The 131,491-nt window shown below is 41.9% G+C and overlaps 6 protein-coding genes across 15 annotated transcripts; 3 read left to right on the top strand and 3 right to left on the bottom strand.

Annotated features, from left to right (window-relative positions):
- Positions 1-2,101: 2,101 nt before the first annotated feature.
- On the top strand, positions 2,102-7,982 carry LOC103819693 (C-type lectin domain family 2 member L-like). The gene is made up of 5 exons (XM_018918640.3): positions 2,102-2,222; positions 2,878-2,961; positions 3,762-3,946; positions 4,704-4,804; positions 6,401-7,982. The coding sequence occupies exons 1-5, from the start codon at positions 2,174-2,176 to the stop codon at positions 6,516-6,518; spliced, it is 537 nt and encodes a 178-aa protein (XP_018774185.1). The 5' UTR covers positions 2,102-2,173; the 3' UTR covers positions 6,519-7,982.
- Positions 7,983-9,422: 1,440 nt separating this feature from the next.
- Positions 9,423-18,843, bottom strand: LOC108962632 (killer cell lectin-like receptor subfamily F member 1). 4 transcript variants are annotated; one of them, XM_030238495.2, is made up of 8 exons: positions 18,698-18,843; positions 18,287-18,485; positions 13,959-14,108; positions 12,697-12,795; positions 11,924-12,064; positions 11,424-11,575; positions 10,882-10,994; positions 9,423-10,269 (listed from the first exon to the last, which is right to left on the bottom strand). In XM_030238495.2, the coding sequence occupies exons 2-8, from the start codon at positions 18,366-18,368 to the stop codon at positions 10,134-10,136; spliced, it is 873 nt and encodes a 290-aa protein (XP_030094355.1). In that variant the 5' UTR covers positions 18,369-18,485; positions 18,698-18,843; the 3' UTR covers positions 9,423-10,133. The 4 variants fall into 4 exon arrangements, with proteins under 4 accessions (XP_030094355.1, XP_018774179.1, XP_018774180.1 ...); XM_018918634.3 differs by having other exon boundaries at positions 9,423-10,266; XM_018918635.3 differs by having other exon boundaries at positions 13,959-14,036.
- A 23,181-nt stretch (positions 18,844-42,024) lies between these two features.
- ARFGAP3 (ADP ribosylation factor GTPase activating protein 3) lies at positions 42,025-68,462 on the top strand. Of its 3 annotated transcripts, none has more exons than XM_009094121.4 (16): positions 42,025-42,227; positions 47,850-47,968; positions 48,434-48,506; positions 50,980-51,111; positions 52,581-52,667; positions 53,514-53,595; positions 53,878-53,934; positions 55,082-55,128; positions 56,200-56,345; positions 58,389-58,514; positions 58,942-59,064; positions 61,604-61,741; positions 62,403-62,526; positions 63,435-63,525; positions 66,761-66,882; positions 67,538-68,462. In XM_009094121.4, exons 1-16 carry the CDS (start codon positions 42,159-42,161, stop codon positions 67,553-67,555), a joined length of 1,554 nt encoding a protein of 517 aa, XP_009092369.1. In that variant the 5' UTR covers positions 42,025-42,158; the 3' UTR covers positions 67,556-68,462. The 3 variants fall into 3 exon arrangements, with proteins under 3 accessions (XP_009092369.1, XP_030093755.1, XP_018774174.1); XM_030237895.2 differs by having other exon boundaries at positions 42,086-42,227; positions 58,945-59,064; XM_018918629.3 differs by lacking the exon at positions 42,025-42,227 and adding an exon at positions 42,305-42,556.
- On the bottom strand, positions 68,294-87,516 carry DNAI7 (dynein axonemal intermediate chain 7). Of its 3 annotated transcripts, XM_050969886.1 has the most exons (16): positions 87,336-87,516; positions 86,862-86,876; positions 84,855-84,885; positions 83,817-83,908; positions 82,802-82,903; positions 80,358-80,495; positions 79,487-79,633; positions 78,361-78,464; positions 76,991-77,270; positions 75,111-75,216; positions 72,759-72,916; positions 71,927-72,071; positions 71,467-71,681; positions 70,718-70,885; positions 70,429-70,542; positions 68,294-69,873 (listed from the first exon to the last, which is right to left on the bottom strand). In XM_050969886.1, exons 1-16 carry the CDS (start codon positions 87,336-87,338, stop codon positions 69,598-69,600), a joined length of 2,094 nt encoding a protein of 697 aa, XP_050825843.1. In that variant the 5' UTR covers positions 87,339-87,516; the 3' UTR covers positions 68,294-69,597. The 3 variants fall into 3 exon arrangements, with proteins under 3 accessions (XP_050825843.1, XP_050825844.1, XP_050825842.1); XM_050969887.1 differs by lacking the exon at positions 87,336-87,516 and having other exon boundaries at positions 80,358-80,565; positions 86,862-87,311; XM_050969885.1 differs by lacking the exons at positions 86,862-86,876; positions 87,336-87,516 and having other exon boundaries at positions 84,855-86,398.
- A 45-nt stretch (positions 87,517-87,561) lies between these two features.
- ETFRF1 (electron transfer flavoprotein regulatory factor 1) lies at positions 87,562-89,046 on the top strand. Of its 2 annotated transcripts, none has more exons than XM_009094120.4 (3): positions 87,562-87,647; positions 88,557-88,662; positions 88,769-89,046. In XM_009094120.4, exons 2-3 carry the CDS (start codon positions 88,618-88,620, stop codon positions 88,982-88,984), a joined length of 261 nt encoding a protein of 86 aa, XP_009092368.1. In that variant the 5' UTR covers positions 87,562-87,647; positions 88,557-88,617; the 3' UTR covers positions 88,985-89,046. The 2 variants fall into 2 exon arrangements, with proteins under 2 accessions (XP_009092368.1, XP_018774176.1); XM_018918631.2 differs by lacking the exon at positions 87,562-87,647 and adding an exon at positions 87,654-87,916.
- A 2,697-nt stretch (positions 89,047-91,743) lies between these two features.
- On the bottom strand, positions 91,744-116,359 carry KRAS (KRAS proto-oncogene, GTPase). Of its 2 annotated transcripts, XM_050969888.1 has the most exons (6): positions 116,207-116,359; positions 115,077-115,315; positions 109,477-109,655; positions 107,618-107,777; positions 101,490-101,613; positions 91,744-95,305 (listed from the first exon to the last, which is right to left on the bottom strand). In XM_050969888.1, the coding sequence occupies exons 2-5, from the start codon at positions 115,185-115,187 to the stop codon at positions 101,494-101,496; spliced, it is 570 nt and encodes a 189-aa protein (XP_050825845.1). In that variant the 5' UTR covers positions 115,188-115,315; positions 116,207-116,359; the 3' UTR covers positions 91,744-95,305; positions 101,490-101,493. The 2 variants fall into 2 exon arrangements, with proteins under 2 accessions (XP_050825845.1, XP_030093756.1); XM_030237896.2 differs by lacking the exon at positions 101,490-101,613 and having other exon boundaries at positions 116,207-116,353.
- Positions 116,360-131,491: the final 15,132 nt, after the last annotated feature.

Raw genomic sequence — 131,491 nt, 5'->3', positions numbered from 1 at the left:
AGAAGCTGTGGCTGCCCCTGGATCCTTGGCAGTGTCCAAGGATGGGGGCTGGATGGGGCTCGAAGCAACCTGGGATAGTGGAAAGTTCCCTGCCCATGGCAGAGGGGTTGGAATAAAATAAAGCCTATTCCAATCCAAACCATTCCATCATTCTATGAGTGACAAAAGATAATCAAGGATTATTTGGGGTAGCAGCAGGCAGGAGGCAGCACCACAGGATCCAACTCTGACTTTTCAAGTCAGTCCCATGAAAGCCCTCTTGTACAATGCCATGCTTTTTCCTTAGAATGCTTGCATTTTTCTCCCTACATCATGGCAATATTTTAAAGTAACTTTCCAGTGATTCACTTTGGAGGGAATTTCTGCCTTTTGCCTTCAAGAAATTAGTATCTTGAAAACCAACTTTTATTTTAGGAATTGACTGGAGGCTTCTTAGCCAAACTGATCAGGGAAAGTGAAGGTGAAGGTGAGTGTCTCAGTTACAAGCATCTGGGGTTAATAACATTAGTTTTGAGGTCAGATGATTCACAGCTATGTTGACAGCATTTCTCAGGGTTTTTTTTGCCAGCCTGGAGAACCTCCTGCAGCTGTGAGAATTACCTTCTGTACTCATGGGTGAGCACAAAGAGAGCACTCACTTCTGAATGCTCTGTGGTTAAAAGCCACAATGCTATTTTTGTGACAGTGACAGGCAGGACTGAATGGCAGGAGCCCAAGCCACTCCTTCAGAGCAAATAAATGCTGAATAAGCTGTTCTTAGAATGCCAGCTGTGCACACACCAATGTTCCACTGTCCTTGTATGTAAAACATGCTCTACATCAGGCAGGTCCTGAACCTCCCTGCTGCCCTAATTCCACATCTCCCTCTCATCCTCTGCCCCTCTGGATTCATGTCTTGCAAAACCTCTGGAAAAGCTTCCAGCTTGTTCTCTCTGAACCCATCACCTCTTCTCTCTCTTGGGGATCCTCAGTCCCTAGCCTCCCTTAAGCCACCATGCCTTAAGCCTTGTCACACATATCTTTTGGATTCTTCTTCATCCTTATATCTTTCCTTTTCTTCCCCAGTGCCTTCCTGGGAACTTTGACCAGTCCAGCTCTCCCAGTTCAGCACTTAAATGAATTCCTGCTGCAGGCAAAGGCTAAAATCAACCGCAATTCCAATTATACTTATGGAAGTATAAAGTTTATATGGCTCTTTATAAGCTGTAAACATAAACACCTGGAGACGATTTTCAGCAACTCACCACTGCTCAGAATCCTTGACAATCAAAGTAATTGGAGACTGCAGTGAAAGCTTTAAGTGTAACCCCCCATTCCCAAGGTTTTCTGTTTGAAGTTTCCTGCCCAGGTACAGAAGAATGCTTATTTTGGATAAACCACTGCTGAATTCTGCTCCAGCCTCGCACAGAGCCCACATGATGACTTGGAGCTGTGTTCCTCAGGCTGTTAGAACACACAGCACAGCCCAGATCTGTTGTAAGTACAGCAGTTATTGTGCAAAACCACCAGATAAAATGGATGATATGTGTGGCACTGTCTTCCAAGCAATGCTGAAATTTCTATTGCACCTTCATACCCACAGCCAAGCCAGCATCACCAGGCTTTATGTTCTTCTAGGTAAAGCAAATCACTGGCCAGGTTTTCCAAAGAGGTTTAAGTAATCAACATTTAAATACTTGGTTTTACTCTCCTTCTCCATACAAAAGAAGAAAATTAATAAATATTAAATAAATATAATTGGGGGGAAAAAAAATCCAAACCATAAAAACCCCAAAATACCCGAAAAAAGCAAAACCAAAAAAAAAGCCCCACCAGACAAAACCAAACCAGAGTCTTCTCCCTTCGTCTTAGTTCCTGGAATTTGCTGATGTCACAGGATCCCGGTGAGATTTTGTAGGACCGACTTCTCCTTGAAAGCGTCCCCATTTCCTATTTCTCTGGAGCTGCGGAGTGACGATTCCCAGGCCCCGCTCGGCACGGAGCCCGGGCTCTGTGGCCATGCCCCTGGGGGCTGGCGCATCCCGGCAGCGCGGCCGGCGGCGAGGGGAGCGGCAGCGACAGCGAGGGGAACTGCGGCGAGGGCAGCGAGGGGAGCGGCAGCGAGGGGAGCGGGGCCCGGGCTCGCTGCGGCCCGAGCGCGGCCGGGGGCTCCGGCCCTGCCTGCCCCAGGCCCATGGGCAGCGGCGCCGAACGCGGCGGCTCCGCGGGGCGCGGCACCAAAGGTGACGGGCGGGGGACACCGAGGGGACGCGCTGGGATGCCGGGGGGGATCCGGGACATCCCTGCGGAGCATGGGGAGCCGGGGGTGCCGCCCGGGAGCCGCCGCACCGCTGGAAAGGCCCCGGGCTGGCAGCAGAGCGACCGCCCGGAGAGGGGACCCTCCTGTGGGGACACCTCGGCCCGGCACTGCCCCAACAGCCGGACACGGGGCAGTGGCGGGGCGTGTGTGCTTCCAGAGCCCTGGAGGGGACAGGGGAGCAAAAGGAGACTATACAGCTGTGGCTGTGAGATAAAGCTGGATATTTTCAGGAAAAGTTTTGGGCTCAGGAACCGCTGGCTTTTCTTATTTCATTTATTTGTGCTGTGTTTAGGCACTTAGTGTCCACCGTCATTTTTCCCATGCTCGTTTCTTTTCGGATCGCTTTAAGTTTTGGATGATGTAACTAAAATTTACAGTAACTCAAAGAGTTCTTGTTAGCTGATAAGCCTTGTGAAGATAAGCTAAATGTTTCTGCTCCCAGCCTGCTCTCCACAGAAAGACAATTTTTTTTAACAGCTTTGCGTGTCCTGGGCTCTACTCCCCTGTCAGCTGGTTCTTATTTGTTATTTTGGGTTTGTTTTGTTTTGTTTTTTAATCCCTTGCATTGATTTGTTCAGGTCTGTTCTCAAAGCTCTGGCTGTGGCGAGCTGTCGCTGGGGTCCTTATTGCTGCTGTCATTTTGATTTCATGTATTCAGTTTGGTAAGTAAGGAATTTTAAAAGAAAATATAATTAGCAATAGAAATTAGCAGAGTTTGGGGTTTTATTCTTGGAGGGTGTTGAGGCCCTGGCACAGGCTGCCAGAGAAGCTGTGGCTGCCTCATCTCTGAAGTGCCCAAGGCCGGGCTGGATGGGGCTTGGAACAACCTGAGATAGTGGAATCTGTCCCTGCCCATGGCAGGGGGTGGAACAAAATCATCTTTGAAGTCACTCTCAACCCAAGCCACTCTGTGATCCTGTGTGAATCTGTGATTTCTGTTTGAAATTGTGGGCCAGTACAAGAACAACTCAACATGCTTTAGTGGGGCTAGGGAGGGCTCAGTTTAGTCTTAGTTTACTTTTGGTATCAAGTTTGTCACATCACTGTTGGTCTTAATCCACGTTCAAGAAAACAAACAACAGGAAGATTGTCCTACCAATCTGCAGTCCTTCAAAAATGATACTATAATAAGCAAAATTATTAATTCAACTGTAAGGAAGCAATGCATGCAAAAACTGGAGTTGTTGGAATTTTTAAGCTGTAGAAGAGTCCTTGGGTGATACTTTATGATCATCTTCTCAGCTACTTCTACCAACCTGTCCCTGACCATCATTTTAAGGGTATGTCAAGAGGCAGAAGGGTGCAGGATCCAGAATATATCATTAGTTTACAATAATTATTTCAGCTGGGCGGAAGAAACAATGCTGTGGCTAGACTGGGATTATTTTAGATTATGCAGTCAGAAAGTAAAACCTTTCCCAGCTGGAAGTTATGGGTAGATTGTTTTTTTGTCTTTTCCCAGTAAAGCCTTCTCTGGCCAAAGTGTTTCCAGTGTGTCCTCCCCTGGAGCTGTGTCCATCAGGCTGGCTGTACTTCCAGAGGAAGTGTTACTTCCTCTCAGAGAGTGAGGCTGCCTGGAACTCCAGCCAGAGCCAATGCTCTTCCTACAATGCTTCCCTGCTGGTCATCGAGAATCACCAGGAGCTGGTAAGGGAACCAAAAGGATCCTGTTCTCCCCCCAGTTCTCTTCCAGGGAACTGCTTCTGCATCCTCCTCAGCTGAACAGTTAGGAAGCTGATGTAAGACCACAATGAGTCACAGCCAGGAGAAGATTTCATGCTTCTTCTCCCTGAAAACAGGAAACATCAGTTTGAGCAGTTGATGGTTTAGAAAACCTCTGAGTACTTCTCCGAATTAAATGTGGTGCTGCTCACAGCTATAACTTGTCATATTGAGGGCATCTGTCAGGGTAAACATTGTTGCATCTGATTTATCTTTTATTAAACAATTGTTTTCTCTTTACAAACAATTGTTTTATCTTTAATTAAACAATTGTTTAAAGTATTGAGATAGGTTAATGACACACAAGTTGGTAAATTGTTAATTGTGACCTTTGGAGTTAGGAGATAGTTACCCAAAGTGCAGCTTGGAGTATTTGTTTTTTTTTTTTTTATATTATACCACAGTATTAGGAAAGATTCCACCCTGAACAAAGGCCTAGGAGAATATATTCTTCTGTACTGTTCCAGACCTTGATAGCAGACCTTGATATTTTAGAATAGCCTCTCTCTAGGTCAGTCAGCCCTATCTCAGTCACCATTCTCTGTGTATTTAGGTTTTAATATTGTTTCCTCAGCAGGAAAGGCTTGATTGTTGTTTTGCTTTTGCCCCGGATCAAAGACTTTGTATTTTGCTAGCTGGACTGAACATGCAGAACTTTTCTCATGCGGGTTTATTCCTACAGAGGTTTATGATGAAGATAACAAAACAAGACCCATGGATTGGACTCTATAAAATAAATGAAGATTTCTTTTGGGTAAATGGAAAAGCATTAGACAATGAACTGTAAGTTGATGTGGAGGGGTTTTGCTGGTGATACTTGATTTTAGGAGAGTAAGAAAAATAATACAGGTCTAGTGACTTGTAGGAAATCTCTGTCATTATATTGAAGGGATGGAGAGGGTATGGATTGCGCTAAAGATTTCACATGGCATTGTTAAAATTGTGACAGATGAAAAGCAACATGAGGCAGGCTGATGGTAACAGACATTAGAGAAAGTGAAACCAAGAGACACAAAAGCAATGGGAGGAAGGGAATTGGGGGAGGAAGGGAAGATTACCGTGACACGAATTCTTTATCATGGAATATATTTTGCAACAATACAAACCTGCATGTAAGCTGTGTGAGATTAATAGCAACAGTTTTGGGAGACTGCTAAGACATGTTTTCATTTTTATAGAATGTTCCTCAGAAAGAGGCTGCTGGAGGGGAAGGTGGATGTGAATTTATGTTGCAGGAGCTGCTCTGTGGCCAGGGCCCTGTGTTCTGTGCCAGCAGTGCCAGGTGTGGGGCACTTTGTTCCTCTCCCTGGCAACTGTCCCATCTCCTCAGAGACTGCTGCAGCTCATCCTGGAGCAGCTGCTGGCAGGAGTTGGCAGAATTACCATTGATAGGCATAAGCAAGGAGATTTCACAAGTATGAAATTACCTTAAAAAGTGGAAAATTTAAATGCTATTAAGTCTGTGACGCTACTGGTGATGTGTGAGTATATTCACTTCATCCCCAAGCCCTGAAGGCTTGATCTGACAAAGGCATTTAATGTGAGATGTGAGGAGCACATGAGCACCTCAAGTTGAAAACTTCAGTCCTTCCCACTCTTTTATCCTGTCTGCAGTACAAACATCCACTGATGCTTTCATTTTCAGTGAGCTTCTCCCATCCTTGGACTTCTGCCTCACTGCTTGCCTCAAACTGCTCCTCCTGAAGGGAAGGGCAAACACCTTGATATCTAAGCTCAGGTGTCACTACACTGGTGGGGATTTGTCCCTTGGCTTTTCCAGAGACCATTCCAGTTTGCTTGGCCTATCAACAGAACTTTATAGCCCTTTGAAAACAGTTGCTGAAGGACCCCCTTACCTCTTATGTAGGGACACCTATGGTGTGGAAACAGAGGTTTACCTCTTGTTTCCTCCCACCCCCTTGATCATGGTGCCTGTTGGGTTCTGAGGAAGGGAGAAATTACAGGTGCATTTCCTTCACAGCTTCTGCTGGAACTTTTTGGCTGGATAGGAGGATGTGGAGGTGTAAGGTGGTGGTGCCCATCTTGATGGCACAGCATCCCTGAGAAAGGCAAACCTGAGTTTCAGTCTCTGCTCTAAGGGTGTGCTTCATGTTTAGTGACCACTAAACAAGATGCAGGAGTATTGCAAGTGCTGGGTTTTGTATCCTGGGTACAAGATGCCATTAAGAAAATATAATCTCCATGGTATTCTCTTCAAGGCACAAAACATCATCCTCCTGTCGTGCCTTGCCTGAGATAAATCAGGCTTTATTCCAAGAGAATTCAAAGAGAACCAGAGATGCCCAAAGCTGCCTTTGCTCTATTGCAATATTTGGTTGTGGGTGTCCAAGTAATCCTGTCTTCCCTTCTCCCTGACAGGTTTGAAGTAAAAGGATCTGGCAGCTGTGCCTATCTGGAGTCCAGAGGAGTCTCAGCCTCAGGATGTTATTTAACCAGGAAATGGGTCTGTAGCTTGAATATCAACTCAGCAAGATAAAGGTGGACAAACCCACCACTCCTGACTCTCAGAGCTCTGATATGATGCCTGCACAGGCTGTGTCTACACTTTGGGACCTGGGAATGTGTCCCAGCTCCAACCCAGAGGTGAATGACTTTTCTGGTAGCCAGAATTCTCCACCCATGGAGGAAGGCTTTGAAGATACCATTTTAAAGACTCTCTTCAGCATCCTGATAAGTCATTTCCTTGGCCCATTTTTCCAGCTACTGCCCAGCTGTAGTTTCTTTTTGCTGTGCCATCAGCACAGCAAAAAGAAACTACAGCTTTCATCAGCACAGCAAAAAGAACTCCATTTACTCTTCTCTTGTAGGAGCAGCTGCTCCTTCTTTCCCTTTTGGGTGTGCACTTGGAGGTTTTGTTCTGCTTTTCCTTTGCCAGGCTCTGTGTGCATGGGTGGTGAAGTGGGTCTGTCTGGAGGGCTGCCAGTGCCTCGTGGATACAGGGCAATGCAGAAGTAAACACTGTTGTTTTAGACAGGATCACAGCAAATTCCTCTCTTTCTGTTTGATGGGATGTACCTTGCATTTATTCCATGTTTTGTTAAAGTTATGTTACATTAATTTTGTTAAATCCTGGTGATAACACTGTCAAGCTGATTTATGTAGCTGCACTGCACCTGAAGTTATTCTCACAACACTTTCTTTAGCCAAAAAAAGGTCAGAACAGATAAGAATATTTATTTACCTGAGCATCTGCACTGATGGGGGGGAGAAGAGTTGGAACTGGAGGAGTGAGAGTGAAGCTGCAGGCATTAATGTAGGAATAGTCCTCAGTGCAAGGAGGCAAAATCAGGAGAAGGGAATGAGAGAATTAGCAGCAAGGGATGTTTCTCTGTGTTTCCCTTATGCCCTGTGCCTGTCTTGGTGTGAGGCTTCTGAGTAAGGGGACATTTCCAGATGGACAGTCAGTGTTTCCTGGTGTAGGTGACATTTTCAGCAGCAGCCTCCAGTGCTCTTGGATTGCTGGGAGCCTGAACAGGAATAGGGTACAAACCCTCTGATTGTCTGAGTCCCACACATGTCTAGCAGATTGTCCAAAGATTAAAAGTGTCATTTAACCCAGAGGAAGCAGATTTGCCTAGAAGGAATATAACTGTGAAGTTTCCAGAGAAGGAAGAATGGGAAGTTCACCTTCGTTATTTTCTGTGAGAGAAGGACTTGACTGTAGCAGGACCATACACATGGTCAGCAACTTGTGCCTTTCAGATGTTTATTTAAATATAATCACTAATTTTACTGGATTACAATTTTCTTAATTGCTTGTATTCTTTATAGGCACAGTAGCAGGACTCTACAGTCTAAAAAGCCTAATTATCTATTTATTTATATGTTGGGGGAAAAGTGTTATTCTGCAATGTTTTTACATTAACCTGATTCTGAAGAATATGGTATGTGCAATAGTCCTGAAAAGATACTTAATAAATATCTTTACAGAGCCCCTGAATTGCAGTGGTTTGTATCTTAATATAGGATATTAAAAGTATTTTTCATCTCAGGAACCATTTTGGTGAAAAAGAAAATCTGAAGTGACGTAAAACATTAATGTTTTGAACATGAAAAAATCTTTAATCATAATGTTGGGGCTGACATGAAACAGAATATTTGATCCAAAAAAGAATGCTTTTCCCTTTTTACACCTCATAATGAGTCAGACTTTTAACAAAAGGTTAAAAAGGGGAAGCTCTTCTGGAATTTGACTCCTCAGGGATGCAATGAACTTCTTCGGTGATGTTAAGAAAAGAAGGGTCAAGCTGCAAACTCTACCAACTTGCTTTACTCAGAGTGGAGTTTGATGAAGTTTTTTCATTACTTCAATGGTAATTTCTATTTCTTTTTTCCTTTAATAAGTGACTGCTTAAATTGTAGGTAAGAACTTCAGTAAGGCCCTGCAAAAACTTGTTTAATTACATGAATAATAGCAGGAAGGCCCAAATTGTAGATGTTTCATGAATATTGTTAAAACCTAAACACCACAACTAATTTGAGAGAAGCCAGCATGCAGGAGTTTGTTTTTCCTGTTAAATTCAGCATGAATCAAGAAAGATCTGCCAGAAAACCAGTAGTTGTCAACTCCACTGCATGGAGAAGGGTGTGCTGTGAGTACCCTGAAGTGAAAATTTCTCAGCAGTCAGAAATTCTCTCTCTATAAAGCATGTATTATATAGGTATAGATTATTATCTTACTCATTTCTGACGTTTTCCTTCTCTTTGCTTCTCTGTCTAGAATGAACAAACCAATCCTCTTCCCCTCACGTGCTGTGCTGAGTTTGGGTGATTTTTGTTGTTTCTTCTTACATAACAGCAGTTTCTCATGGGTCTTGAGCTGCTGATGCTGCATTCTTCATGACAAATCTGTGCTGGGATTTTTTTGTTGCTGTTGTTTGAAGGGAAGTCCCTGAGGGTACAGTTCACTTTCACACTTCTGCAGCCCTTAAGTGCTGGACATTAACGCTCCCCAGGCATGCACAGGTATGAAAAAACATCTCTGAGAAACTGCCTTTATTTGTGTGCATCACAGCAAAGACGAGGTAAAGGCTCACCATCTCAAAAGCCATGTTAGACTTGTTTCTCATTGCTGTAAGGACTTAAATTCCAGTTGGTGCCATTTTTGTCATAGTAGCACCTTCAATTAATGACATTTCTTCATTTTTGTCAAACAAGTGAATCTAATAAAGACACTAGGTCAGACTGCTCTTAGCATTTTTGTGTTCTAGACCCAGAAATAGCATTTATTCATGACACTTCAATGCCTAAGTAATGCATTTATTGAGTGCACTCCCAGGCATTAATTTCACCAGGCTTTGGCTTTGGTACCTCATCATACCATAATTGTGGAATTTACAGTGTAAATTGGAATTTACAATGTAAAGGGACAAAATATAGGTGGAGAGGAAGGTTATCAACTTTATTTCCTTGCACTGCAATGTTGTTTTACAGCCCAAGACCCTTCCCTAGTTAATCCCTTCAGATTCCAAGGCTCAGCACCAGAAGAAGATGGGAGCAATCAGCACATTAACCACAAGTGTTACAAGTCACTCCATGCCTGCTCTGCTGTCTACAACCAGTAGCTGTGCAGCAGCTTTGAAAAAGACACTGTCCAATAAATGCATTTTTTCCCAGCCCTCAATTGTGACTTCTGTGAGTCACAATTAGATCCCAAGGAAAAAAAAACCACAAACCCCCAAGCCCACAACTTCAGCAAACACTAAAATCCTGAAACCCAAATAAGAAATCCTCAGCTCAGCAGCTTCCTGCCGGCAGCAGAGGGCCCAGCACACCTTTCATGCCCCACAGGGGCCACAATTCCTGCACATTACACTGTTTATGTGCACAGTGCTCCTCCCCACGAGTATCTCTTCTCCTCTGACTCTTCCTGAGGCAGCTGCTGCCAAAATCTGTGTGAAGGCTCAGCACCCCAAAATCCTCGTGTGACAGCTTGCCCTCTTGCAGGACCTGTCTGCTGACTTAAGAGAGTACAGCACAGCAAAGTGCAAGTTTCTCTGCAAGTCTGATGAAAATTATTTACATCACAAGTTGGTTTGTCTGTAAAAGGGTCTTCTGATGAGAAGCTCTTCTTGCTGTCTGGAAATGTGGCTCAGAGCACCAGCAAAGTTGCATTCTTCTTACAGATCCACTCCTTTAAGGTCTGGCAGTTATCTGCCTGAATCAGGTTTTTCCTTCTGTAAACAGCACAGTTCTTGTCAGCCTCGATGCTTTTTAGAGCTGTCCTGCTGAGAGACCAAAAGGAATGCAATGAGTTGCTTAAACTCAGCACTGCTTAAAAATCCTGGTGGTGCTCTGGGTGAGGGGGGTGGACGATGCCCACTTGATCACCCCCTTGAAGCACAGCAGCTGTGCAAAGGTGGGTTGGGCACCCAAGCAGGGACTGCTGGCTTCTGCGAAATGGATGCTTGGCACTATTAGTGTTACAAGGATAAGGATCCACCCCATGCAGCCACAGTGCTGAAGAAAGCTGCAGAGATCCCAGCTAGTGCTATGTGGTGACTGGCATCACCTTCAACAGAGGCAGGCAGCACATGGTCTGCAAAGTGAGAGAGTTTGTTGGCAGGGATTTCAGCAGAAGTGTGTAATAATATCTCTGCATTAATAAATATATGAGCTGTGGCTATGATTAGTCCTGGAGGCAGAAATCAGTTTCCCAAAGCACCCAGTGGGAACCTGTTGACCTGGAACTGGCCATGAAATAGACTCTGAATAGGTACCTGAGGCTGCAGGCTTAGATCTGTGCTTTGGGTAATTAGCTCAGATTCAGAATTGTATTTCCAAGCAGGGATACCACACTTTGCTTTCCTCAAAGATATCCTACCCCCCAAAATCATCACCTCTTTTCTTTTACTCTGTGATCTTCCACTGAACTCCATGTTTTCTCCATGTCTTCAGCATCCAAGCCAATCCAGATATATTTGGTATCTTTGTCTTTGTTGTCTATAAATTCCTGTGGAATTATTAGAAGGATGTTACCTGACAGAAGAGCTTTCCTCCTGTGCCCAGGTCATGCTCCTGCCTCATGCACAGCTTTTATTTCCTCTTGAAGAGCAAGGGCAGGGATGCAGCCATGGCAGAGCAGCCCCTTACATCAGCCCACATATACGACCAGCCTCCTCTCTTCCCAGAGCCAAGCAGTGGAAAGCCCCCAGCATTTCTTCTTCCCAGTCAAAACTACTCTGGCTTCCACACTTGGCACCTCTTGTGCTTCTCCTCTTCAGCTCTGCTCTGCTGACATTCCCAAGCCCAGCTCCTGAGCAGGGACACTCAGATCCCTTCCCTGATGGGGCTCTTGCTTGTCTATGTGTACTCTTGACATCCAGGCCATTTTCTCTTGGAGAAATGTTTGGCTGAGTCCTGTCACTGCTGTAAGACTCACCATCTCAATTTCATCCTCAATGACAAGCAGCTGGGATTTCCTGGCCAGGCAGTTTTTCTGGCTGTCCTCCCAGCTCCGGGCCTCCTCAGAGAAGAAGTAACATCTGCCCCTGTGCAGCTGCCAGCCAGGGGGACACAGCTCACATGTTGTCCCTGTGGGTAGACAGGGGGAATATTTAGCTCCTGCAATGGATGGAATTCCTCCCCCTATTTATGAACCATTGTCTGGAAAGTGTTCTCCAGGACAAGAGGAGGATATATGGCATTTCTGACAGCAGCTCCTGGCAGATAGAAATGTAATGAAAATACTAGAAACTTTATATCAACAGAGGAGCAAGACTATCATGATTAAAATGTTAGCTTAGATTTTTCACTGCTCTGCAGGAGCACCATGCTTCCTGAGTTCCCATAAACTGCAGGGTGTCAGAGAAATGGGAACAGAGACAACAGAACTGTGCACACCACACATCCTCTGTGCTGGAAAGAAGTAATGGGTCTCACCCTGTCCATCTTCACACAGCTCCTCCATGAGCTGTTTCAGGAGTGCTGCTGAGACAGTCCTCTCTGAAGAAATGTCACTGCTGGTGCTGTTCAGACCATAGTGGGGTAAACTTCCTGATTTTCCTGCTCTGCCCTTCAAAACTGGAACAGCCCAAAGTCAAAAAAAAAAAAAAAAAAAAAAAAAGAGAAAGAGATCATGGCTAACAATAAGGATAAGGAAATGCAGTCTTGTACCCAGAGCTAGACTGTGAATGTGAGGGTGTCTCTGAGTACATTGCCTGGTACAGACACAGTTATGAGCAAACTCAGTGAGTAAAGCTCAGTGAGCAAAGCCCTCCTGAGAAGATGTTCATGGAATGGCCTGGCTTGAAAAGACTTTAAAGACCATCTCATTCCAAAACCCTCCTGCCATGGGCAGGGACACCTCCCACTATCCCAGGTTGCTCAGAGCCCCATCCAGCTTGGCCTTGGACACTGCCAGGGATCCAGGGGCAGCCACAGCTTCTCTGGGCACCCTGTGCCAGGGCCTCACCACCCTCACAGGGAAGAATTTCTTCCTGATATCCAATCTAAACCTGCTCTCTGTCAGTGTGAAGCAATTCCCCCTTGTCCTGTCACTGCAGGCCCTTGTCAGGATTCTCTCATTTCCTCTATTTGTGTACAAGTTGACACCTTTTAGTGTGATGACACTAAGGGAATTTTTCTCTCAGCTCTTTCAGAGGTTTAACCATGTCTGCAGTGAAGGGTTGAAGCAGGAGGCAGGATCTACTCACACTGCTTGGCTTGTATGGCCACGACTCCCAGCAGGATGAGCACGAGGACTGCCAGGACCAGCGCCACGTAGAACCAGGCTGAGCTCCTGTGCTGGCAGCCTGCAGGGAGGCAGGAGGAAGAGCAGCTTAAGGTCTTGGCACTCTTAAACTTAACACTGGGGAAACAACAGAGAAATCATCTACCAAAATCAGTCTGCTGTCAGGAGGATGCAGTGGCATTTAACTCTTTAAAAATCTGCATCCATTTTGCACACGTGGAAGTGAAATCAAAATGTTTGATCTCATAAGAATTTGCCTTTTCTCCTTTGACTTATTTTTCTCAAGCATTGCCTCCTCTCACCTACCCCCACACACCCTGCAAGGACCTTGCAGAGCAGTTCAGGGAAAGTATCAAGGATGGGCTGAGGTGTCAGGGATGGCTGTGGTGTCTGTCAGGGACAGCTGTGGTGTCTGTCAGGGACAGCTGTGGCGTCAGGGATAGGCTGAGGTGTCAGGGATGGGCTAGGGTTTCAGGGGTGGCTGTGGTATCTGGGATGGGTTGTGGGGTGTTCCTCCTCTCTGCTCCCAAGCGTTACTGTTCCTGTCCTGCAGTGCAAAGGTAACTTCCCTAAAAGCACAGGAAAAAAGCTCCATACTGACACCCCCTGGCACAGCACAGCGAAGTGCATCAAAACAAGCATCTTTCCAGCTGTTTGGCATTCGTCCTGTGTCAGAGGGAAACACTCAGGAAGCTGTAGAACCCGAGGAGATTTAGGGTTAAGGTGCCAGTTCCACAAGACACAGATGTGCACTGTCATAACCTCTGTTTCCCTGACCTTACCTGCGTGAGATGAGCAACTACTCCATCCTCTGGCTGCCTGACCTATCTGGTATGATGTTCCCAGTACAGGGAAGGTGACAATCACCAGGCACTAATGGCACATAGGGGCCTGGGCATTACCCTGCTTCCAAAGCCAAATGCATCCCTGGAACTCTTTCCCCCATGAGGGTTCTAAAAAGCCCATGGAATTTTTCTTTGCTTTACTATATTTCCCATGTAGGGCACAAAGGCATTTTTAGAAATTATTTTTAAAACATCTCTCAGTATTATTTTGGAAAGGAAAGTGTAAAATCTGAGAAGCCAGGAAGAAAAGCAGCAGATGAAATGACAGATCAGCCCTTCATGGAGAGAGTGTACAAAAGGCTCTTGATAACAGGTTTCACTGGTGGGCAATAGGAAAAACTCCATCTATAATTAGTAACCAAACAAAATTGCACAGTACCAGGAGCGGAAGTCTCTGCTCTGCTGCTCCCTCGGGGCTGGGGCTTCACATGCAGCTCAGCATATGTGATGGTGTTTCCTGTAAGGAGAGGGCAGCGCTGACATTTGTGGCTGTGCCAGTCACCAAGTGGAGGAACAATAAAGGCGGAGCCTGTGTGAAAAGAGGGGTGTGTTTCCAGGGCTGCTTGTTCAGCATTTTCCCTTTCCTAGGCAACGGCAGGCAAGATGATGATTTACCACTTCCTCCTGCTGTCAGGCAGGAAAAGCCTCCTCCATAAGCTTTGAACTGCTGGGTGCTGTGTGGCTGGAGCAGGAGCCAAACAGGCTGAAGGATGGGAAGGACCTGGATCCTATCCATGGCAAGCATCCCATCTGTTGCTAAGGCATCTCAGGGGGTACCACAGGGGCTGGAGGGGCACCAGACCCACCTGCTCTGTGGGGCAGAGAGGTGCCAAATGCAAACCAGCACTCAGAGAAATGCTGCTGCAGCAAGGTAATTCCTGGGGGCATTCTTGACTTGTGTTTATCCCAGGATATTTCAGGTGCAGCAATGGACCTGGTGGTTGAAGACATCGTTTTCCAAGAGCACGTTGCCAAAACAAAACCAAGGGTTTTGTGCAGGTTCAAGGCATGTGGATCTTTCTGAAGATGTTTTCAATATCATTTACCTGGGTATTTTGCAGAGCTACTGTTTAGTGTTGTGGACAGTATTTGGTCCTTTGGGACATTGCATTTGGTTCCATAAATTGAGAGGTTTTTATCCATCTGTATCAAGAATAAGCCTCTGTGCTATCACTCTTGTTTGCAACCACTGGGGCTTTGAAAAAGAAGTGTTGTATTAAATTTCACTGATCAGGGAAAAACTTGGCAGAGGAATAGAATCTCATTAGGTTAAAATGAGGCAGCATTTCATATGAGAATTACTGAAGTATGGAGAGGTTTTACAGTTAAAAAGCCCACTGAGAACCTGATTGGCAAATAAAGGTATTCATATAAGGGAGACACTCTATGCTTTAGAGAATATGACCTAATACACTTGGTTGTTTGCTTTCTTTCAATTTATTAATTCAATGAACAACAGAAAATTTGTAAATTAAATGTAATTGTTTTCAAATCAAATGCCCTAAAAGTTTTTCTTCTTAGAATGTAAATAGTTTTCCAAAAACACTCAGGACTTTTAAACTTTTAAATGCACTAGCCCTGTAAATGGAGGTACTTCTAAAATAAGTATTTTAGACATTCTGCTACTATTAGTAAATAATTTGTCTCTCAAATGCACATTTATTCCTTCAAAGAATATATCTAAGACTATAAGAAAAAACCTCATCCATGCAAGCTGAATATTTAACCAAAATCATTCCTTCTCTTAAAGTGTGTGCTGGCTGGTATGATTATTTGAATGCTGGAATGATTATTTGAATGCAGAGTCCTCGGAAGTCAGCAGGGGGTTTTAAACCACATAACCTTAATTCTGCCAGGTGCTTCCACACCCTCACCTAATTCAACAACAAGGTGGAGATCTCTGTCAGCCACTGAAACTGAAATTTCACTGCACTTCCCTGTGCCTATTGTCAGGTGCAGAAAAACATCTCTGTGTATTGGAACCTTCTGCTTGGTCGATGTGCAGCCAGGGAGTGCTCCTGGGGTGGTCCATTAGAGAATGGTGTGTCCAGATGTGGGCCAGCACATCCAGAGGTCTGGGGGAAGCTCCAGAGGCTCTAGGTGGCCCTGGTCAACACCTGGAACAGCCCAGGAGGTTAAGGAGGGGAAGAAGAAGTTAAGGGCACAACCAATAGCAGGCTACAACTGCTTGTGGGTTAGTTTGGTGGTAGACTTGAACTCTCCTTGGTTTGTCCTTCTCCCAAGGAAAGTTCTGTGTAGCCACTCAGGATTCATAATCAGGCACCTCTCAAATTATCTGTGAGGGAATTGGGACACAAAAACTGTTGGAGTATTTTGCTGGGAAATGGATTCCCAGGTGTGTTTATCCTTGCTGAGATTTGGGAACAGTTTTCTACTTTTGAACACCTGTTTTGAAGCACATGCACGGTAACAGCAGCTACACCTAGCAAGGCCTGTGCACAGATAGTGCCATTGCTACATCCTCCTCAACACACTCTGGCAGAGCATCCGAGAATCCCCTCGTCCCTATTGTAAAGCAGGGGAGAACATCAGAGAGACTCCATTGATATCAGAAGGCTAATGAATTACTTTATTATACTATCTCATTTTATACTATATTACACTATATCTAAACTGAAACTGCACAAGCACTCAACTCAACTGCCCAGAATCTCGTCACTATCTGCTGACCGACAGTCTGGACATGCACTTGGCCCTGATGGGCCAAGGAAACAAAACACCATCACTCTGGATAAACAATCTCCATATTGCATTCTACTTTGGCACAACACAGGAGCAGTGAATTATATAAAAACTGCTTTTTCTTTCTCTGAGGTTCCTGGCTGGGATTCCCAGAAAACATCCTTGGCAAGTTGTGCCTTGCTTTTCTCTGAAGAGAAATGCGGCCACATGTCCCTATTATCCAGAGCACCTGAGTGACAGCTGAAGTCCAGCTGTAAGTCCAAGCCCAATCAAACAAAATGTATTTGAGTATAATCAGACATAAGAGTGAGGAAAGTGAGACTGGAAGCTATAAACACTGAAGAAAAGATTACTTAAGAGACTTTGTCTCTGTATATTTGAGATAGAATAACTAAGACTTGTAGAACTACTGGGTGGATCTCTGGTGCCTGTTTCTTAAAGGGGATGGAAGCACTGGAGTTTGAACAGAACATCCACAAAATGATTAGCATTTTTGAGAAGTTAAATATTTAAAGGGAACAGGGCATTGAAAAATCACTTAATTATCATGGCCAGTAACTTCATGTGAGAAAATATCAAGAGTTAAAATCAGTTCAACAAAAGTTTACTAAGAGCCATCCACATATTAATGATAAATTTCACTGGAATTGGCCTGTCCAAAATTGAGCTTTTCCTTTAGGCAGCATGATCAAGGACTAGTTTTGGATGTCTTGTAATCAAGATTTGATGTCTGTCTCCCTTCACAAATAAGTTTTATCACTTTGGATATTGGGTAACATTCCAGGCAAGCCCTCTTTGCACAGGTTACAGCAGTGCAAACAACATCCACAGGTGCATAAACACAGAGTTTAAGATAGTATTTCATGCCATATAATAAAGTGTAATATATATATAGAATATAGATATATATATATATATATATACACTTATATATAAAGGTATAATATATATATACACTTTATATAGTTATATTATAGTTTATATATATATATATATATATAACTATAAATATAAGTATAACTATAAATATATATATATAATATATGTATATATATATAAAAGAAAGTGAACTAATTTTTATCTTTTGGATACCAGTCTTGTAAAAAATATATAAAAGCTATTATTTTCTGTCATTTAAGTGCATGTATTCAGTGTACTATCATCACTATTAATCTCCATTGTAAGTAGATCATCTAAACATGCTCATTACACAATGTTGTTTCCTTAAGGAATTAAATGCAATAATTACTAATGAAAACATAAAAATATCCTTAGAATGGTGCCACAGGCACCATTTGCTCATAATAAGCTGTCATTCATGTTAGATGTGATCCAGAATTTTGTCCAATGCTTTCATGAATGAATTACATTTTTTTTCCAAGTACTAGAAATGTCACTTCTTCAGAAAATTAAGTTCAAATCATCTCCTTACCCTGAATACTGGCTTAATCCTTTGGGACTTTTTTACAAAAATATGAAATGATCACAGATTGGTAATTTGGTTCTAGAAAATCACCACTGGAAAATTAAAGAGAAAGAGCAAGAAGTTTTTAGGGGACATTCAGTACTTCCTTCAGTGACAGTGGCTGCACTTTAGACTTCTACTAGTTTCCTGCTTTACTGGTTACTTTACTGCTCCTTTTCCATGAACATAATCTCCATGATCTGATTAGTGGGTAAGTAGTAATTCAGTGGAGCATTGTCTTGATCATGTTACTCATTTAAAAAGAAATATTATATTCATTACTCAACCAATGAACACTTTTTCTTTCTCATTCTGTTACTTAAAGCCTGGGACCAGACCTGAGCTGCTCTTCCTTGGTGGTTCTGCTTTGGAGCAGCTTGGCTGATTTCTACTGTGAGGATCTCATCCACTATTCCACCTTCTTGCCCTTCCTATGCAGCATCTTACAGCATTCTTCTAGTTTTACCCAATTTAAAATGTGAGAGAGAAAGAGAGAGAGAGCTCAAGAGAGCAGAGAGTGTGTGCCCAAGAGGTTTTACCTGGGTTTGGTGTCCCTGAAGGAGCGTGTGGCCTTTCCCTTGGCAGCATCGCCACGGCCGCGTAGGTGACATCCCCTGCCATCTGTGAGCCTGTCCCCAGAGCTATGGAAAGAGCAGCTTTAACTCAGTCATTTGCATCCTGTCTCAGCTTTGCCTGCCTCCAAAACACTCACATGCTGTGCTATGGCTCTGAGGAAGGCTGAGAAACACAAAAAAAGGAAGTCACTGAGTTACTTCTTTCAGTGCAGCTTCAAAGCTTGTTTTCAGCCACCATTCTGTCTCTTCTTGCCCTTCAGAATACAGAAGCAAATGAAGCTTAAAGCCCATCATTTTCACTAATATATGAGGAAAAAAAATCTTGTTGGTCAAAGCACAGGGAATTCTCTAAGGAATGCCCAAAAATGGACTTACACAGGTATGAAAGGTTTGCTGGTTCTCAGGAGAATAGAGAGTACAATTCCTGTGCTGTGGCTGTTTTGTGCTCCTGTGCATGATCTGACACAGCCTATCCACCTGAAAGAAAGACAAACAAGAAGTACATGTAACGGTGTAAGATGTCTTGGGGTTAATGTACTGCAACCACACAGCTTCAAACATGTAACTCAAATTCTAATCTGCTCCACCCACGAAGTACTTCAATGGTTTAACAGCTGAATTTAGGTGATATTGATGGTACATCAACATGAACTCAAAATAAAATAAAAAAAACCACGATCAGTGCTTTTTACAAGAATGTTTCCATACTATTGTAACAGTAGTTACAAGGAGCTGCTGTTCCTACATTGCTTGAACTATTTCCTGCTTGAGCCAACAGCTCCACAGATGGAAAACCTGAGTTGCCTTTATTACCTTTAACTCCTTTTACATTACCCACATGTTTGCTGCAGGATATTTTGTTGACATTGTTTTTGTCCTCTATTTCAGGTCAGGGGGGGAAGCCTCACAGATTTTAATTGAAACATGAACACCTTCTAAAATCTAAAAATACATTCAGAACACTCAGACATGGAGTCCTGTGCATGACATTCCCTGGTTGGGGTTTTGTACCCTATTCCCACTTAGAAAATTCCCTCCAAGTTCAACACAGAAAAGGTCTGCAAGCCTACATGGGTCTCTTGAAAATAACATTTATACAGGCTGTTTGCAGGGTTTTGTTACATTCAAAGGGACCTGAAAAAAACCAAAGTCTGGGGCTGTGAGCTCCTATTACTGATTTTTCCCTTACGACATTCAATGCTGGTAGCAGTGTTAAGTGCACAAACAAAAAGGTGGTGGGGGGAAAAAAAAAGAACCTTTGATAGTCATGGAACAGATTAGTCAGAAGTGCTGCCTGAGTATGATTTATAAGCAATGTATCTAAATTGTGAGGGGTTCATTATCTGATAATAAACGATAAATCGATGCCGTGAGCTGCAGCTGATAAGGTTTGTTTCACAGACACCTACAGAGCAGCCATACCACCAGCCTCACATGCAACAGAACTTTGTCCTCTGAATCAGTTTTCCCCTGAACTTCTCAGCATCCTTTACAGCAGGATAGTTAGGCTCTGAAATGGAAAAAAAAGATAAGCAAAACCCGACCCTGAACCCAACACAATTTCCTTATTTGGGGTTTTTCTGACACTTGAGTCCATGAAGGAGAGTTAGAAGGTGGGTTGTTTGAATTCTCAGCCTCTTTCCATCACTGCACACACACTTCAGCAGTCTCTTCTCACGTTTTCCTCCTAAACCAGTCACAACCATCCAGAGGTAACCATGTACAGTCTTTAGGCTGTTCCCCCTTGTCCTGTCCCTTGTTCCCTGGGAGCAGAGCTGCACCCCTGGCTTCACCCTCCTGTCAGGGAGCTGTGCACACCCAGAAGGTCCCTCCTGAGCCTCTTTTCCTCCAGGCTGAGCCCCCCAGCTCCCTCAGCTGCCTCTTCACAAGGTGTAATCTGGGTTGAGTTTAATTTATTGCACCATCCACCTTCACCTTGTGTCTTTTGGGTTCTCCAGGCAGAGCCTTGCCTCAGCCTCTTCTTTCCTCCCAGGAAATGAATCTGGATTAATATGCAGACCTCACAGAACCCTTTGAGGCCCCTAAAATACCAGGGGCTGTGTATCAAACATCCATATGTCTGGGGAGGGGGGAGTGGTGTTTTAGCCTTGAATTTTCATACTTTTTGGGAGAATGTGGAGATATCTGAGGGTCCAGACTCTCTTGCAGCATCTGCAAGGAAAGACAGTGGGATTTTTGTGTGGGGTTAATTTCTCTGCACATCATGTAGAGCTTGACAGCCTGGAGCCTCAGGGGCTCTGTGGGGGGAGGCAAAGGGATGTGAGCTCCTGTTATTCCCCATCCTGATGTGCTCCTGAGTGTACACAGACTCCCCCCTGCCAGCTGCCAAGCCTGAGTGATGTCACTGAGTGACGTTCTGGTGGCAGCACAGTTACCAGCTCCAGCTATGCACAGAACAAACGTGGTGACAACTGCAGATGTCACCTCTTTTTGTGGGTGTGACAGCATCACTGCATGTGGAGGCAAAGGCAGACTGAAAACAGCAACGTGGGCTGCAAAGCAGAATCCAGCAAACCAGAATCCAGCCCCTCCTGCCACAGAACAGGCAGCTCAGCCCAGGACTCCAACAGCCTCATAATGCACATCTGAAAGAATTTGAACTGCCAGTCTGACAATAAAATGCAGTTCCCAAAGGCTGAGATGCAGCACAGAGGCTTCCAGGCTAAACTGAGGGAGTCAGTCATTTACATGAGTGAATGTCCAGTTTAGGTTTCAATTCTAACCCTCTGCTGTGTCACAGTGTCACTGTCACATTTTCTGAAAAATCCCTTTGCCAGGATTTCTTCTCCTGGAAAGCTGAGAAGCCTCAGAGAAGAATGAAAACAACAATTATCTGATTGCTTCTCCCTGTTTTGCTGCTTTGGAATGTGGTCTGGAGATTGTTTATCCAACAGGTGGTTGTTTGATTGGTTTCATGTGAGTTGTTTTTACTTAATGACCAATCACAGTCAGGCTGTGTCAGGACTCTAGAAGCAGTCACGAGTTTTCATTATCATTCTTTTGTAACCTGTATCCTTTCTCTAGTCTTTAGTATAGTTTTAGTATAGCATTTTTAATATAATATAATACCATAAAATAATAAATTAGCTTTCTAAGAACATGGAGTCACATTCTTAATTCCTCCTTCATCCTGGGGACCCCGAAAACACCACATCATAGCAGAGCCTCTTTGTATGGCAAGGTGCAAAAGCAGCACCCAGAAAGCATGATCAGAGCTAGGGTTAAACTCAGACAGACACCTATTGCCATAAAGAAATGTCTGTGCTTGGTTATCCCACAGTGCTGCAGGAAAAAAGATGTCATTTAAACTTTTAAACTCACAGACTGAATGTATTTATCTGTTTTGTTAGTCCTTCCCTGCTGTGCTCTATTCTGCCATACAGACATGGCCTGCCTTGCCTCAGGTCTAGTGGAGCTCCTGTCTCTTACCCTCATGGCTGAGAAAGTTTTTTTTTAAACCTGTGGCCTTGAGAGCACTTAGCAAAGAAGGACATCAGTTCCAGGATGCAGCTGGAAGAGCAGAAATAGAAGGACTTGCCTGAGCCCATCAGCAGGACAGGGGCAGGGGCCAGAAGATGCTGAGCACTTCTGTCCCTCAGCACAGCACCCTTTTCTGGAGGTGTTCTGGGCTGGGACAGAGCTCATTTCATACACAGGAGCCACCATGGATTTGTGCTGGGAGCAGTGTGGGTTACAGCTTTCAGTAACACAGGGGTGGTGTAGCTATTGCTGAGCACTGATGGCCCAGCATCTCCTTTGCTTCTCACCCCCCCAGCTATTGCTGAGCACTGATGGCCCAGCATCTCCTCTGCTTCTCACCCCCCCAGCTATTGCTGAGCACTGATGGCCCAGCATCTCCTCTGCTTCTCACTCCCCCAGCTATTGCTGAGCACTGATGGCCCAGCATCTCCTCTGCTTCTCACTCCCCCAGCATCCAGGAGGCTGCACAGGAGCTGGGAGGGGACACAGCTGGGACAGCTGAGCCCAGCTGACCAAAGGGAGTTCCCACATGGCATCATGATCAGTAATTAAAGCTGGGGGAAGAGGGAGCAGGGGGGATGTTTTGGGTGTTTCCCAAGTCACAGTTATGTGTGATGGAGCCCTGCTCTCCTGGAGATGGCTGAGCACCTGCTGCCCATGGGGAGCTGTGAGTTAAATCCTTCTTTTGGCTCTTCCTTGTGCATGCAGCTTTTGCTTTATCTATTAGAGTGTTATCTCAGCCCAAAAGCTTTCTCACTTTTACTCCTCTGGTTCTCCTCCCATCCCCCAGGTGTGAGGGATAGAGTGTTTCTGAGCTGCTGATGGGGTTAACCATGGCAGCAGGCCGGGCTGATTGCTGATACCTCATGCATTTGTGGGTTGTTGCTTCAAAAACTGTAAAACCTGAATCCAGATTCATCAGTTCCCTTCTTTCCATGTATTCCAGAGCTCTTTCTGGAAACATATGCCCATGTAGAGTTAAAAATCCCTTAGCCATTAATGCATTTATTTCATGTCAAGGTGCTTTTGGATAAAAAAAAATTCTGTCTGCTTGTGAAATTGGAGGCAAAACTGTTGTAAAAGCAAGACCATCTATAAATTCTGCAGATTAAATGGACAAATGGTGCTTGTAAGCATGCACAGCTTACAATTCTTCCAGAAGTTATTGGAATTAATACTCAGTGGCAGGAATGAAGAACAAAGAGCACTCCCTTCCACAAAACTTCCGGTGCTCTCTAGCCTTATTTCTTTACAAGTATGTGACACCTTTAAATTTTTCCCCAGGAGGCAGAAATACAACTATGAATGAATTTTTCTTGATAATTTCAAGATTTAAAAGCTCTTATCACACTGGCCTCAGAACAGATTAGTGTAACAATGCAGGTGATACAGCCCCTAAATTATGATGTTTGCACTGGAGGGGGGTTAAACTTAAAAGAAGTTTGATGTGTAAGAATCCAGCCTGAGCAACAAAGAGTGAGCAGTAAGATCATGTATGGCTTAGATGGAATTAACACACTGGAATTAGTGTGTCTGTAATATCTCCTACCAGTGAACTGCAGCAGTGGAACTGGAGTAGGAGGCTAAGTGTGAAGCAGGGTGTTAACAGGAGTGCCCAGTGTGGTTGGATCTTGAATGTGGAAAAACGAGGAAGTAGAAAGAAGAACAAGAAATCCTTTTCAGTTCTAAGTTTCTCATCACTGAGAGGTTTCAGTAAAGAATCCCAGGATGGGTCAGGCTGAAAGGGACCACAGAGAGTCATCTGATCTCACCTCCCTGCTCCAGCAGGGTCATCCTAGGGCACAGGATTGAGTCCAGACTGGAATGTCCCCAGTGAGGAGACTCCAGACCCTCTCTGGACAATCTGTTCAGAGCTCAGTCACTGCACAGGACAGAAGTTCTGCCTCCTGCCCAGGTGGAACCTCCCGGGCTCAGTCCCTGCCCGTTCCTCTGGTGCCATTGCTGGGCCCCTGGAGCAGAGCCTGGGCCCTGCTCGGAGCCCTCCCTGCCGTCAGGGACACCCAGGGCTGAGGGCCCCTCTCAGCTGGGGCTCCTCTCGAGGCTGGACAGCCCCAGCTCCCTCAGCCTTTCCCTGCCCTGAGAGATGCTCCAGGCCCTAAATCATCTCTGCAGCCTCCATTGGCCCCAATCCAGGAGCTCTCAGTGCAGTAACAATAATGGACAAACTGGAACAATTGACATCACTAACACTGCACACAATTTATCCTGCTCTGCTGAGAAATTGATGCTGGCTCTTGATTTCTCTTCTGTTAAAATTGTTCCTGTATAAACATCCAGCCAGTATTGCTCATGAACTGAACATCAGAGTTAATAAACTGTTTGGAAACTGGATGTCTAAGTTCTCTGAGGGTTGGGATTTTATGATCTGAGAGGATCTTCCCTGGGACACTTCAAAGAAATACAGATTAGCAAGAGAAGCTCAAAAGCCTTCCACCACAAATCTTTGTACTGTTTTCCTTGCTGCTTCTGATGCTTTTTACAAAATCCCAAAAGTTGTTGAAAAGACAGTAACTCATGTTTTCATGTTGAAAAGAGCTTAGGGGACAGTAAGTTACTGTCTTACAGTGTTAATTTCAGTTATTCCTAAATATTCCTTAGATGTTGTTCCTGCAAATGAACCAAGGTGAAGCAAACCAACCAAACAAAAACAAAACCTAACAATAACACACAGACACACCCAGAGAAAATCCCCCAAAACCTATAAAAACCACCAAAATCTATAAAACCCCCAAAACCTATAAAAACCAACAAAACCTAAATATTCCTTAGATGTTGTTCCTGCAAATGAACCAAAGTGAAACAAACCAACAAAACAAAAAGCAAAACCAAACAACAACACACAGACACACGTAGAGAAAATCCCCCAAAACCTATAAAAACCACCACCAAACCCAAGATGATCTCTAAGCATGCTGAAGGAGAAGGGAGCTGCAGGTGGCCACTGTGCTTTGAACTGAAGCCAGGCAGCAGCAGGACTAGGAAAGAAACTGTGCAGTGTAAATGACACAGACAAGTGAACTCTTTCCCTGTCCCTTTTCTCTTCCTCTGTCCTTCTCTGACAAACGCCAGGCCCTTCTGGCAGGTAGCTCCAACACTGCCCTTTCAATCTCACAGTCCTCAAAACCCCTCTTCCAATGCACACACACTCCTTCCTGCAGGGAGAACAGATTTGAGTCCCTCAGGCTCCTTTTACTGGATTTAATTTCATTTAGCTTACATTAAAATCAGCTGTTTTAAATTCTGGGGTTTTTTCAAATGCTGGAAATTGCTTCTTACTTTACCAAAAGAAGATGGTGTGCATAGATCTCATTAAATAGCTGGAAAGGACATTTAAATATATGTATTGATCCTTAGTTCTGCTTGGTTCCTGCCCTATGAGGAACTTTAGGTACATTTAAGCAGCTTAATGCCATTATTAAATGGAGACTTGTGAGGCCTGGAAGTACAGAAGCTCTGTTGAAACCTTACAGTTTGCAGGATTTCTGTAGCACTTTAAAAGGACAAGCCTGGGCTTTTTGTAACAGCAAAGATTTGTTAACTTTGAAATTTACAGGCAAGGTATTTTCCACAAAAGAGAAATGGGCATTCTAGGAAGCTCTTGATGATCTTTTAAGTGCTTTGTCTGGAATATTTCTTTCTGGAAACTGAGAGTTCAGTGGCAAGTTTTGGGTTTTTTCCCTTCTGAACTGGTTATAATAATTTCTGTCTGCTGTCAGGTTCAGCAAGGTTCAACTAGATTTTTTTGGGGGGTCAGGATTACATCCTGGCTTTACTTTTAATGTGTCAGAGTGTCTAATGGTGATAAATCACGGGAGTGCAGTCCAGGGAGGGTCAGCCCTGGAGTGGGGGACCAGTGTGGGGTGAAGGAGAAGCAGAGAGGAGCTATTGTGGACTGACCCCATTGCCCCATCCCCCTGTGCCTCTGGGTGCTGGGTAGGAGTGGAGTGAAGCCAGGAATAAAGCCGTGAAATTGAAGGAAGAAGGAGCAGGAACAAGGTGTTCCTTAAATCTTTTTGTCTGCATTTCTCACTATCCAAATCTGTTTTAATTTGTAAAAGTACAAATTAAAAGTACAAATTAAAAGTACACTTTCCCTAAGTCAAGTCTGTTTTGTGCATGATGGTAACTGATAAGTGATTTACATGCTTTTATCATGACCTGTGACCTTTTTCCTCTTATTTTCTCCCCTGTCCTGTTGAAGAGCAAGAATGAGAGAGAAGCTGGATGGGTGGCTGGCTGCCAGCTAAGGTCAATCCTTCACAACCATCTTACCAGCCTACATTACTTTACAATTTCCTTTTTATATATATATATATCTGCTAAGCTATGTAAAGTTCTAGTAAAACAAAGGCAGTGGATCCTGTGAAGCTCTTGAAAATATTAGCAAGAGACCACCCATGGAAAAATTGACAGAAATTGACTCCCAAGTGAATTATCCTCCTGAACAGTAACAAACCAGATTTAAAAGTCAGGCACCTGCTAAATGAGATCTTCAAATATTTTAGTCTTTTGTTTCACTTGCACTAAATCCCCTTTACATTCTCAAATTAGTTTTTGAAAGTTTGGAGTAGAATTGAAAATATTTTCATGAAATGATACAGGAAGATAGCAGAAAGCCCACCCAGGGAAAGGAAAACCAGTCTCTTAGTCTGACAAGAGTAACACCCCTCTCATCTCCATCCAAGTTAAACTCAAGGCTATTCACAGGTGGGCAGCAGAAATAGATGCCAATGTTGCAAAGATGAAGGTCAGAGACAGTGCCAAGCCCTGAAAATCCAGAGCACTGTCTCAACAGAAGGATGAAGGTTCCCAGGGGAGCAATCCAGGAAAACACAGGCATGTTTGCATTTAAACATGATGGTTTTCTGGAATTTTCTGAGTAGGTGTGTACCTGCAGATGATGTGCAGTGTTTTTAGAGACCACAAACCTTGTTCCTCTTGTGCACATTCAGAGAACTGGCTTCGTTTTTCTTCCTCTTCTTGTTACTCAAACACGTTTCACGCTTCAGATTTTATTTCACCAGAAAGAAAACTTCAAAGCCACTCACACACGTATATTAAAAGCTTTATCACTTCCTTTTCTTTTGTGAAGTCCAGCACATGCTTTAACTGAATAAACAAAGAGCAATTCTGAGAAATGCAAATCCTTTCTTGGCAATGTGGTGTTGTGAATGCAAGGCAGAAACATTGGGATTTTTCCTTATTTCAGAAGGATATTCATACTCCTTTTACTGGGATGATAGAGCCAGGAATAATGGCAGAGATAAGCAAGCAGGCAAGGAGAGCAAGAAGCCAGCCGACAAAAAGGCAGATGTTGAAAGGAAGCAAAATGAGAGAGCTCTAATTTCTATCAGGCTGGCAACCTGTCACTAGTGGGGGTTTTACAGGGCTCCATCCTTGGCCCTGCTCTCTTCCACATCTTTGTAAATTACATGGACACAGGACTGGAAGGGGTACCAAGTAAGTTTGCAGATGATCCTAAACTGGCAACAGTTAGCACAATGTGTAAATGCATTGTTCCTTTTGGCATCCTGTTTTGTTCTTCTAGCTAGGAAGCATCCAATTCCTAAATGCTATTACACTCTGTTGGGTTGGTGATGTTGCTCATAAAATATAAAAATGCTATGAAAATCCTGAACCACAAGAACTCAGAGTTTCTGGTCACACAACTGGTGAAGACTTTTTGCAATGTTTGGGCTTTATGTCTGAGAAATCTCTTTACATGCCTGAAAGCAACCATGGTTTTAGCGGGCCTCAGTGGTTCATTATCACTCAGATATGATAAAATCAACCTGTTTAAGTCTGACATGTAGCAACATTTACTTTCGTGAATGTCCTTACAGTGCAACATGTAATAAAACCCCACTTCACAAAATTACACTTCAAAACACGGTTCATGTAATGAAGACCAAAATTCCTGTAAGCAGCTTTGGCACCATCTAAATAAGCAGGAAGCTGCCTAGAGGTGTTATGATACACATCAAAGGACACTAAAAGTGCTTTAATAGAATGTAGATGCTCTCATACAGTCAGAACAAAAATAAGAGGAACTAAATTTTGCAAGGCTTTCACTTTACTAGTGCCCATTGGAGCTCTTATCAGGCTACAGATGTTCACAAGTTCAAAACCATTCTTGTCTGGCAGCACTGTGGTCACAAAGCTGGCACCCTCTTCTTCCATCCTGTATTCTGCCTTTGGATTTCTTCTGCAACTTCCATCTCAGTTTTGCCTTCTGCAGAGCAGCCTGGAGCAATGTGTCATGTTGTAGAATCATGGAATGGTTTGTGTTGGAAGGGACATAAAAGATCACCTTGTTCCACCCCCCTGCCATGGGCATGGACACCTCCCACTATCCCAGGTTGCTCAGAGCCCCATCCAACCTGGCCTTGGACACTTCCAGGGATGGGGCAGCCACAGCTTCTCTGGGCACCCTGTGCCAGGGCCTCCCCACCCTCACAGGGAACAGTTCCCTCCTGATATCCAATCTACATCAATTCCCCTTCGGCTTAAAGCCATTCTTCCTTGTCCTGTCACTAACTTTCCCTCTCCATCTTTCTTACAGACCTTCTTGAGGCACTGGAAGGTATCCAGCTCTGAGGTCTCCACATCTTCTCTTCTCCAGGCTCAGTAGCCCCAGTTGTCTCAGCCTGTCCTCGTAGGAGAGATGCTCCAGTCTTCAGAGCATCTCTGTGACCTTCTCCAGACCCATCCCAACTAGTGCCTGTCCTGTGCAGATCCCAGAGCTGCACACAGGCTTACTCCTAACCACCTTCTTCTAAAGCTTTCTTACTGGGAAGTAGGTTCCCATTCTGCAGACACCTCTTATTTGTGGATGAAATTTAGAAAAAAAAAAAAAAAAAAATAGAGTGTGAGGAAGCTCTTGAACAACCTGATTTGAGCCACCAGAAAATAGTACTGTAGTTTCAGCAACCTTTAAGCCTCTGATTAATATGAAAATGCTTGCTGCAGGAAGTGGAGATAACTTCTACACATGGGCAGCTTCTCTCCTTGCCAGGGCTGAGGTGATCCCTACCTGTCTCATCCATGGCCTTCCAGCTGCATCAGGGCTGGATGGATCCACTGGTACCAAGTCAGAGGCGAAGCCTTGAGAGTGGAGCTCAAAGTGTCTCTATTCTTGACAAATACCCACCTCTTCTCTGTACTCAGACTTTCCATTTGCAGCACCTTCCGTGCCAGTCAGCACAAGTTCATTAACTTGACATTCATGTCCAGCTGGTGCTCTGTTTTTTGCAGGAAGAATCCTTAAAAATGGGACAAGAAGTTGGAATGTGAGACCTCAGGCACAGTTCTCACAGGTATTTGTTCCTGCACTAAATGTTACATGACCCCCCCACCCTGTCTGGGGATCCCCAGGAATCCTCAGGGGTGTTGGGGTTAACAAGGGAAGGAAGGAAGGTGTCTGGGTGTGCAGATAGCCCTGACACAGGGGGAAAAAGCTGCTGTTGCTTTTGTCAGAGCCCTGCCCCAGCAGCCACATCAGTGTGTCCTGCCATGCCCAGCTGCCTGGCTGCTGTGGTGATACCCATGGAGCTTCTGTTCCACCAGCTCCCCTTCCTTCCCCTCTGAGAATGAGAGGGGCTGGGAGTCCTGGAGACCTGCCTGGTCAGGGGGGCTGTGAGGGTCACCCTTTTGGGTTTGAGAACATCAAAACCTCAGAGGCTGTGGGCAGCATTGATGGACACTACAGTCACTGCAGTTTCTGCTCCCAAAAACCTCTGGACACAGTAGATCCCTATAACCAAGCTTTTAGAGAGTTTTAGTGCCAGCAGGAACAGGATTATGTCCACTAACCTCTGAACAGAAATAACTGGCAACTAAAGACTTAATTTAAATGGCTGTGGGCTTTGAGATTGATATCTTTGAGGAGTGTGTTCTGTTTTTTAGGTTTACCTTGCATGACTGGAAAATAGCTGAAATGGGGTCTTTGCAAGAAAGGGATCTGTTTGATGACTTCTTATGCAACTTATAAGAAAAATGACAATTCTGCTGGACTTCAAGAAATCACACATGGCCAGGCACTTAGACCTTCCCATCTCCCTTTAGAAATGTTTCAAGCAGTTATTGAATTGTTTGATATTTAAAATGGGAATATTGATATTTAACACTGCTGCTGTATTATCAGTCCCTCTTGCATAATTCCCTCCCTTATAGCTTTCTGTGCACAGTATTCTGTGTCTTCAGCACGTGATCCTGAGCAGCAATTTCAAGCAGAAGGACAGTGTGTGCAAACACCACTGATGGCCAAACAGCTGCTTGTGCTGCCTGAAAGCTGCTGACCTCAAGTGAAACCTTTCTTGTAACATCAACAATGATCCCTGGAAAATGCCAGCATGGGGAATGTCTCTGGTAACAGAAAATAGCTCAGTTTGGCCCAGACAAACACAACCCAAAATCTGTAGTTGTTCTTAAGTGCAGTTTACCTCAAGACAGTTTTTGACTGTCTTTTTCTCTCAGAATCCTAGAGGGAACATCCAAGGTTCAACAGCTAAAAGCCCCAAACTGCCTTACAACTTCCCCTCTCTCAAAGAGCCTCTTCCCAGGAACTCAGGGAGGGAGTTTTCCACACTGTAAGTTTGAGACTTACTACATTCCTCTTAGAGTTCTGTTTGCATCAAAATTAATTACTTACCTAAGTCAGAAACCACTTGCACTGCTCTTGAAATGCAGAGCATGAGCTCTGATTTCAGCTGCACCAGAGGAAAGCAGGGATAACCTTAGGGCAATTGACTGTGGAAATTCCTGGGTGTGAAGTTGGCATCAGTGGGACCTTCAGGACTTTCTCAGCAGGTGTTTCTCTCCAGTTTTTCTTGTCACTAGTGGAACACCCACCACCCTCATCTGAGTGCTCTCCTGTGAGTTATAGGAGCCAGTCAGGCTTTAATGAATTGAAACAGAAAATCTCTGGAAAAAATATGTGACTTCGTTAATTGCAGAATTATAATTTATATATCTTTTCATTCCTTACTATGCAAATAATGCTTGCTCAAAATCATGCAATTATGCAATCAAAAAATAAACTTATAAATGACAGTTTAGGTCAACTGTGCAAAGAATGGACCAGAATTCAGTAGTTTAGCTTTTTAAGCCCATATTCAAACTAAGACAGACGGAATAATAGTAAAAACAAACTGCTATGATGTTTTCTTCAAGAATATGATGTTTCCCGAAGTATTAGAACTTCCAGATAATCTATCCAAAATTTCATTGACCTATTTTTACAGGAAGTATGCCTGAAATATCAATGCTTCCAGTGGGATTTCACAACCATTCAGAGTTTATCTTAATGCAACATAAAATCTTTAAGATCAAGGCTTTTTGAACATTGTACATAAAATACTGCATTACTTTTTGTCAGTAGGCAGATGCTTATTCATTTCAACCCAGCATCACATCCTTGTTGTCAGTGTCCTAAATGATATACATTGCAGATTGATCTGCTCAGACTCAGGAAGATCTTCAAATATTTGAAATTAGGTTACCAGAAGAAACCTTGAAGGTACAGCATCCAGTAGTCTCGAATTTGAAGTATTTTTTTCTATACCCCTTCTAGGACAACATATAAGGGAAAAGGTGGTTAATTATCAGATGGGAAAGCCTCACCCTCCTGAAAATACAGGATTTATTATCCAGGGATACTAAGTTTGCATCTGCAACTCATAAAAATTGCTTAAAAGGGGGAAAAAAGGGGGGAGACGGGGAAAAAAAAAAACTTTTAAATACTATTCTCTGTGGTTTTTATTCTGCTTGTTCAGCTTTAGTCAGCTCCTCAGTTTATACTCAAAAGCTGTAAACTTAAACAGTGGCCTATATCCATGGAGATTTATATCCATAAACATACTTATTTTGGATTTGAATGATATGAATTTATTCTCCATAGTGAAGAGTTCAAAACCATAAAGTAAAAAAAGGTTTTCCCCTTCCTACTCTGCCCAGTGCAGGAATAACAACCTGCTATTATCTATTTCAGGGAGGGAAAATGCTGGGTTTTTCAGCCTAAGCCAGAGGATTTCCTTTAACAGGGAGCTAGCAGAGCTTTAGGTGCTGGGACAGAGGAGGTTTATCTGAGAACTCCAGGAATCAAACAGGTCAGTGTTGTGTAACTCATACTTCTGAAAAAAAGGCTACATAAGCACTTCAAATTTCCATCAGTTTAAATGGAATAGAAATTCTGACACATTTTATGGTGAAGTAGAGACATCTAGTGACTATTTGGTGTGATTCAAATGCAAAGGATTAATGTAGGAGGGAAAAAACCTTCCAAATTCTTGAGTATCCTTCTAACAATAGGTACATCTTTATATACAAAATAAATTTTGCCTGGCTTTGCGTTACTGGCACTGAGGACAGTTTAGTGCCTAAATACTAACACAGTTACTAACTCATGTTACTTTGCTAAAGAATCTTCCTCTGAACAATTTGGCTGCAATCTCAAGCAAAAAATGTCTTTTTCTACTGAACCTGCCTGCCAAGGGAAGGGGAAGATGATGGAATTAGAAGGGGAAGGATGATGGACCTGGAAGTGGACTGGAATTAGATGGTCTTCAAGGGCTCTTCCAACCCAAATCACCCTGGGACTGATTCCATGCTGCCTTGGACAGAAAAGCTTCAACCCCGTAATCTTCTGCTCACCCACCTAGATGCCTAAATCTCAGCTGTTTACAAACTTCTGCTTCCCAGCTGGTACCTCCACAGTCCTCCCACTTCCTCCTGAAAGATCAGTCAGGTGCTGCAGCACTCTTCACATTTTCTCATTTTATTTCAGCAGTCAAAGAGCACGTTTTTCCAGAGTATGGCAAGAGTATCACTTTCTCTCTTTGTTGTCCTCCTTTCCAGACAGAAGAGGACAGTGTGGTTCTTCTCCACCCTTCTGAGCCCCCCCCTGCAGAGCTACATCCAGCTCTGGGATCCCAGCACAGGAAGGACAGGGAGCTGCTGGAGCCAGGCCAGAGCAGGGACACCAAGGGGATCAGAGGGATGGAGCAGCTCTGCTGGGAGGAAAGGCCGAGGGAATTGGGATTGTTCAGCCTGGAGAGGAGAAGGCTTTGGGGTGACCTCATTGTGCCCTTCCAGTGCCTGAAGGGAGCCCACAGGAAAGATGGAGAGAGACTCTTGACAAGGGCCTGGAGTGACAGGACAAAGGGGAATGGCTCCAAAGTGACAAGAGAAGGTTTAGATTGGATATGAGGAAGAAATTCTCCATGTGAGGTTGCAGAGGTCCTGGCACAGGATGCCCAGAGAAGCTGTGGCTGCCCCATCCCTCAAGACCAGGCTGGATGGGATTTGGAGCAGCTTGGTCTAGTGGAAGGTGTGCCTGCCCATGGCAGAGGGGGTGGAATTACATCATCTCTAAAGTCTATTTTAATCCAAACCCTTCCATGATTTGTGCAGAACCTTTTACTTCCCAGGATTGTGAAGGCCCATTCTCAAAACATCCCAGTGATATAAACTGAAAATGCCAAAGTGTTCATCCTTCTTCTATGGTTGGTCCCAAGAAGGTGAAATATTGCACTCCTTGACTTACCACCATGATAACTCCAAAGAACCCCATTTTCTGCCTTTATTGAGAAAATTTGAAAATCGACATGCAAAGAAAGCATAGGTCAGACTCAGCCCTAGTTTAATTCTGAGCTCAGTAGTGCCCCAGGGATAGGAGGATTAGCATGTGCTATAGAGCTGGTTGAAGAGCAGAAGTTCCTCTGTGAGAAGAATTCAAAGTTTTGGTATCAGTCTAAGTTACCAAAACCCCCAAAAATTAGAAAAAAACCCCAAATTTAGAAATTTCTATGGAGAGGAAAATCCAACTAAAAAAAGGAAGTGGGCCTTATAGAAACATTTTTAAACCCAACTTTTAGAAATAATTTTATTCTGTATGAAATATCTTTAAAAAAAATCAGAAAAACATTATTTTAAAAATATTTAGGTTTTTTTTCCCAGCAATATCAGATATTCTTTCTGTTCCTCCCCATATCATTGCTTTCTGGTTTCAACCCTGAACTATGGAAGTTTAGGAGGAAGTGATCTGACAATCACAAACCAAAGCAATCTAATAATCACAAAATGAGCAATGTAATAACAATGAACTGAGTTTTCTGTTGAAATAAATTTTAATGTCCAGTTGAGGTTTGAGGAGAATATGAACACACTCAGCATGTTGCCTGTTCAGGTTCTAAATAAAAATTGTGTGTGGGCTGAAAGTCACAGTTTTATGGGAAAATTGATCAAAATCTTGGTTTTTAATAGAACATACACCAAGAGAAGGCAGCAAGAATTAAGAATTGTTTATCAAAAGCTACAAGGTGAGAATTTATATTTGGAAAAAAAGGGTTCTGCTTTCCTTCCGCTTTGCAGACCTCTAAACAGTTATTTTGACCTAATGTGGTGTGATGGGAGGAGATCAGAAATGGGGCTGTGTTTTCTTCAGTGAGTCCATTTTGATGGCAGACCTGAGAGCTGAAAGCAACTTTTCAAAATGGCAAGTGAGGTGCTCTATGCCGTGGTGGCACCCAAGGAAAGAGTGAATTTTATTTCAGAAGCTTCAGATACAGGTAAAAAAAAAATGTTCATCTTAATATTACTTATTTTTTCTTTGCTCACTGACACATTCTTAAAACTTTCACTCTTTCTTAAATTGTTCACAAGCAGCTGAAGTCATGTGGAAAGCCTTTGAAAACTATTAATACCCAGCTCTGTTTATTATATATATATATCTATTGGCATGGCAAATTCGTGTTTGTTGATAGAATGAATGCTGAACTCTAGCAAAAAAGTGAAGATTGACCTTTAAAATCCCATTTTGGCTTTCAGTAAGATGGCTGAAATAGGATCTTAAACACATTAATGTTCAGACATTGAAGATCTTTAGACAGATTATTGGAAACTCATTGACAATTGAAGTTCACAGGATGGACTTCTCTGTCCTGCAGTCCACTTACATTTTGTATTTTAATTTGATTCAGTTTCTTAGTCACCAGAAATATTTTTAAATTCTAAAGTGATAGGTCTGTTTCTATTTTCTTCTTTCCTTCTCTTCCTTTTTTCTTTCTTTCTCTCTTTCTCTGTCTCTGTCCCTCTTTCTTTCTCTTCTAAAAGCTCTGTGTTCAGAAAAATACAAGTCAAGATTTAATAGAACCTTCTACAATTTTGAAAACCGTTAGTACTGCAATTTTTGCATAACCTACTGATGCCTTCAACTATAAAACTGCATTGCTTAAAAATTATTTTCAAAAAATAATGTGCAAAATATTGCCATTAATGGATTTAGGTAGGAAATAATTCATAGTTTTAAAACAAAAGTATCAAGTTTAATTTTTCAATTCTGATCAAAAAATAGCTCTTTCCTTGTTGTAAAAAAATCGAGCGTGGAAAATTTATTTTAAATTATAACATTCAGAGGTTCCAATAGGAAAGAAAAATATGTCCTGAGTATACCAGTAAAGCAATATTTATTCTTAAAAATTAAACATGTATATTCACTCATTGGAACAGAGTACAAAAAGCACCTGTACAGGTATGAAATCCTTGTCTTCCATTGTTAACTCAGCTTGCCCCTTAAATTACATGACCAATTCTCTGCAGAAGAGCTACACTGCCAGGACAATCCTTGGGACTCCAGTGTAAAACTCCCTAAGGATTTATTGGAGATGCACCCTCATGCCCAGCACAACTCACTGTGAAAGTGTCTCAAATTCAGAGAGTGTAAAAATATGTTCCATCTATTTTTAGTTTTTCCTACCTGTCCCTTAAATTTCCAGTTATATGTTATAGTTTAAAGTGCTTTCACACAGCTTTTAATTCACTTTAATGAATCATGCTTAAAAATTGCGGTATAAATTCTGAGAGCCCCCTAAGCCAAGATCAGACTTCTGAAATTTGCCAGTATAAGGTGCCTGGAAATTCAGAATCTAAGAAATTCTAATGGCCAATTATGAGGCTAATTAAGTAGCCAAAATTTCACACAAAATGCTTTTCTTATGTTTTAGAGTATGCCATCATGGTGTTTGGCCTGTTATAATATTTTTAAAAAAATATTTGTAATTGCAATATCTATATTCTTGTCACTTCTGTGCAGCTTGCATCCCTGTTGGTGTCCCAATAAATGCTTTACTTAAATAGCATCTTAAAGCAAGGACTTCCACAGGCTGATTGTAATATCTTGCACAAAGAAATACTTTAAATCAATTTTGAATTTGGCACCTATTTCCAGCACCAGTGTGTCCTAGTGAGATACAGCAGAAAAAAAATCACTTAGCAATATAATTAATCTTTTTTCATGTTCTTATTGATATAAAATCATATCTCTACATTCTTACAATCTTCATCTTCAATTTCTTTGTGTGTTCCATTGCTTTCAAACTTGAGAGCACAAGAAAACCTAGCCCTCATCTTCTGCCAGATGCTGTTAAATTGTTCTGACCACTCTGCTGTTGCCTGTGAAAGATGCTTAGTGCTGAAAATGGGTTGGAGTCAATATTTTTGTAAATCTAAGGTTGATCTCAGCAGCTCTGGCATCTTTAGGAGGTTGCTTCTCTACGGGCAAAAAAAAAAAAATCTTATTTCATACACTGTCAGTGAGCAAATTTTTTGAGAGTAGCTCCTGGGGAATGAGGCAAAACATGCAAAGCAGGCAACCGTGGAGGTTGCAGTGTTTTGCAGTTGATATAAAAATATATCTCCTTCCTTCCTTCTGCTGCCACACCTACCACAACCTGCTGGGGTCAGTGACACCTCCCACACCTTTGGGGAAGCCCACCCTGACAACACTTCTTATGCTCTCTCTTGGTTGCAAAAGTCTTGTAACACAGGATGAAGCACTTTTTATAATGCTTGTGACCATGAGTGTCACAGCCCAGCTTGTGGTTTATTAAGAAGTAAATTGAAAAAAATTTAATTTAGCCAAGGAAAGTTGCCAGTGATTAACCTCTGCTTAAAGATTGACAGAATATATAAATGTGTGTGTAATATATGGAATGACAAGGAAAAAACAGAATTCATAATAGAGTAGTTCAGTGTATGGTAACTGAGAGTCATCTAGAAAGATTTGTAAAATTGTCTAAAATTTAATAAATTAATATTATTTATGTATTTATTTGTTTACTTGGAATACTGCACTGAAGAGCCATTGTTGCAGGAACTCTTCTAGTACCTTCAGCTCTTTTTGTCCCTCCAGGTGATCCAGTCACATATGCTGAGGTGAATATGAAATGGAGATCTGACAGTCCTGACAGCACACCCAAAATTACACATTCAGGTATGGCAACACCGCAGGACACTTCATGTTTTCTCATTATATTCCAGCAGCCAAGCATCATATTTTTCCAGAGTATGGCAGCGAATCACTTTTTCTCTTTGCTGCAAGTGATTTCAATCCATTTTCCCCTCCTCCCCACTCCTGAAGGATGCTCAGAACATGCTTAAAATTCATTTTGCAGTAGAGGCACTTGAAAACTCTTCTGTTCATTTTAGCAACAATTTCCATGTACTGCTTTTCACTTTTGAATGAATTCTGGGTGAATGAACAGGCCAACAATAGTATTTAAAGCAAAACTGAGATACTTTTGAAAAGTAATAGCCAAAAATTAAAAATTCTCAACAGCTTTTTAACAATTCCAGAAAAAATGTGTCTGTCTTTTCTTAAGTTAAAATTTTAAGGTAGTTTAAACTATTTCAAACCGTGTAACCAGCCCTGAAAGAAAATTTTGTTCTGCAAAATGAAATAATACGTTGGATACAAGTTTTGACTCTTGTGTATGAGGTGAAAACGAGGAAGAGAATATTGCATTTATGTGATGCGTAACAGCAATTAATATATGCAAGGAAAAAAAATTGGCTGTGGGAAATGCTAGTGCAAACAAACATTTCCACTGGGGTTTAATTTGGTCTCACAACAAGGAAAAAGAAACTGAAACCATCAAATGTGTTTTCTGAATAAAAGTGGCAGTCAGGCAGACAAGGGAGGGGCCAGGTGGAGACCCTGTTACAAAGACAAAACTAATTTACTGACTTCACTGAAATGCCCTATGATTTTATCCCAGTGGATCCAGGCTTGGAATGCAGCATGGAAATTGTTGTCAGAAATGCAATTTTCATATAGGGCCATTGACCTGTGGGCTTTTTGGCTGCTTTTTCTATCCCAGTTCTCAATCCCTCCCTCCCTTCTCTGATTCTGGCTACACTGCCCAGGTTTTTAGAATTTTCTTCAAGGAGTATCAAAATCTATATATGCTCTACATATGGATAAATGCTACTAGGAGAGCTCTGTCCCTTCACATTCTTAACTGGAACCTCTTAAAAACCACAGAAGCTGAATGTTCTGATTCTTGTTTGGATTGGGAGCAGTTTAAATGGAAAGTATAAAGGAACGGGGATCAAATGAGCACTGTGATCCTAGCCAGGATTAAAGATGAAGGAGAAAATGATGGTGGCAGGGATTTAAAGACCAATTAAACAAGTGTGTCTTTGTTGTGGTTAAAAATTATGGTAATCTGGGAAGAGTCTCTAGAATTTCAAATTACCTATAATTTTTTTTTAAAGCCTGAATGGGACCTCCAAGCTTTCCTTGTGGGTCTTCAGTTGTGCAACCTCAGACAATTAACACAGGATAGCACAACCACTGCAAGCCATTTTCCAAGGAAAAGACAGGGCATATTCCAGAGTGGGAAGCACTGCCAGTGCTGCATGTGCATGTGGCGAAACTCTGGCACAGCAGTGCTGGCAAAGCTGTGCTCTGCCACTAAAGGCAAGAGCTTGTTATTTTTAGGTTTCTTCTCAACAGCTGCGATTATAAAATTTAGGACTGGTCAAGAAAAGGTTTCTTCTGACCCTGAGGGTGTGATTTTAATAGTAACACACAGGTTTGTATACATATAAACACATATATATGTTTATATGTATAAACATATATATATATATATATACACATACATGCACACATAGTATATATAGTGTATATATATACTATATATCATGTGTATATATATATATATTTATATATACACAAGTGCTGGATCTATAGCAGGAAGGACAATGATTTTCCATGCTCCATAACTCAGAACAAAAGTTGCCTTGCTTCTGCCCGCGGTGACAGCCCTGTCCCTTGTCCCTTTGGCAGTGGCCTGCTCGGAGAAGTCCCTCTGGTGCTACTTTGTCTTCGCCCTGCTCTTCTTCTCGGCGGTTCTGCTGCTCACGGTCATCCTGCTGGCGGTGAGGTGCTACAGCCGGTGAAACGCTACAGCCGCTGACGCTGCTGCCACACCGGGTAAGCCCTTCCCAGCCCCGCTGGATGTCCGTACAGCACCTCGGCATTCAGCACAGGAGCCGCAAGGAAGCTCCCAAAGCTAAGGCTGGTGATTTTAGGCAGCCACGGTAACACTCACAGCAGGTTGAGCTTCAGTGAGGTTCTCTAATTCTAGCAGCTTTTGTCTCTTTCATTTCCAGATAAGTCAGCAGAAGAAGGTTCTGCTTCTTCAATGGAATGAGACATAGTGGCTGTTTTATTTTACATTATTTTGGCTGAAGAGACAAAATGAAGACATGCCATCAGTCTGATCACTCTCCAGTTATGTCATCCCAGATCTCTGTAAAACCTCTAACCTCTCCATATTTGAACAAGACTTATATTAATTTTATTTGGAATTTTCTTAATCCTGTAATAATAGCAACCATCCAATTATATCAGTGCCTGTATCAAGACATGGGGTCAAGCTCCTGCATCAAAAGGTGGATTTGGGCCTTGTTTAGACAACAAAAATGACCGGGGGAGACAGACATTTGATTCACATCTGACTTGATTCTGCACTGATGTGCAACAAAGAAAAGCTTTTGGATTATATGCAAGTGCAAAAACTCACAGACAAAACAGGGAATGTGTAAGGTTGCAATGAGGTTTTTTATAAAGCCTGGGCTTGGACTTGATTTTTCTTCTTCTGACAGCCTTTAGTGGGATTTGTATGAAAGGGTTATTGAAAGTTCAGGAAACTGAATGTTGTTAGTAGAGAAGTCTCAGTTTCATCTCCTCATTGTCTTGAATTAAATTGTTCTGTTCCACTTGTCCAGAAGGGCATCTCACAATACATTGTTTCTGTCTTGGGGTAGTAATTGATTTTTGTCTTTTTTTGTGTTTGTTTTTTTTCTCCCACGTGCCATAGCCTCAGTTAAAACTGAGTCCTCCACTGAAACTGAGGCACTGAAGTTCAAATACATTTATTTGTAATTATGACCTTATTGTCTGTTTTTAGATTATGTCTGGATCTTATCCATTTTAACTTCTTTGTGGCAGGCTGCAGAGGATTTGCAGACTGAGTAGGAGGAGTCTGTATAGCAAATATATCTAGAATATTTCTTGTATCTAAACTTACCTGTGCTTTTTGCTGCTGCTGGTAATGTACCCTATCTTTATAATACATACATGCACAGAAGTCAATAAAGGGATTCAGTAAAGCACTTTTACTGGTGTTTGGTGGGTTGGTTGGTTTGGTTTCCTCCAGTCTTCTCTCAGTCAGACTGGAGGAAAAATAACATTTGGTATTTGTATGAGTGTCAGTTTTTGTAGGGTAGCCAATTTATAGCACACCTGTTTTACAGATCTTGCTACTTACCCTCTTTATTTTTCAGTCTTACCCTTGCCCTCACCTCTTCAAGATACAAATGTAGCACATAAAACCCAAAAAGCCGGAAATTAGACCCAAGACACAGGCAAAATCAGGAGACTAGACTGGTGGTAATATTAGAATATTAGAAATACTAGATGGGTGGTAGAAGATAGTGCAAGGTGAGGGTAACACAAGGCAATCAGTGAGGTGTCAAAATCAAATATACCAATATTACTTTTAATAATCTTATATTTTTTTAATAGTTGAATACAACTCTGTCTCAGAGGAAGGCTACATGACTGGTATATCCAGGGAGGTCCGTTTCTTTTACTCTTCTGCTTGCAAATGTTTTCAGCCAACAGCCTCACAAGTACCCTGGGTCATACACCCCTCAGATTTCAGTGTGTGAGGACCTGTAGAGAGAAGGAGGATTATTTAATTGATTTTATGATAATTTCCTGGATATCGGCTTTGGAGCCTATTCCCTTGTGAAGTATAAGAAGAGACAGGAAAAAAGGAAAAAGGTTTTCATTGTTTCTGGCCTTTTCATCATCCTAAAAAATATTAAAAGTTTCATGTCAGGCCTACTAGTTTAGTCAAAAGAATTTCTTGGAGGTCTGAAAGGGGCTGATTCCCATTCCCACATCCTGTGATGTGGGATCTGGACAGGCTGGGTAAATGGGCTGAGACCTAAGGAACGAGGGTCAACAAGGTCAAGTGCTGGGTCCTGCCCTTGGTCACAGCAACCCCCAGCAGCTCCAGGCTGGGGAAGAGTGGCTGGGAAGAGCCCAGCAGGAAAGGGCCGGGGCCTGCTGGTCCACAGTGCATGCCCAAGTGGGCAAGAAGGCCAATGGCTGCTGGGCAGGGTCAGCAATGGTGTGGTCAGCAGGAGCTGGGCAGTGACTGTCCCCCCCTGCTGTGGGCACTGGGGAGGCCTCGCCCCAGGGGCTGTGTCCAGTTCTGGGCCTGGCACTGCAGGATGGACACTGAAGGGCTGGAGCGTGTCCAGAGCGGGGAACGGAGCAGGACAAGAGGCTGGAGCACAAGTCTGATGAGGAGGGGCTGAGGGAGCTGGGGCTGTTCAACCTGGAGGAAAAGGAGGCTCACGGGGGACCTTCCTGCTCTCTATTGCTCCTTGACAGGAGGGTGCAGCCAGCTGGGGGTCAGACTCTTCTCCCAGGGAACAAGGGACGAGAGAACAGTCTTAAGGTGTGCCAGGGAAGGTTTAGTTTGGACATAAGGTTAGATTTATTTCATGGAAAGGGTGATTAGATACTAGAACGGGCGGCCCAGGGAGGCGGCGGAGTGCCCGTCCCGGGAGCTGTGGGAAAACCGCACGTGGCGCTCGGTGCCGCGGTGCGGCTGACGCGGCGGCGAGCGTTCAAAGGTTGAGCTCGCTCATCTCCGCCGTCTCTTCCAGGCCGAAAGCTCCCGTGACCCTGTACAGGGCGCAGCCGGTCGGGGCGGGTTTCCTACCACGGCCAGCAGCCCCTAGCACCGCACAGCCCGTGGCCTCCTCGCTCCGCTCCCGTCTCCGCGGCAACCGGGCGGGCCGGGCGGGGCCGCACCGCCCTCGGCGCCAGGCGCGGGGCCGGCCGAACCGCGGCGGGCGGAGCGTCCCAGGAGTGGCGGCGCGGGCAGCCCCGGCAGCCCCGGCCCTTCTCCCTCGCGGCTCCCCCGGCGGCCCTGCCGGCTCTCCCGGCGCCATGTGCGAGCCCAGCAAGCAGGACATCGCCGCCATCTTCAAGCGGCTCCGCTCCGTGCCCACTAACAAGGTAAGGGGCCGGGCCGGGCCGGAGGGCAGCGCTCCGCCGCCGTGACACGTCGCACAGCCGGCGGGGCGGGGGAGGTGCGGGGCCCGCAGCTGGGCACGTCCGGCCCGGGACAGCAGGGAGAGGCCCGGTGGGTCCCCGGGGTGGCTGTCCCGGGGGCGGGGGAGCTCTTCCCTGCCTGCCTCTCGTCCCTCCAGCCGGCATCTCGCATCCGAAGGGATGAGCCCTTGGGGCGGGAGGTGCGGCTCCCCCCGGGTGCCTCAGGTCTGCTGCGAGGGTCAGCTCCGCTGAGCATAAAAGCAAGTTCCCGACCATCTGCAACGTGGTGTTGAGTATGTGTTTATTTGATTTTTTCCCCCTTGTTTTTATTATCCAGCGAAGTGGCACAGCCACTTATGCAGTGGTAAAAGTTTGTTGTTTTTGGATCCCGTTGGGCTTGTCCCGTGCTCAGGTGGGTTTTCCGTGGTGTGAAGGTGTTTCTGCAGTGCCCCTTGGGCTGGGAGAGGTGGCTGGCCAGGTGACGCGGCACAAGTGCCTTCAGCTGCTCTGTGCTGCTTGTTTGTGTTGGCTTTGCTGTGTACGCTGAGAACATATGTGAAATATACACCCACCAGGAAACTTCTGATTAGCGTTATGAAGGAACACGTTGGGTTTGTTTTCTGGGAATAGGAATCCGGATGTCTGTCTCTAGTCCAAAACTGACTTCTAGTCTTTGAACACAATTCATTAAGACTGTACAGGTCTGGTTTCTCAATGCAGAGCTCAGAGGTGAGCACTCATTTTCTAACAAAAGTATTCTTAAAACTTGCCTTTGCAATGGGCTAAAAAGTTCATCAAGGAAAGATCCTAGTCCCAGCAACGATGGTGAGAGATCTCTTACAAGCTCCTGAAATTAGCTGGTACTCTGCCTGAAAATTGAGTAGTTTAGGGCTGTTGTGGTGCTTTTTTTGTATTGGGATCACAGGAGAACTAGAAAGTACTGCCCCTGCCTGGCAAGTGTGCAGTGCCTCGAGCAGTTCCCCTGTGCTGGACTCGTTGTTACGCTGTAAGCAGGTGGATGTGGTACCTGTGGTTGCTCAGGTGTATCTGCCTCCCCACGTCAGATGCCACACAGAAATTCAGTGTTGACATAGCAATAGTAGCACAATGTGTGCTGCCACTCACCGTGGGCCCGTGCCAAAGAAGTGGCTCGATCACAATGCCGTGGTGCCCGGTCTGGGTGACCTAAGGAGGGAGAGGGGAAAACAGCAGCTTAGATCTCACAACTCTACCACTCCTGCCTGTCTGACTGTTCTCCTGAAGTAAAAGTTGTTTCTTCCATCGGTTTCTCCTCTCATGTTTGTTTCCTTTTTGTTTGTTTCCTTTCTGTTGTGTTCTTCTTAAGCAGTCTATCTGCCCCTTTTATTTGCAACTCTTTTTTGGGGGGGAATAAAGACATGGGAAAGTGCAAATATTGAAAAGGGTTCTGGCTTAAAAGCTTAGTAATTTGCTTTAGCTGTGCAGTTTATAGGTAGAGTTTGGGAAGAACTGCTTGGTCTAGGCAGGCATGTGCATTTACACTGGTCTGGGTGCTTTGCAGTAGTTCTTAGTGCATGTGAGCTTAGGAAAATAATTCTCATTTAAATAAATGTGCAGTTTAATATGGGGGTTAGAGTGTGTTGAAAGTGATGTTTTAATAATTGTCTGGAAATTACCTTCTGTAATTTGATGTTAGTTCCCTTTATGATGAGCTTTAGAGTTCTTGGTGACTTTGGGTGTTACATAATGTAGAGCTGCCTGATGACAGCAGACAGTTGATAGCTGCCTGATGACTTAACAAACATGTTACAATTACTAACTAGGATGTATTTTGTACCCATAAATATGTTCATAGTCCTTAAGCTACTTGATATTGTTAACTCGAGTGTTTGAGTTCTACAGCTCAACCCCTTTGAAGACTTGCACACTCAGGCTGTGCTGAAAGTCTCTTTGATTCTGTCAGATCTTTTAGATCTGTTCCTCTGAAAATGTTTCTTCATTTCTTTCTTTCATCCTGTCTCTGCTTGGACTCCCAGTGTGCGTGTTGTGCTGGAGGTTTATCAGTAGTTGAGTTTTGTTATTACAGTGTGTGTTTGGGTGTGGTTTATGTTTGTGTGGGGTTTTGCCCCAGCTTGGACTCTACTATCTTGTGTCCCTTAAGTAATTTTGAGAGGATGACGCTTCCAAAACGGGCAGTCCTCTTACCTTCCCGTGGCCAGCCCTGCAGCTCCCTCCCTTATGGTGGCATTGCTGGCTAGGTGGCTGTGCTGTGAGTTGGCCCTACCTTTGCTCTGAGTCCAAGTGCCCGTGCAGAGCTGCTTCCCAGCGGGATCAGCAGCTGGATTAGTAGTGCTGATGGAAGAGAAGAAGGAAAGCATATCTGGGGACAGTGGCTGGTGACTAAGAAGAGTGGCTTGGGTTTAGATCCCCTTGAGTGTGGCACTGCCTCCTGAGTTCCTAGCGCTCAGGCAGCTGGATCCACAGCCCGGGAATGGCAAGGTGTGGATCTGCCCTAGGGCTGGAGCCCCGTTCTGGGGGAGGTTCAAAATGTAGAGGCTGAAAGTCTCTGTGTAACCCTGAGCTCAGGGATAAGTGCTCTTCCTACTTGCCTCTTCTACTTGTGCCAAAACCAGCATTTCTATCAGCTATTTATTACTGCATTTCCATAGCCAACGTCAATACTTTATTTATTTCTTTGTTAATGTAGGTGCTTTGCGCAAGGTGGATGTTTTATGATTTATTGACTGCTTGCTGTGGATTATACCCAAATCTCTGTGCTTGCTCTTGTACAAACATCTGTTAGGTCTTTGGCTGGTTTTTCTCCAAAGTAACTCTTACTGAATCTACACTGTGAAGTGTTTCAACACAATGTAAACAAAAAGCATGCCAAGTGTATTTTGAAAGCACTAGATTATTTAAGTGTATCCTTCAAATTTATTTTTAATCAATATTTTAATATTTTAATTGCACCTAAATCTGTACAGAAAATACAATTTGTTTTTAAAATTGAAACTATTCCTTAGGGTGGCTCTGAAATAGATTTTAATCTCTTCCCCCTGATTCTTCTAAAAATTTATCTGGTGAGAAGCACTTTAAAAATTGAGAAAACTAAGGAAATAAGTCTAAATGTTAGTGAAATATGCATCTATTTCTGTTGCATAACGTTGATGGAAATAGCAGTTCCTCCTTTGCTTTCAGAAGAAAATTGGATGTTCCTGCTTGCATCTCAGTCCTGAAAGGTACATTTTTATGCCCAGGAATAATCTCCTCAGGTGTCTGCTAGGGACTCCTGTGTGAGTGAACATACTGAGCTGTGGCAGCCAACTCCAAGGTGATGCAATTGACTTTAAGATGTTGAAATTACAAACTGCTCATAATTGGAAGAAAGGGAAGGAAAGGAGAAGAATCTTCAGCTATGTTTATAACTGAAGTTTTAAAAACGTAGGTGTTTTTTTAACCACCCACTCCAGATTCTCATTTCCCATTTGTATTCCAGGGAATTTCCACAAGACTTCCAGCTCTAAGTCAGCTTTGCTCTCCTGTATCAGAAGTGAGACCAGGGTTGCTCTCTTGGCTTTGGTTTCAAGCAGAGTCTTCTCCTTTTTTGTTGACCCATCCTCCTTTGGCCTTGCAAGAAAAAGCCTGAAAGTAGTAAACTTTAAATGAAAATTAATCTCATGGTTTTTTAAGGAGCTGCTTCACAGAATTTGAGAAAAAAGTAACAAGTTCTGGCTACTTAGGCTGTGTGTTTTCTTAGAATATGGCACACTTGAAGTCTTACTCATTCTTCTTTTTCCCTCACCCATTCTGTGCCATTCTTCCGCCTGAGCTTGTTTCAGGAGCTCCCTCTAACCCCTCCTGTTGTCACCCATTCTGTGTTGCTCTCATTTCTGCTGTATGCCAGTGAATGCCCCATTTCCACATACAGGAGCGGGATATGTAAACTTCATTAATGTTAGGTCCCTGCTGAGAGGGAAGGGCAGAACTTGCATCTGGAGGAGCTGTGATCTCCATGATCTCTGTGTGTGTTACCAGTCATTACCTAACTGAAGCTCACCCTTAAAGTGTTCAGTTGTAGGAAGAGTTAATGCTGGATTTGCTGGTGAACTGTGCTTGTGCCTGATAAATTTGGACTACCCAAGCTAAATAGCCCCACATTAAACTGAGGAGTTTAGCCTCAAACTGCTCCTAGGCATGTAGTTGAAATTAATTTAGTTGGATGATGGGTGACATGACTTGAGCCCAGACTCAGGGCTTGTTTGACTATGTATGTTCAAAAAAATAGAGACAAAAATCTCTGTCCAGGTTTACAGAGGGAGTTTCTGGCAAGAAGACTTCCTAATTTTATTTTTATTTTGTTGTTCAGCTTGGCAAGGAGGTGCTGGAAGCTCTGTGGCCTGTTTATGACGTTCCATACGTCCCCACCTGGCTTGGAATAAACTTTATTTTTATATCTGCATATAGCTAGAACTATCATTGCTGTATGAGGATGCATTAAGTTTATAGGAGGATGTTAAAGGAAAAGCAAATTGGAATGCTGTCAATTTGCGTGTAAATGCTTGTCTCTCTGTGGAGTTATTTCTTATTAGGTGCCCCTGGGTGGATGCTTTTATTGTAAAAATACTTCTCTGCAATCTTTGCAGATATCTCTGAAAAAGCATTGATCAGATAAAATCCTGTCATACAGAAATAGATGTGTACACATGTAATTAATTCAGAATAGCTGTTTCTGTTTAAAGTTATTGTATTCCTTGCATTTGAGAATTTATTTGTATCAGATAATTTTTTCTGGTTCTTGCTTTCCTTGGTCAAAGAAGCACAAAACTCAAAATAGCTGAAAAAGGACTTGAAAGTCGTGGTCTGCTGACCTGCAAAGTGTATGAGACACACGCAGACACAGCTCTTGCTGTTTTGGCTGAATGTTAGAGTTCCATCATGGTGGCAGAGGGTAGGAAATTCCTGGGTTTGTCCATGCAGCAATTGTGGACCTGATTGCTTTTTAACCAGCGTGGCACAGTCACTGTGAAAGGCTGATGTGGCAGTTGGTGTGTGATGAATCATGCGAGTATCTGCAGAGGTTGTCTGGATAAGCAGTGCTCAGAGGCTTTCACACAGCTGGATTGCCATGGCTTGCCCTGAAGGTCAAGGTTTCAACATAGGAAAGTAGATGATGAGGGCATTAGTCCTGCTGATAACCTTCTGGGGACTCAAAGGTGCAACATGAGGGGAGGCTGCCTTCAGGGAAATGTTTCTTAACCACTTTCCTATTCCAGCAGTGCTGGAAGTGCTGTGTTAAATGTGTGTTTGAACTAGGCTGATGTGGGTTTCTGTTTGAACTAGGCTGATGTGGGTTCTCTGACCTGGTTTCTCAACCTGTGTACAGTGGTTATTTTTGGAAATGGGGAGGCTATAGTTGTGTGGGCAGATTGTGTAACTCCTCATTAGATGTCTAAAATTAGGATACATGGAGTTGTCATGTCAACAAACGCTGTAAGAATGAGTTAACAAAGTTGGATCACTGCAGGGGTGTTACATTGACCTGTAATACATCTCTAAGGCCTGGTTAGGGCCAAGTTCTGTTACTGATGTTTGTTTGCTTGCTTTAAGGTGTGTTTTGACTGTGGAGCAAAGAACCCCAGCTGGGCAAGCATCACCTATGGAGTGTTTCTCTGTATCGATTGCTCAGGGACCCACCGGTCCCTTGGCGTTCACTTGAGTTTCATCCGGTAAGTATTACTGAGTTTTGACAGCAAAATTCATCTTTGAGTAGTCTTGTTTGTTCACACACCTGCTCAGAGAGGAAAACCCATTCTTCTTTAAGCTTCTGATTGTGTTGGCTTTGCTGTATTTGATAGCTTCTTGGTAGTTGTGTTCAATTTGCCAGCTTTGCTTCCTGCAGCAGCTCATTGTGTTGGCACCTGAGTTCTACTCTTGCAAGCCAAACTATTCTGTGGTTTTGGTACTTGGGTAGTGCTCAGGCAGTCAGCTGGTGCAGTAAATCTGCGCCCTGAGCTGGTTGTATTCCAGGTGAGTGTCCCAGCTTCTGACTTGGGGCCTTTTGGGGTCTGATAAATAACTACAGATTACAAAAAAAAAAAAAAGTGGGGAGAGAAACACTTGGCAAAAAAGCAGAAAGGAAATTATTTTAAGTGGCTTTGGTGGTGACACTAAAAACATTACTTTGTGTTTAGGTCAACAGAACTGGATTCCAATTGGTCCTGGTTCCAGCTTAGATGCATGCAGGTCGGAGGAAATGCAAATGCTGTATGTACTCCCAAGTGTTTGCTTTGCACATTGAAGCTTGGTAGGCTTGGAAAATGTTGTCTGTCCTTACTCTCTCTCTTCCTGGGTTTATTTTTATTTTTCCAGTCCTTTTCCTTTGTTACAGCATCCCCCCCCTGCCCCACCTCCCCATCTTTAAAGAATTCCTCTTGATGCTGATTTCATCCTCCATTCTTGCACCTTCTCCATTTTGGTATAGTCTGCAAATGTTTTGTTTTTTCTTATAAGTCAGTGATGAAAATCACTGGAAAGGCCAGATCAGGTTCCTTGTCAGTACACATCTAATTTAGACAGCTGCTCAAAGATGGCTTGTAAAGCAAGCTTATGGCCCCTTCATGTGACCATCATTCCTTCCATGGCTCATGAAAAAACCATGCCAAAATGCATAGAATTGCCAAAAGTCAATCTGGAGTAAAGATCTGACTTCACCTGAGTTAGCACTGCAGATAAGACATGCTTCATTGTTGGAGGGGGACTAGTAGTGTAATGGTTTGGGCCAATTCACATTGGCTTTTACTTTCAACTTGATTTTTTGTGTACTTACACAGCATGTTTGTAAATTGAAGTTCTGTTGACAGCTGTCTTGTTCTCAGTCTCCATTTTTGTTTTTTAAAGTAAGCTCTTTGGCAATCTTTTCCCAGCTTTTCCCACAAATAACTGAGTGCTTTCTTATGTTGGCCCACCCAATGTGGGAACATTCAACTTCCAAAAGCAATTTCTGCTGAATGCTTATCCCTTATATTTTTTTCATTTGTGCTTGGTCCTTAATGTTGTTTCTTTAAGAAGCTTCACCCAAACTTGCTTTCCATAGTGTTTTCCTTGACAGTTTTAACCATCTTAAGTCTTCAGGGTTTTTCTAATTTTCTTTTCCTATTTGCATACAAAATGGAAGATAAGTAACAGTGACTTCAGGGTCACAGTTACTTATCTTCCGTTTCTGTATTTTCCAGTCAGATTTTTTTCTTTGAATTTGGCATGCAGCAAGTCACTATCTCAGGCTTACAGATCTGAGCAGTTACATGGTGTCTTTTCCCTCTTTTTCTTCTGCCTGTCCTTGCTAAGTTATTCCTTTCCATGTTAGTATATAAATGTCCTCATCCAGTTTCTGTTATGTCACTTAGTACAAAAAAATCACAGCTTTGACTAATGAGAAGAGGGGTATTTCATGTTAAGAATAATCATCATATTCTTAATAGTTAATTTCTTAGCCAAATGCTTAAAAGCCTTGATTAAATGATACCAGTTCTGCTATGTAAAGGGTTTGAAGCAGCTGGAAAGAAGAGATGGCAAAGTCTGAAAAAGTCTTCTGTTAGTCTTAGAAAGCCTATTAGCAGAATAACAATAAACCGTAATTGTTTAATTTTATGGGGTTTTGTCTTCCTGCTTGGATGTCACTGTTTCCTATCATACATTGTACCAAGAGTTGCAGTGTACCCTCAGCAACTCCTCAAATGCCTTAAATTCTCTGTGGTCTGCTTTGGATTGCCTCAGCAGATTAATACTTGAAGCATGAAAAAACAGATTGGTAAGTTGTCTGGACATTTGAAGTAAAGCTAACACTTTTCCTGTAATGGCAGTAAAAAACCATTCCCTTTTGGTTCCAGTTAAATACCAAAATCTGGTTTTAGAAACTATTGGCTAGAAGCCTTGCTACACTAACATCAATATTTGTGTTCTGTAGTAGCCTGATGATGCTGAATCCTGGATAACAGCAGTCCTGCTGTGTTTCAGATACCTGGAAAATCCAAAGTGTGCTTAGTTCCTTTCAGGTCAAATCTCTGTGGTAGTTGGAATTAGGGTTTCTATGAAGCCCCTCTGAGTACCAAGTTAATAGGTGTATACGTGCAGAAATAGGTATTTACATGCAGAAATGCACAATCTTCATTTATTAATTTTACAGAAATACACAAGCCTATAAACATATCTGGGTGCACAGATATATGTTTATATCTATAAACATGTCTGCCCATATGTATATGCACATATCAGTGTGCCCAGACAGCTCTTTCATTTGAATGAACACCATTTTTGTACGCTCATTTTGATACTATTGAGCATACACTGATCTCCCCAGTCTGACAGAGCTGAATCCAAGCAGTGCCTTTTAGAACATTAGGAATGTCCTTTGGAGCACAGCTACTGGCAATTAATTTTACCTCTTCCTTCCTCTTAATTCCAGAACAAGGCTTTTTTGTATGTAATGGAAGCTTGCATTTGAATATGCTCTTAGAGCATCACACTGATGTATTGGGCTTTTTTCACTTTATTTATATGTAAAAAGTCACCAGAGTGGAGTTTTCTTTGTACTTTGCAGATTACTTAGACTCCGTAATTTAAAAGATTAGATTTAGGCAGAGGAGCAGAGTAATTTGCTGCATTGCAATATATTTTTGTGTCAAATGTCATTAGCTTCTAAGCCTGTTCCTCACAGCATTTTCTGTGCTCTGCTTCCCAGTCTTCTTTTTTCCACCAACATGGGTGCACAACCAATGACACCAATGCCAAGTACAACAGTCGTGCTGCTCAGCTCTATAAGGAGAAGATCAAATCTCTTGCAACACAGGCCACGAGAAAGCATGGGACTGATGTGAGTAGTGTGTGTCCTGAGGCCTGGAGATTCCTGAAAAACTTCACCTTCTTTCCCCCTAAAGTCACTTTAAATTTCTAATCAGTGATACAAAAGATTATCAGTCTTCAGATAACATGGCCATTTCTCCATGAACCATGTAGTGGTTTTATTTTTGCTTATTTGAAATTGAATGTTTAGAGGAGTACAGCATTGTAATGGAAATTAACTACAAAAAATGGAAATCAATCACAAAAAATTGTAATGGAATTAACTATAGACTGTGTGTGATTTAAGTGGGGTTTGTTTTGATCAGGTAAATAATGTATTTTTTTGTTTTTCCCTATAAAAATAGTATATGGGAAATCAGCAAGTTGTGTAGAACTTGCTGTTCTCCATCAGAAATACTGAGGCAGTTCATGCAAGCTGTCAAAACATTGTTAGGTTGGTGACAGGAGTTAAGCAAAATATCCAGAATTGATTTCTGAAGTGTTAGATAAGTTCGACAACCGTTCTCTTCTTCATACACAGAAAACATGTTTTGATTGTTTAATTCAGATTGTTGAAGTTTGTGACTGGTTTATTTGAAAATGATCAGATGAGTGGAAATTAAAATCAAGAAGGCTTGATTTTTTTCTCTTATCTGTGCATCAAACAGCATGAAATTTAATGGATAATTATAATCTTAATTATTCATACTATGGACATAGAATTCACATCACAAAGTTCAGAGAATATTTCTTATGACTTAATAAACAGCTTAAGATGTAGAATGTGTTCACGTAAATGCAATATACTGTGTGTATATAAGTTTATGGCAAGTTCCCCAAGTGACTCTTTAAGGAACTGTGATTATCTTGCTTCAATCACAGGTTCCATCCAATAGTTTGGTAATAAACATTTGAAAAAATAATTAAATATATAGTGAATATTTTTAGCTGTGCACTGCAAACTAAAGTGATTATATGCTATTTAAATTACTGAAGTAAATTATTCAGATAATTGCATTTAGTACCAACCATTGCCTCCCCTATCACATGTTAAAAAATTCTTTTTCTGACTTAGTAATAGAGCTGCTTGCTGAATGGTGAGGTGAGTTTGTTGTACCTTCACTGTCCTTTCTGATAGAGGTCATTATTCCTGCATGGAGTAGGAAGAGCTGTGAGAAAAGATTTTCCTGTGAGTAGTCGTGAAGTGCAGGTCACAGGTTGGAGTCCTGTCTGGAGTCGTGTGGCACTCTGGGGACCCCAGCCCTGAGATGTGGCTTTGGCTGATCCACCAGGAGCACATGAAATATGTATGGATTCAATAAAAAAAGAAATGTCATCTATTGAACACTTGATAAATTTGTAAGGAAAAAATATGGACAAGAAAAAAAAATCAATACTCTTTTAACCTGAAAACAAAACAGAGTTTTTTTAAGATTAATGCATTGAAAAAAAAAATACATTCGTGCAATTAACCTGTAAAGTTCTGACTCTTAATTTCAGCTGTGGACAGATGGATGTGGAGTGCCACCAGCATCACCTCAGAACAAAGAGGAGGAAGATTTTTTTGCATCCCATGTTTCTACAAAGGTACAAATTACCTGTCTAATTGCTGTCTAAACACTTTGGTTGACTGTGAGCTCTATGGTGAAAATAAACCCTGAAAGAAAACTTTAGAGAGAAAAGATAGGTCAGGGAGTTAATATTTACCTGCTTTTCCTTCTGTGAGTCTCAGAATTCTTCCTGGACGTGAGCCACTTCCTAAGATGATCATTTTAAATGACCCAAATAGTAGCTAAATATGGAATGAAAATCTCTTTTTTTGTAGACACAACAATTCCACTTGGAGCCAGGATTTCTTGCTTGGAAGTGCTCTGATATAAATGTTCTGTGTGGTACCTTGAGTTTTCAATCAGCAAAGTGTAACCGTTCTTATGGCATTTGCTGGGACTGGTCACAAACCTGCCTTTTGAGGTGGATGTGTTTGAAGGGAGTGGGAGAATGCACCAGGGATGTTGGGAGGACTGCTCACAATCAGAAATGTGTAAAAAACAGGAAGTGCAAGAGCTTCTGGTGGGGAGAAGGTGTGGTGATTATATGTAAGTAAATCATCCAGCATACAATAAATAAATCTAAAGCACAGTTAAAATGCATATACTGGTTTTGATAGTGAACATACAGTAAATTGAATTCCTGAAAAGAGAAATAAAAGTGCTCAGGAGTGTGTTGAAACCATCTTGTTTTTAGTAAAGGTAGGCATTTCTTGTAATATCATTAGCTGCCCTTATGAATACAGGTTTTAATACTAAAAGCTGTAATCATAAGAATTCAATAATTATAAACCAGTGATGTTAGGCAGTGTTTAGCTAAGTGCTCATTTTTATTTGGTGTATTCTGTTTTCTGTGCACTTTTGATTCTGTCTGTTTTTTTCCAAGGCAAAGGATACAGATTGGATGTTACCAGAACCAGTTTCTCTCCAGAAGAAAACTTCAGAAAACATTCCAGAATCCTGTGAAGGTATGACTGATTCTTTGTTAACAATAACTTGCATTTTTCTGATATTCTCTTAGTTTAGTCTCTTTTTACCTTGCTTTAATAGCTAAATAACCTAACCATGCTTAATAACACAAGAATTTGGGGTGCCTGCTGCCCTTTTAGTGACGGGAAAGCTGAGATGTAAATACCACATCATGGTGTCTCTACCAGGCACTACTCTGAGTACAGTGAGATGTGTTTTGGCACTTCATGCATTTTAAAGAGCCTTCTGATATTCTTACCTTGTTATTCCTTATCTTTTAGGATCAGAACATGGACCAAGTGTTGATGTCCTTAGCACATCCCCACAGCCTGCATTAGGTAATGAGTGCAAGCAGTAGAAGAGAGCAGTAAGTGTAGGGAACCCAAATATCCCTTTGGACAGAGAATGTCTGCCTAGGAAGAGCTGTGGAAATAGATTTTGCTCCCTTTTCAGAAATCTGAACATAAGCATTTGGACTGGAAAAATCCTGTGTTGATAATGCAATACCTTCAGTGACCAGGCTATTATACTTAACACTGAGCAGTTTGTCATACTGTGAGGAAGGAAGAAAAGCTGATGGAGATAGAATAGATCAAAATACCTCAGTGATTTGTCACTGTGAGGCTTGTCCTGCAGGACCAGGCTTCTGAGAGCAAAATGTTCATTCTCAGCAGCACAGAGGTAGTAAAGAAGTGCTGCCTGTGCCTGTTTCCGTTCTTTAGGCAGGTATGGTCTTCATCACTGTTTTTATTTGGGTTTGGTAATTTTAGAGCTGGAGACTACAAAAAACTTCACTGGGTGCACCTCCTGCTTTTCTCATTTGTATCTTTAGCACATTCTCCTAAAAAAAGTGCTTTTCTTGGTTGGTTTGGACATCACAAGTTCTGTCTAGAGGGAACAGTCTCTGTTCTGTGTATGCCCCTTTCCACACAAATTTCAGCTAAGAGTATTTTTTCTGTGTGCATCCAGTAGGGTGCTGTAGGAGCAGTTGATAATGTAGGAGCTTGTGATGTTTTAGTGATGCAGGTGTGTTTTATGTGTGTTACTGGTGGATTTGAACACAGCCAATGCCTTTCTAGACAGGAAAAAAAAATCATCTTGGAAGTGATATGAGGTCAGGTGGACCGTAAGTCTAATTCAGAAGAGCAAGTTCTGCTTTCCTGTTCTGTTAACTAGCAGGAACCTGAAGCAGACAACTGAGCTGTAATTTTATTCCTATTGCATATTTCCAAGAGACACCAATCAAAGGTAGCTCCCCACATTTTCTTGGAGGTATCCAGGATATCCACAGCTCTGTTAAATAGCTCAGTTTAGTATCTCAGCCCCTCAGTGCAGAAAGACATGAAAATAAATGGCAAAAACTATTTTGAGGTTGATGTTACTGAAATTTTCTTCTGCAGTTCTGGAATTAATAAAAATTAATATGTTAACTAATTATAATTATAAAAATTAGTATGTTAACTAATGTACATTTAATCCTTGCAGAGAACACCACCTTCATAAAAAAGAAGCCAAATCAAGCCAAGAAGGGGGTAAGTATATGTAAACCTTGAGTATTTTTAACTGTATTATAGGTCATTTATTTCAAGATAGTTTAAAGACTTGCATGGGGTCTTAGCACTTTCTTAGCATCTGGTCTCTGTAGAAAGGCAGGAAGAGAGTTTAGTGTCTCTGAATGATGGCTCAAGACACAGGAAAACTGAGGAATGCAGCTCAAGTTTTGAATGTATGGCTGTTGCAACTGAAGAAACAGCCCTAATAGTCACCCTAATGCCACCCTAATCATGGGCTGTCTGGGTGACACTTCTTACAGGGGCTCCCTCCTTTTAAGTCTGCACCACTGTAGGAGAGAAGATTTTGAAGGTTTATTGGAGCAGATAATTTAGATTAAATCCCATGATTTTGTACTCCCACTAGAAGACCCTAATAGCCAAGAGGAATTTTTTATTCAGAGTGGTTTGTGCAGATCTGTTCCCTTCCACTGAGAACAGAACTGGGTTGAATGGTGCAGGTACAGTTTGTGATCTGTGTGTGCATTGCCTGGAGCTTTTACATGAAGGCTTTAAAGCAATAAAAGGTGAAGATAAATGCTTTATGAATTTTACTGTTGCTGCAGTGTTGCAGGTGAGGAATTAAACACAGAGGAGACTAAGAGCAGCAGTTTGAGGGCTGTGCCACCATTTCAGTTAGCACCATTGAATCCATGTCTGCAGTATTAAGTGTTTTATAAATCTGATAATGGTCTATTGCAACAAAATTTATTATATTATTCCTGTACAACTAAAGAAACCAAAGTTGTTCTGTGTGTTATATTTGTTTGAGCTTGCCAATCTCTGAGCAATTAAAACCTGAATACTTCCAGTTTTTCTGTGGGACTTCCCTGCAAAGCTAACTAAATTTCTTAGCAGAAGCAGAATTTTGAAGTCCAAAATATGGAAAGAAGTATTTTCTGTGCTCCAAATTGTCCTTGTTGTTTGCAAGGACTGCTCCCAGACAGGATGTAGTGTTTGCTGTTGCTTCACATCTGGCTGTTGAGTCAGCTGGGGTGATAGTCTCAGTTATAATTTTGGGGCTTTTGGTTTTTTCTTTTTCAATAATTCTAGCTTGGTGCCAAAAAAGGTGGTTTGGGAGCCCAGAAAGTGAGCAGCCAAAGCTTTAATGAGATTGAAAAACAAGCACAAGCTGTAGACAAAATGAAGGAACAAGAAGATCTTCACAGTAGTAAGAAGACTGAGAAGGAAGAGCCACTGTAAGTATGAATTAATTACACAATGGTAAACCATGAAGCCTAATTTAATGAGCTAATTGACAGCATTTTAAATACTATCATGGGTTAGCATATGCAAATAAAACTTCAGTTCTTAAAAAAAATTCCCAGACAGACATGGTTAAGATGAGCCAAGCAGTAATTCCCCCAGTGCCTTTTTTTTGCTATTAAATATATGTTTATAGAGTTGATTACTTTAGAAAATTAAGTATTAGGAAGACTCTTGGCTCTTGAATTTTTTTCATCTCATGTTAGTTACCTAGTTTATTTTGGTTTGGTGTAGTGAGCTCAATGCTATTGAAAGCAGTCTTTCTAAGAATATAGGGAATATTCAGCTTGTGTTTACTGGGTAAGAGCAGAGGAAGTTCAAATGTGTCTCAAATTGCCTGATGAAGTTTTCAGCTGATTTATACTGGAACTGCCTTCACTTTAACCAAAACCCTCTGAGTAATTCTGTCTGAGGTCTTGAATCTGTTGGTGCACCTTAATTAATAAATACTGAGCCCTAAAGCTCAGAGGGTGCTGTTCCTGATTCCTCTGCTATGTGCTTTTGGTTTTTAATATTTCATTAGTTGTCATCAAAATTATACTACTAAATAGTTGGTCAGTGTACACTTTTACTGTTACAGAGCTTAACATCTGTCAAGTTCTAGAGAATCCATCCTATAACCTTTTAAGAAGTTTTCTGAATTGTTACATAATTACAGCATCACTTTTTGCTCATGATACCAAGGTCTTTGGTCTGTAATCTCCTCCCCATTCCTTTTGCTCACTTTTCTGTTGTCCTTGCAGAAATGAATGTTTTGGTTGCATTAAAAATGCCAGTCACAAGGGGATCATTTGAAGTGTTTTAACCACAACATCCTGGTTCTTGGTGTTTGCCAAAAACTACCAGTGGAGAGACTCTGAAGTAACAGCTAAATAATAAAAAAGGGATTGTTCATGTATTATTATTCTTTATCAATACTGACTTTGACTGTATAATTTAGTTTGTAGATAGTCCCAAGCAGTGTCTTGGGTTTTGTCACAAATGTATAAATCTAAAGATCCAAGCCAACTTTTATTAACAGATCTGTGACCTTTCTGCTGTAGCTGAAACCCTCTAAAAATGCTTATAAACATGAGGGATGCACATACACTGAGTTTATGGATCCAGTCCCAGTGGAGGCAAGAGAACTGTATTTCCCTGAGATTATCAATTAGGTGGCAGCAGATACCAAAATGAAAGGAAGGGTGAACTCTGCTAAAATTGCATTTGCTTCCAAATAATTTGTGTGGTGTTTTTAATTTTAAAAGCTTGAGTAATAAGCTTTACTAAATTAATTCAATATGACTTTGTTATGTGGCAGGGAGTGGAAGTGATTCTTTTGTAGTTTAGTATTTGGGAGGAGGAAGAGTTCTGAGACTTAAATGTGATTTTGGATTCTTACACAATTTCCTTATCTTCTGCTGTGCACTGACGAGAATAGATAGCTGAAATTACATCTAAAAACTTGATCAGTATTCCCATTTGTTTTAATCAACAGCAAATAAGATTTTGATGTTCATAAAACAGATTTCCTGAGAAGGGCTGCTAATCTTCCTGCATAAAGTGCTGGGTAGATGTTATCAGTTATTCCTTTCTTCTTTGCAGCATGTCTACCAGCAGCATCCAAAATCTCATTTGCCTTTCTTCTGAAAGTTCATTTGTACTTCATGCCAGTTGAGACTTAGGAATTAAAATATTGCTCATTAAAATCAATAAAAATTGTATCCCTTTTGACCTGACAAATTAAATTTAAGCAGTATTTCTGCAATTCTGTAATCAAGATGAAAAACCTCAGTCTCTGCTGCAGTGGTGTGACTGGAAGATATTAGGATGGTTTAGAGGTAAGGGATAGAGACTTAGCTGGGCCCAGATGTGCCTTAAGGGAAGATATTAGAAAATACAGTGCTGAAATAAATCTTGTTAATGTTCTACCAGTATTCCTGGGCTGATTCAGTGCAGCACTGGACATTTCTCTGATAACTGTGTTTTTTTTCCAGTGTATCATCTTTAAGGTTGGCCTACAGAGATCTTGATATTAAAGCCAAAGAAGAAACCTTAAACCTCTCTGGTAAGAAGAAAACAGAACTGGAGAGGCTTGGCATGGGATTGGGCAGCAATAGGAGGTATGTGAAGTTCTGGAAACAGAATTTGAAATTCTCTGTGGCTTTATGCACTTATCCCTCATTTTACTCAGGAAATTAAATATTGACTAGAGCATGTTATGGAAACTTGAGCAAAATCAGCAAAAAAATCTTCTCTTTGTCAAGGGGAAGCTTCTCATAGATTTAAGTTCTAACCTGCCAGACAGAGGTCAACCTAGATTGTGTTTTCCAGCTGTCAGAATGGGCTTTGTGTTCAGAAGTCCTGTCCCTGCTTGAGAGAACAACAGTTTTCCAAGGGTTTCCTTTATTTTAATTCTTCTTTCTTTAAATGTCTGTATGGCTTGGGCTTTCTCAACAAGCTTCAGAAACTAGATTTGGGCTTTCTTTTTTTCTTTTAGTGTGTGAGTTTTGTCATCTCTTGACATGCTTGTTTTCTTCCTGTCCCCAGTAGCATTTCTCACTCAGTCGCCTCAGAGATGCAAACAATTGAGCAGGAAACACCTACAATTGCAAAGCCAAAGAAGAAGTACATAGATGATGTGGAAGACTCTTACTTCTCTTCTAGCTCAAGGTATTCTGTAAGCTTTTGATTCTGGGTGGGCCCAGAAGTTTATGCAAGTCCCATAAAAACATGCACGGTGTTTTTGAAAGCTGAGATGGAGGCAGTTTGAAGCTGTGTACACACCCAGCATACTTTCAGGGGACATCTGAATCAGAAGAGTGGTGGGAAAGTTGGCTTTGCCTCGGTGACAGATGGATTTGTGAAGGAGGGGAGGTTGCTTTGTTGGAAAAGTGGTCTGAACTATTTGTTTGTAGATATTACCTTGTCCAGAGTCTAGTCTCTCCTTGCACAGAAAGTTGCCATATAAACTTTCATTTGCTGTATTCCAAATCCAGTGAATTTTTATCAGAATGACTTGTGTTCATTCCTTTTTTCTTTATTTCTTTCTTGTGCTGTTGTCTTCAAATTAAATAAGCATTGAAGTCTGATACTAGATGTACTACAGTTGCATCATTCTCTGCATGCCAAATGCACAAACCTCAGTCTTTTTGAGGTGTTGTGCTGGGTGTGTTGTGTGGATGTCTGCAGTCCTATTTCAGAGACTTTTATGTATCTGAACATAAAATGTGAGCGAAAAATAATTGAAACATTTGTTATCAGAGGTTGAATGCAATACACACTATAAAATATTGCTCCTGGGAGAAGAAAAATAATTAAATTTTACAGGCATTAATTTCAATGAACCAGCTGTTTCTGGACTGAGTTGTAAACAGGTGTTGCTTTCATAAACTACCTTTATTGGATCTATGCCACAGCAACATGAGATATTGTACCTAATTGCTTGTAGACAGGCAATAAAAGCATAAAGGCTTTTGTGTCACTATTTTGTAGTGCAGTCACTGCAACAGAAATACAAATGTGGGCCCAAAGAAAGTGGCAGCAGTCTTGTAAAATTAAGCATAGCATTTCAGTGCTTGCCTGAAAAGAACTGTTACTGCTCTGAAATTATTCATCAGCTACCAGCAGGCAAAGGATGAATTATGGAGGAGCCACTTAATGTGTTGTGGTTCAGTGATTACAGGATAGAGTGTAACCTGGCTGTTCCCTGCTCTTGTTGTTCTGCTTCGAGCTGGGCTTTAGTTGGAGTTGGTACACAAGTTCATTCTCTTTAAAGAAAGAACAGTCAGATTTGGACTTCTTAAGGATATTATTGTCCTTTATTTCAAACTGTGACTTTGAAATAGAGTCAAAGTAGCTTTAGCATCATCTTAGTATATGCCCAAAAGCAGAATAATCATACTGGATATTAGAGTGTTGATAAGTGAATTAAGCAAACTAAGGGTCTCCAGGTTTAGACATAAAATTGAAGCCTCTGAAAATCCTCAATTTTGATATTTTCTTTTGCTACAGAAAATAAAATAATTTTATTGCTACAGTAAAATCTTTACTAACATCACAATGTAATTTTTTAACATTTTGTGTTAAATGCAGTTTTTCTTCCTCTCCCCCACCCCAAATACTGAAGAAGTATTTTGCAAAGCTGCAAAAATCTGAGAGGAAAGGTTAGAGAAAATAAGCACTTTTACCCAAATCAGCTCATGCAGCCCCTGCCCCATGCCATGGTTTTGGTGGCCATTGTGAGACTGGAAAGCTTCAAATCCATAAGAACACTTTAATTGTTTGTTACTATGGAATTTATAAAATTGCTGTGGTTTCTTTTTGTCTGTCAGGAGAGAGGCTCCTGCTTTTTGTAGATTTCATTCCAAATCTGTCCCTCATATTTTCCATACTCAGTGCTAAGACTTTGCTGCTGCAGGTATCACATTTCTCATAAGCTGCAAAAACAAGTGGCCTGACCATTCATAGAGCAAATATGGAGAATTTTTTTAAGAGTATTTTTCATAAGATGCAGATGCAGACTTTAATATCCTATCTTGTTCTACTGAATGGTTCCATTCTCCTATCCCCCTGTGGTTTTGATCATCTTTCTTCCTATCCTGGTTATAGCCAAACTTCAGGTAAATTTCTTCAAGCACAAAATCTTAATCTTTGGCATCTCAATAGGTTTTGGTGGGTTTTTTTATCAAATACTTTCTACATATGCTGAGGTATGTGTTGGTAATCAAAAGGGGAAAAGATCAAATCATGTACCAGAATTTACAAACATGCTTCATTTTTTTTCCCCTTTTCTTTTCTTTGTGTTTTCCCCATGGTTTTGATGTGCAGGAGAAGATTGCTATATTAAATTCAGACTCACTTTCAAGAAGTATGTTTTTAGCATTTAATTTTAATAAAATGTGTGGTAAAACTCAAAAGTTCTCAATATTAGAACTAAAAAAAAAAAACAAACAAAAAAAAAAAAAAAAAAAAAAAAAACCCAAAAAAACCCAAAAAAAAACCCAAACCAGAAATAAAGGCTTTCCTGCCTGTTCCGAGCCATTGGATTCAACTGTACAAAGCTTCTAAATCAGTATTGTGAAATCCAAATTACTGACAACTGTAAATTTGGTGAAAGCATACTTGCTAGTGAACACTTACAGCAGTCATTATCTAACAACAAATAAATATATCCCCACTTTTCAATAGGTTTTTCTTTCTTTTATTCTAGGTACTCTGATTCTTCAGATCTGAGGAGCAGCACTTTCTCTAAATGGGATGACAATTCAGATGCTTTTTGGAAGAAAGAAAATAATAGTAAAGACACTGATATAGTGTTATCCTCAAAAAGCACAGGATTTTCAGACAGGTACACCAAGAAAACCAAATTGATTTTTGTTCAGAAAGCCCAAGTTTTAATGTGGTTTGAGTCCTGGTCATAGTAGTGGGATTTTCTTCAGTCTGTAGAAGGAGAATTTGGCCAGAACTTCCATCAGCAGTCAAGGTATCTCCTGACTGAATTTCTTTTGTAAGCTGAATTTTAAGCACTGTCTGTTGTACTCAGAGGTGTTCAGTGCATGTAGTGGAGGTAATTCCTAAACTTTTTCAGGAAAAGAGGAAGTAGGCAAAAGATGTGGGGAGAAACTCAAATATTTGCACTGTTCTGAGCACATACCTGCTTTGTTTATTGTGTGATGAATCAAAGGAAACCTTGTTAACGAATGAATGAAAATTTGGAGTGCTCAGTTCTGAGGCTGAAGGTACTAGAGACACAAACAACAGGTCTGGTTGTGATGATAAAAAACATATTTTCTTTTTGAAAACTATATTTCCATTTTTGGAATCAAGTAGAAAATGTAAGAATGGGGAGGTGTGTGCTTGGTTGGTGTTTTCTGCCTCTCTTCTTTTTATTTTAAATCATATTTTTCATTTACTTTATAGAGTTTGAGCAGTTCAGTGGTTCTTGTTTGATTCCTTTTGTTCTCATGTGGGTGAGGTTTCTGTCCCTGATGCAGTTTATTTCCTTCCAGGCCTGCATCCCGACGTAAGCCTGAATGTGAACCTTCTGCAAACACAGATGAGGCACAGAAAAAATTTGGCAATGTCAAAGCCATTTCATCAGACATGTACTTTGGAAGGCAAGATCAGGCTGATGTAAGCAGGAAACAGTGATAAGTATTTTTAAATGTAAAAATATTCTTTGACTATAATGGTATTCTTGTGAGAGAAGGCAGTAAATAGTTAAAATTGGTAGAATTAGTGAGCTTACAGAATTATGTCCCCTTGATTATTTGTTTGATAGAAATGTACAAATTTCAGATTGCTTATAGTTTAATTTTAAGGAATTGCAGTTGCATGCAGGACTGGACCTCCATCATTCTTCTTTCATGATAGAAGTGGTAGACTATGATTAAGCACTCCTGATTTTTGATAGAATCAGGATTAATTTCTTCTAGATACCCAAACTGATGCCAACAAACCACTGCTGAAACATCTTTCTGCTGTGTGTTTGTTACATGAAAACATCATTACTGTTGTAAAGCTAACCAAGTAGAGAAATTGTTCAGTGAATTGCATGGAGTTGAATCAGCCTAGAAAAAAGATTAGTATTGTGCTGCATTTTGGAGGTGAGATACAGATTTTGAATGAAAAACTAACAGTGTAAGTACTAATTAAAATACAATTACTGTTTGCAGGGAACTTGGACAAAGTTGAGATAAAAGTGTCATGTGGTTGGAAGGGTCAGCAGGATGTTAACTGCAGTGTTTTCTTCTTGGTTTCACATTTTTTAGTTGCTATTTTTAATGGCTGCACAGTTTTCCAGCAGTTGTAGGGTAACTAACAGCTGGTGGGACCTTTGGGGTTGCAATGATAAATGTCACTCTTGGGTGACTCAGAAATGAGATGGTGGCAAACTCAGTGATGTGAAAACTGAAATGGCTACAACTTTCAGTATGGTTCACTTCAGTTTTAAATGTCTGTAATCTTTCACATTATCTGATGTGACCTCAAAAAGTGACATCAAGGTGATAAAATCCTTTTTATTCCAAATTATTTTCCAGTATGAAGCAAGGGCTCGGCTAGAAAGGCTTTCTGGAAGCACATCCATAAGTTCAGCTGACTTGTTTGAAGACCAGAGGAAACAATCAACAGGTACACATCAAACTGTGAGAAACTGGAGCATGTGGGGAGTGCAGGCCCTGACTCTGCTTCTAATCACAGTCATCACTGTGTTCTGCAAGCAGAATGCTAATAGCTCAAACAGGCATGGCAGGTGTAGTCATTGCTTAAAAATTAACCCCTTAAATTTCAAGTTCTCCATTTTTGATTCTGTAAGTTCAGTATTTTATACTGAGGGCTGTGTTGCAAATAACAGACTGTTTTGTAGGTAACTTTTATCAAAGAAAAACTGAAATCTTTTCCAGTGAGCTAACACCTAAATGGAATCTCAGGTTACCATAAGTAGCTCATTAGCTGTCATAATACTGGATCTAGGAAAAATCATTAAATCAATGTTAGTGGACTTGAAATTCCCATGTAATCTGTTGCATGACATATCCATTCAGTGGGATATTTGCTTCTACCTCTGGCCTTGCAAAATTAAGATGGAAGATCTTCATTGTCTGTTTCAAAGATTTGCTGGAGCACCTCACATGGGAGAGTGTAGTTCGTCAAATCAGAAAGGGAGAAAGATTAGACTGAGTGAAAAGAAGCCTCTTAGGGTATTGAAAATTTCTCATGTTTTCTTTCCAACACTTCTTGGATTGTGCGGTAATGTGCAATGGAAAAGGTGGCAAATGCTGGAACATTTTATAGGCTTAATCAGTTGAGTTTCATTCCTTAACTTTTGAAGAAATTGGGAAAAAAAGAGTTACTGAAGAACTTGAAATCTGTGAGTAATTATTCAAACAGCCTGGGAAAACAAACTGTGCGCAGCATCGGATTTTACTTTGGAAAAGTTAGAGGGAAGAACCCAAAAGCATGTGACTGTTTAGTTTTGATCCCCTGAAAGCAGATTTGAATACACTGACTAGCAGAGAACACACACACATGGAGGAAACAGAATTTTATATTAACTAGACAGTTAATGTAATCTATTATATAACTGTAATTTATATTATAGGTAATATATTTATTTTAGGTATTATATAACTATATAGTTATTTATAACTCCTTTTACTGGTTCCTTAAGTAAAACCAGGGTTTAGGGAAAAAAAAAAAGTTAAGGAGGGAAGAAGATATCAAGCAGAAATCACAGTAAGTTGCTTTACCCACTTGAAAGAGCATTTGCAACATGGTGTCATAAATTCACACCATATCAAGTACTGAAACTTCTTTCCTGCATGTTTCTGCTACACCACTCACCCCAAAAACTGAGGGGTGGCCCTTCTTGGAGAAATGCTGCTGCAGTGACAGTTTGTCTGGTGTGGAATTAATGCCCAGACTATCATTAGTTCCATAAAATAAACGTAATCAGGACACTGTCAATAAAAACACCACTGTAGTTCTGGAGTTCTTGCCAGGATACAACATCCTTTGCTCGAGGGTTGCTTTTATGAGCACTCATGAGGTGTCAGTGTGGGGCTCCTTGCTTTTGTACAGAATGCTGTAGAGAAGTTTTTAACCAAAGAGGGGGCTGCAAGAAAAAGCCTTTTTGCATTATTTCAAAGCTGATGCTTATTAAAATCAAGTGGCTGACTTGAAGGTGCTGATTTGGAAGGAAACCACAAGAAAAGGAGGTGCTTTCCTGCCTTGTTTACATGAACTTTTTCAGACCAACCAAACTTAGCCAGCAAATGATGAGGGAATTCTTGAGGCTGAGAAGTGGTTAGAGCTTCTCAGGTTATTTATATCTGCAGATTTTACTTCTATGACTGATTTTAGTAAAAATAATGCCTTAAGCATTTGATGAGTGGAACAGATTGTAAGGAAGTCCAAGTTACAGCTCAGGAATAGGGCTGTCTGAGGGAACTCTTGAAGATAATCTGTGAAGAGCATCTATAATATCTATAAACCCATGCTGGGTTGAAGGATTGGAGTGGGAAGTTCTCTCAATGTGACAAGATGTCTGTGCTACAAACCATCCTTTTATCTTAGGTAAAACAAATTATCTCCAGAATTGTCTGTCTCAGCCTGCTAAGGAAGCAGGTGCCTTCAACTTCCCAGGACAGAGGAGCTACAGATTCCCTCTTCCTTCTCTCTTCTTCCTCCACCCCTGTTCAGAAGATTAAAAGGAGTCTCCGTTTGGAAAATGCTCTGCTTTGGGATGGTTACTCCCTAGAGCCCCATTTATTCCCAAGATCTTTGGGGTGACCTCATTGTGGCCTTCCAGGCCTGAAGGGATCCCACAGAAAAGCTGGAGAGAGACTCTTGACAAGGGCCTGGAGTGACAGGACAGGGGCAATGGCTTCACACTGACAGAGAGCAGGTTTAGATAGGGTATTGGGGAAAAATTGTTCCCTGTGAGGATGCTGAGGCCCTGGCACAGAGAAGCTGTGGCTGCCCCTGGATCCCTGGAAGTGTCCAAGGCCAGGTTGGCTGGGGCTTGGAACAACCTGGGATAGTGGCAGGGGGTCGGAATGAGATGATCTTCGAGTTTCTTTCCAGCCCAGGCCTTTCTGGGGCTGACTCTGTGATCACAGTTCTGTGATTCTGGTTTACTTGGCTTTGTGCCTTGTGCCTTTGACAGTATCACATATTTGACACTAAGGCATGCCAGTAATTATTTTCACCAATGAGTGGGTGACAGTAACTGTTAGCATGTTAATACTTAGCATGCAGTTAGTGTAGAGTGCAGTTAGAGTAGTTAATTAATTATCTTTGATTTCTGTTACCTTTAGACCTGCACTTTCCATAATAACAGTCGAGCTAATTCTGTCCAAATTTTAAGGAAGGCTGGGTTGCCAGCATTGTTCTGGAGTTATAAAATCTAATTTATTTACATTTACTGTAATTTCTATGGATTTTTCCATGCCTCACATGTAGTAAGGCAAAATGTTTGGGTTTATACAGTATGGAAATCACCACTCTGCATGCACACAAATAGAGTTCATCACTTCAGCCACCTCTGAATTGCATTCATCTTTAAATTGCAAGGGGATAACAGCTGTTGAGGATACAAAACAACATTGTCACAGACTGGAAGTATACAATAAGTCATCTGCTATCCAAACATGAATTCCTTTGCTGGGAATGCAGAGTGTAGAGGATGACACTCTTGGGTGGAATTATGAAAACCTGAAAACAATCCAAACGAAATGCATTTAATACACTGAGATCTCTGTCTAGTGCTCCTACTCATACATTGTACTTCAGGGAGGAAAAAAAAAAGGTTGATTTTAATATTTTAAAATTCTATTTCCTCCATGTGTGTGTGTTCTCCTTTTAGGAAGCTACAATATTACCAATGTCTTGTCTTCAGCTCCTGATATAACTCAGTTTAAACAAGGAGTGAAATCTGTGGCTGGAAAACTTTCTGTCCTTGCTAATGGAGTCATGACATCTATACAGGTGAGTGAAAGTACCACAATCTATTAACCATCAGTTGAAGGCTTTCTATAGGGGTGTAGGACAATGGATCCTGCCACTGAATTATCTTTAGGGAGAACAGAATGCATTTGGTTTTGAGCTCTGTAGACCTCTCAAAGTAGACAGTAAATCTTTATAATTGAGAAAATAAATCTGTATCTGCTAGCTCAACTTCATTAGGATATCTTTTTTCTTACAATTAAAAAATCCCATCATGAAAGTTATTTCTTGTCACTCTATTTTAAACTCATCACAGTTCCTAACTCAGAACGGAATAGTTTGGGTAGAAGGGATCTGCAGTGATCATCCAGCCCAACTCTTGTGTTGGCTGATTAGTTGATCCTTGATCCATGTTTTTGTATGAAATTAGCCATCCTGCCCTCAGTGTCCAGCATGTTTTGTGCTCCAGTCACTTGGCAACTCCTGTATGAGGTCATTGGGAGCTCTCAGATGTTTGAAAATTGGGCTGATTATCCTGGAACTCAGCCTTAAACTCCAGTTCTTAGAAGCACTGGTCAATTTTCTGAAAGTCTTAAAGAATTCAGCTGCTATTTATTGCACAAATTGAAATAAAACTGATTTCTTTGCATGGAAAACCCACTCATACCTGGTTCGTTATTTGTTTTTACTTTTCTAGGACCGATACGGTTCCTAACTGAAGCTAAAGGATTCCTCTTCAGGCACACAAGTAATCACTCTGCTGATTCAAATGAAGGTTGCCTTAAGACTGATGATGTTTTTACCTGTTTCTTAGTGCAGATTTCTGACTCAGCCTCTTCTTAGTGCTGTTTCATCTTAACGGAGCAGAAATCTTGCAGCAACTTGTTACATTGCATATACTTTTTCTTTTTTCTTCCTTTCCAGTCTTTATTTTTTAACAGCCTTATTGTTAGATAAGCTGGAAGCTTTATTTTATTACTGGCTCTGTCTGTGAGGCAGGAAGGAGAAAGAAGGCAGTGGTGTTTAGTAGACTGTAGCAAAATATATATTTAATTTAAACCTGTGTTGCCAGGAAGTAAAAGCTCTTGAAGTCATAAATTGATGTGCATTAATTGGTGGGGAATTAGCGGTTCCATACAGTATCCCAGCTAGAAGGTTCTGTGCTTAGATGTAAAATGTGGAGAAGTCAAAATGTGGTAATGCTGAATAGTGGGTTTCACCTTGTGGGAACAGTCTGTTTATTCCTAGTTTTGAAAGTTACAAAAAAAAAATTGCAATATAGAATCCTTAAGTGCTTTTAAATATTCTGTGTTGTGTAAAAATTAAAAAAAAACCTTGAAATATACTAAGGGCCTAATAGAGTAGTTAATTAAATACTTGTTAAAAATGTTTAGCACAATCTTAGATTTTTGATAAATTATCAATTATTGAATAAGGAAATGGGGGCTGTGTTTTAGACAGTCTAGAATTTATTGCTGATGACATCCTGCATAAAAATGATTATGACATTAAAGAAGAAACTTTTCAGCCAAGAATGAATTCAAATTAATTTTGTTCTATAATTTTCTTAATTCAAATTTGTAAACTGCTGATATCTAATAAAACCAATTGATATAAACTCAGTTTTGAATTCAGTTTCTATGTGTAGCCATCAGTACCCAGCTTTCTAAATATTGTCATCTGTATTTTGTCTATTCACTGCTTTGGTAAAATCAGCCTTTAGTTTCAGGTAGTTAAACTTGCTTTCTTATTAAATTGCTGTAGTGATTTAGGAATCTAAACACTTAAGTTGGGGTAGAAAATAAACTACTGAACTGAGATACTGTGTTAAATACAGTTAACAATGCAGCTGTATTTAGGATTTAATTTCTACCTGCCTCTTACCTAATTCCCACTTCTGATAACCTGTTCTTGTGGTTGTTGGGTTTAGATTTATTGGTTAAATTTATTCATCCAAAAATTGCCTTTATTTTTTAAGAGAGTTCGAAGATGAGCACTTGTTCTACAGCTTTGCAGTAAAAGATTTGCTTTCCTCTCCCACCCTACAGAGATGATTTTGGTAATGTAACAAAAAAGTGTAGTGCTCAGGGCATGCTTTGGCTTTCCCTAATTACAGGTAACAGTTTTTGCCTTTCAAAGCATTCTTCATTTGACTGTACACATAAATTTCTTATAAATAATCAGTGATTAAGATCAACTTTTTGGGGTTATGATACAGAAACAGCATCCAAACTTGCAGAAGAGATGCTCCTCCAGGGTCTGAGCTGCATATTCAGACATCTGAGGATGGATGCAGATACTTCAGTTAGTGCAGGGAAGGGTTTAGAGGTGTAGTTCTGTCCCCTCTTATGGTTCCTCATTTGTAACAATTTGTGACATCAGCTACACTGCAATGTGTCCTGGTTTTATGCATTGTTGCAAACCAGTCCTAGATGGAAAAATACTATATAAAATATACTATATATAAATGCTTTTGTGACAAGCTTGTAAGGGAGACTTGGCATTGGTCACCAGTTGTGTTTTGTTGCAGTTCTTCTTCTGTTAATTCCCTCTTTCCACCATTCCATTTTGTTCTACAAAACACGTCTAAGTGGTCTAGCCACAAGTGAATAAAGAATTTATTTTGCTTGAACAAAGATAAAATGTTTGCATTTTAGAACCTGTTTCAATGTTTTGAATAGAAAAGGATTTAAGACTTGAAATGTAACTTTATTGAAAGCTTTTGATAATAAAGTTTTGAAGGAAAGCAGGCAGTATCTAACAGTATGCTAAGACTCTGGTAGCAAGGAGCAGCTGATACACAGAATCAATGAACAGGAAGCCAGCTCTTTCCACTTTATCCATTGCTTCGTTGCTAGCAGAATCCTTGAGCATATGGTAGAGTGTGGAGTGAAATTCAGACTCGTCTTCCAGCTTTTCTGAAAAAGCTTCACTGGTTTCAGTGAGCTGGAGGTGTTGCACTTTCTCACCATTGAACATCAAAAGATACCAGTGGTTGCCTTTGGCAGAACCTGCAGTGAGATGTTCACTCACCTATTGCAGGAAGAAATGCACTGAGGTGAAGCCTGTGCCATTTGTGAGAGTATAAATTCCAATATTTGTGCATCACCTGCGCTTAACCTGAGAGTGAGAGCCCACCCCACTGTGAAAGCTGCAGTCGCTACCTTTCTCCAGCCTTGCATGGGAGTGTTTGTCTGGCTGGGAGAAGTTTCAACCATGTTTTAGTTCACAGGTGGAGACAAACCAGCAGAGAGGTTGTTCATTCCCTCCTTTGCAGCAGGGAGCAAAAGAAACCCTCCAGGCAGGAAGAAAGTCCCACCTGTTCTCTAAAAGCTGGCAGAGCAGATAGCTGATTTTCAAGGGGCCTCTGAAGAGCATGAAGCTCTGTCACCCCAGCTCTGGCTAAAGCCTCCCTTGGTGACTTTTCAGTTCCATTTTCCTTAGCAAGTGTCTTTGCTGGGACTCGTGTCCCCCAGTCTGTGACACTGAACTGAGGTGGGGGCTGAAGCCACCCTGGGTGAGTTAATTGTTTCTGGCTGGGGAAGGGGTCAGTGCTGGTCTGCCCTGGAAGTTTGGGACTCCACAAACCTTGAACACAACTTGCTCTGGCCCTGCTTCTCCATTCCACTTGCTGTGAGCAAAAGCAAAAGCAGCTGCAAGCAGAGCCATCTGTTCATAGGCCTTCACTTCTGCCAGGGCAGCCTGCAGTGCACAAGTACAAATTAGACAAATCTCTCTGTTCCCTGTGTCACAGCAGTGCCAGAGCCTGCTTTACTCAGTCCCTGCCTCAGCTGGCAGCACAGCAGCTCCCAGTGCAGGAAAGGGTGACCTGAGTGAAAAACAGGGAAAAACCACCAGGAACCTCTCTGGCACTCACCTTCCTGGGCACAGGGACATACTTGGGAGAGTACTCTGCTGGGAAAATGTTCACTCCAGCTCTTTTCAAAGCTGCTCTGAGGGCAAAAGGACTCATCCATTTTCCTGTCATGTGGGAAAGCACCTCCTCCTCTTCCACCACTACTGAAGACAACATACACTGATTATCCTGTTATACAAACCAATGAAAGCAATTTACTGGTCATGGAAGCTCCTTTCTTGTTTAGGCTTCAAATATTGATATTTTTGCTATGCTGGGTATTGCCCACATCATCTGCTGCTCTGGGCTGTGACCTTTCATTAATAGATGCTGAAGAAAGCCAGCCTTGTGTAGGAATCAGAAATGACACTGGTGTACTGATTTATACACCAATGAACAGATAGGTAATCATGAGTAGCTTGAACTTTGATAACAAGGAGCATTAGTAGCAGGCTGCTGGAACTCCCTGTATGTCTCTGGGTAGAGCTGGGAGGAGAGAGAAGCACTTTTCAGCTGTCTAACAGGTGGAAGAGGCTTGAATGCAGCAAGGCAAAACCAGCAGCAAAACACTAAGTGAAACTGTCCAGCGCAAGTGCACAGATGCTCTCTCATAGTAAATAACTGAAATTAAATAACCAGTGCAGCGCTTGGAAAGGAAGAGAGATTCAAATTGCTCTCGTAGAAATATCCCAAATTCTTAATCAGGGACACTGTAATAATTATGGGAGTATTTATCTGCAAATGTTTGATTAAAAAATTATTGACAGTACCTTAATTCGTATCTGAATGGTTGCAAAGACTGCAGTAACTGTGAAGAGTCCTTCATCCACACCAGTAGGGTGCAATTCCCAGGCCTGATAGGGCAGGTTCAGGTGAGCATCCTGAAGAAGAGCTACTGTATGAAAGTCACCCATACTAAAGGTGATGCTCTTTTCTTCTGCTTCATAGGTTATCTTGCTGATGCCATCAGTTCTCCACCACTGGCCTGGGTGAAGAGGATGGAAAGATGTTCATGGAAGGCTTCTAGCAGTAATGCTGAAGTAAAACAAACCAAAGAAGTAGTAATAAAAAGAAAATGTAAAATCCCCAAATCAATTAACATTCAAGTCCCCAAACTATTTCTGGGCTCCACACTGACCCTTATCTTTACAGCTGGATTTAACAACAGTCCAACTCAGGTATAAATTCCACTATTCAAATTTGAAATTAATTTATGTCTTAAGTTCATACCTGCAGGATCCCATCGGGCTACCACAGGCACTTTAAAATAAATCACATTATCAGGGAGCCCCAGGGTTATCTGTACTGCTTCCTGTGTGCCATCTTCAGCCTGTCCTGGGGAATATGGATACACCTCTAATCCAACATCCAGCAGCTTTGGCAAGAGAGGAAAAGGACAGATAAGGGGTTTATCAGAAAATGCAGGGATTTTTTCTTTGAGTTCATCTAACCACTGCAAAGCTTTTTAACACCCATTTAAAATGGTTTGCCAATACTGCACATTTCCAAGTCCAGCTTTGGAGGCAGTGGAAGAGCAGCTACCACGAGGCCTTGGGCCCTTCCTGTGCTCCTGAAGGCACCCTCAGGGCAGGGCACAGCAGCCATTCCTCACGGATCCCCAGCCTCAGACAGCAGGAGCAGGGGAGGCAAAAGCAGCTGTAATTCCACTGTCCCCACAGTGCCAGAGGGAAGGAGAGGTCACAGGGGCTGGGAATGAACATCCTGGGCCTCTTCCCCTGCCCTCTGGGTTTGGCTTTTTGGGAGTTTTGCTTATTAAAGGTTTCCAGCCTCACAGCGCCATCTGTGGGGTCGGTCAGTGCTAGAGGAAACCAGAATCCAGTGCCCACAGCCCTCAGCCTGGAGGAAGTGAAGAGCCTGGAGCTGAACCAGCAGTGGTTTTTGGTACCACTGTGCTTCCACCTTTCAGACGTGAAAAAACGATTTGCAAACCTTGCCTGGTTAGTTTGCTGTCAGGAATACACATGCAGTGCATCTGACAGCAGTGACAAAGCTCAGGAGCAGCTCCTCAGGGGCACCAGGGCTGATCCCTGTCCTCCCTCACCTCCACCATGGTCCAGTCCCCGACGTCCTGGGCCTGGGGTGGCAGCTGCAGGGCAGAGATGTGGTACACACCCCCCACGGGCACCAGCTGCTCCAAATCCACAACTTGTGCTGCCTCTTCTCTGCCTCCTGGCTCCTCCTGCAGCAGAGCCTCCTCTTCTGGAAAGTTCAGCAGACAGCAGGAGTTCAGCGGGTGCCCAAACTCCCCGACATTGCCCCGAGCCGAGGTTCTCCCTGCGCTGGAAGCGCCTCACTCCGCAGCGCTTCAGCCCCACCTGCTGGGGCTCCTCAGCACTCACTGAACCGGGGACAGGCAGGGCTGGGCAAGGAAAAGCACTTCTGGACTGGGGCTTTGGATTTGTAGCCAGTTCCCAATGCTTTCGGTGGGAATAAGGCTTTACTGACAAAATGAGTCCATCGTTACCCACAGAAGAATTTCACAAGCACAATAATACAGTCGATTCTGGGCAGGTCTAGTAAGATTGTATTGAGAGGAAAAGAAATGAAGCAAATAAAGAGACATATAAAAAATAAGGCACTAAGAAGTAATGTGCTGAAGGTGAAAGACCTGGTAATTAAGAAGAGGAAGAGGATTTAACATGAAACACAATTTTCAGATAACAAAGATAATTATTTTTTTCCTATGCATAATTATGTATGTATCACAAATGTATGAACCTAAGGTTTAATTACTTGGAAAATGTTAGTTAAAGGCAGAAACACTGCAGAAAAATGGCCATAAATATTTTCTTTAAAAAGCCAAACCAGCCCACATAAAACATCACAAAGGATGGTACAGGAGGAGAGGAGTTATTGTTGACAGGAATCAAGAAAAAAGTGTAAAAACAGCTACTGTAATTTTTAGAAAATTTGCTCTGAGATAGTAAGACCATATCAAAAAACTGAGAACACTCTGTAAATTGTCTTCAAGCTTAAAAAAAATTAAAAAAAAAAGTGAAAATGGTGTTAAATTAATGTCAGATTTAGTTACATTCTGCAGAGGTTTTACTCTACTGTATCACACACCACCATAATGTGCTTTTACAGTTATTCTGAACAACAAACTTACCAAGTAGCAAAAAACATTTTAGTGCATTTTATAGTGGTAGCCTACACTTTAACTTGTTTTTTAAAATAATATTACAAAGAAACTATTTATTGTCCCAAGGTAATTTATCTCCTTAACAGAGGTAAAATAAGGGTAAATCCAGAGAAACTGTCACTCTTCTCTGTTGTCGCATTTCTGGTTTTTAACCCTCACTTACCTGGCTCCTTGTTTTGAACTTAGGGTAACTGAGCATCCTCTCATTGCTCTTCTCAAAAGTGATTGAAAGAGTTTGCAAACCATGAGTGTGGCAGAAAAAGCAGTTTTTTCCTTCTTTCCTTATTAAAACATACGAAAAGGCTGGAAAACATTTAGGTATAACTGTGCACCTTCACTTCATCTAAAACTGTGGTAGGGGTTTTCAAAGCCTGACAGAAATAAAATACAACTTCCTCCACATGAGGCCCAAATCCTTTATAGTCTTTTGAAAACCTTGCTTTTAGGGTCTAGTCTGACAACTGGTTTTCTGGACTGTGCTCACTCCAAAGTGTTGTGGGGTGGAGTTTGTTTTTTTACCAGAAGAAAAAAGGTGTAAAGTGGAGCTAAATTATGCTAATAGATGTTTGCAGTTTTTTTATTTAAGTCAGTACCACAAGAAAACTCACTCTTATTAAAGCAAAGGACAACACACAAAGTAATTTATAACTCATGTGGGACACACAAACAGTTTTATTACCTAGAATTAGGCCCTCTCACTTTAAGCACCCATTCAGGTAATACTCAGTACCACCCCACACTACACCAATGCCGACCATGATATGCATTGGAATCATCATTTTCTGAGGAAGTAAAAAACATGATAAACATGTACATAAGCATAAATAATAAACAAATAAAAATAAGTGTGGGGACAAACTCCATTTTCCTATCTGTCCTGTTATCTCTCCACATGATTCAACAATCATTAATAGAAATGCCAACAAAACCCAAATGATATCAAAACATCCCTATATTTATCAGCTTTGCTCCATTCACATGGAGATATTGGAGTGTTTTCATGGACCACGGAATGGCCTGGGTTGGAAAGGACCTTAAAGTCCAGTTCCAGCCCCCTGGGCACCTTCCACTATCCCAGGTTGCTCCAAGCCCCATCCATCCTGGCCTTGGACACTTCCAGGGATGGAGCAGCCACAGCTTCTCTGGGCAATCTGTGCCAGGGCCTTCCCACACTCACAGGGAACAATTTTTAACAGATAAAATAAAGCCTAAGTATTTTTGTAGTGCTGCACATAAAAAATAACCAAATACCTTGTGATTGTGCATCCAAAATGTCTGAATTCTTCTCAGTTTCCTCCTCTGTCTCTTTTTTCTCATCTGTGTTATTGCTGGTCCCTTTCAGTGAGGCAGAACTCTCCTAGACAAAAAGCAAGAGACATTTTTCCATTAGTCAGAGACAAACACAATGAAGAAGAAGGTATCACCTCCTTCAAGGAGGTGATACACAAACCAAGGAGAAGGGATACACAAACATTTGTACCAATCTTGCTACAGCGTCAAGGTTTTAAGAAAATAATTTCTACCTAGCTATCAAAAATATTTTTATTAAAGGTTACTCCCTGATTTGGAACTGGATTTAGAGATAGAGACAAAGTTACTTTATTTCCACAGCAAATTCCATCTTGAGCTCCCTGAGTGCCAAACAAGCATCCAACACTCTTTCAGCAGAGTGTGCACTCAAAACTTGTGCTTTTTGCTGATTTTACAGTCAGCAGTGGCACAAAGTAAAATGCAAGTCGAGGCTGAATCCAAACCAACACTGAAACTGAGCCAGACCCCCATCTGCAGCTTTGGCCTATGCCTGGCCCAGGATATTTATTCCCTTTCACACTGTATTTCACTATATTTACACAGAGCAATGTGGGGGAGCTCAAGGTACAGCCAGACAGGAGGATGCTGAGAAACATCCCCTGGATTTCCAGACAAATATCTAACGCAGACAGGGATTCATCCATGCCACAGCAAACTCCTCCGGAGGCACAGCACCTTCTGTGCCCTGGCTGTGCCTGCCAGCATGTGGGAAGAACACACATCTCCTCAAACAGGACAGGAGGTGAGAGGACAGAAGCTGAGAGAAGTGGAGCCTTCAGAGGGAAGAGGAAAATTCACAAAATGGATTGAGAGAAAGAGCGCCAAAACCTGGGAAAGAAAAAGAGAGGGAATAAAATGAAGCAGCTTAAAGAAAGTCTGAGAAATGTAGGTGAAAAGTGCCAAAAGATAAGATTTGTCATACAAGAAAGAAAAAAAGGAACCAAGAGAAGCAGGATTTCAAGCACTGATTCATTACAAAGTTGTTGGGGACAGAAAAGGAGAAAAGCTATGATCATGAACAGAGGTTCAATCCCCATTTGATCCCAGAATGGATCCCAGAATTTATTCACTTAAGAGCCAACTCTTAAGGATCTCAAGGATCCTTGAGGGTCCCTTTCAACTTGCATTATCCCATGAAATTGCTCCAAACATAGTAAGAAGGCCTAAAACTTTATGTTTTGTCAGTTATTTCTGCATAATTTTAGGTAGAGAACACAGGGCATTTATCTGAAAGTCACAGGTGATACACAGAGTGAAAACCCCAAATGAAGTATGGCCAACACAAAACCAAGCAACCTCCATCACACCTAAAGCCAACATATTCCATGGAAGAGAGCTGAGGAAGAGGACAGGCCACCAGAAATTGTATTTGAAAAGGCTCTAACAGCAAAGGGTCAGCACACAGATATGGAGCAGCCAGGCACCTGCACAGCCAACACCTGCTGAACTCTGAATCTTAGTCTGCACGCTGCAAATTTCCCTGAAATTGGACTCCTGCAGGGATTTTGTGGGGCTGTCATTTTTCCAGCAGCAGAATCCATTCATCTGTATATATGCTAGGGATTTATAGAAATATCTCACAATGGCACTTCATGCTTGATCCTACTTTTAAACCACCAAAAGCCAACTGCACACCCTGTCCAAACTTCCCTTTCTACTTTCCATCTTTCCATTCCCTTGAGAAGATCTGACACTGTTGACACAAGCTGCCTTTTCCTATGAAACATTAAAGAATTTGGCTGTCCTGCACAGGACACTGTGACTAAGCCTGAAGTTTACAAGAGCAGTGTAGGGTATCCTTTGAGGAGGTTTTTACCCACCTTTCTTCCCTTAGAACCCATTTCTTCTGCAGCAGGCACACTGGGCTCTTCCCTGCCTTTCTCCTCCTCTTCTCCTGGTTCTTGCCCAATGTCTTCTGGATGCTCAGCTAACTCCATGCTGTCTGAGGCCCCTGGCCTTGGCAGCCCTTGGCACTGCACCCACAGGGGAGACAGGTGGTCGTAGCTGGTGTGCAGCACGCGAACTGCCACACTGCTCAGAGCCAGGGATAAGGGCAGCTCAAAGCCGTGCCCTGCATCCTGGAACACGTGGTCCTTGAACCTGGCAAGGGCAGGGACACAGCAACAGGGCCTGGTGAGATTGGCAGCACTTCATTTGGTGCTTCCTCACAAATGGTCAAATCTCTTCTGGGATTTGTTGCAGTGTCTGAGAAATGCTGTGGGATGGCACAGTGCTTGTGCTGGATGTCTGTAAGACCCTCCAGCAAAGCCACAGCTGCATCAAGGGGATCAGAAGTTTCAAAAGTAAGTCTTGAGAGGATGACAAAGAGGCAGGATCAGATGGCAGCTCTTCTAGAAACTACATTCCTGGTAAAACTGACTAATTTATTGGGAAAATCCCTGCACAGCTGTCTGTGTTACATCACTCTCAGTGCCTTTCAAAATAATTCAAATAATACTTACTTTTGAACAAGATAAGCCAGCCACAAGTTCTAAAAATCTTCTAGTAAAGCAACACCTAGCTTTTAATTATTGGTTGAATATTTTAAGTGAATCTTTCTGCTGGCCAAAAGGCTTTAACACTTAACCCATATGGGGTTTTCCTGCAGGCCAGTCTGACACTGCTCAGCACCCACCCTTCTACTTATCTTAACAAAACTCACAGCAACAGGTCCTTAGTCACGCTGAAGTCCTTTTAATAACATTCCTTACATTTATGGAGTGGGAGTAGGAAGTCTGCACAAAAATCTCATTTTGAAAATGTACCATTTATATGGTAATCTATTAAAACCACAAAACCTAGATTCAGAAATGATAGTGCATCCCAGGCTCTAAAGTATTTTCTCTAATTGAGAACAAAGTATCATTCACTGCTTTGCAAGTAACTGGAACAATTTAGAAAATAATAAATGCATCAGCAAAAAACACTGCTTCTAGAGGAATTTCAATTCTCTGCGTGAGCTTTACTGTTTTTCTACCAAATTTCTTCTGGCAGTGACAGGGTTCTGCTGCTGCATTTTAAGAAAGAAATTTATATATCTCTAAACCACTCATTAGCAGCAGCCAGCACTGAGAGTGTGCAGAACGGATGCTATTCAACAACAACAAAAAAGATTATGAGAAATTGATTCTTAGCGTTTACTCAACAAAGCCAGGCCTCATTTCAAATTAATAATTTCAGTGTGCCGTACCTTACTTTCTTCTTCAGATTGGCCCAAATACAGAAAGTAACGTTTTTATCCTTTAGGACTGTGTGCATATTCCCAGTTTCAGAATCTTCATACATACTAGCTATCTACAAAGAAAAAAGCTAATTAAATTTATTTCACTTTGATTTACCTACATTTACTTAAATAAAAAAATACATGTAAGAATGAAAAGACACCAGACCAAGCCCAGCTGTGTTGTATTTATATATTAAAGCACAACAGTTATAAACTCAAATCTGTTGCTTAAAATTTGAACTACATTGCTTTTTTTTCTCTGACTTCATAAATTCTGTGAGCCAAGTACTGCCAAATATGGGTTCTTCCATTATTTCCCTAATTCTCAGGATAAATTATAAAAACAAACAAAAAAAGGATTTACAGAGCAATAATGGACTCCTACCCCAGATACACTGTACAGATTATTTTATCATTTGGGCAGCATCAAACTTGTGAAATACTGATTCTATTGGGAGCTTAATCCTAAATTCAGTAAACAAGAATTCAACATTTCTTAATTTGCAGGGGGTTTTGACTGTGCACATACAACTAGTTCATTATTTCACTAATACTCCTTTGCTAAACATACTTCATATATGTGATTAATATTCTTGAAATAGCAAGGTCACTACCTACACATGCAGCTCAGAAAACTGGCTCTCCAGCACAATTTCATTTTCTTGTTTGAGTACTCTTCACCTTTCCCAAGATCTTAGTTTCAAAAATATTTTAATTACAAGAACTTGTATTAAAAAAATGTGTACAAGGCAACCTTATGAGTTGCTTTTCACATCAAGAATTTTTTGGTACAGTCAAAAAATTTTATACAACACCTCTTGTTTTCATCATCCCCAAGTCTCACCCAGTTTCCCCAAATTTCCCAGTAGTTTATTCTTGGCTGACTTAATGATGAGATTTTCCACTGTAAAATTCAGATTTTCAGGAGGTTTGAGTAATTACCAAGTCTGGTGAGTGCTATAAACATGAATTGGAAATTCAGACTCATCTCTGTGACAGTTTAGGACCAAGCAGAGCCAACCACCATTAAAGGACCACTTGGTGTTAACTTACGTGCACAACTCACAGCTTTGAAGCAGTAAATCTCACTCACTTTGAGCAGGTTCTGGGTAGCATCATTGTACTTCTGGTGAAGCAGATCCTGCAGCTGAAGAATAACTTCCTGGTACTGGTCTCGTTGTGTGTCTGTGATCTCTTCTGGTGCTGCCTCCAACAGAAGAAACTCCAACTTCTCAATCAACTAGAAAACATATTATGGGAGAAATATCTGTTTTGACACCATTCTTAACATATTGTGTGTTCTGTCATAAAAAATGAGGCAAACCTATTTCCTTTGCACCTAAACAAATTTTGGTCATAAAAATAACCATTTTTTTTTATAGACAGATAAGAAATCTAACTCAGAATCAAACCAACCCAATGAAACCTGTATTCCACATGCAAATTTCCCCCCCAGTTTCCAGAAGACCCCATTTAACTTTCTGAAAAACACCATAAAGTCAGCATAAATGAAAAAAAAATCCTAAATTTACAGAGCAGGCACAGATTGCTAAAAATTGCTTCACAAGCTATCAATGGCTGGTGACTTCTGTTGGTAAAAATCAAATCTGGGAACTTTTGCTCTTACATGACATTTTACTGGCTCAATGTTACAAAATGATTGTTGTCCACCAAAGCATTTATATCTGACATGAGCTTGTATGCTCTGGCTTAAAATGGAAGGGAATATGGGTGTTGGAATGCTAGACCTCAGTGTAAGAAACACAGCACACAAGTCCCTTAAATGCATATTGAAAGTCAATACAGGGTTAACAATAGATCTCTAATTTAAGAAAAATTGAAGAAAAACTTCTAGGTGTTGAAGGTCTTTCACTCTTTGGCCATGAAAAATGGGAAAATAGAATTAGAGAGAGCTGTTAAGGATGTGTTAAGCTTAAAGTTAAATACACCATTTTAACACTTACATTTAGCACCACTTCCTTCTTCTCCATCACAAGCTGAACATCCACATCTTGGTCATCACGCCACAAGCTCATGAAAGTGTTGATCTCCTGAGGTACAGTGGGGTCAGGAGTCCCATCACAGCTGAGGTAGTGCTCCCACTGCAGGAGAGTTCAGAGAAAAGTGGATACAGGTGTGCTGCACATTGCTATTACAAGAAAAAGGAGGATTCTGAAAGACAAATACAGTATAGTGACAAATTCACACCTGCATCTAAACAGGATTCTAACACCACCTGGTTCATTATCCCTATGCCAGGAAAAAAAGGTTTACTTTGATATTAATGTGTTAAGATGCTTCTGCCCACCTCACACTTGTTTATACCTCTTAATCAGAGGGTTCTGTTCTGTTCCACAAATGCAATGAACTGAGTACCTGCCACAAGGGAGGGGCTGGAAGAATAAAATGACTGAGAACAGAAATGAGGAAGGTGCAGGTGGAAGAGGCAGGTGGGTCTCAGATCAGAGTCTGCCAAGAAAACTGAAAATTCCTACACTGGCAAATAAAGTTGATTAAGAGCCTCTACTGTAACACATCTACTCCTCCTTTCTCTGCCTCTGAGGGAGACTTCCTCTCCCTTACCAGCATCAATTCTCCTGTCGCAGAAACCTCTGGTAGGAGTGTGAAATCCTAGATTAGGGCTTTTTAAAAATAATTTTATTTTCAAATCAATTCTTGGTCATCCCTATAAGAGATGGAAAGAAAAAATCAGTGGCAGACTAAACCTACTTAATGCCAAACATAAGCCTAACACTGGCTCATGGGATCAATTTATCACCCATAATAGAATTTTTTTCATTCATAGAATAGGACATTAAGAAAACACTGCCCCCCTGTTTGCTGTGAAGATGAAATGCTACTGAAAACTACTGAAAACTGCATTGCAAAGGAAAATATATCTTTTAAAGCAAAAGCACTTACTTATAGGATTGCATTCCCAACCAGTTCCACCAGCATTCCCACTGACTTCAAACAAAGCAACAATAGGGGAGTACTGAGTGCACTGGAAACTCCTATATAGAAGACTGATCAATTTTCAATAGTAAGGCATCTGATTTCTTTTTTTTACATCTTTGCACTTAAAAGAGAGCTTCACTTTTATCATCACATTCTTAGAAGTAACAGCACTTTTTTTGAGAAAAAGGGTAAATTTCATGGTAAATTGTAAATGCATGTCTTCATCTAAACTGAAATTGTTCAGAAATAGATGTAGGAACTCAGTATTTGGTATTATATATTTGATGCTAAATAATCTTAAGAACTCAGTATTTGGTATTATATATTTGATGCTAAATAATCTTAACAACAGACTAAAAGAAACTCTGGTATTTCCCATAATCTATTAGTGTTTTATCAGTCTTATTTTAAAATCAATAGTTCTAGTTTGTCAAAAACATCCACAACAACAGCTGGCAATGATCACAAGCTGCAACAGGGAAATGCCAATTGCCTTCAGAGAAAAATGGTTATAGTGAGAGTGGTAAAGCTGTCAAAGATGCTGTGGTACCTCCAACTTTTAAATATTTCAAAACCCAACTGAGCACCTTGATTTAACTTCAGACTTTGCCCTGCTTGGAGCAGGAGGTTGAACTGCAGGAATTTCAGAAGTTCTCTCTAACATGATTTATCCAACATGATCGTGGAGTTGTTCTGCAGACTTTAACGGGATTAAGCAATACACAAGACAAAGACAAAATCCTAATATCCTACAGTCCTTGTGTCCACAGGACTGTGGGATATTAAACCTTTGGTTCCTTACCTGATCAAATGTCCTTATCAGACTGAGTGATGTGTCTGCAGGATTCTCAAGAGTGAAATCTACTGTATTTCCAAACTTTACCACGTCAAATTGAACTTGACAGGTACATAATGCCATTGGGTGATGACACAACCACCAAGGATGTCACCCTAAACTGCAGACATCAACTTTAAGCTGCATTTTCAGATGTTTCCAGCCCTGACCTGGGTTTGTGCCACATCCTTCAAAAATCTGGCAAACCTCTCTCTCTGAATGATGACCTGTGATATCCAGGAGCCACTGAAACAAATGCTCTACAGAACTTTTTTTAAAGCCCTGGCAGAATTTTTTTGGTGAAATGGTTAAAAGCAGAATGAATTAAAGAAATAAAAGAGGAAGAATAGGTAGCAGAATATCTGAAATTACAATTCCTTGTGACTGTTGGGGTAAGGTGTGGGGCATTGATACTTTGATCACCAAACAGGCTCCTCCTTGCCCACATTTCTTTTCTGTGTGCTCCAAAGTAAAGAAGATAAGAGAGTGAGCATGGCCTGTCACTGCTTTGAGAAGGAATTCAAAATGCTGTCATAGCACACACCTGCATTCTAGAACCGGAAGCTCCTGAAGTCTCTTCCAAATCTCTGGGCAGATTTTGCCAAGAAAGCTTACCTTGGCTTGTTTTCTGTAATCCATTTTCCACTGCTGTGCAGAAAGAAACTTCTGTTGCAGTGAATGAAGTTCTGCTAGTTCAGACTGCCTTTCTCCTTGATACTGTTAAAAAAATACATATATCAAACAGAGCAGTTAAATATTTGGCTTATTTCTTACAATTATTTTACATAGAAGAAACAAATTGGGGATATTTGAATGAGTTCTTATTTAAACAAATCCAAACACTGAAAACTTGCTTTTTTTATGAAACATCCAATTGAGAAGACTGCAGTAGTTTGCAATACGTTATTGTCATTACAGTAGCTGCTGAGCCACATGATAAATATAATGTGACATATGATTGCAATTTCTCACTTCAACTGTTTCCATATCAGCACCCTGGAGCCAGCTCTAACGGGAGTTGCTAAAAAAATGTAAGCATAATTTAGAAAAGACATGCAAGATTTTTTTTTCCCTTTTAGTTTCTATTATTTTAAGGCCATTTCCTCCCTAGGAAGAAAAAAAAGTATTCTGTGAAGTACAAGAGGAGTAGACAAGAGTGACTAAAAAAAATTAGTTTGTTGTAAATCTCTTTTTTTTTTTTCTTTTTAAACACAAAAATATTTATCTATTACCAATCACTTTTTCTTCTGAATGCCAGACAGGTCAGAAAATAAATATACATAGTCTAATACACACATATATATACACAAATACAAATCACTGTATCTGCCAGAACAGAGAACCAATTAAGGAATTTGTACCAAATATCCTCATGGGAAATATGAAAAATACATTCAATTGAAAGCACAATGGAAATGGGAAATAAAAAAAAAGGCGTTTAACCAAACTTAAGAAACACATATGACAAAAGGCAATGTATTTAAATTTATCAAAACTGGAAAATTTCCTCTATATTGTTCCCAACAATAAGTGCATAAGGAAATGAATTCCTATAAATCACTGGTGGTTTATAGGCCTTGTCTCAAGTTTAGAAATAGGATTAGATTTTTTCATTGAGTAAAAGACTAACCTTTGCCTCAAGCTTTTCCAAGCGCTCTTGATACAGTCTCTCCCTTTCAAGTCTTTCTTCTTCTTCTTGTTGAGCTCGTAATAGGGCTTCAGCTGAGGATTGGGAAAGAGATCAAGGGCATAACTATGCTTTCCTAAATAAAATCTAAGAACTTATCTGGTAACCAGCTGTGATGATAAAACCACTATAAAATGAGCAGCATAAGTGTTTATGTTTCACTGCACAGAAATCTCCCATATGAAGACTGATCCAAATTAATTTGAATATTACTAAAACACTGTCTCTGGCACTGCCCCATCAGTCTGCGAGTGCTCTCTCCATGTACAGCTTCAATGGACACAGGTTCTCAATCCAAAGTCTTGAGTGAAACTCAGTGCTTTAATCTCAAATTCCTTTTCTTCTTTCCTACAATGTCAATTTTACAGCTGTTTTTTCATTGAAATCTACTTCAGGATCTGCTACTCCACAGTTCTTTCTTCTCTTTGCTGCCATAGGGACTAGAAAATTAGAGAGGATATGAAAACTTAAACTGATTCAACCTCTAAGCCTTCAGCCCAAGAAAGCACAGCCTGTGTGCCATCCAGATGTTCCCAAACAGTGACTTGATGTCATCACCTCCAAGTAAATTGTGTCAAGCGTGTGCTGCACTGAGGCAAGAGCAGCAGCAGCTCCCAAATCTGCCTGTGCCCACCTGAGCTTCCACTCCCACCACAAAAGCTTACCAGTGACTAGCAATCACTGACTGGCAGTCACAGCCTGCCCAAGCCCCCACCAGGATGGATTAACGGCAAGTTAATTCTTTCCCAACTTCCTAATTGCAGTAGGAATAACTAGAGAAGAGAGTATTGCTCTGATAGGGAAGTGAGGTGCAGCACCAAGGAACAGGGAGTTTGGCCCACACCAGGAAAGAGGGAAGAGCATTTCCATTTGTGAAACAGAGACAGCAATTCACATCTAGTTCAGGGCATTACCTTCTGCCCATTTATTTAAAATTAACAATTTGTCCATCACATTCCCTCAAAATGAAGGCCACAGTACCTTTCAGCCTCGCTTCCTTTCCTTTCTTTGACTTTCCATTTTTGCCATTGAATTTCATGTTTGCAATAAGGGAGAGGAAAACAAATGTCAGTATTATTTTAATACAGTCTGCCAGTTCTATAACTCTATAACTTTGCCCTTCCAATGTGATCCCTCAATTAAGATTTTAGATTCCCTAGACAGCCAATGAAGGCCCCAGAATAGCACATTCTGGACTAAATTTTTTTCTTCTCTTTTTTATGATAAGGTCTTAAAATTAATGCATTTTTCTATGCTAGACATTCCCAAACACCGCCACAACACGAGAGTATTAAAGTCTTTTGGTTTAATGTAGAAATTGAATAGTAGGCAGATCTGCTAAGAAAGTAGATGCTACAACTTCAAACATTGTAGGAAATACTGGAAAATGTGTTTTGGGACAAGCCTGGCATTTAGAAGCATCTAGTTTCGCAAGACAAAACAGCAAAGAGGTCTCTTTTCTGTTAGAAAATCTCACTCCAGACAGTTCACTGCTCACCTCCAGCATAATCCTCGAGTAACTATATTTTAAATTTGAGGTTCTCAGAAATTATCTGACCACCGTTCCTTCTCCACACACACTTATTTCACACTTTGATTTCAACTATCACACATTCAGATATAAATAACTACTTGTTCACTTCAAACTACTTGGCATGGCAATAAATACATTAGCATAAATATATATATAAATGCTACTTTGAGTATAGAGATTGTCATGAAGCTGGGACAAACACAATGGTGACAATTAAGAGTCACCAGAGTCTGAGTGCATCTTATTGCATTTGGTACCAAAGCATTCATTTGCAAAATTATCCCAAAATAGAGTCAGTAAAACTCACACTTCTACCCATTAGGATTTCAGGGAAGAATTTGTTCTTTTCACTTTGATAAATAAATAAATAGACAAATAAATAAACAAACTGAAAATGGAAAACCTGCTTGTTTCAATTACTTGAAATCAAGTTTTAGTGAACTTCTTTTCACATTCCTATGACTTAACAGAGCACTGAGAAGAGTGAGATGCACAGGTGGGGAGGGGTAGATAAATTAATTATCACTGAAGTAAGAATAACCCACAGGACCAATTTCTGCAACCCAACTTCCCATGGATTTCTGCCTGTGTCCCTTCACCCCCCTTATTCTGTGTTTAGCCTATGGCTCAAGTAACAGAATCCCAGAAGCATTCAGGTTGGAAAAGACCTCCAAGATCATCAAGTCCAAGCTGTGCCCAATCCCCACCTTGTCCCCCAGCCCAGAGCACTGAGTGCCATGCCTAGGGATGGCGACTCCAAACTTCCCTCAGCAGCCCCTTCCAATCTTGACAAACCTTTTGTGATGAAATTTCTGCTGATATCCAACCTGACCCTCCCCTGGCACACCTTGAGGCCGCTCCTCACATCCTGCCCCTTATTCCCTGGGAGCAGAGCCATATTTCCCCCGGCTGTCCCCTCCTGTCAGCGAGTTGTGCAGAGCCAGAAGGTCCCTCCAGAGCCTCCTTTTCTCCAGGCTCACCCCACCTCCGCCCTCCCCCCCCCCCCGCCCCCCAAGCTGTACCTGGCGCTCCAGCCCCCTGCCCAGCTCCCTTCCCTTCTCTGGACACGCTCCAGCCCCTCAATGTCCATCTTGCAGTGAGAGGCCAAGAACTGGACATAGCACTCGAAGTGTGGCCCCACCAGAGCCCAGGGGACATTCACTGCCCTGGTCCTGCTGCCACCTCTCGGCTGGGACAGAGCCAGGACACGCCTCTCTGCCTGGACACCCGTTGCCAAGCCACACAAGCGGTGGCTGCGCTGGCCATGCTCCCTCCAGCAGCGCTGCACGAACATTTGGCTTCCCTGCTAAAGGCACAAAAGCTCGGTGTCCTGGAGACGCCTCTTCCTCCTTCAGATTCATTAACCCTGGCCAGCTGCCTCAGGAAAAAAACCAAAAATCGGATAAAAAAACCCAAACCCAACAGTGAACTACCGTGTGTTTCCGCCTACCTACCTTTTTTTTCGGGGCCTAAAAGATCATAAGGGGAAAAAAAAAGGAAAGGGAACATGAGAAAACAATGTATCAGCTAGAAAGGAATAATTAGAAAAACAGTATTATTCTGTTAAAATGGGATGTGATCATCTGTTGAAAACTATAATGACAAGAATTTCAATACTACAGAAAATTAGCCACTAATACACGACTCCTGGAATGAAGTTTTTTACTACGGAGCCATTCTGGCAACAAACTGTGAGCCACCTCCCGGCTGGTTCCACAGGGAGCACCCACAGCAGCAATGCACAGAGCAAGGACTCACACTGGGGCTCACAGATCACGCATCCTTCGGGTGCTTCTTTCAGCCTCAAAGCCTTTCTCCCACCTCCTGACACTTCGGCAGCTAACAAGGAACACCCCGCTTTACTCCACCACCTCATCCTTCCCCATCCCACCATGTAACCCGTACCCCAGGCCCCTTCCCCGCCCCACCATGTCCTGCCGCGGGTGGCGGTGCCCGTGTCCCTCAGGACGTGATCCCGCCGCGGGTGGCGGTGCCCGTGTCCCTCAGGACGTGATCCCGCCGCGGGTGGCGGTGCCCGTGTCCCTCAGGACGTGATCCCGCCGCGGGTGGCGGTGCCGGCGTCCCTCAGGACGCCGGAGCCCGTGGCGGTGCCCGCCTCCCTCAGGCTCCCGCGCCTCCCCCCAGACCCCGCCCGCAGCCCCGGCCGCGCAGACGCAGCTCGGGCCGGGCGCTCCCGGCGCTGCCGTAAAGCGGCGCGGCGGCGGCTCCGGGACGAGCGGGTGAGATCCCGGCCCGGCCTCGGCGGGATTCCCGGGGAACCGGGCACGGCTCCGGGGGGAGCGGGGCTGCAGCCAGAGCCAGGGGGAGGCGGCGGCCCGAGGAGGCCCCGCCGCGGGAGCTGGATTGGATTCCAGTCGCTTGTGATTTGGATTTGGCTGCCCCGTCCCTGGCAGCGTCCGAGGCCGGGCTGGACGGGGCTCTGAGCAAGCTGGGACCGTGGAAGGTGTCCCTGCCCACGGCCGGGGGTGGGGACGAGATGATCTTTAAGGTGCTTTCCAACTCAGGCTATTCTGTGATTTTGTGTTTACAGAAATAGAAATCAGTTACTTTGTCATTTATCCTTACGTTTTGCCGGTGCACACCGGACTCAATATGTAATGGACATGAGTCCTTAAAAAAGCAAAATTTATGAATGTGACAGTTGCAGGAATATATACGTATAAAATGGATATATTTATATATACAATATAGGAATATATATGGAGATAAAAATAAACACATCAAAATATGTTATTATTAACATTACTATATGAATATATAAAATACATAAATATGTATTGTATTTAGATATCTTTACCACTGTATATGTAGAGACAGTTTTTTAGCAGACCTTAGAAGCAGCCAGGCCAGCAGCTGCAGATTTGTAAGGGTGTGAGAAAGCAGCCAGTGAACAGCACAGTGTCCCAGTTGTTGAAAGTTATTAGAAGTTTCTTGTTTTCTGTTTGGGGGGGGGGGGAGAAGACAATGAGAAGCTAAATAGAATAAAAAGTAGGAAAGAAAAAGAAAGAGGAGACAGAGTAGAACCAGAATTAGAGCAAACGGGGCTCGGTAGGATACGAAGTTTTAGGAAGGCTGAGGCCTTTTACTGACTCCCAGGGAAGGCTAATTTCAAATTGATTGTCCTTCAGGTAACAAAACCCCAACAAACCAAAAAAATCACACAAGGACACAGATCACTGAAATGTGAGAATGGCCAATTCTTTAAGAAGTGAAGTGATAAAACTGTACAAAAATGTAAGTGTCTTAAATGCCTCCAGCACTTTCCTTAACCAGAAAACAAACCCCCTTTCGCTGTGCACTCAGTTAATTAAAACCACATTATTATACTTTTCTCTCCAAGCTGCTGTACCTTGGAAGGGAGTATCCCAAAGGAGCAGACTACTTCAGAAGCCGCTTGAAAGCAGCTTTTCTAAAGAACAAAGATGAGACAGACCCTGAAAAAATTAAGCAGCTGATTGCCCGCGGAGAGTTTGTTATAAAGGAGCTGGAGGCTTTGTACTTCCTGAGGAAATACCGAGCCATGAAGCAGCGCTACTACAGCGACGACAAACCCTGACTGTGCCTGTAAGCACACACACCCAGGAAAGGTAACAATAAAAGAGCTCTAACTGCAAAGAAGTGACATGTAAATCCTTCCAACCCCTCTACAGCACAAATGAGGGAGCCGCTTCCCCACCAGAGGTCACTTGAAGGGTTTGGGGTGTGCAGGTTATGGGTAATAGGTTTTCCTGTGCTGCTTTTGACCTCCTCAAACTAAAACTTCAGGTATGAAAGGATTTTGCAGGAAGGAGTGGTAGCACTGCCCTGTTTTGTTTCACTTCAATACATGTGTTGAACAGAAATTCTTCTTACCCCATACCTGTGTGTTTGGGTGTCAGTTCAAGGTGCTGTGCTTGTTACCTGAAAGATGAACCTGATTTAAAATCCTCCACATTGAATGATCTGTTTCTGCTGGAAATGAGCACCCTCTCAGAAGTCAAGTTCCCAGCCCTGGAGAGGGCATGCTGTGTTCAATTCTGGTCTCCACAGTGCAGGAAAAACAAGGAGCTACTGGAGGGGATCAAGCAGAGGCCATAAACATGAGGGGTCTGGAGCATCTCTTATAAGGAGGGGACTGCAGGAGCTGGGCTTGTTTAGTCCAGAGAAGAGAAGACTGAGAAGGGATCTCATCAATGCATATAAGTAACTCAAGGGTAGGTGCCAAGAGGACAGTGCCTGGCTCTTTTCAGTGGTGCCCAGCAACAGGGCAAGGAGCAATGGCCATAAACACGAAGCAAGAAGTCTCACCTCATGAGGAAGCATTTCTGTACACTGAGGGTGGCAGAGCCCTGGAACAGCTGCACAGGGAGGGTGTGGAGTCTTCTTCTCTGTGGACATCCCAAACTCACCTGGACTTGTTCCTCTGTCACCTGCTCCAGGTGACCCTGCCTGGGCAGGGGGTTGGATTAAATGGTCTGCAGAAGTCCATTCCAACCCAGACTATTCTGTGATTCTGTGAAAGTAAATTCTTAGTTTTTAACCTCACCTGCTCAACCTAAAGAGGCACCACCTTGCTGTATCAGGGAGACAACTATGGGGTCAGGAAAGGGGTGAGTTTGAACAGCAGTGCTTTAAGCATTTGGGCCCTGAAGACAATCCTGCTACTGCTGATTTCTGCTGCTGATTTCTGCTGTTGTGTAACTGCTGCAGCAGGAATAGAAAACTTGGTCTTTGCCCCTGGAAGAGAAGTTTGGCCATGGCTGTTTGCTCCAGGCTGTCTCTGTAGGCCTTGGCTCAACTCACACTTGTGTCAGAGCTGATACTCTGTTGGGTTGGTTGGTGTTTCCACCAACGAAATGACACTGGAGGGAGAAATAATCTTTGAAATACAGGTAAGAATCCTTGCAGTAGAGCTGTTGGAAGTAGCAAGTCTTCACACTGGCACTAAGAAGTGTTTTAAGGTCACTCAAAGAATTGCCAGCAAAGGCATCAGCAAAACTGGGTTTAATATAAAAATGAAAGTGTGACAAAGTCCATTCAACATGGTTCACTCCAGTATTTACTAGGTGGTTAAAGCACACAGAGAAAAAGCAAACTCAAATCTACAATCAGTCAGTTAATACTAAATCAACCAAAACTTATCTCTGAGGATGCTGGGATACAAAAAGGGTAAGGATGAAATGAATGAGGGAGATGCTCCCATTGAGTCACTAAGTTCAGAGTGGACCCCCCTTGCTGAACTGAGCCCCAGATCTGACCAGTGGTTTATGCCTGAAGGTTTAATAGCACATAAACTTAACAGCACTTAGTCCATAGTTTAATTTAGAGCAATTTAACTAAAGATTCATACAGAATTTCCTATAAACACAACAGCAACTCACTCATAGGCCTGAATTACTTAGAATCTATGAGAGCACTATCCATGGTACATTTTCTATAGCATATCCACACTCACAAACAGTCCTGAAGGAGTATGTAAAAGGTATAAAATTCTCCTGGAATTCACTGAAGCACTTACCTTGGATACCTTTGCCTCTTGTCAGTGGCTGAGGGGTTAAGCCTCAAGGAAGGGGGGCATCATTCTATGCTCTGTTGTCACTGCTGGTCCTCCAAATACAGCAAACAGGAGCTCACTGGCTCTGAGGGGCTGCACACAGAGGGAGACTTCTGGTCATTGCCCACTGCAGTCCAGCAGAGCTCCAAGGGCCTCACTCAGGCCCACTGTTCATTGGGTCACAAGTGAGGTGGGTTTAGTCACAGCACCGCCCAGGTCAGTAACTTCCTTTGAAATTTCAAAAGCAAAAATGCTGTCCCCACTGGGGGTGTTCCTCAGGCAGGCAACGTAAGTTTCCAGGGCTGTTGGTTACAAAGCAGGATCTCTTCAGACGGCACCAATTCCTGGGAACTGTTCCTGAAGAGCTCCAGAGGAGCTCAGTCTAGGTGCTGAGTGAGCATTTCTGACATTACAGCTGGCCTGAGGAGGAGGGAGGGGCGGATGCAGCACCATCCTCACAGAATTCTAGGACAGAATTTACGAAGTGATGGCAGAGTACAGTACCTTGTGATGAAATGCACATGCTCCAGTTTCTGCCACCACACTGATGTGAAAAACTTCCACATCAACTGAGCTCCTCTGCACTTCCACCTGCTCTGAGCAGCCAGCAGCCACCCCTCTCAGAGACAGAGACACCAAGGGGGGCAAGGACAGCAGCTCTGAAACAGGCAGCAACAGCAGAAGTGCAAGGAAGACTAGAGAACAATTGCCAAACACACAGAACTCATGAAATGCTCTGTTACCTGAAATTCTTGCAGAGGGAAAGGAAACTGGAACGGACACTCACAATAACTATTTTTTATTACATTACAATAAATAGGAGCAGTACAGTTTGACAAAAAAATGACAAATTCCAGATCACCTCACAGCACATACTCCTAAAAACATTAAAAATTTTAAAACAAACAGTGGTCTTTTTTTTTTTTCCTTTTTTTAACTTAATGTCTGGCATGACCAACATTCCTAGGTCACACAACCAAATTATGGAAAAACTGGATCACACTGCATATGTTCCACATCAAATAAAGCACAATGTACAAAATGTGCATGTTTCAGTTTACACTATACAAAAATAGTTAAAATACATTCCAGGTAAACATATTACATTAAGAAGTCATTCTAGTAAGAAGTTGGCACTCAAGAGGAAAAAGCAGAAGTATTTTCAACATGAAAACACAGGACAGTGGAATAAAGAAATGTTAGGAAAGATTTACCATCTATGTAGCTTTATGTAAACTTGAGACACAATGATTTGTTTTACAGTTTGATGGTCTTTGAAGGTAATAATTGTATTGCTTTATAGTCTAGACAAGAGCAGAAGATTGTGTGTGTCAGTATTTACCCATTATCCTGTTACTACAACAAAGCCCACACAGCAAAAGAGTAGCAAAAAATTTCAGGGCACTGAAACCAGTCAGAATAATTCCTTTTGGAGCAAACCAAGGACCCAGGTATTTAGCAGAGTTACATAAAGCTACTGTAAGAAGGTGTTACTCCCTGACACAAGGCAGTTTGACATGGTGACATGGGCAGTGACTCCCAGGCTTGCTCAGGAGCTGCTCTCCAGACACAGCACCCAGGGATGTTCTGTGGAAGCATCTCAAACAGGGTAGGACAGGGCAGTGATGATGGAGCAGCTTGTGCCAGCTGCAATCCAACGTACTTCACCAAATCTCAACAAACAGGAAGACAAAACTGCACAACAGTGGCAAGGATGGGGTTGGGTTGGGTTTTTTTTTTCAAGTAAATAAGGGCTAATCTAAATGGATTTTGTACTAATTTAATTAGACTGGCAGCTACAGCTCACTTTTGCTGAAAGACCCCATCCCTGGTTCATATATAGCTTTATAGTAGAGCTATAGAAACCCACTTTTGATGAATAAGACATTTCAGCTACAAATTCTCGTAACAGCTTTAAGTTAAATTAACATCAGAATTTTAGACCAGCCCTAATTTGACATGCAGTGTGACTCAGTTACCAAAATTAAAATAACCTTAAGATTACTTCCATTTGCTCAAGGCTTACAACCCACTTTTGCTTGCAAGTAACTGTCTCCAACACATTTTAACCTTGGAAGCTCTGAAATATTTTGTGACAAAGAATCTGTTCTTACTCCTTATTGGTCCTTACCGTATAGATTACGTTATAGATTACGTTCTCCTGTTACTGTTTTTCAGAATATTTCGAAACTCAGATTTCACATTGAAGCTGAGAGGAGTGGAGGGGTCTGGATTTTGGTGAAGGGTGGGAACAGGGGACACAGGCAGGGAACGGCCTGATTTCTCCCAGATACAACGGAATTAAAGAATATGGAACAATCCAGACACTCTGGGTTCCTTGCCAGCTTTGCAGGTCCCCACCTACAACAGTCACTCTGGGATTTTTTTTGTAGAAGCAAAATAATACGTTTCACAGAAATGGCCCGAGTTACACAGTCCAATTTTTACATACATGTGTAAAATTTCCATGGAATACCCTGGGTTATGGCAATGCTGCTATTCCCTGTTCCAAATTTTCCAGTGTCCTGAACTATCCTACTTCAATGTCTTGTTTTATTTTTTGGATACACCGGAGTCACACCTTCCAGTGTCACTCTGCAGCTGAGTTAGCTCCTGGTGAGAAATGCACCTTCAGGGACCAAAGCTCTCCTGAAACAACTCCACATTTACAGGGAGACACTAGGAACTGGAAACACTGCAACTACTGGCTTGTACTTCAGTGGATTACTAGGCTACTGCACTACCAAAAAGTGAAAGCTCCTGCAAAAGTCCTGCATTAATTCCAAAAAAAAAAAAAAAAAAAAAAAAAAAAAAAAAAAAAAAAAAAAAAAAAAAAAAAAAAAAAAAGTGAGGGGAGAGAAGAACAAAAATCACAAGAGAACCTAATCACAGAGAAAGACAACATTAAACTCTTGGTGTAGCTTCATGACACTCTAGACACTGGAATGCCACTCACCAACCATTGAATCGGTACTTCACAGACATCACACAAACAACACTGACTCTGGAAATCATGTTCTATGCTGACAGATTGTGCAAATTCCACACCATTTCCATGGCATAGTGGATTCCCAAATTATTTGCATGAAGCAGCTAAATTCATCTCTTTCATTCACTCATCTGATCTTGCTGAAATTCAGAATTTCTCCCCTATTTTGCACAAAATGGGCATCTGGAAATATTTAATGCCACTCTTGGGGGGGCGGGGGGGAAGAATGGTTTTACTCCACTACATAATTTAGGACTGATTTTGATTTAATTATTATGCAAATTCTGGGTCCATGTATGAAATAACCTAAGAATTTTAATCAACTTCTCTGTTAAGGCTTTCTAGTATTTCCTAGGGACACTCAGGGTGAAATCCTGACCCTACTGAATAAAGCTACTCAAAGCTTTGACAATGGGGGGATTTCACCTTGCTCTTCAGACACAAAAGTCAGTGAAGCTCTTAAAGCAATGCATTAACAATAGCAAATCAACCTAATTAAACTTTTACTTTTTCCATTGCCAGGTGTGCATTATTGTATTTTTAGATTTTTTTCTTTTTTTTTTTAATTTTTTATAGAAAAAATAGAGTATTTAAGGAGTGACCGTGACAAATTGCAGTGAAATTTTTTTTGAAAGTTTTCTCTTTACATTCAATAAAGTTGATCTGAAATGCTACAAGACTAGATGCCTAGAAGCAAAATCTACAGGAAGACTATAAAGGCTTCTGGTCTCTCTCTATTGCAATCAGTCTAAAAGAAAGGAAAGGATGAAATGAAAGTTTCTTTTGCTAACTAGTCCTTTTTCCCAACCAAATTTATAAACCCAAAAATTCAGAGGGGATGTTAAAACGTGTAGAGCATCATCTGTTTGCTTTGCACACAGAACAGAAGTTCACAATCAGTAAGAAAAATAGGAAGTTAGCAACTGTGCATGCACCAAAGAGTCCTAAGACAGTTCTCAGGTTTTTTGTGGGTATTTTTTGTTTGTTTTGGGTTTTTGTTGTTTTTTTCTTTGTTTTTTTTTTTTTTTTCACAGGCATTGCTAGTTCATTAACCAACAGTCAAAGAATACTGGCACTTTAAGAGGAATGAAGTTTCCACTGTCATTTAAAACAAGCATTCAGGTAAAGCTAACAGGATCATGAAGCAGAAAGTAAAGTAATGCTAAAACAAATGCTAATAATTTAGTGTAATGTACAAAATTACTTCAGTACTTCTTAAGAATAAGGATAAATTGTATTTACATAATTATACACTTTGTCTTTGTCTTCTTTTTCTTCTTTTTACCATCTTTGCTCATCTTCTCTTTGTGTTTTCTGATTTCTCGAACTAATGTGTAGAAGGCATCATCAACACCCTGAAAAGACGCAGAAGATACAAATCAGGCTGAGCTTCAGACTCACAGGCCTGCTGAGGTATAGCCTGTGTCCCTCCCTGGCCATTTGAGGGGGTTCCATCAACACATTTTGCTGCCCACCTGCCATCCTGTGAAGCATGAATCCTGGCTGCAGGACTAATCCTGTTCCTCTCTGGGATTCTGAGGAGCACTGACACAACCACCTGAGGGAGCTGCTTTGGTGCCAGCAGGAGCTGACACCTGCTGCCCTATTGCTCAGCTGCTCCTAAACTGGGCTTAGGGCATCCTGCAGGTTACCACAGGTGCCCACAGGTGAAATTCCACTGTTGGTGTGGGAAGGAAGGTAATGAAGTGTGTGCTGCCCTCATCTCCATCTCCAAGAGCACACCTTGCCCTACACCTCAGGCTAAAAAAGTATCATATACAGAGTGTGTATTTATATAGTAACACCTCACAGTTAGGTTATAAGTATATATTATTACAGAATCATAGAATGGCCTGGGTTGGAAGGGCCCTCAAAGATCCTCCAGTTCCACCTCCCACTGTCCCAGTTTGCTCCAAACCCCATCCAACCTGGCCTAGGACACTTGTAGGGATGGAGCGGACACAGCTTCTCTGGCAACCTGTGCCAGGGCCTCAGCACCCTCACAGAGAAGTTGTGAGCATTAACTATCTTTATTTATGCTTCAATAATCTATATACAGCTCTGGAATATGAATTCTAGTTTTTGTACAAATAATTCAATACCAAAGACATAGTTATGGTTAATCTACACATTCTGAACATTTCTCAGGCACATTGGTAAAGTAATCACACCACAGTTTTATAAATCTGCAAATCAAATTTTACACATGCAAATCAAATCAATCCCATGTCCCAATGATCAGTTATCTGATAAATCATTCTATTCAACTTTGAAAGTTAAGGACCCTTGAAACACATTCTCTCTGGTGCTGGATATTCACTTAAAATCTCCACGTCTCCAAGATTTGAGCTACAGACACAAAAGCTAAAGTTTGATCACACTGAGTAGTTTCTCATTATTTTCAGAGGTAATTACAGCTGACCAAAATTAATTCTGATCTTGAGAGACCAGCATATCCAAAAGGCTGATATGGACCACTATCAAGTACAATGTTGTACAATGTACTTTGTTACAACTTAATTATGGGAAACAATTTATGGACTTGCTCTGAGGTTGCTTCAAGTCCCACTAAAGTACTTATGTTGTCAGTCTTGCATTTACATTTAACAATTTGAGTACAGGTGGTTATAAAATCTTTAAAAGAAACATTTTCTTGGTTCTTTGCTGCCTTACTCCTTATATCTTTGAGAAATGTTACTGTATCACAGCAGCCAAATGCATCACTATAGAACAGGGTCTAGAAATTCAGCCTCACAAGTTTGCCTTCAAGCTGCCAGAAAAAAACCCAACACTCTGTATTTCCTCCTCTATGCCTACTTCAGTAAAGAACTGAAAGTGAACTCTGAAAAAAAAACCAAAAAACCAAAAATCACTTATTTCATTACTGTTTCAGCCAAACTCCAAGTGGAGCTGAAACCTACCAAGAAAAGTCCAAACAAAAAGGAGGTGTGAAATAGCTTCACTTAAAAAGCAGCACTCAGTACAATCTAAATTTATTTAAAATCTTCATGTTCATAAAACATTTACACACAACTGATGTTCAAAGTCCTTGGCAGTGTATCTCCCAATATTAATAGCACACTTCTGCATACTACAAGACCTTGCAAACAACTTGTTCTACATTTTTAGGCATTACTGGTCAATATAAAATTGATGCAGCATGCCTAATGGGAGAACAGCCTTATTTCTGCAAAAGGTCATGTCACTCATTAGTTTTTGGAAAATTAAAGATACTTGGTATTACTTTAGAGAGAAGTAATGTATTTTGCTTATAGCTTCAGCATTAATGCACAAAGAGAATATTTAGCAATGTTCAAGTATGAAAATGCTACAGAAGTAGCAATGGTTCATGATTCCACTGCAGGTCTCAGCATTAAGGAGGAGCACAGCAGTAAGAATGAAGCACAACAGATAAAACAAGAGTTTCATTCCTAAAACAGAAGGACCATATAAGAACAACCTCTGCTCAAGACTGTTCACATGGCCTTATAGAACACCTTTCAGAATTGGCTTTCAGTGGGTGCCTTCAAATGAGACACACTTAAAATTGCAATTTAAGTATTCAAACAAGCAATCTTCCCTCATTAAACTTGTTTTAAAATAAATGCAGAGAAAATAACTTTCACAAAGTAATACCCAGATGCTATCATGAACCTTTAAACACATGACTTCCCAATCAAAGCTGACATTTTTTTCTACCTAGTAAGATGATGATCTGTTAAATAAAGCACATGTTGCAAGACAGAATCATAGAATGGTTTGTGTTAGAAGGGGTCCTAAAGATCATCTCATTCCAATCCCCTGCTGTGGGCAGGGACACTTTTCACTAGAGCAGGTTACAGAACTGACTTGGCTTTCATCCTTGCATTTACACCTCTGTAGACCAAGCCTCACTAATTATTGATTATGTTTGGTCCTGCCACAATTCATCTTCAATTCAAGTCATTAATAGAACATGACAAACAAAACTATGCTTAGATCACTTGTGAGTTACAAGTGGAGAACACAAGGTAAAGGGAGGTCTTTCACTTTTCAGCATGCCCATTAAATTTTAAATAAGTAGTGGATGCTCTGTCTCTAGAAGGTCCCTAAGGCATCAATGCTGTGAGATCAAAGGCTGCCAACCTTTCCAGTCAGCTCTTTCAGTAGGAAGGGACTGCAGGCAGCTGACCTTCCTCCCTCTGACAATGCCCTTATTGTGTGCAAGCCTTTGGGGAAGCTAAGATGTACTGAATGAGAGCACTAAATCCAGGCTCAGATTAGCAACTCACAATTCCCTGTGCAGGCTCAGAACTAAACCCCAGAGCCTCACTAAAGGTGCATTGACCGGCCTTGCTCCTGGCCCTTGTTCTTCCAAACGACAGAGGGAACAGAAACGGCATGACTGATCCCACAGGAACAGCCTGCTCCTGGCTACAAGTTTGCTTTTGGAGCCCCACATGGTCCCATGGCTGCAGAGAAGGCTGGAGATGTGGCAGCACCACCACAAGCATGCATGACACTGGGCAACGAACCTGGCTGGCAATAACAAACACCAAAATCATAAGGAATTTGGAATTCCTTAAAATTCCAGTGCTAAAAATTACCCTTAAACAAGTTCTAAATTGTAGGGCTTCTTTCTTATATTTTTTTTAATATATAATGCATATATATACACACACATGTATCAGTCACAAGGAATAGAAGTTATTTGTACACCTCTGTAGTACTATGGAGAAAAACCATTAAATTGCAGTTTGAATCAAGAATTTAGGCATTTTTAAATTCAATCTAATTTAATTTTAATTCATTTCTAATTCAAACTTTTCACTACTAACCCAGCTCAACCCAAATTACATTATTTACATGTCTGCTTGTGGAGTGCATTTTATTTTAAAAATCTGACACTTTCACAAAATGAGTTCTTTTGAGGATTTCACATAGAGTTTTGGAAATTTCTCCCTGCTAGCTGGAAATTACAAATACAGCAAAAGATTTTTTGTCCTTTCTGCTTTACTGTGTAACAGCCAAAGGAATGAAACTCTTGGAGAGCATCAGCAGTTCATGGCAGTCTGGGCAGTCAAAGTTTTCTGTTTCCTCGTGCAAGACTAACAGAACTTAGGAAGGTATCCCACAGGCAGCAAGAAGATAAACAATATTCCAAGAGGGAGAAAAGCACTCTGAACCAGCCAGCTTGATTATTCACAGAATACTGTCATTGCAGTCTGTGTTACAATGAATATTTCTGAAGTCTAAAATTCCAGCTGTAAGGCTCACACCATCAGGTGCTGCTCTCCTCAGCCACCTACTACACATCAGACTGAAATAATACATTTTTTTACTGACTAGAAAGTTATACAAGCCAGGCTGGTTTAAATACCAGACTTCTCATTCCACTCAAATCACTATTGAACTACAGCTGTGCCATAATAATTTTGGAATATGCTTCCTCCAGCTCAACTCCCTAAATACAAAGTTGCTGCAAATGCCCATCGGTACCATGCAGAATTCACGTGGGAATAAAGGCAAACAATTGTTCCCAATCAGACTCCTGAAGTTCTAGAGCCTTAGATCCAAGACTATTTTTTAAACAGGGTGCAGGGAAAAAAGAACACACGACAACAAATATCCAAAACTCAACAATACCCACTGTTGACAGAAGATTTCCCACATGGGGGGAGGGGGAAAGGGTGTGAAATTCCCCTCCAAAAATACTTCTCTTGGACATCATTAGAAAGTAGGAAGCTGGCAGAAGGAAAGCCATTTATGTTCGGAGACATAAATAAAAACCCTACAATCTGCAAAAATCCTTCCACTGAAAACCACAATTATTTTCATCTTATTCCCACTCTCCCAACAGGAAGGGAAAACAGACAGGACTCAGCATCTTTCAAGTCCCAGTATAAAAAAAATAAATTCTACTCTGTGGTATGGTTCCATCAGTAACACATCAAGTAACTGCAAAGTTGGTTTCCAGAAGGCTACAGGGCTTAAGCAACTTAATTTCTATTGTTCTCATCAAAAGTCATCTTGCCCAGCTTCTCTTGTTGTTTTTTGATAGCAGGGAAGGATAAAACAGTGTTTTGATGGCATCAATTTTAGTAATATTTGGATGCAATACTAGGGAACTTCATGACTGAAGTTTCCAGTTTCTTGCAATGGAAACCTGTGATGCAAAGAGCGTCACAAAGTGACTGAATCTATCATTAAGGTTGGAAAAGACCTACAAGCTCATCAAGTCCAACCTCTGACTGCTCAGCACCTTGTCAACTATGTCATGGCATTAAGTGCCACATCCAGTCATTTCCTGAACATCTACTGGAAAGTGCACTCCACCATTTCCTTTCAAAAGAAAAAAAAAAATCTAAATGATTACCTCTGAGCAGTTATTCATCACTTAAAAGCTGAGACTAACAAGCTGGGGCAGATCTAGTAAAAACTGGTGTGAATCAAAATTTCTTCCCCAGAAACAAAACTCCCTCACTAAGGAGAATATTCCCACACTGTGACAGTCTCTGGAGGATACAACCCAAATGCTACTACTTCTCTGCCACATATTCTGAAATGCATCTTGAAAAATGAACAGCTTTTCTTTTACAGAATGGGAAATTCCAGGTCATCCCCCACTTGGGCAAGTACATAAGGAGTAACAACTCACTCTCTGCACTGGTGCAGAAGGAGGCAGAGAATTAATGGGACAGGAATATCTACAAGGAGCTGCTCCAATGGTTTGCTCAAAAAGCACTGGAAGTGATGTAGACAAGCACTTCTTCTATACCAGTTTCTTCTGTCCTCACCTCCTCCCTTTTTTTTTTTAACAGCAGAATACACAGATTTAAAAAAAAGATTTTTGTGAGATTTTGGGTATTGGGTTTTTTTGGTGCCTTCTTGTTGATTTTGGTTTAGTCCCCTCTGCTCCTGCAGTGTTCCTTCATCCCCACCTTTTGTAGAGGCTCTCAAAAAAAGGTGAAACCTTATTTTATGATCCAAATCTGGATCATTCATGGCATTATAGTTGACCAAAAAGAAAAAAAAACCCTAGAAATGGTAAAGGTAAATTTTTTAAGCAGGGGAAGAACAAGATAAAAATAGCATGGCATAAAGAAGGGCCTGAGAATTAAAAAATCCTGTACACCAGTCAAATACTATTAAATACTGTTTTGCTGGATTAGGAACCTCCTATTTCTGTATCTGAGGAGGACTTGTGTTACAATCTTGTCCCCTCAGTTCATGAGCCTGAAGCTTCAGCCAATATTCACTTCAACAGCAACTACAATAAATTCCTAATAAACTCCTTCCTCCTAACTTCTTCCCACTCAGAACCGTGCCTCCATCTCCCAGCTGGAAAATTCAGTATGCAGTAAAGACTTCTTGTTAATCCATTTATCAAAATGCCACAAAACAAAGCAAATCTATATTGAGGGCACTGAAACGTGATTGGTTTTATATCTGAAATTATGTCATTGATTAGCCACAAAAAGCCTGATTGGCAAGACATCCTGAATCAGTTTTATTTGGCAAGTGATTTGCAACACTTACCCTGGTACATTACAAACTTACCCTGTTACATTACAAGGCATTTTTTAATTTTCACACACCCTGGAGTCTTTTCTTCTTTGCTGATTTTTTTCACTCTGTACTGTCGGATCTCTCGCACCAATGTATAAAAAGCATCCTCCACTCTCTGCATTGTAAAACACAACTCCTTAAAAATGGCTTTGTTAATGATTGAGACAAGCTGGGACACCCATGGAAGGGGAAAAAAGCCACAACAAAACCACTGAAATTATGAGCTTTACTTGAGAGAAGTATATGGAGCTCCATTTATGTATTTAAAATGCTGGGCTTGCTCATCTGCTGCTTGATAAAAATTTAATTTCTTGATTAGCAAGTATTGTAATTCAAGCCCTGCTTTTCTTCTGTGCATGGTAACACTGGGCCTAAAAAAGAGCAAGACTTCTTTTCTTCCATTGTGGAAAATGATACTGCTTGTGTTACTGAATATTCCCACATTTCTGTGGGCATGGATGTATGCAGGAGGCACAAAACCTTATTAGATTGCGAACTAGGGGGTACTTACGAACACACACAGTTAAACCACCCACTCGCAGTTTTGAGCCAAAGTGAGAACATGTTACTGCTTGGGCAAAGAAAAGCAAGCTCCTTCATCTTCTGTTCTGTAGGTCAAAAGGAAAACTTTGCAAAAAGCCATGGATCAAGCTAACAAAGTAATAAAAAAGTCCCTTCAGGTGATTTCCTAAGTGGTTATAAAGAAATAAAATTTTCTAAGAATATTAAATTTGGGGCAGTGTTGTTTTTAAAGCTACTAACTTCATAAAGCAAGCACTGTACTATTAAATTTAGGAAAAGTGGTATCAGAGCCATGGCAGCAAATGTTCATTATTGTAATCTTTAAGAGCATTGTTATATCAGCAAGACACACCTGATCTGCTCCTCTGGGCCAGACTCAGCAGCCACAAGGGTTAACAACAACTAAATGCAAACAATCTGTGAAGTTCTGCTGCTCAGATTTTAATCTGCTGCAGAAATGCTCCTCAGGTGTTCCAGGGATGACACAGAGCTACATGTTTAGTTCTCTGGTCTCACTCCTTACTTTTCTGCAGCTCTGCATTTAGGGCACTTGGACATGATACTACAAGCATTAAAAACAAAATGTACAGACACTGAAGATGTCTTTAACCAAATACAATATAAATAGATACAGCACCAGCTCTAAGTTAGAATATTTCAAAATTAGTGTATCTGTGCATAAATTTAAGAATTTAGATCAATCTGTCAGGATGTTCTTATTAGAACAAGATGAAAAATGTTCCACTGCACCTTTTTAAGGGGAGAGCAAATCTCTCCTCTGCCTTACTATCAATCTCAGTACTTGTCTCCTCAATCAGATTAACGGGGTCATTAATTTAATACAAACTCATCATTTGAAAATAAAACCACAACATACTGATGGATCATGGTAAGCAGCACAACCACTTAAGCCCCAAAGCTTTATTACTACCAATGGGCAGTCTGGGCTTTTACTTGGCAGATTTTCCACAAATTCTCTCTCAATTTCATCTTCATATTATGCCCTGAACAACAAAAGCCAGCCAGCATTTACTGCCACAATTAGTGGGTCATTCTGTATGACCTATGCCACAGGTTATCACACTGAACACTTATTTTTAACACACTGCTTAATCCTTATACTTAAAGGGTTCTTTGAGTGTTCTTCTGAACTACAGCCTCTTCAATTTGAAGATTAAATGAATTAGATTTATTTCCTGGATTGTATTTCCCTGTATATGCAAAATGTGCCCTCTCAGGATGTAGTCAAGTATGGACAAGTCTTACATTCCAGGTCTGTCAGGTTGCAAAATGTAAAGAAAACCACTAAAACAGGCAAAATCCAAGTAAAGCTCATACTTCCCTGTTTTGCTGGAAGGAATGGAAGTTTCTTTCTGAAGTGGAAACAGCAAACATTGATCAGCTGCTATGTGCCAAAGCACAGGCTGTACAAAAATCAACATTTTTGCAAATCTGTTTTGCAGTAAAAAGATGTAATTTGATTATGGAGCTTTCACATGAAAAATTAGGTAACAATTGTTGAGTCAACATTTATTGCCAACTTTCCCATCACCAGCAGCAGCTGTAATTTGCTTTAGCAATGCAGAGAGATGGAGAGATACAGAGTGAGAAAAGAAATTGCTATTACTGCCACCACCAAGAATAGACTTATGAACCCTGCTGAAAAAGATTATTCTGAAAGAAAATCTGTACAGACACATATTTGTTTATAGCATTAGCACAAGGTGACATTTTTAAAGAGCCAGATGCCAATCCTAAAAACTTAATACCAATTTAAGACTCTCTAGTATTTTTTTCCCTTCAGTAAGCAATGACCATATAAATAAAATGGGACTAACCAGTTCTTTTAGCTGTAAGAGCAGGAAGCAAAAATACCCTTTGGCAGTTATTAGAAACTTCAAAATCTAAACAGCCCAAGGAACCCAGGACATTGAGGCAATGTTTTTGAGGTGCTTTTGCCTCCTGAATGATAGCCAAACATTCCATTTAAAACATGACCATGTGCAAAGAAAGGCTGTTTCAAACCCAGACCAAAGTATCCCAAACAGGAATTTCCCAAGTTCCACTTCTGTAGTGCTTAAAGGAACCTAAAGAAAGTTAGCCCTGACAACTCAAAACTGTTCTGTGCCCATCCTTAAACACTTGATCACAGCTGATCTCCTAAAAACAACCAAAACTTTCTACCCTTGGAGCTTTGTCCCTGGGGGAGGACTAAGCTCTTCCAGAAAAGTTCTACCTTACAACAGGAAGTGACAAGAAAAAACTCAACTGTAAAAAGTCTGACCAAGTCAAAGCTCATTGAAAACAAAGCTTTAAGATGAAACCTGTACACAAGAACTGGATTAAAAATGGCTTGGAATTATACAGTATCATTAAACAGATATGGCAAACCCCTAAAAAATGGTTCAAGCAAACTAAGTTACCAGTTAGCCATGAATTTTAACTGATATGTAGGAATGAATTTCTGTAAATACTGCCCCAGTTACTTCACCAGACCAGGCAAAGGTTCTCAACTTAGTTTGATCACAAGCCTGGGGTCTAACCCACTGGACATCAGACAGCTGCAATAACCAAAATGGTTTTTTAACAGTATTTTGGTGATTTAGGTCAACTTCTTCATTACACACTTCAAAAGTGAGTTTAAGCATGTATTCTAAATAATGAGACCTCAAACTTTGGAAACCCTTTACTATGCCTGCAATAATGCTCATTCATCTGCTTTCCCTGTGAATCCAATACCAGCAGGAAAGCTGAAATGTTCCAAGGGAAACAAAGCCCAACAGTCAAACCACATTGAGGTGGATTGGCCTTACAGCTTTGCCCTGTGTAACTCCCAGGCAAGGAGAAGCTAAACAAAGCATGGCAGGTGCAGCTTTAGTGGAGATAATCAAGTTTGTCCCTCATCTCTCACTGATTTTATTGACAATATTGGGAGCTACATGCTCATGTAGACAGGAAAGAACCAGAATACAAAGCTTATGTCAAACAGAGATAAGCAAAATCAGCAATCAAAATAAACCTAAGCCATTCATCCCCTTCTCCATAAGGATTGTGAAAGGATGAGTAAAAGCTTGCGGCCTTATAAAACCACCAGTATTGCCACTTGCTTACATTCAGAAACAGGACTACCACTAGCTTTCATAAATTACATTATATTGATTTCAGTCAGTGGTCCAATTGAAAATATTAATAATCTGTAGCCTTATACCCAAGTTGTAGGGCCCACTAAGGCAAGGTTTCACCGATGAATTCAATGATTTGTTTGAAAATTCACAGAGGGATTTGGCTTAAAACACAATCTTCTTGCTGTTGAAGTTCACATCTTTATTCTCAGTCAGAACCCAAACACTAATTTCTAGAACAACTTATTTCTGTACTTCATTTCAATATGCTTTTCTGTCCTTGCCTGTGAATTTGTGAAAATCTTAAAAACTTAGCTGAAGGTGAGACATCATCCTGCATGAACATGCAATGCCATCCTTTTTTAAAAGTGTCTTGGCAATCAAAAAAGTCTATTCTGACAACTCCCTCCTATTTCCACCTTCCCAGTTTCCTTCTGCAGAAACATTTCTGATTCCCTCTGAGCTCCAGCAGAACTGGGCACAGCAAAGGGGAGAGGCAGGAAAATGGTGCCTTTCAGCAGGGCATTAGTATGTCATTTCCATGTGGTGGAAGGTGAGGGCAGGAATAGAAAAGAGGGTTCCTACTTTGAAAGATGCAGGGCAGAGTTTCCAGACTCCAGAAGACCACCAGCTGCATCTGTTCATACTTGGAAGGTCTCCATGAGGACAGAGAGGACCAGAGTTTTATTTATATATTGACTTTTAGACACAGAGTGAATAAAACTATAGCCCATGGGCCATATGCAGCTCCCAAAATAGCTTGGCTCCCCTAATTTAAAATTACTTTTGAAGAAGGTGTGTATATGAATATATACATACACGTATTTATATAGAGTGTGACTGAAAAATTATTCTATGTACATACACACACACACATGTATTTACAATCACATACACTAATATTTAGGTCCTCTTGCTATAACTAAATTCCAGTTCTTTCTCTTCTCAAAAATATTTTATTTACATGGCATCCTATGAAAGAATTTCATAGCACAACAAACTCTGAATAGCACTGAGAAAGAATCAGCAGCCATCCCTAGTGGTGCCAACTTTTTGAATCCAACAGGTTCTAAACAGATGCCCAGTAGAGCATCTTTATTTTCAAATATCCTTTTTAATAGAAGGATATGCAAAAGGAATATTTCCCCAACAAAGCTTGATGCTGTATAAGACAGACTGAACAAAGTAAAACCTAGATGTTGGTGCAACATTTCTGTTGTTTCAAACCTAAAATGTAATTTCAGAGTTATTTTTTCACCCTCCTATCTACATGACAGCCACTAATACAGCACCTTCCAAACAAAGCCACTGTCATTATTCAGCCCACTTGTATGCCCCCCTTCTTCAGGACAATTGTGTGGCCCACTTTATTCTCATAATTCAAGTTTAGTAATTCTGCTTTGGTTTTTTTAATCCTACCTAACAGACTTTCTTTGTTGCCAGAAGTTAGCACTGCTTTGTGAAGTTTTACTAATTAGACCACGTTTCAACTTGTCAAAAACTTAGGTGGGTGGAACTAATTTGCACTAGTAAAATATTCATTTCTCAGCTCCAAAAATGCCTTACAAGCTATGAGGAAATTCTGCCAAGTGATGTAGCTGGATCTCTACAGAAATTCTGAGCAGCATTCTGCTCTTATTTACCTCCTGAATTCCTCATTCACAACCTGCACTCCAGATTATGCAGAGCAGGAGTCACTCAGGCCTGTTCGAATTTGTACCGACAGTAAAATCTTTGCTCTTTAAAGAGAAACCACCAACCAGCATTTTTCAAGATTGCTTTCTTCCAGAAGGACTGAACCAGTTCCACCTTCCACCTCTACCCATAAAGTTGCTATTCTCCTGAAAGCTCAGATGTGCCACTCTGTCACCTGTGTCCTCACACAGCCCAAGAGAGGCACTGAAAGAACCAGTGAGCTACAACAGATCAAGAGTGAGCTCTAAAGTCTTAGGAAAAGTATCATTTTACACAAACAACTAATTCAGGAACTTCACAAACAGCCTTAAGGTCAATTGCTTAGGTGTATCAAGCATATCCCCCTAATTAGAGAATCAATGTCTCAAGGAAAAATTCCTTTGTTATTACTGAAAACACATCAGAATAAAATAATTAGCTGCTTGTCTGTTTAACCCTCTTACTAAGGGGATAAAAGTATTTCACCTCTAAGCAGAAGTGCTTTTATTCTATTAAAACCTCTCACAAGGTCAAGAATGTTGCAACCACCTGACAGAAGAGAGCAACAGCAGGCCAGGTCTAACTCTTGAGTCTGCCCACTTGAAGCCAATCAATCACTCATCAATAAACAATTACCAATTATAAGCAAGTTGACAGAAAGAAGAAACACCCCAAGGACTTCCAATCTGCAGAAATGCATCCATTGATATGACTAAGCAAATGTCAATGCCTGGAATAATTAACATGATAGTAATTCAGGTGAGAGCTCTGCTCTTGCATCTGGGAAGTTTTGAGCTTTACCTGTCTTGTCTTTGCTGATGTTTCAATGAAAGGAATTCCATAACTTCTTGCTAAATCCTGAGCTTGTTTTGTGTCTACTGTTCTGGAAGGCAAATCACATTTGTTTCCTACTAGCACCATTGGGACATCTTCTGAGTCCTTAACTCTCTTTATTTGTTCCCTAAAAACAAAGAGAAGACTGCATTTACCAAGTATTATGTAGTAGATTTTAAAACAGTTAAAACATTAAATTAACAGAGTTGAACATCATTCTTTATGTTAATCTACTGCACATGCACCGTTGGAAGCCACTAAACAATAAATTGACCAATCCTGTCACCATCAAGTTTAGAATCTTACTAAACAAAAACAAACCAACCAACCAAGCAGAAGCCTGACATTTTACAAACTACTACAGAGGTTAATGTCATTAGACTGTTTTTTAAAATAGTTCTTTTTAGCTTTTTATCAGCTAATATCAGAATAAGCTTAACAAACTCTGGTATTAATCTTACTACTTACCTCTCATATTCAACACTTAAGACTCTATTCATTTGCCAAAACCTCTATGTCTGCTGTCTTGATTTTGGTTTAGATTTGGGGGAAGGTTGTGATTTTATTTTTTTCTTTAAGTAAAGACAGCGTTTAAAATTCTGCACTTAGGGGTTTTAAAACTCGACAGACCTCTGGTCTGTCTCTCTACAGAGAGGTATTTGGTAAGAGTTTTTTCAAGCACTAGTTGGAAAGGATCTTGAAACATGTTAGATGTACTTGTGAAGAATCTTGAATAAAAATCATTAATTTCCTTATTTCTGCCTTCCCAAATAAACTAGCAGTGTGTTCCCTAATTGGAACAGACACTGTTTCCAGCTCTTTATGATCGTTCAGCTTCAAGCCTGGATGGTCACCAACAGGTCTGTCAATGCACAGAAGAAATTCCAGACTCAACTCCCAACACTCTTTGAAATAAACTGTGAAGGTCTTCTTATGCAAATCTGCAACTCTCTTTAAAAAACAGAAACTCCTCATGAAAACCTGTATGCTCCTTCTTCCCCTTACACCAACATCTTTCTTGCCTTTTCCCCTTCCTCCTCTAAACCCACAGGAAATCTATTTGTGATATTACTGTTATTATTATTATAATTATTACTACCTAACTGTGGATAGACTAACATGTGTTTGGGACTAAACTTAGACTGATGCTGATGAACTCAGTGATCTTTGGTGGGAATTCCCTTGGCTTCCAACAGAATACCCAGGGAGTATTCAGGATAACAGTAAGGTACTAAGTTATAAATGATCTGCTATGGTATCACCAGAGACTGCTTCTATTTCTAAATTAGCGTAGTTGACAGAGAAAGCATGAGTTGGAATTCTTAACTAATTATTTCAAAGAAGATAATATGAAGAAATTAGTAACAAGCTGGTTTTTACTGTCATTTTGGAGCTCTGGTTTTGTGTGTCTGTCCTTCTCAGGCATCAGGGCTCACACAGGTTATTCTTTTCACAACATCCCCCAGGTATTTTCCCCTCCAGCCCCAACAAAACCAGTAATTGACATTACTGTCTGTACAATTACAACCAACAGCTTCAGTTTTTCCATCTTAGCAAACATTTTTATCAATGGAATGGACAGAATTTATCTTTGGGTAAGTCCTGACTCAGAATACTAAGTCACAATAATTTACACCTCATTTATGAGCAAGGCAGGTTTTCAGACTACCCAAAATTCCAAATAACAGATGCACAAATAAGCTGCAATATTGTTAATTTTCAGAATTTCCCTATTTCATGAGAGAACACTGTATTACCCAGAGGAAGAACAAGCCCCCTTCCCACCTAATAACAAGAGCTGGTGGGTTATCTCTTCATATACACACCTATAATGGTGAATATCTTCAAAAGACTTTGTATTGTTTATGGCAAACACACAGAGGAAGCCTTCCCCTGTTCTCATATATTGGTCCCTCATTGCACTGTATTCCTCTTGACCTGCTGTGTCAAGAATATCCAAGAGACAGGTTTCTCCATCAATTACTACTTGCTTCCTGTAGGAATCCTAGGGAAAAAATACACCTTGGTTAATCACAAACAGGTAGGGTTTTGAACATCAGTAAATCTGGAGATAATCAAATTATTTAACAGCAGTAAGCGTGACTGCAAAGGTTTGACCATGCTTAAGCTCGCTAATTTAAATAAAATTTTATTTTAATTTAAATAAAATAATATCTACTAAATTTGTTATTTAAACCACAGTTTGTCTCTCATTCTATGCTACAAGAATGCACAAAATAATAAACCAGAAAGAATACACAAGTAAGACAAGTCCAAAAACCTTTGCCACTGAAAAGGAAGTGAAGAATAAAAAGCCTTCAGTGTTTGGAACAGGAAATCTCTTTTGTATGCCTGAGCAGGTGTGCATAATGATATCTGTTGTGAAGTTATCAAAGTTGAGCTGATATATTTGAAATTGAAGCTTTTCAGCCAGGCCAGACCAACAGAGTCATATTAAAACCCTGATGGGCTGGTTCACAGAGATGTCAGAACAAATTATTTCAATGCTATCAAATCAAAGCTTTCAGGTCACTGAATCAAGTGGCTAAAATCTGTACAAAGTCCCACCAGATAGATTTTATTACATCCCTGTTTAGGTGCTAGGCCTCTGTGAGTACACAGTTTTAGCATTAAGAAGGTGAGCATTACATGCCCAATAATTTCTATAAACACCTCTGTGTTTGAAATAAAGCCACAGCAATGAGCTTGGAAAAGGTGTCATCAACCAGCAGCATGAATTATTCCCAGTAAGCAGCTCTTGTAACAAATAACAGGTATGAACACAAGCTCCTGCTGTCACCTTTCAGCTGCCTTAGCCCAAGATTAACACAACATTGCTGCTGTTCTGACACTATACAGGAGTGACCCTAAGCTAAGGGAAGGGAATTAAAGAATTAAAATTGCAGTTCTAGCCAGCTGCAAGGTGAATTCGGAACAACCTTCCTTCCTTTGTACCCAATTTAGGGCACAGCACACCAACTCTTAGGCAATTTCTAGCCATTTGTAATTTTACAAAAGACTCTTTTCTTTTCTGTTGCTCATGCTAAGAAAGCAGCAGGAGATAACTGTAAAAAAAAAGTATTTTAAACCAAACCAACTCTGTAACCTCACATTTACTGTTAAATGTCATCCAGGCTCATGATATCAAATAAAACAATTCTTAGTGTTTACCTTAAAGATAGAAGTTTGCCTCCAACATGACTTTGAGACTATTTATTTCACAGAAGTGCAAATTCAGTGTTCAGGTAATAAGTGGGGAAATTACTTCAGAAAACTTTCAAGCCATGTTTAAATATTGATACAGCTAAGAAACACACAAGCTCCCATGTGTTTTAAAACATAATTAATATTCTATCTTGCTGCTTAAATGGAAAAAAATTACAAAAAAACCACCAAACCTAAGGATGCATCTTCATTCCCACACTTCCATTCAAGAGCAGATCCCCCATGTCCTAGGATACCTATACCACAGCTCTACCAGAACTTCTATCATTATACCAGAAATATTTACAAAGCTTGCACTTTCTCTTCTTGAAATTTGACTGCTAGTTCAAAAATATGAAAAGCAGTTCTTGAAAAGCCTGTACTATTGCCTTCCATCTTAAGGACTTCAAAGGGAAAGAAATTCCCCTCAACAGAGTGGTAAACAAAAGCTTTAAGTAATTTTCATCAAAGAAAATAATTTTTAAGAGAAAAGAAAACTGTTTTTAAGAACTGCCTACCATGTTAGCAGAAGCAGCAAAGAGGAACCAGCATAAAGCAGAGCACAGATACAAAAAATACTATTTTGAGGTGCTAAGTTGCTTTGTCACTTCTGGGAAGAAAAATCTTAGTGACTACCTGGTGAGGGGATTTGAAGCAGAAGGAAAACAAAGATGGGGGAGAGAAAACTGAAGCTTATGATTTACAGACAAGTGAAATAATAAAACTTTTTTGGCCTTTTCCCCCTCCCCCTTACAAAACATCAAACCTGAAATTCACATTTGACATTACTAAGTAAAAACAAAATGCAAACTAGAAGATTAATTCCTGATCCCTACCCAGCTTCAAATGTGAAATTCCAGTTTTTCCCCAGTATACAGTATGTAACTTTTAAAAATTTCATTGATCACATAACCTGCTTTTACTGGTCTTTCACAAGCCATAAAAAACAGCAAGAATTATGTTAAAGGAGTAATAATTTCATCTGCTCACAAGCACTGATAAGAATATATGATATGAAATCTCAGCTTTACACTATATACGAAATTTGGTTAAAAAAACCCCAGTGCTTAATAAATCCCATCTGGGCAAGTAATTATTACTCCACAAAACTCCATTATATCAGAGGTTTAATGCTAAAATATCACAGCTCCTGAGACTAAGCTATTACTAAATATTGGTGCTTGTTTCACAAGGGCACAGGTCATTTAAGAACACGGACTTAAATCAGTATTCCTAAATCAACCAAAGGATTTGGCTAATACAATTTCAAAACCTCTGACAAGCAGCTAGGAAAGCTGCTCTTACTCTGGGATGTGTAAAAGACGACACATATTTAGGGCTGAAACGTCCTGAAAATGTAAAAAAGCTAAAAAATGAAAGAAATTGAAGGGAGCACAAGTAAGATTTACTCAGCCTCGGCCGGTAGAGGGCACTGCCCCAACTGCTCAGGCCAGATTTACAACGGTTGCTGCCTATTTAATTTAAAATAAAACACTTAAAATTACTTGGTTATAAATCCTTGCTCGGACATCTCCTTCAAATAAAGCACTGGGCTGTGAAATACACATAAAGCATCGATATCTGAACAACTGCAGCCACCCAAACACTCATTTTCAGTCCTCCCCCTGCCCTGCCATCTGCTCTGCTCAGATTTAAGTAATAAAGCACTCAAGCAGGCCCTGAAATTTGACGTTTTCCAATCAGGTTATTTGTTGAATCATTAGGTTTATTCCACCAAAAAGCAGCAGCAAAATTAACACTGTAAAGGCACCTGTGATTAAGTAATTAGTATGTTTTTTCCTCTGCTGCAGCATACTATGTCTTCACAACAGGAGAATTTTAAAAGTGTGGAGTTTCATTCTGTTAATCACAGGAAATACTTAGAATTATTCAGTAACTGTGTAGTTATGAAATATACCACAGACAACAAACACTAAACTATCTTCTCTATCTTACCCCAAATTATTCAGCATGATCATCTGCAGGGAGATGAAGTATTCTGCTGTATGGCAATGAAAGAAACAGTACTAAGTGGCAAACAACAGCAGTGACACCACTGAACTATACTAATTATTTACCAGTCAAGGCAATTTTAGCCTTATGTCCTCATACTGCCTAAAACCCACTCCACAGCCACTGTTCTTTGATCAGCATCACAACTGCACCTACACAGGAAGCACCATCACCAACCCTTCTCAATCAAGTGGATTCTGCCCAATCATGAACTGGAGCATTTAAACCAAAATTTTATTTTTGTTTGCCACTCCAAATCACAGCCTGCCTTTGCTGGCACTGAAATATCGCTTACCCTCATATGAGCACACACAAAGCCAGTTACCAGGAGGAGGAAGATACAGTTTCCATCCCCGAGGCCTCAGAATTTACAAGATAAGAACAGGATCTAGTAGACAAGAGCTTGTAAAAGGAGCAGAAATGAATGCTGCTGCATGTGACAAGCTGTGAACGCTGGTAAAACCTATTAGGTTAATTTGGTGTCGTTCTTAAACAACACATGGATTCTGGATACAGCACTGAATTTGTGGCTGCCCCATCCACTTGGAAATGGCCAAGGCCAGGTTGGACAGGGCTTGGAGCACCCTGGTGTTGTGGAAGGCGTCCCTGCCCATGGGAACAAGATGATCTTTAAGGTCCACTCCAACCCAAACCAGCCTATGATTCCATGAATAAAAGACACAGTTCTGGGATTTTCAGGTTCATTCTATAAGGAACCATATTTCCATTTTATTATTTTACATTAAAAATGTATTTAATGTCCTTCAAATCCCTCAGCTGGTGGAACAGCAAAATCCATCAAGTGCTCCAGGAATACTGGCACTTAAGTCTCTGTTGTTTACACAGTGACAACTTATAAGATGGAACCTGCACGGCACTTTCTGCAGCGCTTAAACACACCTCTAACCTAAGAGAAATCCAGGTAATTCTAAAAAAGCATCAAAGACCAACAGACTCCAAAAGTCCTTTTGCAGGAAAAAGTAAAATCCCATTTGGCTTGTTCCTCTCAGAAAGTTTGGTGTGATTTTAGAGAATGCATGGGGTTACTGTTTTAAGACTTCAGGTCTTAGTAATTGAAAGAGCTGCTCTGCTGGTGTAAGTCAAACAGTTTTCTGCACAGGTCTAGCCACAAAACCTTCTGCAAGCAAGATGTTATTTGGCCATGCAAGAGACAGACAAGAAGACACATGGAAAGAACCTCAAGTCAACACATCTCTGTGCCACCACTACATCTGTGCCACCTCAGGGCACCGGCTCCTCCTGCTTGTGTCTCCCTGAAAATCACTACCTACACACTTCCCAAGCCTCCATTTTAAGCCCAAATTTAAACCCTTGTGATTCCTTCAAGTGAGCCTGGAAGTGCCTTGCTGGATAAACATATAAATGAAGTCACAAGATGCAGAGCTTCAGTGCTGGGAACATAAAAACCTGGGCTAAGTTATGGTGTCATTTCTCCTTTTATAGAGTCTGAGGTTGTTAAATGCAACGATCCACAGGAGATTTCAGACAACACCAGTATTTTTCTTGTGTTTAAAAGGCTTGCCTGCTCATTATAAACCTTTAAAGCAGAACAACTTTTAAACCTTATATACCATTTCAAACTTTGAGGTACTGAGCCTTAGTAATGTATTTCAAAGAACCCATTCCAGAAACTATCTTATAATATCTTCTCTAGATAGGGAAACATGGTGTGCTTAAAGAGAAAAAACAAATCAGAACAGGCTCCAATGTTTGCTTCATTTACTGCAACGTCCTAGGACACATTTCTCCCTGTGTGAAACAGATCCCAGCGATAGGAGCTGAGAAAGAGTGGCACACACATTTCACAACCACTAATTTTCCTTCTTATCTAAGGAAAAACGTCCCATTTAAAAGGTTGCACAAAGCTATGAAGGGTTTCACCAAGCTTTTCCAAGTGAGTTCGCAAATACTTTGTCATGGAGATCTTAAACACACGCATCGACACTGCCCAAGGATACATGGCAATTAAGACCATGCTTTTAATTGATCAAAACTGGTAATTTGTAACTGCAGCTGTTGTTCCACAGCCAGATCAAGAAGCACAGCAATTCTACCTCCAATGCAGAACATTATCTCTGAGCTCTTTTTACTATAAAGCCCTGTCCTTGTGGTAAGTTTCAAAAGGAAACAAGCACCATTATTAACTGATAATCTCCCCTCACAAAAAGTATGATATGGAAGTGTTTACCTCTATTGTGGGGTCATATTCATCCACAAAGTGATTCTGGATTAGCTGTATTGTCAAGGCGCTCTTGCCTACACCACCAGCTCCAACCACCACAAGTTTATACTCTGTCATTTTTTAGCAGACCTGATGACAAAGAAACCAACATTAAGCAGAGATGGGCTCCCACTAACGAGGATGCTGCCGGTGCCTTCTCATTCAGCGTCAGGATCCTCTGCTATTACCGGGAAGCAGCTCCCTCCCTGCAAGACAAGACAAAAAGGGATGAGGGAATGCTGTTATGCTGTTCCTCAAATATTACACACAGAGGGAACGAAGAGCGGACAGGCAGCGGTCACACCGAGATGAAAAGAACACGAAGTAAGTTTAAAAAAAAAAAAAACAAACAAAAAAAAAAAAAAAAAAAAAAAACCCCACCAAAAACCCACACTAAATTAATTTAAAAGGCACCGAATTCCGGGAAAAGCGAAATGAGTATTTCGCGCAGGGAATTAATCCGGCCAGGGATTTAGTTCCCCGCTGCTTCCTCCCGGTGCCTGGCGGAGCCCGCCCGGGTTTCCCGGAGCGTCCCAGCTCCCCTCGGGATGAAGCCCACAGCCGGGAACGCGCCTCCCGTGCCCGGACAGGGGACACCGCGAGCACGGCTTCTCCCGGCGGCTTCCCCGACAGAGTTTAGGGTGGGTTTTATTAATTTTAAATTGCCGGGCGAGCCGTGCCTGCGGGACCCCCGCGGCTCCGGGGCATCGCCCGCCCCGCCCCGGCTCCCTCTGTCCCCGCCAGCGCCGCGCCCGCGCCGCCCCAACTTTCCGGGTTTAAGGATTTACGAGAAGGGGCGAGGGGAAAAAAAAATAATCCATGAGGGCTCAGGGAGGGTGGGGGATGTCTCGGGAGAGCGCCGGGTCCCGCAGGGCGTTGGCCACCTGTCCCCTCCCGCCGGGAAGGACCGGGAATGCGGCTCCGGGGGATGCCGGCGGGAGCAGCGGGGGAGCGGGATAGGAGAGGGAAAAGGGGACGGGAGGGGCAACGGCGACGGCAGAGGAAGGGGGCGCCGGCTGTTCTTCCCACCTCGGAGGGAAAGCGGGGAAGGAAGGAAGAGGGTCGCCCCGGCTGGGCGGGGTGGGGATAGGCGGTACCTGGCTGGCCGTGCCGCGGGAGCTCCCGGCAACCGCCGTGCTCGTGTCGCGTCCCTTCCCCTGCTCTCCTTTCCCTTCCCGCTCCGGGTCCCTTCCCTTCCCTTCCCGTCCCGGTGCGAAATGGCGGGGGACGGGCAGGGCTGGGCGGGCGCTGCCCAGGGAGCCGAGCACCGATGCACGGATGGACGGCCGCGATCGATGCGCTCGGCGCTCCAGCGCCCCTTGCGGCAGCGCCGGCACCGCCTTCGCGCTGCCGAGCGGCACCGAGGGTTCGAGACCGCATCCTGCCACTCCCGTGTCCAGTCCTGGGGTCCTCAGCGTGAAGGAGACAGGCAGCACCTGGAGCGGAGGCTGCGGAGGTGATTTAGGGACTGGAAAGGCTGAGGGAGCTGGGGCTGTCCAGCCTCGAGAGGGGCCCTCAGCCCTGGGTGTCCCTGTCTGCAGGGAGGGCTCCGAGCAGGGCCCAGCAACGGCAGCAGAGGAACGGGCAGGGACTGAGCCCAGGAGGTTCCACCTGGGCAGGAGGAAAAACGATTTCCACAGATTGCCCAGAGAGGCTGGGAAAGTCCTTCACTGGGGGTATTCCTGAGCCATCTGGACACAATCCTGTGCCCTGTGCTCTGGGATGGCCCTGCTGGAGCAGGGAGGTCGCACCAGGTGCCCCACTGAGGTCCCGTCCATGGTGGGATTGCTTGGGGCCAGAGGATGCGGCTCTGGGGCCGGGGAGAGGCTTGGAGGAGACATTTGGGAAGAGTCTGTCCGGGAAGGGCGCGCTCGATGGCGGTGAAGGGAAATGTGCACAACTCCAGCATTTCCTCACCGTTTCCCCCTTCCCGCACTGCCAGTGGAGACCTGGAGGGGAAGTGGCACAAGAGCCACCATAAAGCTCAGGACAGGCTCATCCTGAGGGGACATGTGGACTGCCCGGACAGGCAGTGCCTGGTTACACATAAAGAGTGATTTTATCCATCATGGAAAAGTTAGCAGAGGCTTTTTGGAGCTGCTGCGACACTTATCAACCAAATAAAGTTGGTCAGCTTTCAAAATAAAATGCAAGGTTTGATTTTTAGCTCTGAATAAAAATTCATAAACACAGTGTTTGCTGTTTTTTAACAACAGATGCATAGTAAACCATAATTTCTTACTAAAAGGCTAAAACCATAACTCCCTGTAACTGAAATACAGAATCATAGAATGGCCTGAGTTGGAAGGGACCTTAAAGATCATCCAGTCCCACCCCCTGCCATGGCAGGGATATTTTCCACTGTCCCAGGTTGCTCCATCCAACCTGGCCTTGGACACTTTAAGGGATAGGAAACTTTTTATGATCCCCATTTCACCTCTCCCACAAATTTAGGTGTCAGTAACCTAGTAATTTTTGCGTTAAAGGTTATTAGGATGTTTCCCAACAGCCACAATAAAAAAAAACCCTCACAAAAATCCATGTGACAGAGTAACATGAGATCATCTCGCAAATCAGGGTTATTAATTAGGCTGCCTCACATGAGCAGATGTAAAACCCAAAAGTCAGACTTGCTTTCAAAGAACAAGTAGCCTGGTGGTAAAACCACAGGCTTGGGATGTGGGAAACCCTGAACCCACACAGCCACAGCTGGGATCAGAAGAGTATCCGGAGAGCAGCTGCTGTTGGCAGAACCTCCTCCATGAAAACTTCAGGTCCTGATGACAGCTTGTGTTGTCCTATCTCCATAGCATCTCAGCAAAATGTGCAAACAATCCTTTTGCATGTCATGTGGAGGGAAAATGAATTGTTGGAATTCTGGAAAAAGCAGAATGCAAAGCTGCTTTTCTTGTGCACAGATTTTGTTTATAAATGTCTATTATTCAATTGCTTTTTTGCTGTATTTGCATTTAATTTAGAAATATGTTCTCGTGCTCATGTGTGGAGTGGTTTGAAAACAAGATCAAATAAATGAGCTGATCAAGAACATTAAGTGCTAGCCCATTCACTGCTTTGATATGAAAGCTGGTGATAGTCAGCACAAGTGATGGAAAACCTCTTAGATTCTGTGGAAGTTTTTTTCTCCAACTTACTATCTTCATTTTAGTCATTGTTTCTTTGGTGTAATTTGCACAGAGAATTCTGAACATGTGCAAAGACGATGCACACCCTCAGATCTTGAACCCTTCAGTGTGCTGCAGCTACATACTTCTGCTAAGTTAAAGCATATTTTCAATTCAAAGATTTCTTCACAATGGCAATAAAATAGTCCAGTCCCTGTCTTCTGGATCCTCCATGGACATGGAAGATGCCTCCCTTATGATATCCAGCACTAGGCCAAGTACAATCCCACATTTACAGTACTCAGATTTGCCTGTTCCTAAACATGATACAGTGAATTCAGTGACCTTTTCACTTTGAGAATACAGGAGCATTCCTCACCTGTCAGCAGTTGTGGACGGGGGGGGGCAGGACATGTAAAATTCAGCTCCAGCCTGGGGATGAATAGTAAGCTTTCCCTGTTAGCAGAGAGCATCAGACAAGCTGGGACAAGAATTAATTTTCCTGTGGCTTTTCCTGGCATTGAACTCTATGCAAAGCAGATGCAAAGCCAGTGTGGTGTTAGCACAGAAAGGTAAGTGGGTTTTGTGCAACTTCAGGTTTGCCTGCTGTGAATTAGGAATGTTAGTAAAGGGAATTTATTTTTAGATAGGCCAAGGGTGGTAGTGATACCTCCATTTGGGATGTGCTAGCCTTCAGGTTTTACCTTTGCCTCTTCTCCCTCCAGGAAAATTAAGACTTTTAAGGAAGTCCTGCCAACTTCCTTCTGCTGCTCTCTTGTTGAGATCACCTACAGAAGATTTTTCATTTTAAGTTCTATTTAGAACAGTACAAATGTGCTTGCAGTTTTTTGTCTGCTGACACAGCAGGATACAATTATATTACCCAAGACTTTTAACTCACTAACTCTACTCAAGACAGGATCTACAAGACATTTATACAGTGAAATTAAATATATAAATATTTGCATCTATAGATAAATGTCTTTACATGTGCAATTTGGAATATATGAGTTTATATTAAAATAAAGGCTATAGTTCTCACAAGAAGCTGACTTTAATGCCTTGTCAAATTTTCTGGAGTGGTCTGGGGAGCTCCAGTAATTTTACATGTATAGATCGAAGTCTAAAGAAGCTGAACTCACCCAGAATATGAAAGCAGCATGTATGGGCTCACACTGAACGTGAACGTGTGTTGCTTCATCATTGCAAATCTCTTTCAAATTATTGGATTGACCCCAAGAAATCCACGAACACTAAACCAAAAATTACATTTCAAACCCTCAGCTATGTAAAGCACAAGTCTAGGTCCTGCTTCATTGGCTTCAGTGGCGACTTGGTTGGCCACTACCCACTTCAAGCACACGAACAGCACGAGGTCCTGCAAACCTTCTTCTTTTTTAAAACCTGTAGGCACCAGAGGAAACATGGCTAATGTATTTTTCTGCAATAACATTAGATTTGACTTGAAAATAACATGCTAAGATACATGCTATTTTTGAATGGTTTGACTTTTGGTTTAATTCAGCTGTCTCTGACTTTGAATATAGTTCTCTACAAAAATGGGGTGGGGAGAAACGAACAGTTCAACTGTGAACTATTCTTTACAAAACTGGATGCTTTTGCCATCCCACTAATGTCATCTGGCATTAATTAACATAGCATCTCTCTAATTATATTGTCAGCATACAGCCACCAAATTAAAATACAAAGAGAATCATTAAAATTTCCCAATTTGACTTCAGCATTTCCTTTAGAGTACGATTTTTCAACTTTTGTGTATGTAGGAAATCATCCAAAGCCCACTGAAATTAATGGGTTTCATCTCAATGGGGCCCAGGAATATTTGGAAAATATCAGTGGGGTGTCCAAATTGCCTCTCTAAACCAAGTGATTTGATGCCTCTTTTCTGTTTTTGGCACCAGCAGCTCAGCACCCAAAACTGAGCATGCAAGGCTGGTGGGTCCCTCAGGGGAGTGAGGACCATCCTGTGGGGAGAAAAAGAAGGCATTAGGCATAGTGGAAGTCCCCCATCCCTCTACCCCCTAAAAGGAACACACGGAAGAAGGACTTAAGTAGATCTGTGCTGCCTGAGACAGCATGGAAGAGCAGGGGGGTTACAGCATAACCTGCCTCCAACCTGGGTTTCTGTGTCACGCAGGATCGGCTGCCCCCTGATGCTCTCCTCATGAGTTTTGTGGCTCTTTCCTCCAGGGGGGAAGGCTGTGGAGGAGAACTGGTACCTTGGCAGAGTGTGTGCTCTCAGGCAGGGAGAGCTCAGAAGCTTTGAATAAACCCTTGGGTTCCAGCTAAGTCTGTCCTGCCTCAGAGCACCCTGTCCATGGGTGAGAGGAATCCGTGTGTGGGGCTGATCCAGGCTGAGGGCAAGCCCAGAGTAAAACACTGGTTTGGTTTTGCCTTTTGGCAAGGCCTAGAGCTCAGGTCTGTTCTCAGTGAATGGCATTGCCAGCACTTCTTTGTGCCTGGCCTTCCACATTGGCACTGTCTGCCCTTCAGCATCACTGGCCTCTGCAGGCATCCCTTAGTGTTATTAAAATCTTTGGGATCGAGCTGATTTCTACCTCACCAAGAGCTTCACCTCTCTGGGGTTTGGAGAAACTATACATCGCCCTGAGATGATCAGAAACACATGGAAAAATATTAAAATGGTTCATAAAGAGGAAAAAAAAAAAGAAATATTTTCTTTCCAAGACTTTTACTGCTGAATTTTTACTTCAGGGGGAAAAAAGAAGATGCTTGTCAGCACTTTAGAAACAACGTTCCTTTTCCACCTCAACAGCCCTTTGCCTATTTTGCCTAGACCTGTTAAGCTGAGTATGTTGCTACAGCTCAGGACAAGGCATGGAGAGCTAATATTTTTCAAAGAAATAAAAAATGTTCCAGCAGCAATAGCAGCTCACGTTTTTCTTGGACAGGATGTATTTCCCCAGCTCCCCTGGGAAACTCAAAGCAGAATCCCAGGGTAGCCCTTCTCACTGACTGCTGTGCTTGGGTGTCAGCTGTTTGGGGAGTATGAGCCTGACTGGGAAAATCATTCTCTGGAGATGCTGGGCAATTTGAAGACTTAGGGAAGGCTGGAAGCTTCTGACCTCAGTGATACACAGACCTCTCAAAGCCTGGAGCCTGAAAAGCCAAAGCATGCAGGCTTGCAGTTCAGGGAACTGCCTGGTGGCTTTGGAGCAAGCAAGTAGTTTAAATTGAAATCACCAGTTTCACACAGAAAATTCCAGGTGGCAAATGCATGTTTCTCCATGGGCCATCATCTGGATGCCCTTATTTGCCATCAGAAGGCTGGTTAGCACAGGGATGTGTTAATTCCTGCTGGGAACCCTGAATGCAGAGGGCAAGGAGCATGCTGGGCTCATCCTACATGGCCTTTCCCATGGAAAACGGGGTGCTGCCTCTTCCATGAAGATGTACACATCTCTTGCTGTGGTAACTTCATGACCTGTCAGTGATTCTCATTCACTGCTGGCCCGAAAGCTAAAATATGGAGTGGCATTTTTGGCTTGTCACAATAATGCAAGACTAGATTCCCTGTGCCCTGTGACTTCTGTGTTCATGGACACCAGTGGCAGAATCTGTGTGGGCAGGGCACTTATGCAAGGCCACTAAATGGAAGTGGTGGGATTTTACACAGGGAGACGGGCAAGCACACACCCCTGTTGCCAGTCACGAGGAGCTTAAAACACACATGGTCTCTGAGCACATCATTCTGTGAACTGAAACTAAGCTTGAATATACAAATTTTGTACTCATTCCTCTTGGTCACGTAACACTTCCTGGTAGGTGGTAAATAGTCAGGGACAACCCCTGTAGCCAGACCCTCCACCAGCAAAAAGGAGTGAAGTGTGAGTAGGATACGAAAGAACCCTCTCGCAGCCAGCTTTTGGCTTCACAATGTTACATTTGGAACTAAGTTTTGGAACTCCAATGTGTGGCCAGAGGCAGAGAGGACCCTTCCATCCCTGCAATGGGAGCACAGATGTGTAATGAGGACAGAACCTCTGGTGAGCTGAACTGTTCATTCCTGTTGCTGTCCAGGCACAAGGAGGCATTGGACAGCGGTTGCTTCTGGGTATGGCCAGTGCCAACCAGATTAATCATCAGTATCCCAAATAACCAAGCTCTTCTTGGCACAGCAGCTTCTGCACGCTGCCAGAGCTGTGAGCAAAAAAAAAAAAAACAAGGGCCCACACTACTCCTGCCTCTTCCCATCCTGGTCTGCCATCCTCACTCTATACCTGGGGCCAGCCTAAATAAATTATGTGTGTTAATATGTATTTTATCTCAAACTAAAAATTTATTTTTGTCCTGAGTTCATGCCTTTGGTTGTTACTACCATAATAACTAAACAAACACAGGAAGAAACAATGTCTGCAGCAGCAGCAGTTTGGTTACCTGCTCCCTCACACACACACACTCTCTCTAGAATTTCATGTCAAGAAAAGCTCACTGTACTCGAGGTTGCAGGTCCTGTTTTGCTGTGCAGTAATTCAGTTTTCATTTGGCTTCATTTCAGGAGACTCCACTGTCCATTCAGCAGCTTACACATGCAGAATTTTCTGGGAGTGTCTGCTTTTACTCCAGACTTGAATTAGAATAAATTACAGCATAATGTATCTATTGGGGGTTAATAAGTCCACAACAGCATGCAGCCCTAGGCAAGAAGTCTGGAAGCACTGCAAGAATCATCCTAGAATCTTAAAATCACAGAATGATTTGGGTTGGAAGGGACTTTAAGGCTCATCCAGTTCCACCCCCTGCCATGGGCAGAGACACCTTCCACCAGACCAGGTTGCTCAGGGCCCCAGCAGGAAGTATTGTTGAGGTGTAACACCTTTAGATGGTTCTAAAAATAAAAGAAACTTCTGTTTAATACCAGTGGTGGGATTTTTAGGATTGCTTGCTCCTGCAGAGGCAGCTAAATAGATCCTGACATAGAGTACCAGGGAAGGAAATGTACTTGTTTATTTTGGAGTGTTTGGATCATTGAATAGAAAACCTATAGGAAAATGGAAAACATGCAGCAGTAATTTATTTCTAAAGGGAAGGAGGAGGAAAGTCAAGGAAATTCCCTCACAGCCTGCTTGGAGCCAGGTTTTCAGCTGGTGTAAAGCTGAGGCTAAGTTAAAATTATTGGAAGCAGCTCACGTCCCATTCCAATAGAAAACAATAGGGCAGTGGTGACTTGAGGCCCTGAGGAGGCGGCACTACCAGAATCCTGCATCAGGGTCTGCCCAGGGTTCTGTGCCAGGATCAGCTCCAGCTCCCATCCAGAGTGGAGCTGTGCAGACAGGCAGGGGTCCCTGTCCCTTGTTACATGCCAATAAATGTGTCCCGAGTTACGTGCCAGCATCTTCCTCCTCCCACCAATCTGTCAAGGCCCTCCCTGACCACATTAAACCACACATTAGCTTTGCAGCAATGATTCTTATTCTCTTGTCTTTAGGTCCCAGCTCTCACCAGCTCTGCAGACTGAGAGCATGTTCTTTGTGACCTCCTCAATACGTTTGCGTTATCAGCTATTACATCTTTTATCACACATCATTGAATTTGATGCATCAGGGCTTCTACACAGCTTGCCCCTGCTCTCTAGGAATTCCACAAATAAATCACTGCCATGCACTGCAAACTGTCAAAGAGTTGCTGACATGCTCTGCAGCAGAAAACTGGATAACCTTTGGCGCCAGAACGCTATTTTTAAGTGCTTTAATAAAGAGCTCCTTTGTATTTGGAAATGTACAGCTATGGCGAGAGGAGTTAATGGTTTGCACATGATGCATCACACCCATGATAAAATTCTTCATTGAAAAGTTAAAAATCCCAAGCAGTAACCACATACACAAAATCATTAAGGATACTCTGTGGCTTGAAGCTCTTGCCTCTGTATGAGCTTTCTGAGCAGCCGTTGTGAAACTGAGCCCAGATTTATAAAAGCCAAGCTTAATGATCCAGATGCTTTTCCACACCATGGGGTCAGAGCCTTGGGCAAAGGTTCCCCCCATTCACAGTCAGGGGTGGGGGAGGGAAAGGGGTGGTGGATGTGTCCAAACAGCTGCCTCTTGGTTTTGTGAGTGGTCCAAGGAAAAAGGACACCAAAGCAAAGGAGAATTGGCTGTGTGCTGTTTCTAACCACCCTTGTGGTGATCAGCAAGTGTCTGTGTGTTCTTTAAATAGACACATTACCCTAAGGAAACACCCAAGTCAGCACCTCTGTATCCTGCTGTGAGAGAGGAAACCTGACCTACAAGGCACCAAAATTTGCTGTCTCTTGGCTAAGGGGCAGAAATATTCTAGCTAAGGCCTGACTGCTGCTTGCTTTTCTTGGAGAGTTTGTTTCCTTCAGTTCTCACGGAAGTCAGTTTTACTCTGGGGTGACTGCAGTTAGAATTGCCCAATAATTACACAATTGGCAGTGAGAAAAGAACCAAGCCTCAAGGAACTGCTTCCTAAGTAATGTAAGGAGATGATCGAGTAATTGATCAGTTTATAGATTCCTCATTTATTCTCACTAATTGCTGTTTAATATGGAAATATTTCCAAAATTTTGTCCCAGTAAATTGCTGCTCTTTTATCTGATGCTGAAGTCTGACTATATGAATAATTCAAAACCAGACAAGACAAGCCACCAGAGAGTGTGTTAAGCAAAGTGAGGATAGATTTGCAGCTGATCAGAAGAACGGAGAAGATGGTCTTCTTTCTTCCTCAGTGCCTGCAGTGGAAAGTTCTGTCCCACAGTTTGCTAAACTGATGTGCTTCACAGAGAGAAGACTGAGAGGGGATCTCATAAATGCATTAAATTATCTCAAAGGGTGCGAAGGAGATGGTGCTGGGCTCTTTTCAGTGGTGCCCAGGGACAGGATGAGGAGCAATGGCCATAAGCTAAACACAAGAAGTTCCACCTCAACATGAGGATGAACTTCTGTACACTGAGGGTGGCAGAGCCGGGCCTGGAGTCTCCCTCTCCAGGGACATTCCAACCCCACCTGGACATGCTCCTGTGTCACCTGCTCCAGGTGCCTGGGCAGGAGGTTGGACTGGGTGATCTCCAGAAGTCCCTTCCAACCCCAACTATTCTGTGATTCTGTGACAAGGAATGTCACCTACACACTTTTGAGGAATGTCTCTGAAATTCCCATCAAGCAGCACTGCTGGTAAAGCTCAGAAATCTGATTGGGAAGATGACAGAGGACTGCAAGATGTCATTGTACAAATGGTGTAGTTCACCAAAAATAAGACCCTGAAGACTTACCCCTGTCCTCACCCTACAATTATGGGGAGGGAGTGACCCTGGAACACAGCTTTTAGGACACCATGGAATATATCTGACCTCTGAGCAGTTCTTAGAGCACCTTGTCATACGTAATTAGTGAGGATGCTGGTGTTTATTTAGGGCTTGTGGTTGTGAAAAATAGAACAAAGCCATTTGGGGGCTGGGGGGTGGGGATGGGCAATAATCAAGGCACTAAAGTAATTTCTCTGCTTTCTATGCTTTTTTCTCTCCAATTTTCTATCACAAAATCAAATCAAAGCTCACCTTATCTAGTTAGCTCACTTAACTCACTCTTTTTTGACAGCACATGCTGTGCAAGACTTTTTCCCTACATTCCCTTCTGCCTACCATCCTTCCATTTGATTCTTGCTGTATCATAAAGCTGGAAGATCTTACCATTGCAAACTGGTTTTGAGAGCCCGTTGTCAGACTGACAGAAGGCAGCAGGGAATGAGCTTACCTTGCTATTTTCCTCAATAGTTCACTTTGAGATGAAAATTCCTCCTTGGCACATACAGTCCTAAATGAAAGAGCAATTTCTGACTTGCTTGCCTTTTGATTTTCTTCTTTAGTCTACACGTGTCTCAAAGATATTTCTACAGCCTTTGCTCCTTGCGGGCCAGTTTCATCTTACCTCACTCTTCCATTTTTATCAAAGCTTTCCTTTTAACAAAGAGATGCTCTGCAGAAAAAGTTCAAATCAAAGTTCCCTTGAGCTTTGTGAGAGGAATCACCCTGAATATATATATATTTTTTTTTTTTTTTTTTTATGATGTTCAAGTCAATGTTCTGGGATTATTTTTTTTATTTCTTTAAAAGAAAACTTGGTTGGGGCTAAAATTAACACTACTTTTTTAAAACATAAACTTGTATTAGCACCTGAACTTTGTAGCTTGTGTTCAACCATTCCTTTAAGTGTTCATTAATAAAATACTTAGTGAAGGCAGAGAAATTAAATTAGTCTTGTCTGACATCACAGGCAGAAGTGGGGGTTGTGTGTGGCCAAAGAGTACAATTAGAGAGCATTACAGAAATCTACTCAGCTGACTCTCTTTAAGCCTGCTCTGCAGTTCCTTTGTTTTAAGGTGAAACAAGATAAAGGCTGGCTAGGTGAGTAATAAACCTATATCACAGACATTAATATACAGTAACCAGATAGTAAATCTTGTTCAATAGGCCTATTGTGCAAGACACTGTGCAAAGACAGAGTTCCTGCCTGGCTGCTCCATAAAGGCAAAGGGGAGAATGAATCAATTTAACAGAAGATTAACATGAAGCATAGTAAAGTCAGTGTTGGTCTTTCCATGGACTTCCCTAGATTGCAGATGCCATATGCACATGTGTGTATGTCTGTCCTCCCTGTGTTTCTAGATGCACACATCTAGAAACACAGGGAGGACAGACATACACAAAGAGTCTTGCCACTGCAAGACTTGCATCCCAGTTAAGGGATGCAAGTCTTGCAGTGGCATTTCATAGATGCAGCAGTGCACGAGGTCATGGAGAATGACCTTGTGTTGGGAGGGACCTTAGAGATCATCTAGTGCCAACCCCCTACCATGGGCAGGGACAATTTCCACTAACCCATGGTGCCCTAAGCCCCATCCAGCCTGGCCTTGGACACTTCCATGGATCCAGGGACAGCCACAGCTTCTCTGGGCATCCTGTGCCAGGGCCTCACCACCCTCACAGGGAACAATTTATTCTATATACCCCGTCTGAACCTCCTCTCTGTCAGTGTGAAGCCATTCTCCCTTGTCCTGTCACTCCAGGCCCTTGTCAAGAGTCTCTCTCCATCTTTCCTGTGGGCTCCCTGCAGGTACTGGAAGGGCACAATGAGGTCACCCCAAAGCCTTCTCCTCTCCAGGCTGAACAATCCCAATTCCCTCGGCCTTTCCTCCCAGCAGAGCTGCTCCATCCCTCTGATCCCCTTGGTGTCCCTGCTCTGGCCTGGCTCCAGCAGCTCCCTGTCCTTCCTGTGCTGGGCCCAGGGCTGGATGCAGCCCTGCAGGGGGAGGCTCAGCAGGGTGGGGCAGAGGGGCAGAATCCCCCCTGCCCTGCTGCCCCGGGGCTCTGGGTGCAGCCCAGCACAGGGGGACTCTGGGTTGGGGCAGGGCGAGGTCTCACCCACAGCACCCCCAAGTCCTTCTGCCAGGGCTGCTCTGGATCTGTTCATCCCCAGCCTGGACTGATCTCAGGCATCACTGGGTCACGTCAAAACCTCATGAAATGTCCATAGGGCCACTGCTCGAGATTGTCCAGGTCCTTCTGGATGCCATCCCATCCTTCAGGTGCGGTAACAAACCACTCAGCTTGGTGTCATCTGCAATTTGCTGAGGGTGCACTTCATCCCTGACTGTACTGAAAAATGAACCCACATTTCTCCTGGCAATGAAATCAATGCCTGCTGTGTTTAATTGCTGCCACTCTCCTGGAATAGGTTAGTGTCCTAACAGTTGTACTGTGACAGAAACAAGGAGTAAGGGAGGATCTATCTTGAGCAGAAAAAGAGGATTACATTTCAGAAAAAAATGTATTTTTATGGAGAAGAACAATGTGTATTTTCATCCAAACAAGCTGCTCTATGAGGAGGAGAAGGACTTTCACTATTTGAATTTTCTGGGGTTTAGTGAAGCTGAGGTACTCAAATCCTACACTGAAGGCATGAGCTACAAAGGTTAAACCTAGCAAAGCACAGTTTTAGCAGTGTGGGGGCAGGGTAAGAATGCATTTTTTCTCCTGCAGTATTTCAAGTTCTCACAAATTTTTGAAATATTTTGTGTGGCATTTAGTGAAGCCACATCAAGACTCCCTCCTCAGCCCTTATGAGATGCTATTGTCTTTTTCAAACTCTCTTTTTCAAGGCATACTCCTTCACTGCTAAACTCATGCTAAAAGCCAGTGTGAAAGGTACAGAGAATTTTCAATACATGAAACATTCCATTTGTGTGGCAAGTAAATAGCTCAGGAAAGAAGCCAGAGTCACAAAGTCTCATGAACAGGGGACAAGTTTTAAATGATGTTTGAGGAAGGTGGGTGCTTTCCCTCAAAAAGATTGACTCAACCCATGTGAAGTGCTCCTGTCCATGAGAACTTCCAGACACAGGGTTATTAGCTTGGATTTAGCTTTCATTTGTGAATGCTTACTCCCTAATTGCCCTTTGGTCCCTTATGAAGGAGGCTGGCTCCTACAGAAAGATCGCTGTACCTTTTACCCAAATCCTGCTTCCCAGCCTGTTCCTAGCTTTCCCCAGCCTAGCAGGAGTAATCTCAGCCTCAAAACCCTACCCAAACTTCATCAAATAAATGCACTCTGCCTACCTAACTCTCCTACTTGGTTTCAGTAGGAAAAAATCATGCTGCAGGTTCCACACTGCTGTGTTTTATGAAGTTTTTACAATGTAAATGTAACAAGCCTTTGCCAAAATGTAGGGCTGTGCCCTACTTCTGACACAGCCACAGAAGTGAGGGGGGAAAATTGCTCAGTGCGTGGCACTCACTGATGCCTCTGAAATGTCTTTGTGTGAAGGAATTTCTATAAATTATGTATAAACCTATTTTTGTTCATTTAAAGGCATTTCTTCTGGTAGCTTATTGTCGCAGGCTAATGTAAGCAGTTATGCCACCATCATGCATTTACAAACTGGGCTATGAATAAATAACAATTAAACTGTTTATACTTTCATTTTCAAGTTTCACATCCTACTGGCACCAAGAATGTATAACCTGAAGGTTGAACTGTACAGGAATACTGTAAAGGAAGAATGCACATGGCTAAGCCTTGGCTTTATAACATCTTGCTTGCAGATATTTCCTTTTGCATCTAATGGGAAGCAAGGGAAGATCCATGTTTCAGTTTATCTGAACCACCAAAGTTTACAGAGAAGGAAAAGAGTGGGTGGGGAAAGAGGAAAAGGGAGGGGAGGCTGGGGAAAAAAAAAATCAGCTGTTGTCTATCTATATTCTAAGCACAGAATCCTCTGATCTACTGATATGTCATTCATACCAGCAATTTGATACCTTGAAAATATTTTGCACGGGGCTGATGATGTTACAGAGCGTTTTCCTCCACCTCCTTTAACAAACAGGGCCATGGGATGATTTTCCTCTCTTAGCCTGAGTCATTTCCTCTTCCGTTGCCTGGAGCTCTTTCAGCTCCAACTGACAGCAGCCATCTCTCCATCAGGGGAGCCCTCCAAGTGCCCCTGCCTGGCTGCAGCTCGCAGGAATTCCGCATTGCTCTTTGGGGAAGCTGTTGTGACACTTGCCAGGGTGTCGGTGGAGTTATTGTGCTTGAGCTGCCCATCTGGACACTTTTATTCTGCCTTTTTTTTTTTTTTTTTTTTTTTTGTGGTTTGAATTGATCCAGTTCCAAATAAGCCTATGCTAAAGCCACATGAACATATCTACATGGAAAAGTAGCTTGCAATAGCTTGTAAGAGCTTGGATTCTTCCAATGTAGGGATGGTTATTCCCACCCTAATTACCCTCTGGAATTGCCTACTGAAACCTTGGGTAGTTTTACATAAAATATTGTTTCTATTACCTCTTTTATGCTACCAACTGCAAGCAACTCTACCCAGTTATGTAAAATGAGAACTTCCCTGATTTCCCTTTTTCACAAGCATTCTGAAATGCCTTCAGTGAGTAATATTTTATAGATTTTACTGGAATACCACCGATAAAACACAGCTCTTTTTAAGGAAAGATCATGCTGATGAGATGTTGCTATAGAAATACTTAAAATATGAACAGCTTTAAACTTCAGCCATTGTGATGGAGAAAATGAAAAGACAAAAACTTACAGGTTTTTTGGCACTTCAGGCTAAGCATGGAAGCAGTGGGGTGGCAGGAGCAGGTAGCAGGCAAGGAAACCCAAGGTGTGAGGCAACAGCATTTCATCAGGCAGAGCTGGAGGAGCCAGGACAGGGGCAGTGCATGGTCCCTGAGAACCTGGAGCTGCTGGGGCACAGCCAAAGGAAGGGGTTTGGGCTCAGGAAGGAGTGGAGTGTGCTGCAGGGAAAAGGGCTTTGGAGAAAAGACAATCCCAGCAGAAGGGAGCAGAAGGGATGTGCGGAGCTGGAGGACTGAAAGGCTCTGGAGGGGCAGAGCAGGGACAAACCTTGTGTCAGGCAACCAAAACAGAAGTACTGGTGGCTGGGGAGGTGCAGGAGGGCTCTGAGGTGGGTGAGAGCTGGGATATCTGGGTCTCTGAGGGAGTTGGATTCACCATGGGTGTGCTCCTTCCCAGGCATTCCCGGTTACACTTGGGGAGCAGCAGGAGGGACCCTATCAATTACCTTCAACTTCCTCATCCTCACACTTGCTGTGAGGAAGGCAGGGGCTCAGTGATTGCTGCTGGCAGAGCCTCTCTGCACTCAGAGGGTTTTGGCAGCAGAGCTGACAACTCTGGCTACTGCAGCCCCTGGGGAGCCTTGAGGGGTTCAGGGCCTCCCCCAGAGCTTGTGAGCCACAAACCTGCTTGTGAATGACTTTTGAATTCAGAACTGAACGTGAGTTAGGCTGGGACTCTCTGAGGAGAGCTTTTTGTGCTGGGAAACCACTGCAATCCAAGGGGATTCAGGCTGTGAGGCCCCCAGGACACCCCCTCCAAAGAGAATGTCAAAAGATGCAGATGTTTCCATCCTCAGACCAAAAGAGTGAAATCTCTGTCCAACAGGACTGGAACTGTTTTCAGAAACTATAGGGGCTCCTGATCAACAAGTTAAATGCTGCTGCTGTCACTGCTCAGGAGCCCACTTACTCATCACTGCATTTGGCAACATCTTAAATTACTTCTCATAACTTCATTTAGAGCATAGAAAACCTTTAGAGAAAGAACTGAGTGATAAGGTCCTTTGAGTTGGTTTTAAGTTGAGAGCTTTATCTTTTAAGAACCTAGTTATGCCATATTTTAAAAAGCATTTGTCCATATATCAAGCCTTTACAAGAGCTGGGAGGAAGAA

This window comes from Serinus canaria, chromosome 1A, assembly GCF_022539315.1.
Source record: "Serinus canaria isolate serCan28SL12 chromosome 1A, serCan2020, whole genome shotgun sequence".
Classification (NCBI taxonomy): domain Eukaryota; kingdom Metazoa; phylum Chordata; class Aves; order Passeriformes; family Fringillidae; genus Serinus; species Serinus canaria.
This window is presented reverse-complemented; position numbering and strand designations above follow the sequence as displayed.

Coding starts and splice junctions, on each gene's coding strand:
- LOC108962632 (XM_030238495.2), bottom strand. CDS start 18,368: ATGGCAGGGGATGTCACCTACGCGGCCGTGGCGATGCTGCCAAGGGAA. Junction 10,995..11,423: donor TTGAGGATGAAATTGAGATG/GTGAGTCTTACA, acceptor ATAATTCCACAG/GAATTTATAGACAACAAAGA. Junction 10,270..10,881: donor CACAGAGTAAAAGAAAAGAG/GTGATGATTTTG, acceptor TTGGTCTCTCAG/CAGGACAGCTCTAAAAAGCA.
- LOC103819693 (XM_018918640.3), top strand. CDS start 2,174: ATGGGCAGCGGCGCCGAACGCGGCGGCTCCGCGGGGCGCGGCACCAAA. Junction 3,947..4,703: donor TCGAGAATCACCAGGAGCTG/GTAAGGGAACCA, acceptor TTATTCCTACAG/AGGTTTATGATGAAGATAAC. Junction 4,805..6,400: donor AAAGCATTAGACAATGAACT/GTAAGTTGATGT, acceptor TCTCCCTGACAG/GTTTGAAGTAAAAGGATCTG.
- KRAS (XM_050969888.1), bottom strand. CDS start 115,187: ATGACAGAGTATAAACTTGTGGTGGTTGGAGCTGGTGGTGTAGGCAAG. Junction 107,778..109,476: donor GAAGATATTCACCATTATAG/GTGTGTATATGA, acceptor CTTTGTTTTTAG/GGAACAAATAAAGAGAGTTA. Junction 101,614..107,617: donor CATCAGCAAAGACAAGACAG/GTAAAGCTCAAA, acceptor TTTACAATGCAG/AGAGTGGAGGATGCTTTTTA.
- ETFRF1 (XM_009094120.4), top strand. CDS start 88,618: ATGGCCAATTCTTTAAGAAGTGAAGTGATAAAACTGTACAAAAAT. Junction 88,663..88,768: donor TGATAAAACTGTACAAAAAT/GTAAGTGTCTTA, acceptor TTTCTCTCCAAG/CTGCTGTACCTTGGAAGGGA.
- ARFGAP3 (XM_009094121.4), top strand. CDS start 42,159: ATGTGCGAGCCCAGCAAGCAGGACATCGCCGCCATCTTCAAGCGGCTC. Junction 52,668..53,513: donor CATCCCATGTTTCTACAAAG/GTACAAATTACC, acceptor TTTTTTTCCAAG/GCAAAGGATACAGATTGGAT. Junction 53,935..55,081: donor ATCCCCACAGCCTGCATTAG/GTAATGAGTGCA, acceptor TAATCCTTGCAG/AGAACACCACCTTCATAAAA.
- DNAI7 (XM_050969885.1), bottom strand. CDS start 84,912: ATGAAATTCAATGGCAAAAATGGAAAGTCAAAGAAAGGAAAGGAAGCG. Junction 80,496..82,801: donor ATTACAGAAAACAAGCCAAG/GTAAGCTTTCTT, acceptor ACTCTCCTGCAG/TGGGAGCACTACCTCAGCTG. Junction 78,465..79,486: donor CTACCCAGAACCTGCTCAAA/GTGAGTGAGATT, acceptor TTTTCTTTGTAG/ATAGCTAGTATGTATGAAGA.